Genomic DNA, 144,179 nt, shown 5'->3' on the forward strand with positions numbered 1-144,179 from the left:
AATAAGCAAAGAGAAATTACAGTCCATCATTACTTTAAGATGTGAAGCTCAGTCAATCTGGAAAATGTCATGAACTTTGAAAGTTTCTTCAAGTGCAGTCGCAAAAACCATCAAGCGCAATTATGAAACTAGCTCCCATGAGGACCGCCAAAGGAAAGGAAGACCCAGAGTTACCTCTGCTGCAGAGGATAAGTTCATTAAAGTTACCAGACTCAAGCTCTGGATCCAACAAATATTTGCTTTGTCTATCATATTGAAATGTTAATACACATAGCTGGATGCTGCAGGGCACTCGCTGGGATTACTGTATGTGTCCATGAATACACAAATGTTGGCCGTAATATCATGGTGCCTGTTTAGTTTGACACACAACAGAGAAAAATAAACAATATTGATAACCTGTAAAAACATTTTTATGAGAATAAACTTCTCATCTGGCACAGTAGGTGGCAGCCATGCATTATTGTATTCCCGCGAGACTAGGAAGTCGTAGGGTTGTTGACAACCATAGCGCTTGACGTTCTCGAATAATAAATCATAGAAGGATGCGATAGCAATGTCGCCAGCGCTATCTTTTATACACGAGTTTAGCGTAACGTATGTGTCATCTATATGATAACAGGATATAGGGACATAATATAATGTAAGTCTGTGTAAACACTTGTGTTTTGTATTTGTAGTTAACGATAGCTAGGCTAGTCAACATTATCTAGTTAACGTTAGCTCATGTCAACATTGCTGATAAACAGCTCTTGGCCTGGCTGTGCTCATTCTAAGCTCGTTAGCTATCCGATATTTTCGGTTGCAGGCAAATTCAATTTTGACCTGCCCAAGTAATGTTGGTAGTTTCAGTTGATGTGGATTGTTGCTAACTAGGCTAATCGAGCTAGCGCTAACTGAAGGTATGAAAACCCTGAGGATAACCACTGCAGCAACTAGCAAGCTAGGTACCAAGCCTAGTCCCACACTATGTACTCTAGCCAAGTATTATATTATTCTATGCTATACATGTCATGTCTATCACCATGCGTTCCACACATGTTTGATAAGCCGTGCCTAATTTTCTTGTCAACAGAGCAGAGCATTGCCTGTGCACTATGGCAGCCCAAACTCCCCCACAGAGCGCCCTGAGGGAGTTCTGTCCCCTATACTACTTGCTTAATGCAATACCTGCCAAGGTCCAGAAAGGCTTCCGCTCTGTAGTGGTCTACCTGACTGCTCTGGACACCAACAGCGATTACATTGCTGTGGGGAGCAGTATCGGGATGCTCTACCTGTACTGCAGGCGGGTCAGCCAGATTAATAAATACAGCATAGAGGTGAGTATGCCACTGTTTTAGGCATTGCTTAGTTGATTTAATTATGTTGCATGCACCTTCACCCCAAAGCAAATTTGGTAACAAACATCCATTAACGATTTACAAAAAAATTAAAATGTAAGTAAATGTTTTTGCCCCAAGTAAGTAGGTATGTCATTCTAAACATGTTATATTTACAGGGGAAATCCGAAGCTATCACAGCAGTGAAGCTGCTCAGTTGTTTTGATGACTTGGTGGCAGTGGGCACGGTGTTTGGTCGGGTTGCTGTCTTTCAACTGGTGTCTCAACTTCCAGGCAGGAACAAACAGGTATGCCAACAAACCAATAAATCAACTGAACTGTTGATATGACTAAAGATAGTGTTTTTTTCTATTTTATTCTAGGCTTGGGTAATATACTATATACCGAGGAGTTTAGAAGTACCTACAGTATGATTTAAAAAAAAATCATACACAGTGGTGGCTAGATGGCAAGATCATGCTTATTGGTTAGAGCAAAGACAATCAATCCTCTTCTGGATCAAGATCCCTGCTGTTTAATATATATATATTATTTGCGTGCAGCAAACTGTGAGTAGCCTTTTGTGATTGTTGTATAACTTTATGAGCTGGGTTGCAATTAGTTTATGTTCGCTTGCATATTGTTAGCATTTAAGCAAGCATCCGCTATGGGACTTCGCTAGTAATTTGCTAGCTGTATTTATTTATTTTTACATTTAGAAACTATAGTATGTTATGGTACAGGAACAGTATGATGGTATAAACATTCATATACCACTCAACACTTTTTATTCCCTTCTAAAATGAACAGGTGCAAACAGCACAGATGTAAGTGCTGAGTAAATGTGTCCATTTGTGTAGAAAAACACTGAGGTCCCTCTATTTTCTGTAGCTAAGGCGATTTGATGTGGTTGGTTTGCACAAAAGCACAGTCACTGCCTTGGCCTGGAGTGCTAATGGAATGAAGCTCTTCTCTGGTGATGACAAAGGAAAGGTTGTGTACTCTACCGTGGACCTGGATCAGGTATAGCAGCTTTCATTCTTTCATTTTGGGTCAAGGTCTTTTTTGTGTGAATTTTCAGTAACACTTTACTTAAAGCCTACAGGTATTATGCAGTTATAATAAGCATTTTTTTTTACCCCTTTATACTCCCTTATATCCTCCAATAACAGTTATCTATATATCTATCAATCACACTGTGCTGTTTGTTTATTAACTCAATTCTCTCACGTGTTGTACCTTCGTATCCTCAGGGTGTATGTAAACCCCCTATCCTCAGGGTGTATGTAACCCAGTATCCTCAGGGTCTATGTAACCCAGAATGCTCAGGGTGTATGTAAACCCACTATCCTCAGGGTGTATGTAACCCAATATCCTCAGGGTCTATGTAACCCAGAATGCTCAGGGTGTATGTAACCCAGTATTGCGGTTGGAGCTTTGACGTGTGTTGTATGCTCATATCCTTAGGGTGTGTGTAACCCAGTGCTACTGTTTGAGGAGCTCTCAGCCATAGTCCAGCTGGAGTACAGTCAGAAGGTCCTGCTCATCTCCTCTTATCAGAGATCCCTGCTGTTCTACACCCAGGAACAGAACCTGCAGCAGCTGGGCACCAAGCCTAGGAAGAGGTAGCCACTTATTCATTAAAAGTACCACAACTTACACTGAGTATACAAAACATTAAGAACATCTGCTCTTTCCGTGGCATAGACTGACCAGGGGAATCCAGGTGAAAGCTATGATTCCTTATCGATGTCACTTCAATCAGTGTAGATGAAGGGGAGGAGACAGGTTAAAGGATTTTTAAGCCTTGAGACAATTGAGACGTGTATGTGTGCCATTCAGAGGGTGAATGGACAAGACAAGTGTCTTTGAACGGAATATAGTAGGTAGTAGGATAGTAGGTGCCATGTGCACCAGTTTGTGTCAAGAACTGTAACGCTGCTGGGTTTTTCACGCTCCACAGTTCCCCATATGTATCACGAATGGTCCACCACCCAAAGGACATCCAGACAACTGGCCTCACAACCGCAGACCACGTGTAACCACGCCAGCCCAGGACCTCCACAATCGATTTCTTCTCAAACCAGCCACCCGGACAGCTGATGAAACTGGGTTTGCACAATCAAATAATTTCTGCACAAATGGTCAGAAACCATCTTAGGGAAGATCATCTGCATGCTCATCGTCCTCATCAGGGTCTTGACCTGACTGCAGTTCGGCATCATAGCCGACTTCAGTGGGCAAATGCTCACCTTCGAAGGCCACTGGCATGCTGGAGAGGCGTGCTCTTCACGGATGAATCCCGTTTTCAACTGTACCGGGCAGGTGGCAGACAGCGTGTATGGTGTCGTGTGGGCGAGCGGTTTTCTGATGTCAATGTTGTGAATGGAGTGCCACATGGTGGCGGTGGGGTTATGGTATGGGCAGGCATAAAGATATGGACAACGAACTGAATTGCATTTTATCGATGGCGATTTGAATGCACAGTGATACCGTGACGAGATCCTGATGCCTATTGTCGTGCCATTCATCTTCCGCCATCACCTCATGTTTCAGCACTGCCCCATGTCGTAAGGATCTGTACACAATTCCTGGAAGCTGAAAATGTCCCAGTTATTCCATGGCCTGCATATTCACCAGACATGTCACCAATTGAGCATGCTTGCGATGCTCTGGATCGACGTGTACGATGGCGTGTTCAAGTTCCTCCAATATCCAGCAACTTCGCACCGCCATTGAAGAAAAGTGGGACAACATTCTACAGGCCACAATCAACAGCCTGATCAACTCTATGCAAAGGAGATATGTCACGCTGCATGCGGCAAGTGGTGGTCACTAGGGCTGTTACGGTGACTGTATTACTGCCACACCGGCGGTCACAAGTCATGACGACAGTCAAATTCCACGTAACCTATTAGTCACGGTGATTAGGCTTCTCAACTCTGATGCTGCTGATGGTCATTAGCAGCCTACCGAACTTGCTAACTTCCTTGTATTCGGCACTCTATTGTGCCTATAATCACTCACATTAAATGTAATGTAATGCTAATGTAATCGAAAATCTAATGCAGCATTTCTATAGACTATGCAATTGCGTGAGAAAACGGAGTGATGGCCTCTATTAAAAAGAGGAGGATCCCATCAGCTTTCTATAGGCTAGGCTAGGTCTAGTATATTTATTTCTTAACTTTATTTCTCAACTATTCATCACATTGCTTCTCTTTACCACAGGAGCACAGCCTACCCGGCTGGCATGAAAATGAACCACAGGAAAAGCGTCCTCCATTCACTATTTAAGTGCATATATGACATATATTGTTTGAGACAGGTGCATGATAATGGTCCATTCTAAATCAAAACAAATTTCACACTTATATTATTTAGTATATGTAAAGACAAAATTAAATTAAGAATAGTCTGATGGGTGCCAATATTAGCCTATCACTTGTGAATGATATAACTTGTGAATAATGCCCAGTTTGTGTGCAGTAAGGCAAGAAACAGAGCATGCCTTTTTTTTGTTGCAACTTTTTCAAGTCATCAAGTAGCCTAGCTCATAGGCCTATATGTTTGGATAAGGTTTGTATCACAACTGAAGTGACCAAATAACTACTTAAAATTAAGCACATTAATCCATTTTACAACAGGTGTAGAGCCTAACTGGCATACATACGCAGCGCGTAAGTTTCAAGATTTTCACCATAAAAATTATTTTAAAAAGCATTACATGCATAATCACATTTGCGGTCACTTTTGAGAATGTTTTTTTTCCTGCAAATTGATTGCATTTTGGAACATTTGCCCGTAAGCCTAGTGCCGTGTGCTCATTGCTGCGCTTATAATGTGAAGAAATAGCCTAATAATTTATTTACATTTTTAGCTAAACGTTCTGATCTGCTGCATCAGCCTCATTGCAATTAATTGTTTTTTTGATGATACTAGTCGTTGTATTAATTTGGGATCTATGACATCCCACAACTGTCCCAGACTATGTTTGGAATAATACGAATTGAGAAATCTGAGAAAATAATGTGAGTGAGAGGTTTTTCGGAGCAAGCAGATGTGAGAAAGGAATTGTAATTTTTATATTCAGCCCAAGGGCACAACGGCCACTAGCTGCAACAGGCATGGATTTTTTGGGGGGTGCATTATGGCCACACAAAGGGGATGCCGCTGGGAAATTCTAGGCATTATCAAGTGCTTGTCAAATTGTAAATCAGACTGATGAAGTGTGTACAGCTTGCGCAAAAAAACAAAGCAGAGCTCATGCCTTTTCATGCAACTTTTTAAAAATCATCATTAGTCACCTCATGCAGCCTTAATGTATAAAAAATCCAAACATATAGCCCAACGTTTATTTCACAACTGAAGTTACAAAAGGAACTCTAAATGACGCATATAGGAGGACCTGTTTCTTTAACCGCTTAACACAGAGTAGCCGTATGTGAGCACTCCCTCAAATCGTTTGGAGAAAATATCCTTTCTATTTTATTCAGCTCTGTTCAATTGTATTCTTCATACTATAAAATAATGCCATGGAATACTAAGGAAATCTTTTTGCTAAATGAACTAGTGTTGCCCATAGCTAAAAGGCACGACCAGATCAGGCGCTAACAAGGACAACACAGAGTATGCTATTCTGTTCTTCTGAAATAGATGATCCAAAGGTCTGCATCAGTGTCTTGTAGGCTTTGCGTGGAAGCCAGGAGATGCTAAATGTGTTTGTTAATTAACGTTAAGTTATCGTGAGACTGGCAATTATTTGCTTGACAATCACCAGCTGACAAAATGTCATGACCACCACAGCCTTAGTGGTCACACCAGATTCTGACTGGTTTTCTGATCCACGCCCCTACCTTTTTTGTCACAGTCAGTTATCTGACTGTGACCAACAGATGCATATCTCTATTCCCAGTCATGTGAAATCCATAGATTAGGACCTAATTTATTCATTTCAATCGACTGATTTCCTTACATGAACTGTAAAAGCAGTAATAAAAAAAGAAAATCTAGCATGTTGAGTTTAATATTTTTGTTCAATATAATATATTTATCTTGCATTGTTGATTTTCCTCAAAGCAATGGGAAGTTTGGTGCGTGCTTCCAGCCAGGCCTGTGTAAGCAGAGTGACCTGCTTGTCTATGCAGCGAGGCCTGGCCTCCGGCTGTGGCGGACGGATGTAAGTGGGCTTGTGGTGGACACACTGGTCCTCAAGCGTCTGTTCAACCAGGAGGTGCCACAGTTTGAGCTGTTTGCCAGGCCGGGCCCCACGGGGGGTTGTCGGCCCCACGAGAGGCAGCTGGGTGTGGTGAGCTGCTTCCTCAGAGAGGGCTGGGTCCTCAGCTGGAACGAATATAGTGTCTACGTGTTGGACTGCCTCAACCAGGTAAAGTGGTCCTCAGGCAGGAATGGATACTTTTTTGTTGTTGAAATATTTTTGTATATATTGTTTTCATAACAAAAGGGTAGACAAGCAGGAACATTTACATCATTCACTTAATACAAATGAATGGATACTTTACATGGATATCTGGATTAATAGATACATTAATAGATGGATTTTAGCTGTCTTATGTATTTCCTCAACCAGGGAATCACTTTTGAATTACTTGTCACAAATCATATTTTGATAGAGAAAAAAGTAGTCAGGTAGGTGAATCTAGCCTGTGAGAGTCTTTAAACCTGTGTCCTGTCAGGGTGTCATGTTATAGGTCTATCTCTGTAAAAAAAAAAAAAAAAATGCTGCCTTTCTAGGTGATCATCGGTGCACTGGAGAGCTGTGGGGACATCGTCTCTGTATCATGCACCGAAAATGAAATCTTCATCCTGAAAGGAGATCGGGACATTGTTCGCATCTCAAATGCTCCTGAGGACTTGGCTTCCAACAGTACGATGTCATACATAGTACATCGTCATGTCATAATATATCAGAAGCACTTTGTTCATTTCAAACCAACCATAGAGATTTGAAAGAGAAAGAATCATGATCTCCAGCTAACACTTTCTTTACTCCTAGACTTTAATATTGAATTCTTGTATCTCTATAGTCATTCCCACATATATAACAATCTTCTGCTCTTAACTTTCTCCTGCCCAGTTTCTGAGTTGTCCTTCCGTCTGACCTCTCCCCTGACCACTCCTACCATCCTGCTCCCTCCCACCGGCTCTGTGGAGACAGTCCAGACTATCAGGACAATGGCCATCATCACAGAGCCGGGGGAGCGGGAGAGGCTGGTGGATGAGGAGGTGCTGGAGCAGGACCAGCTGAGTAACAGCCCCGAGGCGGGGAAGGCCGGAGCCCTGATGGAGAGGCCTGAGGTGGGGGAGCGACTGGACCACCAGAGAGGGGGCAGTGTAGGGGGCACCAGTGATTTTCATAGCCGCAGCAGTTCCATCACGTCCTGCGACAGCGTTCAGGGCATGATGCTCTCCACCAGCACCATGGAGCAGTCAGAGCTCTCCTCCAGCCAATACAGTGCCATCAACCAGGAGGACTTTCAGCATGAGCTGGTGGTCCAGGCCATCAAAGTCAAGAAGAAGGCCAAGAGGAGGAGGCAAGGCGAGTGGCAGTTGTAGTGATTTAAGATCTAGTGTGTTATGCTGTGGTTGATCAAAAAATTTAAAAAAATTGCTGCGAATTGCTTTTTTAACAGATTAAAAAACGAACAGCTTTCTCTTATGATTCAAGACACTAATGTTGAAACTTCTTGCTGCTATGTTCTCCCGCTCTCTCTTTTTCTCTCTACAGAAAGTGGAAACCGCATCAGTGAGCAGCACAACAGCTGGTCCGAGAGCATTTACAGTCAGGATGGAGGAGGGGGCAGCGACGGGGGGACCAGCACCTCTATCAGTGAGCCCCCCTCAGCTTCCGACCACACAAGTTTCCCGTGCAGCAGTCTGGACCTACAGAGCAGGAGCAGCGGATCCCCCGACCAGGAGGGTTCCATCAGTGGGGGCTCTCCAGAACTCACTGCCTCTGGAGCTCAGAGCCAGGGTGGTGACCAGAGAGAGGACCCTCTGACTCAGACTCAACCCCCTGGGACTCAGCCTCCCTCCTGCCCCATGTCCCTGCCCTCCCAGTACATGGAGTGCCAGTCCTACCCAAAGAATGGCAACAGCCCCTCCATCACTAACAAAGAGGGGGAGGCTCCCACCCGACACATAGACCTATTACTGGAGTGCACCTTTGCCTACATGCAGACCTCAAAGGAGCAGGACCCCATGGAGGAGCAGGAGGATGATCTCCTGAGCCCCCTCATTGGGCTGGATGACTTGGACCAGGACGACCCCCACCACCAGCACTGTCTGCTGGATCTGGAGCCTCCTAGCTGTGTTGATCAGATGTGTTATTCCCTGGAGCCTGAGCAGTGCCCCTCAAGTGACGAGGAAGACATTTACGCTGTCCACGGAGTTCCGTACTCAGCCTCCAGCGCCAGCCTGGGAGACAGACTCAATGCCCTCAACCTCCAGGGGTCCAACATCGGGCAGCAGGACCAAGACAAGACAGTAATAGTTATACTAGTGGTTACAGTTATATCACACACAACATGTGACGTTGCATATTGCACATTCCATTTCAATAGGATACCATGTGGTTAGTAATGTCGCATCAAAATGAAAAGCAACGGATAATTTGATTGTTATTAGTCATTTTATGGCACATTTATAACACACAAACCATTATTGTAGGATGCTGTGTCTGGTTTGAACCTTCTCTCCTCTCCTGTAGTTAGCAGAGAGCTGGATGGGCTACACAGGGCCAGGCTGTGGCATCCTCAACCTGGTTGTGACTGACCAATACATCTGGTGTCTGGACTTTAAAGGAGGCCTGTACTGCAGTGCCCTCCCAGACAGGGGCCTGAGCTGGCAGAAGTTTGAGGACAATGTGCAGCAGGTGGCACTGTCACCTTCAGGTGATGAGGATGTCTGTAATATGGTCATTTAGCAGAAGCTTTTATTAATCTATTGTTAGATGCTTTTATTTCTAAATCTGCAATATGTAACCTTTTAGGCGACATGACCAAATTCACATAGAAATGTGAGTTATAGATCTGTCATTATCATTAAAAGCAAGTCTAAGAAGTTGTAGATCTGTTCTATATGCACTATTTCTATGCTTCCTGTTCTTAAGTTGAATTTTTGCGACTTTGACTATCGGTTTTGAACACCAGCTAAAAATACAATATTTTGGGGTATTGAAAAGATGTTCCACTGCGGTTTAGATGGTACAACGATTATCTACACTATTTTTGCTTGTTTTATCATATAAACTGACATTAAGGGAACTATTAGAATTTAAGCAACCAGGAAATGGCGGGCCATTTCTGCATATTGTACCTTTAAGCTTTTATTTAACTTTTATTCAGTGACTGGGTCTGTTAGGGTCTATCATGTGTATATATTGTGGAAGAGATGAAAGGCACTGTAGTTGAGGGAGACAAACTGCACCAGCAACCACTATCATCGAGATAGATCTTTACTTTTCGGAGTTGGTTAGTTTGATTACCAAAATGACATCTTTGGATGTACACTACCATTCAAAAGTTTGTGGTCACTTTGAAATGTCCTTATTTTTCATTTGTGGGTTTGATTACAGGCTCAAAATGGCCAGAAACAAATAACTTTCTTCTGAAACTCGTCAGTCTATTCTTGTTCTGAGAAATGAAGGCTATTACATTTGAGAAATTGCCAAGAAACTAAAGATCTCGTACAACGCTGTGTACTATTTCCTTCACAGGACAGTGAAACTGTCTCTAACCAGAATAGAAAGAGGAGTGGGAGGCCTCGGTGCACAACTGATGTCTGGACTTTAGACATTAACAATGTCTACACTGTATTTCTGATCAATTTGATGTTATTTTAATGGACAACATTTTTTTTTGCTTTTCTTTAAAAAACAAGGACATTTCTAAGTGACCCCAAACATTTGAACGGTAGTGTACATATTAGTAGATGCATTAAAGTTTAATTTTATTTTAGGGTCCCTGCTATGGAAGGTGGAACAGAAGACCATGACAGCGTATGCATGTGGTAAAGTCACCATCAAAGGAAAGAGGCACTGGTACAAGGCCCTGGAGGATTCTGCCTTTGTGGCGCTTGGTGAAGACACAGCATGGATCATCCGAACCAGCGGGGACCTCTACATGCAGACAGGTAAGCTACTGGTGACTATTCAGTACTGTATATCACTTTTACTCTCAATGGAGTATAGATTAACAGACCTGATTAGATCAAACACATTTAGACAAATTCATGTTAATTTTTTTGTAGTTTCTTCAAGATTTTGATGGAGCATTATTTTAATGCTTCTTTAATGTAAGTATTGTTAATGTACTTTTTGCATAACTTGATTCACTCTATTTTAAACAAGACTTTGTGATTTTAGCCCCAGGTGGCCTCAGAGTATTAAGAATAGTATATCACAATCCTGTTTATTGGCAAAGTCTGAACTCTCAATTCAGCAAATCAATTCCTGAGATTAACCATTCTCCATTAGATGGTGCTGTTCAGGCCCATAGTAAATAGTATCATCAGTCACTGGCTAAATCTTCTGAGAGGTAATCATAATTCTGTACGGATGGCATATTAAGGATCAAAATAATGAAGCCTAGTAAATCCAAAACATGCTTTTAGAAAGTAATATTTAACCTTTGGTGTTGTGATGGATTGTAAAACACACTCGCTGGCCCTGCCCTGCTGGTCATGACAAGTATTATATTATTATACTATGGGTGGGTTTAATCCTGTTTGCTGATTGGTTAAAACCGCATTCCAGCCGATGTCTATTCCACTAGTTACCACCGGCTAAAGCTATGATGTTGAAATGCCTATTTACTCTGTTTCATCTCACTGCGCAATCCACTGTCTCAACAGCCCAGCCAGGCAATTTATAAACTTGATCTCCTCTGTAAAAAGCATCTTGACATTATCTCCCACTTCTTTTAGACTAGCGTTTGATTTTCAGCAGGGGAGATTTGTATAAACCTTGTCTGTCTCTCTGACATTTACAACAATGTTTTTCTATACTGAAATCCAATCTTCAGCTGTCCCATAATATTGAACGTGTCTGACGGGAGTCGGGAAGAGACAGACAGGCAGGCAGCTTTTGTCAGCCAGTCGAGATCATGAATCATCATTTTTATGGATATATGCAAAGAAATGTCAGTAGAAAACAGGTCAAATGAAACTAAATGCAGCTAGTTTGCTGTCTTTCCAGCTTCAGATTTAAGTGATTGTGTTAGCTGTGTTGTTGGCTAGCTCCTCAGAGCAACAGTGTCCTGATGAGAAAGCACATTTTCTTTACCAGGCAAAATTGTGCATCATTAGATACTTTGCTGTATTAGGAGATACTTTGCTGTTATTCTGTCTGCACTGTTTGACGTGACTGTAACTTAGCTGTAGTTGTCTAGCTAGCAAGCTAGGGATAAGAACATTGCCAGTCATTATGGCAATGGAATATTTAGAACGAACCACTGGGTTGCTCGTGTCCATAGATACAGAACAAAAAGACTGAACGACTGGGTCGCGTCTCTGGCAACAGAACCAATGGAACGAACGACCAGCCGGCTTGGGTTGCAACTTTAGATTTGTGTCGGGACTATGTCTCGTGGAAGAAGGAAATGGTATGAATAAATTAATCAAAATAAAGTTTCTAATGAACGTTTGTCAATCATTATTTTTACAATTGAAGTAGGAAGTTTACCTTAGCCAAATACATTTAAACTCAGTTTTTCACAATTCCTGACATTTAATCCTAGTAAAAATTCCCTGTCTAAGGTCCGTTAATATCACTACTTTATTTCAAGAATGTAATGTCAATAATAGTAGAGAATTATTTATTTCATCACGTTCCTAGTGGATCAGAAGTTCACATTCACACAATTAGTATTTGGTAGCATTGCCTTTAAATTGCTTAACTTGGGTCAAACATTTCGGGTAGCCTTCCACAAGCTTCCCACAATAGGTTGTGAGAATTTTGGCCCATTCCTCCTGACAGAGCTGGTGTAACTGAGTCAGGTTTGGAGACCTCCTTGCTCGCACACGCTTTTTCAGTTCTGCCCACAAATTTTCTATAGGATTGAGGTCAGGGATTTGTGATGGCCACTCCAATACCTTGACTTTGTTGTCCTTAAGCCATTTTGCCACAACTTTGGAAGTATGCTTGGGGTCATTGTCCATTTGGAAGACCCATTTGCGACCAAGCTTTAACTTCCTGACTGATGTCTTGAGATGTTGCTTCAATATATCCACATGATTTTCATTCCTCATGATGCCATCTATTTTGTATAGTGCACCAGTCCCTGCTGCAGCAAAGCAACCCCACAACATGATGCTGCCACCCCCGTGCTTCATGGTTAGGATGGTGTTCTTTGGCTTGCAAGCCTCCCCCTTTTTCCTCTAAACATAACGATGGTCATTATGGCCCGAACAGTTCTATTTTTTTTTCATCAGCCCAGAGGACATTTCTCCAAAAAGTACGATCTTTGTCCCCATGTGCAGTTGCAAACCATAGTCTGTATTTTTTATGGCGGTTTTGGCTTCTTCCCTGCTGAGCGGCCTTTCAGGTTATGTCGATATAGGACTCGTTTTACTGTGGATATCGATACTTTGGTACCTGTTTTCTCCAGAATCATCACATGGTCCTTTGCTGCTGTTCTGGGATTAATTTGCACATTTCGCACCAAAGTACATTAATCTCTAGGAGACAGAATGCGTCTTCTTCCTGAGCAGTATAACGACTGCGTTGTCCCATGGTGTTTATACTTGTGTACTATTGTTTGTACAGATGAATGTGGTACCTTCAGGCTTTTGGAAATGGCTCCCAAGGATGAACCAGACTTGTGGAGGTTTACAATTTTTTTTCTGAGGTCTTGGCTGATTTCTTTTGATTTTCCCATGATGTCAAGCAAAGAGGCACTGAGTTTGAAGGTAGGCCTTGAAATACAGCCACAGGTACACCTCCAATTGACTCAAATGATGTCAATTAGCCTATCAGAAGCTTCTAAAGCTGTGACATCATTTTCTGGAATTTTCCAAGCTGTTTAATGGCACAGTCAAACTTCTGACCCACTGGAATTGTGAATTATAAGTAAATAATCTGCCTGTAAACAATTGTTGGAAAAATGACTTGTCATGCACAAAGTAGATGTCCTTACCGACTTGCCAAAACTATAGTTTGTTAACAAGACATTTGTGGAGTGGTTGAAAAACAGGTTTTAATGACTCTAACCTAAGTGTATGTAAACCTCAGACTTCAACTGTATATATTGGTAAACTGTGAAAGTGATAATGCCCTCAAAACCGATGTTTGGAGGATATACAGTTCATTACGAAATTATTAACGCCTTGACTTTTTCCATATTTTGTTATGTTACTGCCTTATTCTAAATGGATTAGTTTTTTTCCCTTGTCAATCTACACAAAATACCACACAAGGACAAAGCAAAGCAGGTTTTTAGCCTTTTTAAAAATGTATTAAAAATACAAAAACAGAAATCACATTTACATAAGTATTCAGACCCTTTACTTAGTACTTTGTTGAAGCACCTTTGGCAACGATTACATCCTCAAGTGTTCTTGTGTATGATGCTACAAGCTTGGCACACCTGTATTTGAGGAGTTTCTCCCATTCTTCTCTGCAGATCCACTCAAGTTCTGTTAGGTTGTATGGGGAGCAGCGCTGCACAGGTATTTTCAGGTCTCTCTAGAAATCTTTGATCGGGTTCAAGTCCGGGCTCTGGCTGGGCCACTCAAGGACATTCAGAGACTTGTCCCGAAGCCACTCCTGCTTTGTTTTGGCTGTTTTCTTAGGGTTGTTGTCCTGTTGGAAGGTGAACATTCACTCCAGTCTGAGGTCCTGAGCACTCTGGTGCAGGTTTTCATCAAGAATCTCTCTGTACTTTTCTCCTTTCATCTTTGCCTTGATCCTGACTAGTCTCCCAATCCCAGCCGCTGAAATACATCCCCACAGCACGATTCTGCCACTACGATGCATCAGACTAGGAATGGTGCAAGTTTTCTTCCAGACGTGATGCTTTGCTTTCAGGGTATTCATCAGACCAGAGAATCTTGGGGTCATGGTGTGATAGTCTCCAAGCGGACTGTCATATGCCTTTTACTGAGGAGTGGTTTCCGTCTGTCCACTCTACCATAAAGGCCTGATTGGTGGAGTCCTGCGGAGATGGTTGTCCTTCTGGAAGGTTTTCCCATCTCCACAGAGGAACTCTGGAGCTCTTGTCAGAGTGACCATCATGTTCTTGGTCACCTCCTTGACCAAGGCCCTTCTCCCCCGTTTGCTCAGTTTGGCCAGGTGACCAGCTCTAGGAAGAGTCTTGGTGGTTCCAAATTTCTTCCGTTTAAGGATGATGGCCATTGTGTTCTTGGGGACCTTCAATGCTGCAGACAGTTTTTTTGTACCCTTCCCCAGATCTCTGCTTCGACACAATCCTGTCTCGGAGCTCTACGGACAATTCCTTCAACCTCACGGCTTGGTTTTTGCTCTGACATGCACTTTGAACTGTGAAACCTTATATAGACAGGTGTGTGCCTTTTTCAAATCATGTCCAATCAATTGAATTTACCACAAGTGGACTCCAATCAGGTAGTAGAACCATCTCAAGGATGATCAATGGAAACAGGATTCACCTGAGCTCAATTTTTAGTCTCATAGCAAAGGGGCTGAATACTTATGTAAATAAGGTATTTGTTTTTGTTTTTAATACCTTTGCACAAATTTCAAAACCTGTTTTCGCTTTGTCATTATGGGGTATTGTGTGGATTAATGAGTGGGAAAAAACAACTAAATGTGGGAAAAGTCAAAGGGTCTGAATTCTTTCCGAATGCACTATATGTATATGGGATATATACACTTTAATTTGAATTCGATATGATTAACTAAGAAACTAATGTGAGACTGCTATACTGTTAATAGTTTAGCATGATTAACATTCTGTTACATATAGACATTCCCGGCCCCTCACTAACTCACAAAAACAACAAATACAACAAATGCCTGAAACTTGACTGTGTGGTTGTGATCCCGTTCTGCAGGTTTGAGTGTGGACCGTCCGTGTGCACGAGCTGTGAAGGTGGACTGCCCATGTCCTATGGCCCAGATCGCAGCGCGTGGCGGGGTGGTGTGGGCCCTCAGCCAACACAGGGCCGTCTTCTACAGAGGTGGCGATGGCCTCAGCAGCTCCTGCTCTGAGGGGGAAATGTGGAAGTATGACAAAATCAGGTAGGACCTTTTCTGAAAAAGAGAACCTGCAAAAAGAGGCCCCAGTAACAGTGGAGTTAGCTCTGGTCGGTTCTTGTGACACCCCTGTGGGTTGTGGTGTGGTCATTCCAGATAATTGTAATTCAACTGATTCTTTCACCTTTTTTGAAAAGAGGAAGGAAGACGTGTGTCATAGATACCTAGTAGCAGTAAACGTTTAGTTAGTTCGACCGACCAGGGTTCAAATCCAGATCTCCAGCCTGCCACAGGACTGTGTTAACCTGCTGAGCTAAATCCTCCTAGGCATTAGCTTGGGGAGCTAATGCACGTCTTCAAGACTCAGGCAATGTTAGCTTTCTTTATTGATCATTACATATTTGTGTGAATGTGTTTTTCCTCCTCCCAAAGTGAGAGTCAGGGTCTGGAGCCCATCTGTATAGCCATGGGAGAGAGCAACACGGCTTGGGCTCTGGACACCAGCGGCAGTCTGTGGTTCAGGACTGGAGTCACTGCCAGGAAGCCCCAGGGGGAAGATGACCACTGGTGGCAGGTTGGTATCCTACAGACTGTGTTCAATGTTTTCCATACGTCGTCTATCTTGCACTATGATCATTTTTTAAGAGCATGTATTATTAAAGTCAAATTTAGGATGGTTTGCATTACAGACTTCACCATGGGATGAGTATGGGTCTGGTGTCAACAGATATGGTCGCCTCTCTTCGAGTCCTTAGGAAACTATGCAGTATTTATTTATATATTTTTGTATGTATTATTTCTTACATTGTTACCCCAGGAAATCTTAAGTCTTATTACATACAGCCAGGAAGAACTATTGGATATAAGAGCGACGTCAACTTACCAACTTTACAACCAGGAATACGACTTTCCCAAAGCAGATCCTTTGTTCAGACCACCACCCAGGACAACGTCGGCGCAGAAGAGACTGATAGAGCGGCCTCCTAGTCAGGCTCTGTAGGCGTGCAACACTGCCCCCCACTTCCGAGTATACTACTCGCCCATGTCCAGTCTCTTGACAACAAGGTAGACGAAATTAGGACAAGGGTTGCCTTACAGAGATACATCAGAGATTGCAACATTCTCTGTTTCACCGAAACATGGCTCTCGGGAGACGTTGTCGAAATCGGTTCAGCCACTGGGCTTCTCCATGCATCACGCCAACCGAGATAAACACCTCTCTGGGAAGAAGAACCCTAACCAGAAACCGTGGATGTATGGCGGCATTCGCGCAAAACTGAAAGTGTGAACCACCACATTTAACCATGGAAAGAGGACTGGCAATATGTCCAAATATTAACGGTGTTGTTATTCCCTCCGCAAGGCAATCAAACCTGTGAAATTCCGGTACAGGGACAAAGTGGAGTCGCAATTCAACGGCTCGGACACAATACGTATGTGGCAGGTTCTACAGGAAATCACGGACTACAAAAAGATAACCAGCCACGTCACAGACACCGACGTCACGCTTCCACATAAACTAAAAACCTTCTTTTCCCGCATTGAGGATAATACTTTGCCACTGTCGTGGCCCGCTAACAAGGTCTGCGGCCCCCCTCCTTCTCCATGGCCGACGTGAGACATTTAAACGTGTTAACCCTCGCAAGGCTGCTGGCCCAGACGGCATCCCAAGCCGCATCCTCAAAGTGTGAGCAGACCAGCTGGCTGGTGTGTTTACGGACATATTCAATCTTTGAGAGACTAGTCAAGGATCATATCACCTCTACCTTACCAGCCACCCTAGACCCACTTCAGTTTGCATACCGCCCCAACAGGTCCAAAGACAATGCTATCGTCATCACACTGCACACTGCCCTATCCCATCAGGACAAGAGGAATACCTTTGTAAGAATGCTGTTCATTGACTATAGCTCAGCATTCAACACCATAGTACCCTCCAAGCTCATCATTAAGCTGGAGGCCTTGGGTCTCAACCCCGCCCTGTGCAATTGGGTTCTGGACTTTCTGACGGGCCGCCTCCAGGTGGTGAAGGTAGGAAACAAAATCTCCACTTCGCTGACCCTTAACCCCACAGGGTGCATGCTCAGCCCCCTCCTGTACTCCCTGTTCACCCATGACTGTGTGGCCATGCACGCCTCCAACTCAGTCATGAAGTTTGCAGACGACACAACAGTGGTGGGCTTGATTACCAACAATGAAGAAACAGTCTACAGGGAGGAGGTGTAGTGTCAGAAAAACAACCTCTCACTCAACGTCAACAAAACAGAGGAGATGATTGTGGACTACAGGAAACAGCAGAGGGAGCACCCCCCCCATCCACATTGAATGGACAGTAGTGGAGAAGGTGGGAAGCTTCAAGTTTCTCGGCGTACACATCACAGACAAACTGAAATGGTCCACCCACACAAACAGTGTGGTGAAGAAAGTGCAACAGTGCCTCTTCAACCTCAGGAGGCTGATGGAATTTGGCTTGTCACCCAAAACCCTGACTACCTTTTACAGATGCTCAATCGAAAGCATCCTGTTGGGCTGTATCACCGTCTGGTACAGCAACTGCGCCACCTTCAACCACAAGGTTCTCCAGAGGGTGGTGCGGTCTGCACAACGCATCACCGGGGGCAAACTACCTGCAGTCCAAGACACCAACAGCACCCTGATGTCACAGGAAGGCCAAAAAGATCATCAAGGACAACAACCACCTGAGCCACTGCCTGTTCACCCCACTACCATCCAGAAGGCGAGGTCAGTACAGGTGTATCAAAACTGGGACAGAGAGACCGAAAAACAGCTTTTTTCTCAAGGCCATCAGACCGCTAAACAGCCATCACTAACTCAGAGAGGCTTCTGCCTACATTGACACCCAATAAATGGATCACGAGTCACTTTAAACAATGCCACTTTAACATTGTTTACATATCTTACATTACTCGTCTCATATGTGTATATACTGTACCTTATACCATCTATTGCACCTTGCCTATGCCGATCGTCCATCCACATATTTATATGTACATATTCTTATTCCATCCCTTTAGATTTGTGTGTATTAGGTAGTTGTTGGGAAATTATTAGATTACTTGTTAGATATTACTGCACTGTCGGAACCAGAAGCACAAGCATTTTGCACACTCGCATTAACATCTGCTAATCATGGCACAACTTCTAATGCTTATACATTTCTGGCCTTTTGTTCGCTCTCTCTTCCTCACCCACCCTCCTCTTCAGGTGAGCATCACAGACTATGTGGTGTTTGATCAGGGAAGTCTGTTCCAGACTCTGATCCAGGCCACTCAGAACATGGCCACAGCCACCAAGGCCCCGGTGGAGCGGGTTGCAGAGTGCCTCCGCATGGCCTTCCTGTCCCAGCAGTTCCAGTGCCAGCCCAGCCTGGTCTCCTCCAACACCAGCGGCGTCTGGATTGCATCCGGCAGGAACAACTTCCATGTCGCCAAGGGCAGCCTCAGCGGTATGAATTTATGAAACCTCAAGACTTTCCAAGCTAATGCCTAGGCTTTAGCTCAGTGGGTTAACACAGATGCTCAGTCATGAGGAATTTTTGTTTTCTGCATTGGAATGCAATTTATGGAATGTACTTTCTGACATGACTACACTTCACAGAACTTAATCAGCTAAGCATTGCTTTATTGGCACCTCTGTTTTAAGTCAGTTTGGTGGACAGGGACTTTTGTGTGAATACTGCAGTGTGTTCAGTGTGACATTGATGTGTTGTGACCCCACAGGTACATTCTGGCAGGGTGTGGTACCCAGAGGAACCGTCTCAGCCACCAAGTGGGCATTTGTCTATTCCTCGGCTGTACTCAGTAAAGAAGGTAATACACAAAACACAATATTGTAATACAAACATAACACGCACTACCCACCCTCCACCTGATGGCAACAACCCATTTCAAATACAGTGGGGAGAACAAGTATTTGATACACTGCTGATTTTGCAGGTTTTCCTACTTACAAAGCATGTAGAGGTCAGTAATTTTTATCATAGGTACACTTCAACTGTGAGAGACAATCTAAAACAAAAATCCAGAAAATCACATTGTATGATTTTTAAGTAATTAATTTGCATTTTATTGCATGGCATAAGTATTTGATCACCTACCAACCAGTTAGAATGCCGGTTCTCACAGACCTGTTAGTTTTTCTTTAAGAAGCCCTCCTGTTCTCCACTCCTGTTCTCCTGTATTAACTGCACCTGTTTGAACTCGTTACCTGTATAAAAGACACCTATCCACACACTCAATCAAACAGACTCCAACCTCTCCACAATGGCCAAGACCAGAGAGCTGTGTAAGGACATCAGGGATAAAATTGTAGACCTGCACAAGGCTCGGATGGGCTACAGGACAATAGGCAAGCAGCTTGGTGAGAAGGCAACAACTGTTGGCGCAATTATTAGAAAATGGAAGAAGTTCAAGATGAAGGTCAATCACCCTCGGTCTGGGGCTCCATGCAAGATCTCACCTCGGGGGGATCAATAATCTAGAGGAAGGTGAGGGATCAGCCCAGAACCACACGGCAGGACCTGGTCAATGACCTGAAGAGAGCTGGGACCACAGTCTCAAAGAAAACCATTTGGAACACACTACGGCGTCATGGATTATAATCCTGCAGCGCATGCAAGGTCCCCCTGCTCAAGCCAGCGCATTTCCAGGCCCGTCTGAAGTTTGCCAATGACCATCTGGATGATTCAGACGAGGAATGGGAGAAGGCCATGTGGTCTAATGAGACAAAAATAGAGCTTTTTGGTCTAAAATCCACTCGCCGTGGATGAGGATGAGTACAACCCCAAGAACACCATCCCAACCGTGAAGCATGGAGGTGGAAACATCTTTCTTTGGGGATGCTTTTCTGCAAAGGGGACAGGACGACTGCACCGTATTGAGGGGAGGATGGATGGGGCCATGTATCGCGAGAAATTGGCCAACAATCTCCTTCCCTCAGTAAGAGCATTGAAGATGGGTCGTGGCTGGGTCTTCCAGCATGACAATGACCCGAAACACACAGCCAGGGCAACTAAGGAGTTACTCCGTAAGAAGCATCTCAAGGTCCTGGAGTGGCCTAGCCAGTCTCCAGACCTGAACCCAATAGAAAATCTTTGGAAGGAGCTGAAATTCCGTATTGCCCAGCGACAGCCCCGAAACCTGAAGGATCTGGAGAAGGTCTGTATGGAGGAGTGGGCCAAAGTCCCTGCTGCAGTGTGTGCAAACCTGGTCAAGAACTACAGGAAACGTAAGATCTCTGTAATTGCAAACAAAGGTTTCTGTACCAAATATTAAGTTCTGCTTTTCTGATGTATCAAATACTTATGTCATGCAATAAATTGCAAATGAATTACTTAAAAATCATACAATGTGATTTTCTGGATTTTTGTTTTAGATTTCGTCTCTCACAGTTGATGTGTACCTATGATAAAAATTACAGACATCTACATGCTTTGTAAGTAGGAAACACTGCCGATTTTGCAGGTTATCAAATACTTGTTCTCCCCACTGTATATTAACAGAAATAAGGAAGACCACATTTACATTCCATACTGTCCCCTGTTGTGTAGTGACATCTGTCGCTGTTATCTCTGTCTCTGTGTAGTGACATCTGCCGCTGTTATCTGTGTCTGCGTTGTACATCACCAATATGTGACTGACTGTCTCTGTGTCTCTGCAGGGAGCTTCCTGTGGCTGGGCCAGAGCAGGAAAGACCTGTTCTGTTTTTGGGACCAGGATGGTCAGATGCACCCCACCACAGTCCAACTGCCCCAGGACACAGAGATGGTCCAGCTCTCTGCCTGCCGCGATGCCCTGTGGGGATTGGACCAACATGGCCGCGTCCACATCCGCACCCTCTCCACTAGCTGCCCCACCGGCATGCACTGGAACCTACTGGACCTCAGCCAGCTCGGTAAGGCCAGCCTTTTCACATTTAGAAATAACACTGGGCAGATCACAAGCTAGGGTAGCTAAGTGTAGACTAGATGGCTCTGCTAGATGCTCAATGCAGAAATCATTTTGTTTGGCGCATTGGTGATTGTGTTCCCTCACAGGGAGGTTGATTGCAGTAGTTCTGTGGTGTTTCCTCTGTTTTGTGGGAAAACAACATGTTTTCCACATTTCATTATACTGCAGTAACTCATTAATTTGGTCTGCAGATATTAAAGGAACATTTAGTTGTGTGTGTATATATTGGCAATAGGTGTTATTTTTTATAGCCATTACATCAGGCTAGGACATCTGTTCCTAGTCTCACATGCGTATCTAGTACATGTTGTATCTAGCACATGTTGTATGTCTAGTCTGTCAAATGTCAGCCTGTCTTTTGGTGTCAGTTGCATGTAGCTGCATACTTTCACACGGCCATCTTAGTGTCCCCACCAGCTCAGGTTGTGTCCCCCGGTCGGCTACGATTCTGACGCCTCCTAGCTGCCGACCGTCTGACTCTGACCTAATTCACGTCTCTATAGACCCTTTTCCAGTACACGCCATACTGACGTCACACACAGATTCGCGCCACTCTTGGCGGCAGTAAGAAAGCCATTGCCATCTGCGCACATTCAACAAACAAACATTATATTAAGCAGGACATTCATACAAGCCTTAAAATCCAATTATAATCCAAATGTAGTGTGAAATGCACCCGTAGTAAGCAACATGTAAAGAGAGCCTTTTTTGCTGGCCTTCTGTAAGATGTTCCCCTTGTTCTGCCACCAACTTGTGCACATCGCCCTCTTGCGACAATGTTTGTAAACACAGAAAGGGGTCTATATGCGGGTGTCTTTCTAGTCCTAGTCACATCCTTTGGCAATGCAGGGCGAGAAATAAACTAGCACACCTGAAGCAGAGGATCTGGACTTTAAAGGTAAGAGCCAGGTAGGTAGAAAGACTGTCTTACAACAGTGTATGAAGACCTGTTTTGTCCTCCTCTTGATTGGCCGCAGACACAGGTTCTACAGGCTGGTGTCAGATATCACTCGCTTCCCCACTTTTACGAGGGAGGTGTTTATTTTCTTGGTATTGGCAGCTGGTACTTACATAAGACTTGTTTTGTATTAAGGTCCTCCTTGAGCAAGGTGTAAAGGTTCAGGCTAGGTATGGAAATGATCAAGTCAAGGGTACAATCACTGAGACTGACCTGTCAATACTCCATGCTGAAGGAATGTCAGATAAGTTCACCAAAGAAAAATACCTAATCTGCTTTTAGGTTGAAGTGTTGTTTACATGGCCTTTAGTTTGTTTGCACCACATCTCAAGCAGTAAGCTGACATGTCTGCAGAGAACACATGATCCTAAACAGATATTGGACCGATGTGTTACTCTCATTTGGCAGACGGCCTAATCTTTAACAACTCAGTCCCTACTAGGCTTGATAATATCAAGTATCAGTGATATTTGACATTGACGATATATGGTTGAGATATTGTGATGTGCAAGACGATACTATATTTGAACTACAAATCAAAAGGGTGCAGTTTTATTAGTTATGCTGCATCAATGTTCATAGTCTAATTAATTATCTATTTTTATGTATTTATTTATGAGAAGGCAACTATAAGGTCACAAATAAGCACAAAAATTGCACAGTCTGGAATGATTTACTACTCATTAACAGCACAAAATGATATTGGATACCAGTGATATTTGGAAGTAGCATTACCTTGGAATAGGTCTACCCAAATTTTGCCCAACCAACCCTAGCCCCAACCCTCCATTCCTAGAGTTCAGTGTTAGCTTACTTTCCATGGATTTGAAATGATCTAATAGCACATGTGGATCTAGCCATGGGTAGAAACATCAGGGTCTTGGTAGAAGCTTCAGTATTTGTTTATTGAAGAGGTTCAGGTTGTATATGTTCTGCTGCTGGAAAGTGGCGGGTGCAAATAGACAGCCATGTGACGACAGCAGACAGCTGTAGCCAGGTCCTATTGGACTCTGTGTGCATCACGATGTAACATGAGCGGGGAAGGAGCTGAGAGTGCACTCACTTTTAGCCCTGTTCTGTTAGTGTCATTGACCACATGATCTAAGTCTCCATACTAGAACGCTGCACAGGGACATAGTGTTTTTGACACCTTTCACAGTTCATTATAGTTCATGAAGGGTAGTTTAGAAAGTGATGCCATAATGACATTTGCAAGTGTAGCTTCTTTTACGTAAGATGTTCATTGGGTGTAGAAAATGTTTTTATTTATTTTTTATTATAAAAGGTTGATTTCCATTTTATAGAGGTCAGAGTTGAATGGGTGATGTCCAAGGTTATGAATGTCTAGAAAACATTAGTCCTTGACCTGAGCTTTGAAGACCACTCTGAGCAGCCAAGCATAGAAGCTGCAACCCCATATACACTATTCAGAAAGATACAAAGACATGTTTAGGCCTTGCCCTGAGACATGGCTGAAGACCATGTGTCTATAGTCTTGACTCAGGGAACGTTTAGGACTAATCTTTTCTTAGAATGTATTCTGCCCAGAAGTTCCAGGAGTATTTCTATAGGTTATCAATGATTAACATATGAGGTCTTCCTGGGTTATCTGTATTTGGAAAGGTGGAAATCCCGATCTTCTGACAGGCTGGTTAAGTAGGATATTAGCACAGGTTATGATGGTTAAAGAAGTCCCAGCAGATATGACAGCTACCTATCTACAGCTTAGAAGTTGCCCCCTGCCCCAGTCTCTCCCCACACAGACCTTTGTTACAGAATGTCAAATAGCTTAATCAAATAGTGATAATGTGATACATGGAAAGAGCAATGACTGACCTCTGGAAGGGTTGTCCATTAACCATTCCACAAAATAACTAAAGACAAGCAACATTGATGCCTCTGTCTCCATAGCCTACTTCACAAATGAATCCACTTCATTTGAGTCCGCAACCTTACCTGAAGATGAAAATACCATGTTTTTAAGGGATAAGGGATGAAGCCATTTTATGTTCAGTTGAAATAATTTGGCTTATTTGCCTTGGTTAAAACCCCTTGGCCTTCACCCAGTACCCTTCCCTGAACTTAGTCACTTGCCGGCTATTACCCGGTTACTCAACCCTGCACCTTAGAGGCTGTTGCCCTATGTACTGGTCACTTTAATAATGGAACACTGGTCACTTTAATATTGGTTACATACTGTATTCTAGTCAAGGCCATCCTATTAAACTATTGCTATACATATACTATTCTATCCTACATATTCTAACCACATACTGTCCATAATGTCTATACATCCCATCACATATACACAGTTGAAGTTGGAAGTTTACATACACCTTAACCAAATACATTTAAACTCGGTTTTTCACAATTCCTGACATTTAATCCTAGTAAAAATTCCCTGTCTTGCGTCAGTTAGGATAACCACTTTATTTTAAGAATGTGAAATGTCAGAATAATAGTAGAGAAAATTATTTATTTCAGCTTATTTCTTTCATCACATTCCCAGTGGGTCAGAAGTTCACATACACTCAATTAGTATTTGGTAGCATTGCCTTAAACAATTTAAACTTGGGTCAAACGTTTCGGGTAGCCTTCCACAAGCTTCCCACAATGTTGTGTGAATTTTGGCCCATTCCCCCTGACAGAGCTGATGTAACGGAGTCAGGTTTGTGCGTCTCCTTGCTCGCACATGCTTTTTCAGTTCTGCCCTCAAATTTTCTATAGGATTGAGGTCAGGGCTTTGTGATGGCCACTCCAATACCTTTGGACTTTGTTGTCCATAAGCCATTTTGCCACAACTTTGGAAGTATGCTTGGGGTTATTGTCAATTTGGAAGACCCATTTGGAAGTCCAAGCTTTAACTTCCAGACTAATGTTGCTTCAATATATCCACATAATTTTCGTTCCTCATGACGCCATCTATATTGTGAAGTGCACCAGTCCCTCCTGCAGCAAAGCACCCCCACAACATCATGCTTCCACCCCTGTGCTTCACGGTTGGGATGGTGTTCTTCGGCTTGCAAGCCTCCCCCTTTTTCCTCCAAACATAACAATGGTCATTATGGCCAAACAGTTCTATTTTTGTTTCATCAGACCAGAGGACATTTCTCCAAAAGTACGATCTTTGTCCCCATGTGCAGTTGCAAACCGTAGTCTGGCTTTTTTATGGCGGTTTTGGAGCAGTGGCTTCTTCCTTTCTGAGCGGCCTTTCAGGTTATGTCGATATAGGACTTGTTTTACTGTGCATATAGATACTTTTGTACCTGTTTCCTCCAGCATCTTCACATGGTCCTTTGCTGCTGTTCTGGGATTGATTTGCACATTTCGCACCAAAGTAGGTTCATCTCTAGGAGACAGAATGCATCTCCTTCCTGAGCGGTATGACGGCTGCATGGTCCCATAGTGTTTGTACTTGTGTACTATTGTTTGTACAGATGAATGTGGTACCTTCAGGCTTTTGGAAATGGCTCCCAAGGATGAACCAGACTTGTGGGGTCTACATTTTTTTTCTGAGGTCTTGGCTGATTTATTTTGATTTTCCCATGATGTCAAGCAAAGAGGCACTGGGTTTGAAGGTAGGCCTTGAAATACATCCACAGGTACACCTCCAATTGACTCAAATAGTGTAAATTAGCTTATCAGAAGCTTCTAAAGCCATGACATAATTTTATGTAGTTTCCAAGCTGTTTAAGGCACAGTCAACTTCTCACCCACTGAAATTGTGATACAGTGAATTATACGTGTGTAAATAATCTGTCTGTAAACAATTGTTGGAAAAATGACTTGTGTCATGCATAAAGTAGATGTCCAAACCGACTTGCAAAAACTAGTTTGTTAACAAGACATTTGTGGAGTGGTTGAAAAACGAGTTTTAATGACTCCAACCTAAGTGTATGTTGTATATACACACACACAGTACCAGTCAAAAGTTTGGACACACCTACTCATTCAAGGGTTTTTATTTTTACTATTTTCTACAGTTTAGAATAATAGTGAAGACAGCAAAACTATGAAATAACCTGTAGCACTCACGTCTTTAGCCATGAAATGCTTTGAAAGGCTGGTCATGGCTCACATCAACACCATTATCCCAGAAACCCTAGACCCACTCCAATTTGTATACCGCACCAACAGATCTACAGATGATGCAATCCCTATTGCACTCCACACTGCCCTTTCCCACCTGGATAAAAAGAACACCTACGTGAGAATGCTATTCATTGACTACCGCTCAGCGTTCAACACCATAGTACCCTCAGCTCATCAATAAGCTAAGGACCCTAGGACTAAACACCTCCCTCTACAAATAGATCCTAGACTTCCTGGTGGTAAGGGTAGGTAACAACACATCCGCCACACTGATCCTCAACACGGGGGGCCCTCAGGGGTGTGTGCTAAGTCCCCTCCTGTACTCCCTGTTCACTCATGGCTGCAAGGCCAGGCACGACTCCAACACCATCATTAAGTTTGCCGATGACACAACAGTGGTAGGTCTGATCACTGACAATGATGAGACCGCCTATAGGGAGGATGTCAGAGACCTGACCGTGTGGTGCCAGGACAAAAACCTCGCCCTCAATGTGATCAAGACAAAGAAGATGAATGTGGACTCCAGGAAAAGGACGACCGAGCACGCCCCCATTCTCATCGACAAGGGCTGTAGTGGAGCAGATTGAGAGCTTCAAGTTCCTTGACGTACACATCACTCCCATTTCAGATAACTCTTTCAAGTGTTTGCATCATCAACATGCCTCCTCCTGTTCTAAGCGATGTGTTTAGATTAAAAGGACTGCCCAACAGATGTCATCAATATGATTGTATATCACAGAGAAGCATCAAGGTTAGTATGACAATTTAATAAACCAGTTAAATTAATCAACTTCCTGCCCTGAAGTGTCTGTGAGGACATCCAGACATGTTGACCTCCTCTCTGTGTTGCCTGCCTATGTTCATATTCTCTTTGCAACATCACATGCCCTATTAAGTTTGGGAAAGGTAAATCATATCACGCTTCTCCACTGGCTGTTTTATGCAAATGTGAGCTATTGAAAATTATTGGTAAGAGAGAAACCCTGTTTGTGAGTTTATTTACAGAGGAAAAATAGACCAAGGAACGAGTTCCAGGAGTTATTCTGCTTGGCTGTGCTCTAAGAATGGTCCAGTGACAGGTCTTGACCTATACATTTGTCACATACATTTCAAGGCCTGCAATGGCAGCGCAATGTACTTCACTCACTGAATGTTTAAAGTAGACGTAGCTTGGTCATTGTTTGTTTAGAGGTCGCTCATCCCAATAGTCAGATTCTGTAATCTGTGCGAGATTACTGTGACATAATAGTGTTTTGTCACATGGGCTTAGTGTGCTGTGCTTCAAAAAGCAATTGCCATGGCTGTGGTTGCTGTGTTAGGCTGCTTACTAAACAATAGTAATAGAGACTTGTACATACACTCTATATTACTCCCAGTTAAAATTTGCCTATTATCAAAGCCGGTTACAACATTATGTAAAATATCTCTGCTATTATTAGATGTCTGAACCAATGTTTCTGCACAGTAGTGCCTTCTTCAGCTTCTTGGAAGTCTTTCTTCATGACATTGAAGAACTGACTTTGGTTTGCTTTGTCTTGCAGATCAGGTAAGGCTGGTCAGCGTATCGTGTGGCAGTCAGAACGTGTGGGCGTGTGATGGCTATGGGATGGTCTATTTCCGCGTCGGTACGCAACCCCTCAACCCCAGCATGATGCTTCCTGCCTGGATCTGTATCGAACCACCAGAGCAGGTAAAGCCAGTTTAACCACAGTGCATAGTTTATATGGGTCTTTCTATGAACTAGGGCACCAGTGAGCATTTATTTTATTGGACAACTGTTTGGAGCTTTTACAAAGTCATTAATAAATAAATCAAATGTATGTGAATGCATTAAGATATAAAGGAGGATCATGCATACATTCAATATAATTCATAAATTGAATTAAAACATATGTTTAAACCCTTTCTCATGCTTAGTCTTCACAGATATGGCAAAAATCATGTGACATAAAACACTACCTTTCTTTCCTTACATTTATGATATTTGTTTGTTATATAGTAAGCTCTTAACAATCGAATTACACTTTGACCCTGATCCTGTGAAATTCCTGGATATTGCTGTCTTTTTTTTTTGTATGGAGATCTCGGAAGTGTACTGTAACCTGGTATCATTTCGTATCTCTATGTTATGGTGTGAAAACAGTTTATGGGCACGCATATCCAAAATGATGTATGTGATTGCAAAATCCAATGCTTCAAACAGAAAGAGTAACTTCAATATGATTAATAAAGCAAAAATCGATACTGTCATTAACAGGGTTCTTCAGTAATTACATAATAGTTATTTGATGCACGTTTGCTATCTAGCTGTTTAGTTACATGGGGACATTATCATGCAACATCAGCTGATTCAGGAAAGGATTTTCTGAATGACAGTCAAGTGGTAAAGAGCTTGTGTGATACTGCATGTGATTTAACAACTGCCAAGGTGCGGGAATTAATGTTTATTTCAAGGATTGACAGAATATTTTTGTGTCTATTGTTATGGTGGTCAATATAATTAGCCTAATTCTTGGACAACATTATATCAAGATACCTGAGTTAAGATTACTGTCCATGTACATTTTGATTTCTTGTTTTCCATAGTTAAATGGAGCAATCGGGAATGTGAAAACGGCTGTTTATTAGTTTTTGAATGGAAATCAAAATAAAAATGTATATTCTTTGCATATAAACCTCAAAAACAACTTGCTATTTTGATGTTCAAATCTGGTTGGAGTTTAATGTAGAATGCCTGGTCAAGTGCACAGCCAACACTTTATGTCCTTTCAGAGTAGGTCACCCTTCTACCTTCTGTGAATCAATTAATTCATTGATTAATAGCTGTGTGCATACCGTGCCACAATGGCAAGATAAAGTAAGATTTCTCCATTCCTGCGTACGATTTAGTGTGTATTGACTTATTAACTGATGTTACTGTAAATGGTTAGCGTACTGATATATCCTAGTTAACCATTGATTATCTTATTAAATGATGCTATGGGGCCAAAACAATAGTATGTGTTGCTAGACTAGAGATATCCCTAGCTATAGTTAGTCTTTGGTTGCACATCTAACTAGCTGGAATGAAGCAAAGGTGTAAATATATCCTATCACTGTTTAAAGCTGGTCTCCAGCTACCCAGACCTTTCTGATCAGCCTGTTAGGGTGCTGTGGGTGTGTCCAGCTACCCAGACCTGTCTGATCAGCCTGGTAGGGTGCTGAATTCATAACAATGGAATTAAACATCCAACCAATGCCTCAGGAGTTGTGCTATAGATCCACCATACACGCAGAGGGTTGTGTGGGGTTCTGTCCAGAAACAACCCCTAGCCCCAGAGAATTGGACAGGTGTAAGCTATACCATCAAAATTCCACCAAGCCTATCAAAGGGTAAGGTGGAGCTCTCACTATGTCACCACCCATCAATCCCTCTCAGATCTCCACAAGTGTCTAGACTCTGGGCAGTAGGAGCTATTATGGGTTGTTTCTGGACAGGCCATGGGTGTTATGGTAGCTCAGTCAGTCTGGCACTGTCAAAAAAATGCTGTCAAATACTTGAGAGAGTGTGAGAGGTGAGTGATGCAACAGTTTTTTTTTTATTTTGTTTTTATTTAACTGGGCAAGTCAGTTAAGAATAAATTCTTATTTACAATGACGACCTACTCGGGCCAAACCCGGATGATGCTGGGCCAATTGTGCACCGCCCTATGGGACTCCCAATAACGGCCGGTTGTGATACAGCCTGGAATCGAACCAGGATCTGTAGTGAAGCCTCTAGCTCTGAGATGCAGTGCATTAGACCGCTGTGCCACTCATGTTAGAGAGTGATGGGTGAGGGATGTGATGTGTCCTCCGTTCCTCACCTTCCTCTCAAAGCACATTGGGGTAGAGGAAGGAAGGTTCTTCCTCTTAGGCTTCAATGCACTTTCAAGGAGAGACAAGAAGTAGAGGGGATAAGGATAGAGGAAGCAAGAATGCGATGTCTAGTTTTCACACACTTCTTGAAGAGTTTACTAATTATAATGATTTAGTTATTGGTTATTATTATTGTCAATTATGTTGTTTACAGAACCCACTGTATTATATTATTACATCGACTATTAGAAAATAGAGATGCTGTTGATCTTTTTCATTCTAATGGAAGGTTAAGCATGGCTATAAATGATAGAGAAGTTCACTAAAGCACAAACAGACCTGGCTACTAGGCATGACAAAAAAACATGCAGTATCAATGTTAGATGTGACATTTGAATTACATGTAGATGTTTTGTTGTTGCTAGGAGTTATGGTCTCATTGTGCCTTTTATACACTCATATTCCTTTTACATGTGAAGCTGCAAGAAAATCATATTTAAATGTATATCAAACCATTTTGAAGTGTTGACCCTGATGTCACAAATTGGCCCTTTATTTATAGAAAGACCAATATGATTGCCTACATTGTACATCTGCCTGCATTTGATTAATACAGTGATGGTTGCTTATGTATTTTATGTTTAAGTCAATCCTCATATCTTCAGACTGTTAAAGAAAATTGTCTTAGCATTTTACTATAGATATTGATGATAAAGTCATTCTAGAGACATACCAGACAAATATTTGACCCTCACACTGAGTTTATAGTTCAGACCATGATATCTCCTGTTGTGCTGTGTTGTTGACACCGTCATGGTTTTCTGCTTCATCAGCCACTAGGAGTGCATTTTATTAGAATCCACACCAGTCCCAACGACAGCATGCTGTGGGCCATGGACGACAGAGGGAATGTACATGTCCGCACTGGAATCACAGACGAGATGCCTATCGGCACAGACTGGGAACACATTCCAGGTGAATGACCTGAAGATTGACCAACTAGTCAGACATCCAACAATAATTAATAACACCTTTGTCCGACTCCAAAGACTATGTAATCTACATATTCATAAGTGGAAGATCAGACACCCATTCATAAAACCTTTGTCCAAAGACTAGATCATAATTTTTCCTTTCATTTATCCAAATTATTCCCAGGCTTGCAGGCCAGTCAGCTGGTGCTGAGTGTGAAGACTGTTTGGGTGCGCTGCCCCAACGGGGAGGTGGCGAGGCGCTATGGTATCACTGACAAGAACCCAGCAGGGGACTACTGGAAGAAGATACCAGGCCTGGTCAACTGGCTGACAGGTGAGTGATGAGGGAGGGAGGGAGAGAGAGGTGAGTGATGAGGGAGGGAGAGAGAGGTGAGTGATGAGGGAGAGAGAGGTGAGTGATGAGGGAGGGAGGGAGGGAGAGAGAGGTGAGTGATGAGGGAGGGAGGGAGGGAGAGAGAGGTGAGTGATGAGGGAGGGAGAGAGAGGTGAGTGATGAGGGAGAGAGAGAGGGGTGAGTGATGAGGGAGGGAGGGAGAGAGAGGTGAGTGATGAGGGAGGGAGGGAGAGAGAGGTGAGTGATGAGGGAGGGAGGGAGAGAGAGGTGAGTGATGAGGGAGGGAGGGAGAGAGAGGTGAGTGATGAGGGAGGGAGGGAGAGAGAGGTGAGTGATGAGGGAGGGAGGGAGAGAGAGGTGAGTGATGAGGGAGGGAGGGAGAGAGAGGTGAGTGATGATGGAGGGAGAGAGAGGTGAGTGATGATGGCGGGAGGGAGTGGTGATTGATGAGGCTGAGTGAGTAATGAGTCACCACCATCCATAGCATGACTAGGCCCAGCCTCATCTACACCACCATCCATAACATGACTAGGCCCAGCCTCATCTACACCACCATCCAGAGGTGAGGAAGTGAGGGAGAGCGCGCCAGAGGTGAGTGAGTGAGTGAGTGAGTGAGTGAGTGAGTGAGTGAGTGAGGGAGAGCGCACCAGAGGTGAGTGAGTGAGGGAGAGCGCACCAGAGGTGAGTGAGTGAGGGAGAGCGCGCCAGAGGTGAGTGAGTGAGGGAGAGCGCGCCAGAGGTGAGGAAGTGAGGGAGAGCGCGCCAGAGGTGAGTGAGTGAGGGAGAGCGCACCAGAGGTGAGTGAGTGAGGGAGAGCGCGCCAGAGGTGAGTGAGTGAGGGAGAGCGCGCCAGAGGTGAGTGAGTGAGGGAGAGCGCGCCAGAGGTGAGTGAGTGAGGGAAAGCGCGCCAGAGGTGAGGGAGAGCGCGCCAGAGGTGAGGGAGTGAGGGAGAGCGCGCCAGAGGTGAGGGAGTGAGGGAGAGCGCGCCAGAGGTGAGTGAGGGAGAGCGCGCCAGAGGTGAGTGAGGGAGGGATGGAGAGTTAATGAATGGCTTGCTCTTCCATTGTGCACATTTGAGATCTACTACATTGCAGTCACAATACTGATCTACAAGTCATCCCAAATAACTCCTTGTTAGGGGATCAACATTAGAAAATTGTGTGCCTCTGCTTCGCCTTGCTCAAACTGATCACCACCAACATGCTGATTGTCCCACAGTGACACCCATGGACGAGCTGTGGGCTGTGAGTGTGTCTGGAGGTCTGAGGCACCGGCTCACCGAGACCCTGGTGCACAACACCATCAATTCCCATGTCAACACAGGCTCCCTGAGAGGAGAGGACCTGGAGGAGGAGTGGGAGGTCATCTAAAGAAGACTTAAATTGTGTTATATTCCCTATATAGTGCACTACATTTGACTAGGGATAGTGCATAGGGCTCTGGTCAAGTCGTGGACTATGAAGGGAATAGGGTACAATTTCTCACGTTTCTCCCCAACTGAAACAACCACTCTTTATTAATATTCACTTTCACTACTGAAATGGGCTGCATTGCATTTATTGGTGGGCACTTTACCTACTGTATGTATTTTTAATGTTATCATCCTATGTACATAGAATCTATTAAGGCAACTGCTAGGTGCTTATGAATCAGTACGGATTGCACAATGGCTCTGTGGACAGACAGGATGGGATAATTGGTGTTACCAAGGGAACGGGGTGTCTCCCAGACCACCTCATGCTGTGTACAACCAGTGTTTACTTTTAACCTAACCCAACCAATCCCTATTGAATTTAATTTAAGGAATGAATTGTTATATTAGTTTAAAAAAAGTAATTATTGGTGACATTTTAGGAAGGCAATATTTTTCTTCATTTTAGTTAGTTTGCACTTTAATTGAAGTGGGAAGGTAACTGCACTCCCAGTACACAGCACAAGTCAAGACTTGCTACCCTGAGACCCTACACAGCATTAGTCTAGACTTTATACCCTAAGACAGTCTGTTGTTTTCTTAGAAAACATCCTCTCCCAAAGGAACTTACTGTAGCTCTTGTATTGTTTTTTACATATCGATTTATTCCGATGAATACTGTACGTACCACAACACACTTAGAGCCTTCCAATAGTGTATCTTCAATTAAAGATTTAGATCTGTCATACCTCTAGTCCAGTTGAACCACTATCACAGGAGTTATATAGGGCCATGGTCTTTGAATTATGTTTTCATGTTGTTTTAAAGGAAACTACGATGGTAGTATGAAGGAGATCCATTTGTTTTTTTTACTGTTTATAATAACACAGAAGTAACTTGACTGTAAGTACTTGAATGGAGAAATGTATCATGTTAGTCACAGTGCAAGGGTACCACATAAGTGTAGGTGCTTGCTGTGCACATATTGATTGATGCTTCCTTTTTTACTGTGGAATACTGTGCTCACTAAGGAAGGGATATTTGCAGGAGTTTGTTCTGGGAGATTTATAACACGTGTATTTTGTATAACTACCAGAAAGGGAAACGAACCAAATAATTTATTCCGTCTTAATACAGCTACTGAATAATTAAGGGAATCATGCATTTAATTGTATCATATTGTTGCTTCTGAATACTGTACTCTAGTGCTATTTAATCCTTAGGAGTTTGCCAGTTCAATTCAGATTGACAAAGTCCGGGCCAGAAGTAGTGCACAATATAGATGAATAGGGTGCCATTTGAGATGTAAAATCAGATTTAATGACAGATGTTTTACACTAGACAGGAAAACCCAAAGATCGTGTTGAAGTATCCCCTCTGTGTGTGTCTATATGGGATACACAGCACTGCAAGTCCACTGAATCCTGTTGTATGAATCCATGCCTCTCCTCCATATGAATGAACTTCCTTAATAAAGGTGTTTACAGAGACTATGCCTGATGGTGCTGTATGACCACCATAGATATAGCAGTGTTTCTCAACTTCATAGAACTGCACATTTTTACTTTAGCCCATCACTAACACAGTGCTGATCTGGAACAAAATTGTGGGGGCCTAGGCCAGGACGGGAGCTGAGAATGTTTTCCTTCTGACCATGAGCCATGCAATCATCAGCAGAGAAAACAACCATGAATGTGTGCAAAAAGCACATTCAAACCATTGTGCCATGTTATGGGTGATACCATGCTGTGAAACGTTCATAGTTTTGGACCTAGTCTATTGTTTCTGTAGGTCTGTAACACAACACTTCTCAGTTGCCTGTGTAGTTACTATAGTAATAACGTTCTCTGCCCTGCTTCACTCCACAACTGCCAGATAATGGCCAAGTATATTCTGGTTGAAAGAAAACTGCAACAGGTTCTCTCGTGTACACAACTCTTATTTACATTGCAACATTATTCAAGTCCAGGGGCCTGTTGCACAAAAGTAGAATTAAGACATCCGGGATAAATGACTCAGCTGAGCTCAATGAAGCCAAAACATGTGCGTCCAGGCTTAATTGGTTGCACAAAGACCAAGCCAGGATGAGCAGACACGGATTCATTAAGCCAGGTGAAACCAATCCTGGATAGGTGCGCGCTCACGGCTCACTCAAATAGACCCCGCCACAGATCACAGATTAACTGATTTACCATGGCAACTAGAGCCGCGTACTTTTCCCCGTCGGAAGCACAAATCCTCATGGAGGCATACGAGGAGGTAAAAGATATAATTAAGAAGAAAGGCAACACCGCCACAGTGATAAAGCAAAGAGAAAAAGCGTGGCAAAGTATTGCAGACCGCCTGAATGCGTAAGTAGTGCACAATTACACACTCACCGCTCCGCTGAAACATCACAATTACAATTCAAATATTTAATTCACATCTCCAAAAATGCAGTTGTACTGTAATTATGAAACGGTTAATTTTTTTTATTGAAATGCACTGCAGATATGAGTGAAATTGTGTAAAGTAACTCCATCACACTGTATAAAGCTATGATAAAATTTTTGATATTTTTACTGAAAACAAGACAAAAATACCAAGTAATTTTTTGCAGTGTGACTCCATTAAGTGTGTGTGTGTGTGTGTGTGTGTGTGTAGATTAAACATGAACGGGCCAAAACGGACATGGCAGCAGGTCAAAATCAAATACAAGAACATTCTGCAGAATGGTATGGTCCCTGACTAATATTTAACAAAGCACAAGCATATATTGTACCCAGAAGGTGCCTGCTCACACATTGTCTGTACTGTTTTAGCAGTGAAAAAGAATACCCACAGACAAGGCACGGGTGGTGGGTCACCAAAGGCTGACCTTACCCCAGCAGAGGACATGGCCTTGGAGCTAAATAAAGGCAGGCCCGTCTTAGAGGGGATCCCTGGGGGGAAAGAGACGAGCATAAGTTCCTCCCAAGATGCCACCCGCTTCATTCAAGGTATGTCCTTCCATCTCTACATGGGATACAACCACATTCATATTGAATCAATTTGGACTGTCTGACTTTGGTTTACCTATTGCCTTGCAGTGTCTGGCAGCACTGTGTTCCTGTTAGAGCCACCAGCACAAGCACCAGACGATGCTGATCCAGTGAGTACTCCATCAAAGGCATACTGTAGGCCTGGCATGTCTTGTCTACTAGCTTCAATATGAATCCGATTAAATGTGATAGGGTGAAGGCCCCAGTGCAGCAGCAACAGCACATGATGGAGACGATGATGAGGAGGAGACCATCTCTCTGGATTCCAGAAGGCATGAGGTATCATGTTAAGACTGTGAAAGTACTATTTACTCTACAATGGTGAGGAGTCCTCATCAAAATCAAAAAATCGAATTTCTTTTACAGGACCCAGATGCTATACAGTGGGAAAACCAGCCTGGCAACATAGTGCGTATTAATAAAAGGACACCACATCCTGCCAAATTCCAGCTGCGCTAATTGTATTGTGTTCACAGAGCTCACAAGCTATCAGAAAGTTGTATGGCAACCACCTCCGGTGCCAAATAGAACTGGCAGACATAGACATTCAGTACAAGAAGAAAAAGATGGAAAATCTTGCACTGGAGTTCGAAATAAAAAAGAGGACAATTAGGAAACTGGACCTTGAAATAAAAAAACTTGAGAGGGAGGTGAGATATGCCTTCAATGTACACTGTATGCTAACTGTAACACAAATGTATTAATCATTATTTTTCTTTCCTCCCCCACCTCCAAGAAGATGACACAGCTCAAAATAAAAATTAGGTATATTCTCGTAAAGTCAAGTGAGCCATGACATATGAGCTCTTATTGTGAGCACACAGGACGGTGGCATCTTTCTAAGGTTTTTTTTATTTTCCCAGCAATCAGTACAACCAAGTCATCGTTATAAGGCATCGCCCTCTTTTGCCCACCCCCCCCAGCACCAGGTGTGGCCACTAGCCTATATGAAGGCCCAAAATTGTGTGTTCCTTTCTGCTCTGACAATGGCATGCCCATTCGTGCGAGATGTGGTGGATGAAGAAGCACTTGTGCTGAGGAGAGCCTTCAGGTGAGAAAGGGTCTTCAGGGACCGGTTGGACCCACTGGCCTTCCCTGATGACCATCTATATGAAAGATACAGGTTTTCTGCAGATGGCATCAGGTATCTATGCAGACTACTGGGTCCCAGGATTAAGCACCGCACTGCACGGAGCCATGCACTGAGTGTGGAGCAAATGGTTTGTGTGGCCTTGCGCTTTTTTGCTAGTGGAGCCTTCCTGTACTCAGTGGGGGATGCAGAACAGCTGAACAAGGCCACAATTTGCCGCACAATAAGGAGTGTGTGTCTGGCTATCAAAGCATTAGCAGATGTCTTCATCTCCTTCCCTGGCCACAGAAGACTCTGTGACATCAAAGAGGAGTTCTATAGGATTGCAGGTAAGAGGATCTACAAATTACAGGACAACTGTTAACACATAGTAGGATACTCATTACTTTGTGTGACAGGTTTCCCCAATGTCATTGGTGCAGTGGACTGCACACACATAAGGATAAAAGCCCCCTCAGGTGCCCATGAGGCCGATTTTGTGAATAGGAAATCCTTTCACAGCATTAATGTTCAGGTGAACATAACTTTTTGATATTGTCCATTGACGAACACTCTGCATTGCCAGTGATGTGCATTGATTGGTGTAATATTCCTCATCTTATGATTTCAGATGGTCTGCAATGCTGACTGTGTGATCAGCAATGTTGTGGCAAAATGGCCTGGCTCAGTCCATGACTCCAGAATCTTTCGGGCCTCTGAAATCTATCAGTGCCTATCACAAGGTAAGCCACACAACCCCTATTTATAACCATCATGGCTGTTTTAAGAATATCACTGTGTTTATGAGGTAGTAATGATGAGATTTTGTGTTGACAGGTGAATTCTCTGGTGTGTTGCTGGGAGACAGGGGGTATGGCTGCCAGCCTTTTCTCCTGACACCTTTCACAGACCCCCAGGAAGCACAGCAGGCCTACAACCATGCCCATGCCAGGACCAGGGCCAGAGTTGAAATGACCTTTGGCCTCCTGAAGGCACGCTTTCACTGCCTTCACAAATTAAGGGTCAGCCCTGTTAGGGCATGTGATATTACTGTGGCTTGTGCTGTCCTCCACAATGTGGCCTGCCTGAGGAAGGAGAGGGCCCCCAGAGTGCCACCAGCCATGGACTGGGACAATCCGGCAATCTTCCCTGATGACGACAGTGGTCGGCTGCTGAGGGACCAATATGTGTTGAATTATTTTAGTTAGTATGTGTGCTTTCAATTTTGGTTAAATATGTCCTGCGGTGGCAGAGGAATTTGGGTTTTTTTGGGTTCGTTTTTTGACGAATTTGGCCTCTTATGATGTTTGTGCGGTATACTGTGTGTAATACAAGGCTGCAGGGAGGCTACTGCATCCATTCATTTGTCTGTTCAGTTGATGTGTATGGATTTGTCCTGCATTTATTTTAGTGTGCAGACATGCAGGGTGTGTTATACACATTCAAAGGTCTGTATATGTATCATTTTGTATAATATGCTTAGATTCTGTGCTTTCCATCTTGTAGAGTCACTGTGACTTCAGTTTTGAAAGGAGCTGATGGTTTACCTGCTTTGTTTTGTCCTTATTCAATAAAGGAACATAATGTTACACATTGTGTTTTTATATTCATATGGAATGTGTATTTGTTTATATGACAGAGTACTAGGGCCACACTGAAGAAAAAGGATAAAGTCATAAATTTATGAGGCTGGTTCTTTCTGCAGAAAAGCTACATATTGTTTTTACAGTTTTGATACTTATGACAATGTGATACTTAATATTCTGGCACATCAGCATGTCTTTGTTTATGAAACCATACTGAAGTACAATTTCACGAAATGCCCCACATCTGTCATTTTAACAACTGTCCTCCTTTAAAACAACTGGTTACAATATTATGACTTGTGTTTTTTTCCCCTCTGTGGCCCTAATATTCTAGCATTTTATATATAGCCTTATAGTCTATGGGAAACTGTAAATTATCTAATGATAGCAACATCATCTAAAAATCATTTTTTATCCAAAATCATTGAAATTAATGATCACAAACGTTTAAATAACAGTGGGTCTAGTTATATGTGATAACAATGTATAGTGAGCAGTGAAATAACTATTGGTTTCCATTTGTGGTGACTGCTGACTGACATTAGGGATGAGATTAAATAGATCCTGGAATTTAGCCTGGTCTGGAGCAGGCTAGCTCCACAGAATAAATCTCCATGGTAATTTATACCATAACATATCCTCCTGCCCCCTATCCATCTTTAGTGCAACCGGATTACGGATCAATTGAGCCAGGATCACCAAGATATCCTGGCTTAATCCCTTATCCTAGTTTTGTGCAACAGGCCCCAGATGTGTATTCTATAGTGCATTGTTTTTAAACATCAAAATGAAATAACCTTTTGAGTTGTTCCTATTTACAAAGCTGCATACTGCATTTTATTCACACTATTAAATCGTTCACACCATAGCCAAAAATAAACCTGTCGAGTAGTTTCATCTGGTATACTGGTGTAGCCTGAAGTCCAGTGGTTTCAGAAAGTCTGGCAGAGAGTCCAACTGTTTAACAGGTTTAGACTGGGTCATCTTGTGCATAGCCTGAACAAAGAGAGAGGGAGGAGATAGTTCTAAGAGCCACTGGAGCGCCTGCTCTCCAATAAGACTCTGCCACAGCCCTGGATTCTTCTGCAACTGTCCCTTCATTTGAAAATTGAATTTTGGCATGAAGAGAATGAGGTAACCAAGGCAGACGTGCTTGCTACGCATGTCAGGCTCGCCCTGACGTATCTGATTTAGGAGGCAGTCCAGGGGGGTGTTCCCATCTCGGTCTGTGACATAAGGACATGCACCGTGTCCTAGTAACATAATCAAACACTCAGGGCGCACCAGTTCGCACGCCAGATGCAATGCGTCTTTGCCTCCTTGCATGTGAAAACATCCACGGGTGTTCAAGTAGCTCTGGCGCTCACTATCAGAGAAGTCTTTTAGGGAGTCCATGATCATTTTCAGGATAGTAATACGATTATAGCGAACAGCAACTGTGAGATGCGGTGTTGCTGATGCTTGGCAGCAGCAGAAGCTTTGACTGGGCATCTCCAGTGCACCAACAGAGTATCTGTTGAGGAGGAATTTGGCGTATTGTTGATGGTCGTGAACAAGTGCATACAGAAAAGCCTCGGGTGGAGTAAAAGAGCATGCCCGCCCTTCTTCCCAATGAAACACTTCCATAGTCCGCATGTCCTCGAGCACCCATACTGGTATCAGGTCCCGCACTGCTTGGTAGAAGGCAAAGGAGGTTCTTTGGCACTGTTTCTCTGATTTATAATCGGCCCGGCTGTCAAACACACCTAGATCGTAAGGCATTGCTACTGTGTTCGGCAGATTCCTTTAATTTCTGAATATACCTTTTTTTGCAAGGTATAGCCTAGCACCTCTGTGCCAGCTCTGTTAACATCAACACAGGATGTCAGATGTGATTTAGAAGAAAACAGTTATAAATATATAAAATAATCAATAGCTGAATTTAGGGAACTTGCATAACACACGGCAAAAAGTTTTTCAAATAAAAATGAAAGCCTATAGCAAACGTAACGGCTCTTCTGTCTCGCTGCTCTTTGAGTCTGTGTTCAGTATGTTTCGGCTGTTATTGACTTGCTTCAAACCTTCTTCAGACTCCATCGGCAGTTTATATACCCTTGCAATAGGCAATAGTGGAACTCCTTCACGACTGCCCTCGTTGGTCGCTCACTGCGTCAACAAATATCCCCATTGGCTGTCTGATGACGACTCCAAGGTGAGATTAAATGTGACGTCCTAAATTCCAAGTGCCGTTAACTTTAAAGTATGTGTTTAGTGCGCCATGTGAGCGATTTGTTTGGGCAACGCGCTATCGCCCCCCTATCGAATGTCCCCAGTGCATACAGAACCGTCCGGTTGTGGTTCGGCAGTGCATTATGTAATTGAGCGTCTGGTGCAACGCGCCACCTCGGGTTTCATAATTTCAAGGAATTTACATCTTGTTCAGATCGTGTTGTGTCGTCAGGATTAGGTTACACCTATCGACTTTAGACCTATTAAACAAGATATACCAGATCAATAACATGGACTACAGGTCTCGACAGGCAACAATATAGGTATTTGAAAGTGTTTTTTAAACGTTGACATTCAAGTTAACCTCAAATTGTGTAACAGCTTGTAGGTTCGTGCAAAAGTCAAATGTATGTGTTATATAACGTATTAGTTTTAGCAGCTTCAGTTTAGGAAAGACAATTATAGGCGTATTTTCGATAGTCCACCACGCCATCTGCCTGCTGAATACGTGTAATTACATGTCATAAATAACCTTGAATTGACAAAGTAGCATATGCTCATCTTCACCCTCATCACCCATTTAAATGAATTTGAAAACATACAGCTTACAATATGTCCACACATCATGGTATGATCAAATCTGACCTGTTGACATTATTTATTATGAGTCATGCAGAAGTGTAAATGCAATTTAAAATGGGTTATGAAGTGGGAAATCAGTGTAAAATTGGTTCTGAATAAGCTAATTAAAATGTGTAGTAAAATAAAACATATATTATTATAGTATCCTTTCTGTTACTGGCCCAATGCTGTAGCCACTAGGCTACCTTTCACCCATACTGGTGTGGAGTTGTATGGGCTTCTACTGTTCTCCATATTCTACTTGAGCATGGTTTTGAGTAATAGCAATCTTAATTTCCCAGTGACTATATCCCAGTGACGATGCAAACAGGCACAGTGATGTTCCATAGTCATAAACCCCAACCCTACTAACATGACATTATGGCATGGGTAATCTGTGTAGCCTATGTAATGAGAAATTGAAGATCACTAAAGATAATATGTTGATTTACTGTATAGATGTGAGCATGACTGCTGCAGCTAGATAGGGCTGGGCTATACTCTATAAAATAGGCCACGTTACAGTTCAGAAGAAGCATGATGGATGAGTTTTTGATTAAATTAATGTTAAGTGGAGAATGAAATACATCACAATCTGTTATCACCACATCTGTGTGGGAATAACAATGGAAAAAGCATAAGAGCAGAGGAAAAAAACAAAACACATTTTGTATCTTATTCATGTATCTGCACAGATACAGTGCCTTCCAGAAGTACTTGGCCAGTGAAGTAAAAAAAAAAAAGAGATGAATTAATATCAGGTAAAAAATTAGCCTATAGAAAGTATTTCCTATACCTTTCCTAGACCCCCATTTAGCAAGATATGAGTCTAGCTCAAGTAGACTATTGAGCTCCCCAAATATTGTTTGACTTCCCTGGCGAGATATTTTTGGAGGGCATAGTTTGCAACTGCATTGCTATGAATACATGCACATACTATTTTAGAGTACCCTTTTCAAGGAGACCAGAAGTAGCTTGATTGTGACAATGTGAATGCAAGACATTGCTCCTTTATAGGGCTTCTGAGGATGGGGACCAGGGGCTCATGACAGATTGAGGTTAATGAGCTAATATAGGTTTAAGCATAATTTGGTCTCTGGCATATAAACAAAAACGAAAATAAATGCAGTCCTTTAAAATAAAATAAAAGGACTGAAATTCATATGATTTGATTAATTTATTCACTGTTTTCAGTGAGATTATTTTAAATAACCTTGGATTTTTATTAATTCCATAAATTGGCTGTATTTGCAGAACTAATTTTGTTTAGTTGCGTAAATTCCCAATTAAATAATTACTTAATTTATTGTAGCCTCTAGTTTCCAGGTAAGAAGAGAATTGGTCCTCATCATTAGTTTGAGGGGTCTCTGTTCAGGGCAAGGCTTGAAAAATTCGGAGTTCCATTTGATGCAGTCGTGCACTTTATCAAGACCCCGTGGAGTGTGAACTAGCAACCGACCTACCTGGCAAGATTCTCGACACCTCTTAGTAACGACTATAATGGACAAAAGTAGCCAGCTAACTAGTCAAAGTCTGTAGAATATAGTCGACAAATGCTGGTGTTAAAGCCACGTAGCTATGCTAATGTATTTCAAAAATCAAGCTTGCTAGTTGCAACCGCAACTTTTATCCAAGTAGTAGCAAGCTAGCAGTGAAGCACCCCTCGCTAACTTGGGTATTTCTTGCTAGCTAGCTTTCTGGGTGGCTGGTTAATATTCAAGAGAGACACACAACAGCTTTTTGGTCACCCGTCATATTTTTTGGAGCAAGCTAGCTATCTGAACTAATTTAATAATAAAGCAGTCTTTAGCTGGTTAGTTGACCAATTTAATCCGTTGGTCATCATAGTTTCGTCCAGCTAGCCAGCAGCTTAGCTAGCCAACTCGCTAACGTTACTTTGTTCGCTAGCTAGCAAACTAGCAAGGTGCTGCTGACGATAGATAGCCAGACAGTAGCTAGCCGAAATTCAAATAGTTTTGCTCTTTCTCCATTTAAAAAAATGCCTGCAATGATGGAAAAGAGTGGTTCAGAAATGTCTGGGAAAAGAAGGGGTAGGAATGCAGTGAATAATCCAAACAAAAGTTTTTCTACAAATGGAAATAGCAACAATTCATGGGAAGAAGGAAGTTCGGGCTGTTCCAGTGATGATGAGCATGGTAGGTCAACACGACAGTGGTAGCCTCGGTCACACTAAACTACTTCATACATTTGTACACTAATTCAAAAATGTTAATCCTGTGTTTATTTCATGTTCAGGTAGTGGTGGCATGAGAGTTGGGACTCAGTATCAAGCTCTTGTGCCAGACTATGATCCAGGTGAGTCATTTTGCCATTCAGACAGCCGTAAAGCTAGAACACGTTACCAGACGTGATAGCCTCGAACAATTCCTGGTTGTAGTTTCCACGAACCTTCTAACCTATTCCACGAACCTTGACTAAACTGGCTTGTTACTGCTAATCTTGATTCTTCTGACATTCCAACTCCTGTACATGGCTACATTTTGTTTAATGTTTGAATGGATTTAACAACACAACTCAATCACTGATGTTAAAACATATCCAATATATTTCAGCATTTTTAGCTGCTGAATTAAAACATGTTTGAGATGTAATGGCTAATTTAAAAAGTTTATTTTACACCAGTCATAGCTAGGCCCTAATTGTTGGGTGAACGACCATTATTATTTATTGAGAGAGAAATATTGTTTAGATATGATTGCTACCCATCAAAGAATGAAGCATTATGAAATTGATTGTGTAGCTGCTTTTACTTTATGATTGTTAAGTCCTGACTGCTCATGGTCAATATTTGTTATACGTTGTATAAATTATCTCTCTCTGAGATGATTAATTGGCTTGTGATGCCAATTTCACCAGTTTCATTTTTTTTAAAAAAGATAAAGGCAGAGTAGTTTAAGAGTAATGAAGTCACTGGTAATCATTTAATCCCATTATTCCCCTATGTCAGAGATTGCCAAAGTGGCTGAGGAGAGGGACAACTTGGGCATGCGGGTGTGGATCCCCAGTCGGAACCTGGCCGAAGCTAAATGTAAGGAACATTCAAGCCATTTTCTCATTATATACTAAATGTAAAATAGTTGCTTTTACAAATCTGAAGTTTACCTGAAGCAAAAGATTAACTTAATGATTTAACTATACAATAGTAGCAGAAATGGGTAGATGAGTGTTATTCCAGTCTTTTGTCTCTCTTTCTGTCTCTCTCTCTGTGTGTGCCCTTGTCTTTTCCACATTTTGGATTCGGCTTTTTCAGCCACACCCGTTGCTGACAGGCATTTAAAACTGAGCACACAGCCATGCAATCTCCATAGACAAACACTGGCAGTAGAATGGCCTTACTGAATAGCTCAGTGACTTAACTTGGCACTGTCATAGGATGCCACCTTTGCAACAAGTCAGTTCCTCAAATTTCTGCCCTGCTAGAGATGCCCCGGTCAACTATAAGTGCTGTTAAGTGTAAACGTCTAGGAGTTACAACTGCTCACCCGCAAAGTGGTAGGCCACACACAGAATGGGACAGCCGAGTGCTATAGCACGTAAAAATCGTCTGTCCTCGGTTACCGCACACAAGCTTAAGATCACTTAATGCAATGCCAAGCGTCAGCTGGAGTGGTGTAAAGCTCACCGCCATTGGACTCTGGAGCAGTGGAAATGCATTCTCTGGACTGATGAATCACTCTTCACCAGCTGGCAGTCCGACAGATGCTACCTACCCCAATGCATAGTGCCAACTGTAAAGTTTGGTGGAGGAAGAATAATGGTCTGGGGCTCTTTTTCATGGTTAGGACTAGACCCTTCAGTTCCAGTGAAGGGAAATCTTAATGCTACTGCATACAATGACATTCTAGACAATTCTGTGCTTCCAACTTTGTGGCAACAGTTTGGGGGGGGGTCTTTCCTGTTTCACCATGACAATGCCCCTGTGCACAAACCGAGGACCATAAAGAAATGGTTTGTTGAGATCAGTTTGGAAGAACTTAACTGACTTGCACAGAGCCCTGACCTTAACCCCCACGGACACCTTTGGGGTGAATTGGCCTAATCGCCCGACCTCACTAATGCTCTTGTGGCTGAATGGATGCAAATCCAGCAACAATGTTCCAAAATCTAGTGGAAAGCCTTCCCAGAAGAGTGGAGTCTGCAAAGGGGGGACCAACTCCACATTAATGCCCATGATTTTGCAATGAGATGTTAAATGAGCCGGTGTCCACATACTTTTGGTCATGTAGTGTATGTTAAGCTTAAATAAGTTCAGGATGCCAAATTTGGTTAAGAAGCCACAGTTACATGGACTGTGTGCAATGCATAATAGTGTTTAACATGATTCTTGATTGACTACCTATTACATGTACCACACACATACAATTATCTGTAAGGGCCCTCAGTCGAGCAGTGAGTTTCGAACACAGATTCAACCATCTTTGCTGGCCATGGCAGAACACTTGACATTCCTGTCCTGCAGGAAATCACGCAGAGAACGAGCCGTATGGCTGGTGGCATTTTCATGCTGGAGGGTCATGTCAGGATGAGCCTGCAGGAAGGGTACCACATGAGGGAGGAGGATGTCTTCCCTGTAACGCACAGAGTTGAGATTGCCTGCAATGACAACAAGCTCAGTCCGATGATGCTGTGACACATCGCCCCAGACCATAATGGATCCTCCACCTCCAAATCGATCCTGCTCCAGAGTACAGGCCTTGGTGTAACGCTAATTCCTTCGACGATAAATGGGAATCTGACTATCACCCCGGTTGAGACAAAACCATGACTCGTGAGTGAAGAGCACTTTTCTGACAAATCTGTCGTTCTGCCCCTGAACAGGCAGTTAACCCACTGTTCTTAGGCCGTCATCGAAAATAAGAATTGGTTCTTAACTTACTTGCCTAGTTAAATAAAGGTAAAAATAAAATACGGTATTCTAACTCAGGCGAGTAGAACCTCAAGACTTCCCTAGTATTAGAGGTTGTGCACCAGCTGTTTACAAAGAGACACTCCCTCCCCTGAGCATTCCCAAAACTGCCGGTCGGTCCTGCTAGATAAAAAAAAAAAATCCACGTCCTTGTTCAGCCATGACTCTTGGAAAAATAGGTTATTATAGTTTTTTTAGATCATGTTGATAGGATCATCTCTAACGGAGCCTGTCCAGTTTATTCTCCAGTGATTGCATGTTTGTCAATAGAACAGAGGGTAGGCGGTTTATCCACTCGCAGACGTAATCCACTCGCAGACGTAGTCCCTTCAGGTATCCCGCACGTCTGTCTCTATAGCGCCGCCACCGCCTCCTTCTCAGAGGGAGTCTGGGATTTGGGTCTTGTATAATCAATATGTTCTCCACCTCTGACTCATTGAAGTAGAAGTCCTCACCCAAATCGAGGTTAGTGATAGCTGTTCTGATGTCCAGAAGCTATTTTCAGTCATAGGAAATTATGGTGGAAACATGAAACCAACCCCAAAATGTTTTTAAATCCACAGCTTAAAAAAAATGTAAAATAGCACAATTGATCAGGAGCTTTCTAACTCTGCATTGTTGGCAAAGTAAGCATTTCACGGTAAAGTCTACACCTGTTGTATTTCTCACATGCGCCAAATACATCTTAATTGGATTTTTCATTTTATTTGAGCCCGTAAAATGGCTGCCAAAAAAAACAACATTTTAATATCCCTTTGAGCTTGGTGAAGTTATTAATTACATGTTGGATGGTGTACTGCATCAATATACCCAGTCACTACAAAGATACAGGCATCCTTCTGAACTGTTGCTAGAGAGGAAGGAATACGCTCAGGGATTTTACTATGAGGCCAATGGTGACTTTAAAACAGAGGAGAACTGAGGATGGATCAACAACATTGTAGTTACTCCACAATACTAACCTAATTGAAAGAGTAAAAAGAACTGTGCCTGTAAATTAAAAAGTATTACGAAACATGTATCCTGTTTGCAATAAGGTACTAAAGTAATACTGCAAAAAATGTCCTGAATACAAAGTGTTCAGGGGCAAATCCAATACAACACATTACTGAGTACCACTCTCCATATTTCCAAGCATAGCTGTGGCTGCATCATGTTATGGGTATGCTTGTAACCCCCAAAATAAATACATGGAATGGATCTAAGCACAGGCAAAATTCTAGAGGAAAGCATGGTTCAGTCTGCTTTCCACCAGACACTAGGAAATGCATTAACTTTTTTAGCAGGACAGTAACCTGAAACACAAGGCCAAATTTTTAATGGAGTTGTTTACCAAGAAGACGGTGACTGTTCCTGAATGGCCGAGTTAGATTTTCAAGTAGATTTAAGTCAAAACTCTATGGCAAGCTTGAATAAAAAAACAAACAATAATAATGTGCAAATGTTGCACATTCCAGGTGTGGAAAGCTTTTAGAAACTTACCCAGAAAGACTCACAGCTATAATCGCTGCTTCCACAAAGTATTGACTCGGTGTGAATACTTATTTAAATTAGATTTCTGTATTTAATTTTCAATACATTTTCAATAATGTATAAAACATGTTTTAACTTTGTCATTAGAGGGTATTGTGTGTAGACGGGTGAGAAAATAAATGCATGTCATCCATTTTTAATTCAGGCTGTAACAAAACGCAATGTGGAATAAGTCAATGGGGTATAGTATATACTTATTGAAGGCACTAAATACTATTTTTATTTTGTTTTTTTTACAGTGGATGAATACATTGCAATTACCAAAGAGAAGCATGGGTACAACATGGAGCAGGCACTGGGGATGCTTTTCTGGCACAAGCACAACATTGAGAAGTCCCTGGCAGATTTGCCCAACTTCACACCTTTCCCAGATGAGTGGTCAGTGGAGGACAAGGTCCTGTTTGAACAGGGTTTTAGCTTCCACGGAAAAACTTTCCACCGTATACAGCAGATGGTGAGACACTAAACATTTTTTTAGTTTTTTAAAAATCTGTTTAAAACCGAATACTTCATTGACAAACATTGTAACACATAGTTGACCATGGCACATGAGACACTAAATACTAATTTGGGGTGCCCATTGTGTGATGTCTCTAAACAACAAATCGTGTAGAAAAATGTATTTTCCTTGATTGATAAAGTCTTCTTGTGCTAGTTGCCTGACAAGTCCATTGCCAGCTTAGTAAGATTTTACTACTCTTGGAAGAAGACACGGAGCAAAACCAGTGTCATGGATCGCCATGCACGCAAGCAGAAGAGGGAACGAGAAGAGAGGTATGAGAAGTGTGTGCTTTTGTTTAAAATGCATGAACCACATTCTCTCTTCCTTTTAAAAACTTAAATTGGTTAGAAAAACATATTGCAATCTTGGAAAGTCAGGCCAAGAATACATTTTTCTATGTATAAATATGTTGCTTTGTCTTTTTAGTGAGAATGAGGCTGAGGAGACCAATGGTAACACTCCAAGGGATGTAGTGTACGAACCAAATAAGGACGAGAAGAAAGAGGTGGGTCTGTTCAGAGGCTCTTGTAACTTAATACACAAAATAGATGCTGTTTTATTGAACCAACTAACATGTAGATTTTCTGTTTCAGCTGGGTGCTGCACCTGAGAAACAGGAGATAAAACCAGTACCAGTGGTACAGAGGGTAGCTTCTAAATATTTTCATTACCATTTGAATAGAAACAGACATAATTCATGTTAAATTCTCCCTAGTTTTGATACTTTGGCCATTTTAACCCAAATGTATTCCTTTACGTCTAGCCGAATACTAGTATGGCAGAGAAGCTGACCCAAGTTAAGAAAGAACCCCAGGGTCCTCCAGGGAAGAACCAGCATCGTGCTAAAAAGAAGCCTCCTAAAGGAATGCACCTGAGCCAGGGAGACGTAGCTGCTATGTCCACCAGCCCCCCTGCTGCAGTCGGTGTGCTGAGGCAAATCGACATGGAGCTGGTTGCCATCAAACGGCAGGTTAGAGTTAGTCTTAACATCAATACATTAATCTTCTCTGTGCTAGGATTTTCTTCTCTGATGAGAGTAAGTTTTGCGTTAATCATGTGTTGATGTTAATGGGAGATTTGTGTGAAAATTAAGAACAGGACCTAAAGTATCTTCAGTATTCTCCTGTGTCCGGGTGAGAGATGAGTTAACCTAGAAATGTTTCCTGAATGAGTTTTATCCCTTTTCTAGATCCAGAGCATCAAACAGAATAACAGTGCTCTGAAGGACAAGCTTGACGTGGGAGTGGACCACTTCAGAGTACCTGAGGTAAAGCTATTGCTTACCTAGAGTTCTGACCATCTAATTTGGTCTCTTTCTCCATAGAATGAATGTTACTCTTGTGGCTTGTAACCAGGGGTTGGAACAAAATGATTTTCCAATCGTTCCGTTCTGAACAAAAACATTTTTTGTTTCGCTGAAGTTCTGAACAGGCTTGAACTAAAAATCTATATCTATAGTTCCTTTTTAAACTTGAAATTGTTTTTTTTAAACATTTGACTCCATATTTTAAATTCTTTCACTAATCAGTGTGGATAGAGCAGCTTACTATGGAGCGACTGACATTTTTTGAGTAGGGAAAGAGCGAGAGATGAAGTTGGCTTGATGCCCTGGGCATCTTGTTATGACATACATTATCTGAATTAAGATCCACAGAATTATACCTATGGAGGAGCGGTTTCTATGAACAAGCTTGAATGTCTTTGAACTTCCGAGATTTGCCTTAACGTTGTACCAGAGCTAGCTAACAGGCTTGTGAATGCAGAGTGGCACCAGAATTAAAATTAAAAACACATCTTACCATTTTGTAGTTAATAAAACGTAGTGAACCGAAGAAAAATAAACGCAACATTTTACTGAGTTACAGTTCATGTAAGGAAGGAAGTCAGTCAATTGAAATAAGTTCATTATTCCCTAATGACTGGGAATAAAGATAAACATCTGTCACAGATACCGAAAAAAAAGGTCTTGGGCGTAGATCAGAAAACCAGTCAGTATCTGGTGTGACCTCCATTTGCCTCATGTAGTACGACATATCTCTTTCGCATAGAGTTGGTCAGGCTGTTGATTGTGGCCTGTGGAATGTTGTCCCACTCCTCTTCAATGGCTGTGCGAAGTTGCTGGATTGTGGCGGAAACTGGAACATACTGTCGTACACATTGATCCAGAGCATCGCCAACATGCTCAATGGATGACACGTCTGAGTATGCAGGCCATGGAAGAACTGGGACATTTTCAGCTTCCAGGAATTGTGTACAGATCCTTGTGACATGGAGCTGTGCGTTATCATGCTGAAACATGAGGTGATGGCGGTGGCTGAATGGCACGACAATGGTCCTCGGAATCTCTTCCTAGTATCTCAGAGCATTCAAATTGCCATTGATAAAATGCAATTGTGTTTGTCCGTAGATTATGTCTGCCCATACTATAACCCTACCTCTACCACGGGGAACTCTGTTCACAAAGTTGACATCAGCAAACCGCTCGCCCACACAACGCAATACATACTGTCTGCCACCTGCCCGGTACAGTTGAAACCGGCATTCATCCGTGAAGAGCACACCTTTCCAGCATGCCAGTGGCAATCGAAGGTGAGATTTGCCCACTGAAGTTGGTTACGACGCCGAACTGCAGTCAGGTCAAGACAATGGTGAGAATGAGGAGCACACAGATCATCCCTGAGATGGTTTCTGACAGTTTGTGCAGAAATACTTCAGATGTGCAAACCCACCGTTTCATGAGATATCCAGGTGGCTGGTCTCAGTTTATCCTGCAGGTGAAGAAGCTGGATGTGGAGGTTCTGGGCTGGCGTGGTTACACATGGTTGTGAGGCCCGTTGAATGTACTGCCAAATTCTCTTAAACAACGTTAAAGGTGGGTTGTGGTAGAGAATTTAACATTTAAATTATCTGGCAACAGCTCTGGTGGACATTTCTGCATTCAGCATGCCATATGCACGCTTCAACTTGAGACATCTGGGGCATTGTGTTGTGACATCTGCACATTTTAGTGGCCTTTTATTGTCCCCAACACAAGATTCACCTGTGTAATGATCATGCTTTAATCAGCTTCTTGATATGCCATATCTGTCAGGTGGATGGATTATTTTGGCAAAGGAGAAATGCTCACAAACAGTGATGTAAACAAATTTGTTCACACAATTTGAAAGAAATAAGCTTTTTGTGCATATGGAATATTTCTGGGATCTTTTATTTCAGCTCATGAAACATATTTCCTTACACTTTACATGTTGCATTTTTGTTCAGTATAAATAGTATCCTTAACTAGCATTGAAAAAGTTAATCCATTCTTCTATAGTAAAAAATCTCTCCCTAATTTCTGAATACGCTCAAACACACTGGCAAAGATTTTCAGGCGGCATGCAGACACTGAAATACATTTGAGTGACAGTGAGGACTTTGCGTAGTTGCTTTGTTGCACATTTTTTTGTGGGACTGAAAAGAAATGCCCGGAATGTAAAAGAACGTTACTAACTAGTTCCCATGCTTTTAAAAAGCGGTTATGGTCCGGAACAGTATAGATCACTTTCGTTCCCGATTCTCTTCCTATAATTTTTTTTTTTTTGCGGTTTTCTGTTCTGTTCCCTAAACTGGTTCCAACCCCTGCTTTTAACTCATTATGACCTGTGGTGTATGTCATGTTTGTGTGCCAGTGATAACATGACCAGTCATGTCTCAGGTGACCCAAAAGTTCAACACTCGCTGGACAACAGAGGAGCAACTGCTTGCTGTACAAGGTAATTGATTGCGATTGCAACAGATGTGTAGGGATTAGAGAAAGGGAGGAGGTAGAAAGAAAATGTAACCAACTGAAATGGGGCTCATGTGAAAAGTCATGGTATAAAGAATTCCATCTTAAGTTGTTTTGCTGGGGGGGCATGGCACATAATCTACATTTGTATAAAATGTTTGTTCCCTCCATTGTAACATCTTCCAGCCATCAGAAAATATGGGCGGGACTTCCAGGCTATCTCGGACGTGATTGGCAACAAGTCAGTGGTGCAGGTGAAGAACTTCTTTGTTAACTACCGCCGACGCTTCAACCTGGATGAGGTGCTGCAGGAATGGGAGGCTGAGCACGGGATGGAGGGAGCAGCCAAGGGAGGAGAGGAGGAGAAAATGGACATATCTTCTACTGAGGATGGAGCCACCACCCCAGTGGTGCCAGAGGATCAAAAAGAGGTCTGTGACTGACCAATTTAATTGCATTCTATTATGGATTTCTTTTTTTTCTTTTTATGTAAAGGATTTAATTGGCTAAACTCAGTTATCAATCTCAGTATGAAATGAGACACAATTTGCACTGTGCCCTACTATTTTAGTGGTCCCCTTTTTTATTTGCACCAGTATAGTAATTCACAGAGATGTACAAAGAACTCCAGTCTTTAATTTCAGTTTGATTTGCCAGATGTATTAATTGCAAATACTCCCCATTGTCCCTTTACAGGAATCATCGCCAGTGGCGGCAAAACAACCTCTGGCATCCTGAGTGGTCGGCCATCTTGGATTGTTCTGTTGGCAGAACTCCTCCCTCTGAGATTTTACTTTTGTGCTGAAGAGGCGATGATTAATCTGCACAGGTTACATCCTGCCTGTGTGTGCTTCTTCAAGAAGGTCATTCCTGTTACATCTTCCCCAATTCAAGAATGTTTTGCAGCTGCCCACCAATTAACTCAAGCGCCATTCTTCAGCCGGTCTGACAGTCAAAGTAACCAGGATTATCTGACTGCACTTTATCCCATCACTGTTTTTGTCACCTTGGTGAGAAGGAAAACTTCTGTATCAAATTGAACTTGTTTTTGTATCTGGCCTCTCTTACCCTGTCACTCAACATTACAGATGATCCCTGTGATCTAGACCACAATACACATTTTTCATTTTATCCTTCTGTAACCCTCTTTACTTTGTAAAGACTGGTTTTTGTTGTGTAGTATTTAATCACAATAGGTCTCATTATGAAATGACCCTGTGGATTACTATCCTGTCATTCTGTGTGCTTGATGAAGATGTCTTTGTACACCAGGCAGACATAAAGAAAAAACACCCCAATAAATACCATCGCAGTGTTGGAGATGGGGTACAACTCGCCTGACTTACCCTGACACAGGGCGTAGAATGAGAGGATGGCATTTCCACAGGAACATTTCATATTGAGACCCAGTGCAAGTTGATACTACACAACCATTTCTATTTGTCTTCTTCCTCCCTAACCTTTTGTCTGTGACCCTAGTGCATATTTATAAATAATGCATTAGTTGTTGTAATTAATGTAAGGAACTATAAAGAGGAGCTGTTAAACATTGTGAGGATGTCCATTTTCAGTTTACTAGTAACCTCAGGACAATCGGGTCAACACAATTTATGTTATGAATGATTTTCAGTTGAAAGGACCGGACCGTTGAATGAGAAGTTAAGTAGATGAATGAGAGAATTTTGACATTTTAATTTAAACATTGAGTTTGAAATGTGTTATTTGTCAGTTCAAACCTTGTCCCTTTCGCAGCAACCTGCCTATGCTATTCAACTGTTTTTAATGTACTGATACCATGATTTAGCGTACTGTTTTGAAACTTTTATATATATATTTGTGAAGAAATTGTGAATGCCTGAGGTGGGGTTTTAATGTGTGTACATTTTATTGCTGTCATTTACCATTGTGTATTCAGTTTGCTCATTAATTAACCATAAATAAATTTGAAGGATTTATAGGGACATTTAAAAGATTTCACTGGATGCTCTTTTGTCTTTTCCTGCTATTTGCTTTTAGCCTGATCCCAGACCTGTTTGCTCTTGCCAACTCCATTGCTTATTATGAGTCACAACATGGCACAAACAGGTTGGCACTCAGGCTTATTTGTTCTGTCTTTCAGCACGACTTGTCATATTTAGGTCAACTCTATGTTAGGAAGGTGTTCCAAATGTTTGGTACACTAAGTGTATATAAAACCTTGAGTGATGAGCAGTTCAAGGGATGATGCCTTTTCTGAAGAAGGATCATTAACTATTGTTTCAGAACAGATAGCACAACTATAAATGTTTTTACTAGGATAGGAAGACATTTTTCAATATGTATGTGATGGGTACCGAGTGTATAGACCATTGCACATTTCTGTGTCTGACAGCAATTCCCGTAGTACAGTTCACAGTTGATGACACTGCCATCTAGAGGAAATCCGATACTAAACATTGCCTGTCACTGGCTGACTACAATTTTTTTTCTTCATGACGGGGATTTCCTGGGGAAGAAATACCGAAGGGGGGCTTTCCAACTGAGACATCAACAGCCAGAAGAATGAGCGGCGGCTCCATTTTGCTATGTTCCCATCTCGATTTAAAAAAACATTTACTTTAATATTGTTTTTACGATGTCAGCTACCGATAAAATACTCTAGCTGTCTATTTTAAAAACGGAGTTCGGTCGTTTTCATTGTAAGCGGTTACATTGTGGTGTTCGCCTTCATGCCATTCACCGAAGCTCCATTTATAACATTGTAGCTCCTGAAAAACGACGTTGCATTTGTCAACGTTACAGATCTGATTCATGTAAGTATTGTTTCTAGCTAGGAAAGTTAATAATATCGTCCATGTTACAATGTGGGAACACAGCATGTAGCTATGTTTGTAAAAACATGTTGAGTAGCCATACAGTGGTGTACCAAAGCGGGGAGCTAGGGAGGCTTCGAATTGGGGTATGAGGTAATTTCAAATATCAATTTCGGTGTACTGAATTGCCTGCGAGATTTAGCCATCTAAACAATTGTGAAAATATTCTACAAATTGATTATTCTATATAATCACCTTGACATGTCTCATTGTATTATATATTCAGTATTACGCCAATGCATGTGTAATACATTCATTGCAGTTATGACAAATTAGTTGTCTAGTCAGTGCATCAAAGTAATTTGCATAAATTATTATTTGAGTACGGTGAACAGGCTCACACAAGGTACACAGTTAGTGTATTGGCCTATTGGGTGAATATTGGTTGCAAAATACATTTATCTAAATTCAAATTATATGCTTAACATATGTCAATAATGCCTTTGAATCATGCTAAACAGTATGCCTGTATGCATATGAAACATTGCAAATCTTTTTTTACGGAATCTGTTTCATTCTTTATTGACCAGATCTAAGATCACTGTGAAAAAGCATGATTCTCTATTCTCGTAAGATTCAGCTGTTTGGATGTCTGTTCACACAGTTGAAACATGTTCTATTGCTTTCAGGTTAAAGGCAGGCTATAGAATTACGCGTGGGCAATTCCATGTAACAGAATTCTGCTGAGACTCACATTTTTCACTTCAAAATGTATTCCAAGCCAAAACATTGACTTCAAATTACAGTAAAAAAAATTCAGTGGAAATAGTAGTTTACAAAAACATATTTACAGGAAGAACTGTGCAGATACAAAGTAACAGAATAAAACTTAGGGAGATTTTACAATAATTCTGTTACCAAACTTTGCATCTGCACAGTTTTTCCACTATGATTATTTACTATGTAAGTTGTTCAAAGTAGCCATTGTGTATATACTTGTATTGTTTGTTAAACATTGAAATCAATAGTTTTTGTTTTTCATACATTTTAAAGTGAAAAAAGTGAGTCTCAGCGTAATTCTGTTACTGTGGAATTGCCCATGTACAATGACAGGTCAGTCATAGAATTCCCCCCCTACATGTTACATTTTTTTTTTGTGATGTCATGATACTCTAGCAGCATTCAAGACTTGGTTACATCTGTATGATTGGAGTGGAGAAACTGACCTCTGTACCAATAATGTCTGTGTAGAATAGATAGCTGGTGCATTGCATGGCCATATAAGGCTTCTAAACAGCTTCTACCCCCAAGCCATAAGACTCTTGAACACCTAATCAAATGGCTACCCAGACTATTTGCATTGCCCCCCCCCCCCCCCCCCCCCCCCTTTACACCGTTGCTACTCTCTATTGTTGTCATCTATGCATAGTCATAGTCACTTTAAATACTCTACCTACATGTACATATTACCTCGACTAATCTGTGCCCCCACACATTGACTCTGTATCGGTACCCCCTGTATGTAGTCTCGCTATTGTTATTTTACTGCTGCTCTTTAATTATCCATATTTTTTAAACTGCATTGTTGGTTAAGGGCCTGTAAGTAAGCATTTCACTGTAAGGTCTACTACACCTGTTGTATTCGGCGCATGTGACTAATAACATTTGATTTGATTGGAAGATGATCGCACTTGAGAAGCTATAACATGTAACAAATTTCCCTCTACTTTTCTCCATCCAGTCATTCTTACATACAATTTGACCTGTCAACATCAAGCATATGACCAGGTTTAAAGATGAGAATATTGTGCCTATTTCTCAAAAGATCTTGTTCATTCTCCATGTAAATCAGTGAGTGTATTTAACAGGGGAAATACCCTTTTATACATAATGCTCTGCGTTTCATCAAACCGATTTCCCGTAGAGGAAGAGAGACCTGATGAATCTCATTCCCGGCCCAAATGTACCCAAGACGATCTCAACTGTACTATATGCTTTGAATTAGAATAATAGCCTAGCCAATCTACATTTCAAACTTTTGCTGGCAGCTTCGATTCAGCTGGGTCTAGGGTTTGTGTAGGCCTACACCTGTGTGTGTGTGTTTGTGCAGTCAGTCAGTCAGTGATGATAGACAGCGGTGAAGCAGCATGTGGAAAAGCCCCTTCACTATCCCAGGAAGTCCCCTGAGAACCACAGGAACTGGTCAGCCAATGGCCTAGGCTTAACCCACTTGCTCATCCAGTGATGATGGGCTGATGTACTTTCAACGTCGAGGGAAAATTGAAGGCAAACCTGTAGAAGTGGCCAGTCTTGATATCCTAACTAGTGTGAATCTGAATTGTTTCATTTGTATGAATGAGCCAGTTGAACCATGTGAGACAGAATGTAGAGCTGAAGGTTCAGTCATTAGGTCCGTGTTCATCTATTGCTTCATGGAATTCTTCCTTTGAACAATACACATGCATGATGGAAGAATGTTCCACATACAGTGCATTCGGAATGTGTTCAGACCCCTTTACTTTTCCCACATGTTGTTACAGCCGTATTCTAAAATGGATTAAATAGTTTCCCCCCCTCATCATTCTACACACAATACCCCATAATGACAATGCAAAGACAGGTTTTTAAAAAAATTTTTTTTTGAAATGTTTGAAAATGTATACAAACGGAAATATCACATTTACTTAAGTATTCAGACCATTTACTCAGTATTTTTGTTGAGGCTTCTTTGGCAGAGATTACAGCCTTGTCTTCTTGGGTACGATGCTACAAACTTGGCACACCTGTATTTGGGGCGTTTCCCCCATTATTCCCTGCAGATCCTCTCAAGCTCTGTCAGGTTGGATGCGGAGCGTCGCTGCACAGGTTTCAGGTTTTTCTAGAGATGTTCGGATCGGGTTCAATTCCGTGTTCTCGCTGGGCCACTCAAGGACATTCGGACACTTGTCCCGAAGCCACTCCTGTGTTGTCTTGGCTGTGTACTTAGGGTCGTTGTCCTGTTGGAAGATGAACCTTCGCCCCAGTGTGAGGTTCTGAGCGCTCTGGAGCAGGTTTTCATGAAGGATCTCTCCGTACGTAGCTCCGTTCATCTTTCCCTCGATCCTGACTAGTCTCCCAGTACCTGTTGCTGAAAAACATACCCACAGCATGACACTGCCACCATCATGCTTCTCTGTAGGAATGGTGCCAGGTTTCCTCCTGAAATGACCCTTGGCATTCAGGCCAAAGAGTTAAATCTTGGTTTCATCAGACCAGAGAACCTTGTTTGTCATGATCTGAGAGTCTTTAGATGCCTTTTGGCAAACTCCAAGTGGGCTGTCATGTGCCTTTTTAATGAGGAGTGGCTTCTGTCTGGCCACTACCATAAAGGCTGTGAGGTGGAGTGCTGCAAAGATGGTTGTCCTTCTGGAAGGTTCTCTCATCTCCACAGAGAAACTCTGGAGCTCTGTCAGAGTGACCATCGGGTTCTTGGTCACCTCCTTGACCCAGGCCCTTCTCCCCCGATTTCTCAGTTTGACCGGGCGGCCAGCTCTAGGAAGAGTCTTGGTGGTTCCAAACTTCTTCCATTTAAGAATGATGGAGGCCACTGTGTTCTTGGGGACCTTCAATGCTACAGAAATGTTTTGGTACCCGTCCCCAGATCTGTGCCTCTACACAATCCTGTCTCTGAGCTCTACGGACAATTCCTTCGACCTCATGTCTTGGTTTTTGCTCTGACATGCACTGTCAACTGTGAGACCTTAAATAGACAGGTGTGTGCCTTTTCAAATCATGTCCATTCCATTGAATTTACCACAGGGGGACTCCAATTAAGTTGTAGAAACATCTCAAGGATGATCATTGGAAACAGAATGCACCTGAACTCAATTTTGATTCTTATAACAAAGGGTCTGAATACTTATATGAATAAGGTGTTTCTGTTTGTTATTTTTAGTACATTTGCACAAATAAAATAAAAAACTGTTTTCGCTTTGTCATTATGGGGTATTGTGTGTAGATGGATGAGGAAAATCATATATTTAACCCATTTTAGCCTGTATCATAACAAAATATGGTAAAAAGGGGTCTGACTACTGTTGGAAGAATGTTCCACATACTTGTTGGAAGAATGTTCCACATTTATTTTTTTATATATTTTTTATTTAGCCTTTATTTAGCTAAGCAAGTCAGTTAAGAACAAATTCTTATTGACAATGACGGCCTACCAAAAAGCAAAAGGACAATGATGGAAGACCAGCTAAATATTTAGTAGAACCTTACATATGTTTTGATCAGTTTGAGGTTGGATGTTCAGTGGATGATGCTGTCTTTTAGGATGGTGTATGCTGTGATTTGGGTTGGATGTTCAAGCCTAGATTGCTTGCCCTCCTGTTGCTTGCCCTCGGAAAATGAATAATGTGTTGGCAAGTCTATAATAAAGGCTTGTGTCAGTTTAGATTAAGCTGTCCTGTCCTCCATTAGAGCAGGGCCATATGGACAAAAGCCGTATTGCGATAAATTGCCTGAATTAATGCAATAACAATAAATACATAGGATGATACGTTTATAACAATGTGCACCACCGCAGTTGTTTTTGATCCTTTTGAGCTACTACTTCTACTATAGTTTGATTGTAGCCATCAACAGTCCTTTTAACAGTCACCCATATTAGTAAACTTATTTAATTTCAACTTCACATTTATGTAGTATAGGCTACTTATCGTAGTAAACGATCTCAGCAAAATGCCTGCGGTAAGTGATCTGTATGGTTGGTGTTGATAACTTTCACTTTATCCTCCCAGCTCTACTCCATCTACTTTTGGATATGCTCTATTCCAGTCCCAAGCTGGGCCTTCCTGCTTGTGCACCCCCCCCCCCCCCCCCCGAGTCAGAGCAGAGATAACATTAGCCCCAGTTAACTATGTCTGTTATGAAGGGGTTTCCCAAGGTTTGGCCTGAGAGTCAGGGCTGTTGATGTGGCAATGAATGCTCAGCATTAACACACTCACACACACATCCTCAGCCCAAACACCATTGTCCCACTCCAAGACCATGTAACATAAGATGATTGTATACTCCTTTTTATGAAATGCGTGTTTGTCCTGTATGTTGTAACTGTCGGGTGCATTTTTATTAAACATCTCTTCCCTCCTGTCTTTTTGTGTGTGTGTGTGTGTGTGTGTGTGTGTGTGTGTGTGTGTGTGTGTGTGTGTGTGTCCGTGCCCTCGCCAGGTCATGTCAGCAGGGCGGAATGCGGACGTGCGGGAGCTGCAGATCCCCCTCCAGCATCGCTCTCCCTCCCTGGCTGCTCTCTCTCTGGCCCAGCGCCCCTGGCCCAGCGACCCCGAGGCAGGCTTCTTACCCCAGCATGGGGGCTTCTGGGACCACTTCATAGCCACCCCAGAGCCCAAATACTGCTGTGAGGCCTGCAGGCTAGTGCTCTGCAACCCCAGGCAGACAGAGTGTGGACACCGCTTCTGTGAAACCTGCATCTCTGAGCAGCTAAGGTGAGGCCTGAGGACAAGAGATTTCAGTTTCATGATGAGTGTGAGAGTGAAGGGGCATGCTTTTTTTTTGAGGAAATGATAGTTGAGAAATGACAAACGTCTTCTTGTCAGTGTGTTTGATATGTCAGCTGTCTTCTCGTAATGAGGGTTGTCATAATTGTTTAGTGATCGTGTGATGATTATGATTGAGAAATAATGATGTCATTTGCCACATGTTGCTAAAAGGAGGATTTGATTGGACATGAGGCCCAAGGGGGTGTGATATATGGCTAATATACCACGGCTAAGGGCTGTTCTTTATTATAAACTGGTTACCAACTTAACTAGAACAGTAAAAATAAATGTTTTGTCATACCCTGATATACCACGGCTGTCAGCCAAGCAGCATTCAGGGCTCGAACCACCCAGTTTATAATGATAGATTTCTCACTCCGCGTTAATCATCATCGCATTAATGTACCTAAATGTCTTGTCGTCTTTACAGCAAACCAAATCCAGTATGTCCAGCAGATATGGAGCCTCTGTTCAAAGACAAGGTAAGACTATGTGAATGATTTGCATCACTGTCATCATCCTTATGATACCCATGCTAAACAGCCCTATGCCCTTTCTAAATGGCCTCGTACATAATCACAGCGTGTCTCCTCACAGTAGCCGTTGTGTTTTCTGTCAGATCTTCCGTGATGTGTGCTGCCATAGAGAGATCATGGCTCTGAGAGTGTACTGCAGGAGTGAGAAGAATGGCTGTAAGGAGCAGATGAGTCTACATCAGGTCATGGTAAGTGTCTGACTGACTCAGGGAAATTGAAAAAGTCCCATTGTTACGCACAGTCATTATTCAAACTCTAGAAAAGTGTTTATCTACAATTCTCGTTGATTTCAGTCACATTGGTTGAACGTTTCCTGTTGAAACTGTAATGACTACAACCCAAATGCGATCTTATTTATAGCACTTCATAATAGGCTACATTTTCTTTACACCAAATCCTTATGATTCCTTTTCCTCCTTTTTTCCCAGGATCATTTGAATGTGTGTCCGTATTTTGAGGTGCCATGCCCTTTAGGAAAGTGCAAAGAGAAGATGATGCGCAAAGACATTCCTGAGCACTTGAGTTGGAAATGTAAACACAGAGAGACCACCTGTGAATTCTGCATGCACAAGATGGCCATGACTGAATTACAGGTAACTAGAACAACTACTTGAGTTGGGCCGGTGCTCACCGAACCTGTACCTCTTAGAGAATATTGTGACCGGCACCCAAAATTAGTACTGGCACATATTTTAGTCCACCTTAAAGGGCAATTCCGACACTTTTCAACCATATATTCATTTTCTCCAGCACCATACCGGTATGTCACCGCAAATCTCATAGGGTGTTTCTCAATATGCATACTACCGTGCTCTTGCACTCCCCCTACTGTATTACCTCACGCTGCACCTCCCCATTCACTGAACCTTCTTCCAGCCAGGACAAAGGCAACAATAGACGGAATAAGATATGCACACAGCAAACGTTTAACTTCATAATTATGCTATTTGAGAAACACCCAGTGTTTGAAAATTACTGTTTTTAAAATGTTTAAACTTTTGATGGCGTCATCGGGTCTTTTTTACTTTATATTTTTTTATACAAAACGTAGAAATGTAAAGTTTTCACATATGTAGACACTGGTATTGTGCTGGAGATAAAGAAATTAAGTTAAAAAGTTGTGGAATTGCCTTTTAAGCACTGACTACAACAACACTGAATATCTGCTACCGCATGGCAAGCGGTATTGGAGCACCAAGTCTCGGTCCAAGAGGCTTCTAAGCAACTTTTACTCTCAAGCCATAAGACTCCTGAACATCTAATCAAATGGCTACCCAGACTATTTGCATTGCCCCCCCCCCCCACCTTCCCCCCTTTACACTGCTGCTACTCTCTGTTTATTATCCATGCATAGTTACTTTAATAATTTTAACTACATGTACATATTACCTCGACTAACCGGTGCCCCCGCACATGGACTCTGTACCGGTACCCCCTGTATATAGTCTCGCTATTGTTATTTTACTGCTGCTCTTTAATTATTTGTTACTTTTATTTCTTATTCTTATTTACATTTTTCAGAAACACAAAGAAACCGTTTGTCCTTCATTTCCGGTGGCCTGCCCCAATCATTGTACTTTTCCCTCCATCTTACGGAGCGAGGTAAGGAGTGTATTTTAATGTTTGTAGTATAAAATGTATTCATGCCAGGCAGTATGGGCATCTTTTCTCTTACCATCAGATGGAGTAACATAGTTATAGATGCTGTGATACGGTGTCCCATTTAATTGAGACCACATTGTAATGCAAATGCTTGGTATAGAAGGACATGATTGAACCTAAATTTGTTTCTACTCTCAGCTGACAAGTCATCAACATGTGTGCCCCAAGGCTCATGTCACCTGCTCCTTTATCCGCTTTGGATGCAATTTCAAGGTCAGTCTTCATGTTACTATGATTGTTAAAAGTGGTATTAATAATAATATGCTTAATATAAGTTGTAAGATCATGGCCACTATGAACTCCTCATGATGTCTCTTCTACTCTGTTGTCTGGCTATTGTCCCACTGAACTACAACGCATTTAAGAGAACATACAGTAGTTTTAAGCTGGTATGTTACTGATATGATATTTTCCCTGATATTCCTCTGTAGGGTCTCAACCAAGACATGAGGGATCATGAATCAAGCTTTGCCTCTGAACACCTGCGGCTGATGGCAACCAGGAACGCTACGCTGGAGGCCAAGGTAATCAACTCTACTTTGTTCTTTAGAACAATTTGCCCTGTGTACCATTAAAGGAAAAATGTATAAAGTCAACATAATGAAAATTCACCAGCATCATGACCAACTTCTATTTCATTCCATATGCAAGGCATACAGTGTATAAATATGTTGCCTTGTATCTATCTGCATTACCTGTCATACTTGTTTTGACTCATGATCTAATCACAAATTTGAGTATGTGCTCTTACATGTTACAAATAACACATACATTCTAACAAAATGTATTTTGACAAGTACCCAAAAAATAATACATTGGGAGAAATTAAACTGAATATTCAACCACAACTAACTTGTTAATAACCAACTAATCACAGGGCTGAATGGTTATGTAGTTCATGGTAATGAAAGCAGTATTAAGACAGAATGTTTTCCACCCATCTAGATGGAGGATGTTAAAGGAGAGCTTCTGGAGCGGTACAAGGTTCTGCCAGGTCTGAGCAGCCGTCTGTCTGAAACAGAGTCTCAGTACGAGGAGATGAGGGAGAATAACAGACAGCTGGAGCAGAAGCTCACTACCATGCAGGTAAATGAAAAGGTTGAAGTACACTGAGTGTACAAAACATGTGAGTTGCACACCCTTTTGGCCATCAGAACAGCCTCAATTTGTTGGGGTATGGACTCTACAAGGTGTCGAAAGCGCTCCACAGGGATGCTGACCCATGTTGACTCCAATGCTTCCCACAGTTGTCAAGTTGGCTGGATGTCCTTTGGGTGGTTGACCCTTCTTGATACACACAGGAAACTGTTGAATGTGAAAAACTCAGCAGCGTTGCAGTTCTCAATACAGTCAAACTGGTGCGTCTGGCACTTACCATCATACCCCGTTCAAAGTCACTTCAATCTTTTGTTCTCCCCATTCAACCTCTGAATGGCACACATGCACAATCCATGTCTTAACTGTGACCAGGTGAGTCCTTCTTTAACCTGTTTCCTCCCCTTCATCTACACTGATTGAAGTGGACTTAACAAGTGACATCAATAAGGGATCAAAGTGTTCACCTGGATTCACCTGGTCATTCTGTCATGGAAAGAACATGTGTTTATGTTTTGTACACTGTCATTATAAAACCTCTCAATAAAGATGTAATACTAGTCTTTGACATACATAATAATACTTGTCTTGTCCCACAGTCCCATTTACTGATTTCTCAGTTGGAGGTAAAGTCCTGTCATGTATGGAACTTACATTAGAAGTCATTTAGCAGACGTTCTTATCCAGAGCGACTTACAGGAGCAATTAGGGTTATGTGCCTTGCTCAAGGGCACATCGACAGATTTTTCAGCTAGTCGGCCCAACGCTCTTTCAGCTTACTGGCCCAATGCTCTTAACCGCTAGGCTACCTACCCCCTATGCTACATGAAGTGTGTGTAACTGTATGTATGTGTTTGTGGACGTTTTCTCCATGTAGAACTTGATGAGTTCCCACTCTGAGAAGCTTTTGGAGATGGAGCTGGAGCTGAGGTCTCTGAGGACCATCCGAGAGGAGGTGGAAACACTACGAGGCACCGTGGAGAGCATTCGTTCCAGGGTTGCAACGCTAGAGGGAGGAAGGGGCGGGGCCATCCCAGCCACACACACACTAGGTGAGTTACCCTGAATGCTCTCTCACTCTCTTTCTGTTTCTGTCTCGCTCTCTCTCTGTCTTCCTTTGTCTAGCTCTCTCTCTGTCTCGCTCTCTAGTCTCTCCCTCAGTGTCTCTGTCTCTCTCAACACTTGTCTTGGGAATTCTGTTATTCTTTGCTACTTCACTGTCGCTAAAACCTGTGTAACTCTTTTAGGAGTTGCTCAGAATGAGTGCAGTGTGATATTGGACCGATTTTGATATGTTCAAAGTCTGAAGCTACATTATGAGCTAACCAGTGATTGGAAAAAAACAGTGCTTTAGGGCCTCCCAAGCATCGCAGTGCTAGCTGTGCCACTAGAGATTCTGGGTTCGAGTCCAGGCTCTGTCACAGCTGGCTGCGAATGGGAGACTCTTGGGGCGGCGCACAATTGGCCCAGTGTTGTCCGGGTTAGGGGAGGGTTTGACCGGCAGGGATGTCCTTGTCCCATCGCGCACTAGTGACTCCTGTGTTTCTGGCCAGGCGCAGTGCACACTGACAAAGTCGCCAGGTGTACAGTGTTTCCTCCGACACATTGGTGCAGCTGGCTTCCGGGTTAAGTGGGCATTATGTCAAGAAGCAGTGCGGCTTGGTTGGGTCATGTTTCGGATGACGCACGGCTCTCGACCTTTGCCGCTCCCGAGTCCATACACGAGTTGCAGCGAGGAGACAAGACTAACTACCAATTGGATTCCACGATTCCAATTGGGGAGAAAAAGGGGTTAAAAAAATAAATATATATATAAAAACCAGTACAGAGTGGTACAAACATACAGGAGGACTCTTATTCCATTGGCTTTCTATTGTTTCTCTGCAGGTTCTTTAGAGACACAGCTCTCCCGTCAGGACGACATGCTGAGTGTCCACGAGATCCGCTTGGCCGACATGGACCTGCGCTTCCAGGTCCTAGAGACGGCCTCCTTCAATGGGACGCTCATCTGGAAGATCCGTGACTACAAGCGGCGGAAACAAGAAGCCGTGGCGTCAAAGACCCTGTCTCTCTACAGCCAGCCTTTCTACACTGGATACTTTGGCTACAAGATGTGTGCCCGGGTCTACCTGAACGGAGACGGCATGGGGAAAGGAACCCACCTGTCTCTGTTTTTTGTGGTGATGCGTGGCGAGTACGATGCCCTGCTGCTCTGGCCCTTTAAGCAGAAGGTGACTCTAATGCTGATGGACCAGGGCCAAGCCAGGAAGCACCTAGGGGATGCCTTCAAACCAGACCCCAACAGCAGCAGCTTCAGACGACCCACGGCAGAGATGAACATAGCCTCGGGCTGCCCGCTGTTCGTGGCCCAGACTGTGCTGGAGAACGGTACTTACATCAAGGATGATACCATCTTCATTAAGGTCACAGTGGACACATCTGACCTCCCTGACCCTTGACCCCTGGTCTGTAGAGAACAGCAGATGTATCTGGATCAGGGTGCCCTTATGTGAGAGAGATTGCAAAAGATGGAATGGAGAGAGCAGAAAGAAGGATGGAGAACAAGAAAAGAACAGAAGTTAGAATAAGAGTAAGGTTTCTTTGCAGATCTCAAGGTGCAGACTAAGCCTGCAGAAAGAGCTGGGTGGACCTCAGAGCAGTTGCCTTTGGTGCCTGTGTTGCTCACCAGATAGGTGAGAGAAGGAAATTGTTATTTTTCAACCAGGCTGAATGTTAAAAAGTCTAAGGAATGCCTATATTACTCACAGCAGGGAGAGATATAAATGGCAATGGATAGTGGATCATTCTAACCCAAGTTATCAGGATGCAACCATCATCAAACTACATGGACCCAGTATGTATGTATGTATGTATGTATGTATGTATGTATAGCAATCTACCAGAACTAAAAATCATATAGAATGGAGATAGTGAATATATTTCAGTAGACATGAATCATTTCTGCCTTGAAGAACATGGGACAGTGCATCATCCAACACAAGTTGAGGTGTGGAGATAGTTGGGCACGGGACAACTATCTTCTGTAATAGCAAATATCTCTGAGAACTCATTACTTGACGTTGATGAAACATGTCTACATTAAAGGCAGAAGATACAATCCCACATGACATGTTGAATAAGGAGATACAATGCAATATGTGGTTGTGTATGTTGTTTGCATTGCTGGTGAAGTTTGGTTGTATTATTGCATTGTTAGAGTACAGAATGTAACGTACAGTATGTATGTTTCTAGTCTTGTGATTGTGTTGGAGAAAGTTGTTGATTGACAAGCTTTTATTAACAGGTGTTGTGTGAGCAGTAGGGTGTGTCTTGTGTGCAGGCTCTTATTTCAGATTTGGTTTTAGTGGACCTGGTCTGCATCTGAAATGTCATTCTGCTACCTATATTGTGCACTACTGTTGGCCAGAGCTGTACAAAAGTAGTGCACTATATAGGGATTTGGGTGCCATTTCAGACACAGACAAAGATGGCACAAAGGAATGATACACACCGGTACAGCAATGCCACTGTCTCGCGGAGTTAACAATAAGACTAGCCTTTCATTTTGAAGATCTATAAAGATCTGTAAATTACTTCTATACTGCTTTTTGTAACTTACACATTGTTTTGTAATGTTCAGAACAGATGCTGTGCATCATATTTTTTTTGTATCAGTTGGGAAAACAAAATGCCTCATTAAAACTCCAACCATGTTGATTGAGCTGAGACAAAGTGACAGTGACTTGTTTTCATGATGGTTGATGGAGAATGTTATTTGCACAAGTTATGTTTGAATGTGTATTAATAAAATTGTTAAACAAAACTTGAATGTGCTTTGATGTTTGATTTCTGTGGAGGAAATCAGGAGAAGATGGGGAGGGATTGGCCACACCCTCTGAAAGCCCTCCTACATCACCAGTCAAGCTCTATCCTGGAACCCACAAGGGAGACAGAAAAGAAGGCACCAGAGAAACACCTGGAGGCTGGAGCTTGAAGCAGACACCAAAAGATCAGGCATGGGATGGAACAAGATTGAGAAGACAGAACAGAGTGTAATAGAGATGAGTCGTTGATGGCCTATGCTCCCTGGGTAGCAATGGACCTAAGTAAATTTGAGTGAGAGGTTATCTTGAATTCATTTTTAAGGCATAGGAAATGGGAGCTACACTTTTTCCTATTTTGAATCAAGGAAAATATACAGTGATCCCAAGTTGGTTCATTTAAGTCTTGATGATACGTTTATTTACGGTTGGCTGTTGTGGGTTCGCTTGGACAAAAAAGTCTGTGCAGACTGTAGGGGACCACTGCTTCATTGGAAACAGTCCAAAAACAAATATGGGGAACCCTCCGTGGTGCGGGTCTATCTTCTCCTTCCACTAGATGTCAGGATAGTACCGAATGTTATTCTACAGTATATTTTCCACCACAGGTAGGCTACAGCTACAAAGTGACATTTCAGGAGAACCTGGCAGTGTATCTATCAGTGAGTGAACTGTTGCAGACAGAGATGTTATGTAGAGCTAACACAAGTCCACATTCTGTATGACAGTTCTGATCAGGGTACATTCAGGTCATGTATATTCTCACATCTGTGTCTAAGCAACATGCATGTTGCTAGGTGCCTACATGCAATATGTAATGCAGTACATGTATTCTCATTGTCACTTAATATGGATTCCATGGCGTCTGTAAAAATTGGACAATATAAAAGTCCTGTCCTCCTTCAACATTATTATGAGCGAATTTAAGTTTTCCAAGTCTTCAATGCAAACTTGTATTGTCCATTCAAGTTTGCAGTATAGAGTAAGAAAACTTTACTTCCCTTATGACAATGTCACGTCATTGAAATGTATAAATGGGCTTGGGGTAGACTCAGTATTTTTCCCTCTGGAATATTCAGTCTCATGTCACTAGGTCATTCATAGGGAAGGGCGGTGCCGTTAAGGTAATGCAAATCATAGAGGGAGAGGCGAAGCGAGAGTATTTACTCTCTGTCTGCGTGAGATAAGCCCTTTTTGTATGGCGGTCAATGAGAGTGTAAAATTATGTGAGGCTTATTTAATCGAATATAGGTTTCATAATGTTTAGGCTGTTACAAATTTACTGATATAAGTTGATGTACGAGGCCTTCCGACAACTTTGATAAAAACAACTTGGTTGTGTCTGTTGTTCACACGCGTAGCCTATCTGCACTCTCATTGGCTAGAATGGTCCCTTCTGATCTCGCCTGCCTTCCATCGTTGAGGACATGTATTTCCGTTGTTAGAGCTGTCACCCGAATATCTTGTTAACATAATACTTCATCTTCGCACAAGCACCACTGTGGGGCGAACCACTGCAACGCTGTGAACTACTGCGCCGCACAGAGGAGCTACTGTAGAGAGCAGCCATCAAGCAGTGTTGGGAAAACAACCGTAGATTCTAGATGCCACGTTTTTCAGTTGCCAAATAACATATTTGATTCAAAGTAACAGTGCCCATTTTTGTAAGATATTCGGATACAAAGTAGCCTCGTTGCGCAAACTTTGAAAGCTGTGGAAAATAAGGAAGTAAAACGTTAGTTCTTGATTTGTGAATTTAGAAGAGGAGCATCATCATGTTCAGTTGGGTGAATAAGGAACAAGGAGGCAGAAACAAGGACGGCGAGATGTACCAAACTGTGACGGAGGGTCTTCAACAACTTTACTCAAAAAAATTATTTCCATTGGAAGAAACCTATCTTTTCCATGATTTCCACTCACCTGCGTTGGAGGCAGCGGATTTTCAGAGCAAGCCAATGGTTCTACTGGTTGGACAGTATTCTACGGGGAAGACGACGTTCATAAGGTAACGTTAGTGCATCCAGAAATCAGCAACAGTTATGCATTCTCATGTTTGTGTTAACTTTATTTTACCTACGGGGCTCTCTGCCGGTCAGAAATAATTGAGTTGTTGAATAACCCCTAAGCAGTAGCCTACCTTGACAGTTGTGAGCTGTCAAAATTGAGGTTAATTGCTGTCAAAATGTAAATGAGGGGGGGGGGGGGGGGGCACTGTTGGTTGTTGCCCCCTGCAACCTAATGTAAACACAACTGTCTAGTGTTGGGAATGGGTTAGCATTATGTTAAGGTTGTAAACAGCTTGTTTCTAGTTTACCAATATTCCATATTCCAATTCAATACAACATGAAACATCATCAACATGCCCCACCCCTCTCCTACATAGAATGTTTTTTAATGTCAGGATTATAAACTGGGTGGTTCGAGCCCTGAATGCTGATTGGCTGACAACCGTGGTGTATATATAGGCAATGAGGCTGGAGGAGGTGTAGTATATGGCCAATATACCACGGAGAAGTGCTGTTCTTAAGCATGACGCAACACGGAGTGCCTGGACACAGCCCTTAGCAACTGTATACAGGCCATATATCACAAACCCCCGAGGTGCCTTATGGCTATTATAGACTAGTAATCAATGTAATTAGAGAAGTAATATACCAAATACCACGGCTGTCAGCCAATCAGCATTCAGGGCTCGAACCACCCAGTTTATAACAGACCATATACCACGGGTATGATAAAACATGTATTTTTACTGTTCTAATTACGTTGATGACCAGTTTATAATAGCAATAAGGCACCTCAGGGGTTTGTGGTATATGGCCAATATACCATGGCTAACGGATGTTCTTAGCCGTAGTATATTGGCCATATACCTTAACCCCTTGTGCCTTAATGCTTTAGTATAGAAGCAGAGTAGTATTAACTATCCAGTTTCCACCAACTGCTTTCCAGTTTCCACCATAAATATCAATGAGACATGTCTGGTGACCTGGGCCTTTTGTGCTCCCCTGGAGCCTCTGAACAACCAACCATTAAATGAGAGAAAGAATAGAACCATTACAGAATGGGTAAAACTGTCTAAAAATCTCTGAATTTATTGCCATTTTAAGATCTTTCTCTCTGAATCATCAGGACAGGTGCAAACTACGTCAGTTTCATAACTTGTTGATCTGCAGGTTCTGCAGCAAGAGAGGACATGCAGCTAGCTTCACTATCTTTAGGGAAGGTGCCTTTGGTAAGCTACAGTACTCCAGTCTGGTAGCTGCTGAAAGTATGTACACAATACTGAGAATTAGGTCAACATGCACCTTTTTGTTGTACGGGTAACATCTCACCTTGCAGATCATGTGTACAGAAATAAATATGGTTTCAATTGAATCAAATGTTTTTTTTACTTGACCATTATTAAGTTGACCTTTAAATTATTATTTTTTTTTTTAAACGATCAACGTTAGTGAAAACATTTCTTATCTTAAGTAGACTACATGGTCACTTACTGTTAAATTGTATTGCTCATTCACAACACCTGATTTGATTCTTGCAGAGTTACTTCATACAGGGATCCCACCCAATTCTAAGGAATCTAATAATGAATCATGGGAGTTGATCATAGCCTGATCCCAGATCTATTTGTGCTGTCTTGCCAACTCCTATGGTCATTGTCATGCCGAATGTGATGTGTTTGACAGCACAAACAGATTTGGACCTAAACAAGGCTAGGGAGTTGAGGCCATTAATAGTCATCCTAAAGACATGTATTTTCCTCTGAGTGGATGTGGCCATTGCAAGCTGGCATTCCTCTGTTTGAAGACCTTTGACACAGTGCCATCCTCTCACAGGAAGGACTGATGACCTATTGCATGGTCTGAACTCAACAACATGTGTAGCTGTTTTTTTGGTCTTGAGGGGCACATATCAAGCACTCTGCCAGCCTGTAAAGGGTCTAGTGTTGGCACTTGAAAATGTGAGCATGTGCCATCCAGTTAGGCAGATGGCCAAGCTCTCCCATAGTAGCATATTATGTGGTATTACTCATATGTGGTATTCACATTTATTTTCATATTAAAGTATTTTTTAGTCTTTCAGCTTGAAAAATGCAAAATGATAGAATGTATACAGAGGCCTCGCACTAGTAGGCGCTGGCCTGATGTGTACAGATGTTTCAGTTAATAGTGTGTTCTGAAAGAGAGCTTTGTAATCATGTTGAAGCTAGGTGATAGATATTGCTGTTGTTTTATTACCTCACCTTCATCAACCATCATGCAAAGACCTATGGTCCATTGTAAAACATTATTTGAAGTGTCGTGTTGTATTGATATGGTGTATCTAGTGTCCGTATGTATTGATATGGTGTATCTAGTAGAGGTCAACCTATTATGATTTTTCAACGGCGATACCGATTATTGGAGGACCAAAAAAAGCCAATACCGATTAATCGGCCGATTTTTTAAATTTATTTTTATTTGTATTAATGACAATTACAACAATACTGAATGAACACTTATTTTAACTTAATATAACACATAAATAAAAATCAATTTAGCCTTGAATAAATAATAAAACATGCATAATTTGGTTTAAATAATGCAAAAACAAAGTGTTGGAGAAAAAAGGAAAAGTGCAATATGTGCCATGTAAAAAAGCTAACGTTTAAGTTCCTTGCTCAGAACATGAGAACATATGAAAGCTGGTGGTTCCTTCAATATTCCAAGGTAAGAGGTTTTAGGTTGTAGTTATAGTATTTATAGGACTATTTCTCTCTATACCATTTGCATTTCATATACCTTTGACTATTGGATGTTCTTATAGGCACTTTAGTATTGCCAGTGTAACAGTATAGCTTCCGTCCCTCTCCTCGCCCCTACCTGGGCTCGAACCAGGAACACTTCGGCAACAGCCACCCTCGAAGCAGCGTTACCCATGCAGAGCAAGGGGAACAACCACTCCAAGTCTCAGAGCGAGTGACGATTGAAACGCTATTAGCGCGCACCCCGCTAACTAGCTAGCCATTTCACATCGGTTACACCAGCCTAATCTCGGGAGTTGATAGGCTTGAAGTCATAAACAGCGCAATGCTTGATGCACAGAGAAGAGCTGCTGGCAAAACGCAGGAAAGTGCTGTTTGAATGAATGCTTAAGAGCCTGCTGCTGCATACCACCGCTCAGTCAGACTGCTCTATCAAATATCAAATTATAGACTTAATTATAACATAATAACACACAGAAATACGAGCCTTTGGTCATTAATATGGTAGAATCCGGAAACTATCATTTCGAAAACAAAACGTTTATTCTTTCAGTGAAATACGGAACTGTTCCGTATTTTATCGAACGGCGGCATCCATAAGTCTAAATATTCCTGTTACATTGCACCACCTTCAATGTTATGTCATAATTACGTAAAATTCTGGCAAATTAGTTCACAATGAGCCAGGCTGCCCAAACTGTTGCATATACCCTGACTCTGCGTGCAATGAACGCAAGAGAAGTGACACAATTTCACCTGGTTAATATTGCCTGCTAACCTGGATTTCTTTTAGCTAAATATGCAGGTTTAAAAAATATATACTTCTGTGTATTGATTTTAAGAAAAGCATTGGTGTTTATGGTTAGGTACAATAATTGTGCTTTTTTCGCAAATTCGCTTTTGTTAAATCATCCCCCTGCGTTGCAATGATTATTATTCTTTTTTTTAAAAATTATTTTACCTTTATTTAACTAGGCAAGTCGGAAATCTTTATTTTTGGACACCGATTTGGACGTTTTTTTTTTTACACCTTTATTTAACTAGGCAAGTCAGTTAAGAACAAATTCTTATTTTCAATGACAGCCTAGGTACAGTGGGTTAACTGCCTGTTCAGGGGCAGAACGACAGATTTGTACCTTGTCAGCTCTGGGATTTGAACTTGCAACCTTCCGGTTGCTAGTCCAACGCGCTAACCACTAGGCTACCCTGACGCAGGACACGCTAGATAAACTAGTAATATCATCAACCATGTGTAGTTAACTAGTGATTATGATTGATTGATTGATTGTTTTTTATAAGATAAGTTTAATGCTAGCTAGCAACTTACCTTGGCTTCTTACTGCATTCGCGTAACAGGCAGGCTCCTCGTGGAGTGCAATGAGAGGCAGGTGGTTGGACTAGTTAACTGTAAGGTTGCAAGATTGAATCCCTGAGCTGACAAGGTAAAAATCTGTCATTCTGCCCCTGAACAAGGCAGTAAACCCACTGTTCCTAGGCCGTCATTGAAAATAAGAATTTGTTCTTAACTGACTTGCCTAGTTAAATAAAGGTGTAAAAAAAAACCCGGCCAAATCGGTGTCCAAAAATAAAGATTTCTGATTGTTATAAAAACTTGAAATCGGCCCTAATTTATCGGCCATTCCATTTAATCGGTCGACATCTAGTATCCGGATGTATTGATATGGTGTGTCTGGGTGTATTGATATGGTGTATCTGGTGTCCAGATGTATTTATATGGTGTATCTAGTGTTCGGATGTATTGATTAGAGGTTGACCGATTAATCGGCATGGTCGATTAATTAGGGACGATGTCAAGTTTTCATAACAATCGGTAATTGGCATTTTTGGACGCCGATTACATAGCACTCCACGAGGAGACTGTGTGGCAGGCTGACCACCTATTATGCGAGTGCAGCAAGTTGCCAAGGTAAGTTGCTAGCTAGCATTAAACTTATCTTATAAAAAACAATCAATCTTAACATTGTGTTACTTCTCTTGCGTTCAGTGCAAGCAGAGTCAGGGTACATGCAGCAGTTTGGGCCACCTGGCTCGTTGCGAACTGTGTGAAGATTATTTCTTCCTAACTAAGACCGTAATTTATTTGCCAGAATTTTATATAATTATGACATAACACTAAAGGTTGTGCAATGTAACAGCAATATTTAGACTTATGGATGCCACCTGTTCGATAAAATATGGAAAGAATAAACATTTTGTTTTTGAAATGATAGTTTCAGGATTTGACCATATTAATGCCCTAAGACTCGTATTTCTGTGTGTTTATTATATTATAATTAAGTCTATGATTTGATATTTGATAGAGCAGTCTGACTGAGCAGTGGTAGGCAGCAGCAGGCTCGTAATCATTCATTGAAACAGCACTTTCCTGCGTTGCCAGCAGCTCCTCGCAATGCTTGATTCACAGCGCTGTTTATGACTTCAAGCCTATCAACTCCTGAGATTAGGCTGGCAATACTATAGGACCTATAAGGACATCCAATAGTCAAAAAGTATATTGAATACAAATGGTATAGAGAGAAATAGTCCTATAATTCCTAAAATAACTACAACCTAAAACTTATTAACTGGGAATATTGAAGACTAATGTTAAAAGGAACGACCAGCTTCCATATGTTCTCATGGTCTGAGCAAGGAACTTTTTTACATGGCACATATTGAACTTTTACTTTCTTCTCCAACACTGTGCTTTTGCATTATTTAAACCAAATTGAACATGTTTATATATTTATTTGAGACTAAATAGATTTTTATTTATGTGTTAAAATAAGTGTTCATTCAGTATTGTTGTAATTGTCATTATTACAAATATAAAAAACGGCCGATTTAATCGGTATCGTTTTTTTTGGTCCTACAATAATCGGTATCGGCGTTGAAAAATCATCATCGGTCGACCTCTACTATTGATATGGTGTATCTGGTGTCTGGATGTATTGATATGGTGTGTCTGGATGTATTGATATGGTGTATCTGGTGTCTGGATGTATTGATATGGTGTATCTGGTGTCTGGATGTATTGATATGGTGTATCTGGTGTCTGGATGTATTGATATGGTGTATCTGGTGTCTGGATGTATTGATATGGCGTATCTGGTGTCTGGATGTATTGATATGGCGTGTCTGGATGTATTGATATGGCGTGTCTGGATGTATTGATATGGCGTATCTGGTGTCTGGATGTATTGATATGGCGTGTCTGGATGTATTGATATGGCGTATCTGGTGTCTGGATGTATTGATATGGCGTGTCTGGATGTATTGATATGGCGTATCTGGTGTCTGGATGTATTGATATGGCGTGTCTGGATGTATTGATATGGCGTATCTGGTGTCTGGATGTATTGATATGGCGTGTCTGGATGTATTGATATGGCGTATCTGGTGTCTGGATGTATTGATATGGCGTGTCTGGATGTATTGATATGGCGTATCTGGTGTCTGGATGTATTGATATGGCGTGTCTGGATGTATTGATATGGCATATCTGGTGTCTGGATGTATTGATATGGCGTGTCTGGATGTATTGATATGGCGTGTCTGGATGTATTGATATGGCGTATCTGGTGTCTGGATGTATTGATATGGCATATCTGGTGTCTGGATGTATTGATATGGCATATCTGGTGTCTGGATGTATTGATATGGCGTGTCTGGATGTATTGATATGGCGTATCTGGTGTCTGGATGTATTGATATGGCGTATTTGGTGTCTGGATGTATTGCCGTAATGTGCAATAAAGGTATTGTATCACAAAACTCTTACTCTGTTCTGTTCCAGGTACCTGCTGGAGCAGGACTTCCCAGGCATGCGGATTGGCCCAGAGCCCACAACGGATGGCTTCATCGCTGTCATGTACGGGGAGAACGAGGGGATTGTCCCTGGTAACGCTCTGGTGGTCGACCCCAAGAAACCCTTCCGTAAACTCAACGCTTTTGGAAACGCTTTCCTCAACAGGTAAAGTGGACAATTTTTGTTTATTACTGGTAACACTTTACCTGAAGTTGCTCTTACGAAGCTATTACTACATTATGTAACAACAATATTGTAACCATAGTAATTGCAGTATTACTACACAGGTATAAGCATAAAATCACATTACACAATTTAAAGGATCTCTGTGGGGTTAAGATCTTCTCAATATCAAGGGTTACCCATATGGTGGTGTATTTTTTTTTAAATTGCTGTGACATGTGGAATTTTCCATGACATAAAAAGGCATCTGAGCCTTGGTAAAGGCTTTAGCAGAGATGTTGAATTGTTCAGCTGATAACTCAAGGTTAAGACATTTTCTTAGATATGAGTATTGATTGATTACAACCAGACACCACCTCCCTGTCCCTGTCATGTATTACGGGTTCATATTATTGTTTATCTTACCTACATTTACCTCCCTCTCTCACTTTGTCCTAACAAATATGATATTAGTGACACGGGGGCCCTGTTCATTATAACAGCTGTAATAAGTAATTATTCTTGTGAAGTGAGAACACATATTTGAAATTACATTTTTGTTTCACATTGTAGGCATTGTTTTGTTGAGGACATTCATCCAAGCCTGCATTCCTGCATGCAGTGCAAAATAACACGTGCTTTTTCCTCCCTGTAGTTACAAGGTTTGTTGATTTGTCCCCTATGTTCCCGAGAGTGATTTACAAAGCAGATCCAGTTGGTTTATGTAATCATGATTTTTTTAAACTTAGGGAGGTTAGGGATAGTTTTGGTAGTTTTGTCCCATTGCTTCCTGTCAGCCCAGCGTTTGACATAGCTGTCATTTTCTTCCACAAACAGTTAGGAGGAAGCAGTGACTTTGTCACCTTTCGTTAGTTGTAGTGCACACTATCTGTTGTTGGCTTGGCTGTCTGTTGTGGGCTCAGTCAAGAGTCTCTCGTAGATATAATTTTAGCCAAACAACACTTGGCCGAAGCATGTTTCCTTTTTCCAGATATTTATAATCCAGGGGAAATGGGTAAGTACTTCTATGACCGTTGCCCAAGTTAAGGTCAAAGACATTCCTGACAGAACAGTGGACGTCTCCTCCTTTCCAGAGAACCTCCGACAAAGCTCATTGTTTCCCGGGCACGTTAATGTGCGTCACAAAAGATATCACTTGGAGTATGTCCGTCGTCCGTCCCCCCCCCCCAACTGAAGTTATTTTACATGGATGAATTCATAGCCTTTAAGTTGGAGCCACACCACGTACAGTACCAGTCACAAGTTTGGGCACACCTACTCATCTAAGGGTTTTTCTTTATTTTTACTATTTTCTACATTGTAGAATAATAGTGAAGACATCAAAACTATGAAATAACACAACCAAAAAAGTGTTAAACAAATCCAAATATATTTTTTATTTGAGATTCTTCAAAGTAGCGTACCCCTTTGCCTTGATGACAGCTTTGCACACTCTTGGCATTCTCTCAACCAGCTTCACCCAAAATGCTTTTCCAACAGCCTTAAAGGAGTTCCCACATAATCTGAGCACTTGTTGGCTGCTTTTCCATCACTCTGCGGTCCAACTCATCCCAAACCTTCTCAATTGGGTTGAGGTCAGGTGATTGTGGAGGCCAGGTCATCTGATACAGCACTGCTTCACTCTAATGATTGGTCAAATAGCACTTACACAGCCTGAACGTGTGTTGAGTCATTGTCCTGTTGAAAAGCAAATGATAGTCCCGCTAAGCGCAAACCAGATGGGATGGCGTATTGCTGCAGAATGCTGTGGTAGCCATGCTGGTTAACCTCTCTAGGATCGTTCGGGACGCTAGCATCCCACCTCGCCAACAGCCAGTGAAATTGCAGGGCGCCAAATTCAAAACAGAAATCTCATAATTAAAATTCCTCAACCATACAAGTATTTTAAACCATTTTATAGATACACTTCTCGTTAATCCAACCACAGTGTCCGATTTCAAAAAGGCTTTTCAGCGAAAGCAGAACATATCATTATGTTAGGTCAGCAACTAGTCACAGAAAGCATTCAGCCATTTTCCAACCAAAGAGAGGTGCCACAAAAAGCAGAAATATAGATCAAATTAATCACTAACCTTTGACGATCTTCATCAGATGACACTCCCAGGACTCAATGTTACACAATACATGTATGTTTTGTTCGATCAACTTCATATTTATATCCAAAAACCTCAGTTTACATTGGCGCCATGTTCAGAAATGCCTCCAAATCATCCAGAGAAATTGCAGAGCCACATCAAATAACAGAAATACTCATCATAAACATTGATGAACGATACATGTTTTACATAGAATTAAAGATAAACTTGTTCTTAATGCAACCCCTGTGTCAGATTTCAAAAAAGCTTTACTGCAAAAGCACAATATTCAATAATCTGAGAACAGCGTTCAGCCACAAAAGCAAGCTATACAGTTACCTGCCAATTTGTGGAGTCAACAAAAGTCATAAATAGCATTATAAATCTTCACTTACCTTTGCTGATCTTTGTCGGAATGCACACCCAGGACTCCCACTTCCACAAGGAATGTTTGTTTTGTTCGATTACGTCCATATTTATGTCCAAATACCTCCGTTTTGTTAGCGCGTTTAGTTCACTATTCCAAAGGCACAAGAGCGCAAAATCCAGATGAAAAGTCAAAAGAGTTCCATTACAGTTTGTAGAAACCTGTCAAACAATGTTTACAATCAATCCTTAGGGTCTTTTTATAATAAATCTTCAATAATATTCCAACCGGACAATTCATTACAGAGGAAGAAGAAGGCACGGCGTGACTGCTCAGTTAACAACTGATTGACCTCAGCCTAATCCACTGGTTGAAACAGCTTTTATTCAACCACCTTCCACAATAGAAGCCTCAAACAACTTTCTAAAGACTGTTGACATCTACTGGAAGCCTTGGGAAGTGCAATCTGGCCCCATAGACACAGCATATCGGATAGGCAATCACTTAAATGAAACTACAAACCTCAGATTTGTCTCAGGTTTTCGCCTGCCATATGAGTTCTGTTATACTCACAGACATCATTCAAACAGTTTTAGAAACTTCAGAGTGTTTTCTATCCAATTGTCACATTCGTTGAATGGAGAAGACCAAGAATGTCTTGATGTGATGTGAATACATTCTTCTATTTATTAATGAAGAAACACTAAACAAACTATACAAAACAACAAAATGAACGTGACACTATATATAAACAAGTGCAGACACAGGCAACTAACCATAGACAATAACCCACGAAATACCCAAGGAATATGGCTGCCTAAATATGGTTCCCAATCAGAGACAACGATAAACAGCTGCCTCTAATTGAGAACCAATCTAGGCAACCATAGACATACATAACACCTAGACTAGTAAACACCCATAGACATACAAAACCCCTAGACAGGAACAAAAACACATACATCACCCATGTCACACCCTGACCTAACCAAAGTAATAAAGAAAACAAAGAATACTAAGGTCAGGGCGTGACACCAATATTACTAATAATATGCATATATTAGCATCTGTGACAGAGTAGCAGGAAATTTACTCTGGGCACCTTATTCATCCAAGCTACTCAATAGTGCCCCCCTGTCACCAAGAAGTTAAGTGTGCCTTGAATTCTAATAACTCACAGACGGTGTCACCAGCAAAGCACCATCACACCTCCTCCTCCATGCTTCACAGTGGGAACCACACATGCGGAGATCATCCATTCACCATTCACCTCTCAAGACACGTTGGTAGGAACCAAAAATCTCAAATTTGGACTCATCAGACCAAAGGACATATTTACACCAGTCTAATGTCCATTGCTCGTGTTTCTTGGCCCAAGCAAGTCTCTTCTTATTATTGTTGTCCTTTAGTTGTGGTTTCTTTGGTTTTTGCGACTGCACTTGAAGAAACTGTCAAAGTCCTTGAAATGTTCCAGATTGACTGACCTTCATGTCTCAAGATAATGATGCACTGTCGTTTCTCTTTGCTTATTTGAGCTGTTTTTGTTTGCCATAATATGGACTTGGTATTTTACCAAATAGGGCTATCTTCTGTATACCACCTCTACCCTGTCACAACACAACTGATTGTCTCAAACGCATCCACAAATTAACTTTTAACAAGGCACACCTGTTCATTGAAACGCATTCCTCATGAAGCTGGTTGAGTAGAGGTCGACCGATTAATCGGAATGGGCGATTTAATTAGGGCCGATTTCAAGTTTTCATAACAATCGGAAATCGGTATTTTTGGATGCCGATTTTGCAGATTTAAAAAAAAAAAAAAAAAAACTTTATGTAACGAGGCAAGTCAGTTAAGAACACATTCTTATTTTCAATGATGGCCTAGGAACAGTGGGTTAACTGCCTTGTTCAGATTTTTACCTTGTCAGCTCAGGGATTCAATCTTGCAACCTTACGGTTAACTAGTCCAACACTCTAACCACCTGCCTCACGAGGAGCCTGCCTGTTACGCGAATACAGTAAAAAGCCAAGATAAGTTGATAGCTAGCATTAAACTTATCTTGTAAAAAACAATCAATCAATCATAGTCAGTAGTTAACTACACATGGTTGATGATATTACTAGTTTATCTAGCGTGTCCTGCGTTGCATATAATCGATGCAGTGAGCATTCGCGAAAAAGGACTGTCGTTGCTCCAACGTGTACCTAACCATAAACATCAATGCCTTTCTTAAAATCAATACACAGAAGTATATATTTTTAAACCTGCATATTTAGCTAAGAGAAAAGTTAGCAGGCAATATTAACCAGGTGAAATTGTGTCACTTCTCTTGCGTTCATTGCACACAGAGTCAGGGTATATGCAACAGTTTGGGCCGCCTGGCTCATTGCAAATTAATTTGCCAGAATTTTACGTAATTATGACATAACATTGAAGGTTGTGCAATGTGACAGCAATATTTAGACTTAGGGATGCCACCCGTTAGATAAAATACCGAACGGTTTCGTATTTCACTGAAAGAATAAACGTTTTGTTTTTTCGAAATTATAGTTTCCAGATTTGACCATATTAATGACCTAATGCTCGTATTTCTATGTGTTATTATGTTATAATTAAGTCTATGATTTGATCGAGCAGTCTGACTGAGCGATGGTAGGCACCAGCAGGCTCTTAAGCATTCATTCAAACAGCACTTTAGTGCGTTTTGCCAGCAGCTCTTCGCAATGCTTCAGGCATTGCGCTGTTTATGACTGCAAGCCTATCAACTCCCGAGATTAGGCTGGTGTAACCGATGTGAAATGGCTAGCTAGTTAGCGGGGTGCTCGCTAATAGCGTTTCAATCGTCACTCGCTCTGAGACTTGGAGTAGTTGTTCCCCTTGCTCTGCATGGGTAACGCTGCTTCGAGGGTGGCTGTTGTCGATGTGTTCCTGGTTCGAGCCCAGGTAGCGGCGAGGAGAGGGATGGAAGCTATACTGTTACACTGGCAATACTAAAGTGCCTATAAGAACATCCAATAGTCAAAGGTATATGAAATACAAATCGTATAGAGAGAAACGGTCCTATAATTCCTATATTAACTACAACCTAAAACTTCTTACCTGGGAATATTGAAGTCTCATGTTAAAAGGAACCACCAGCTTCCATATGTTCTCATGTTCTGAGCAAGGAACTTAAACGTTAGCTTTCTTACATGGCACATATTGCACTTTTACTTTCTTCTCCAACACTTATTTTTTGCATTATTTAAACCAAATTGAACATGTTTCATTATTTATTTGAGGCTAAATTGATTTTATTGATGTATTATATTAAGTTAAAATAAGTGTTCATTCAGTATTGTTGTAATTGTCATTATTACAAAATACATTTTAAAAAACGGCCGATTTAACCTGTTGCGACGACCAAACCCGGATCCGGGATTCTATTTATAGACCTAAGCTCATTACCATAACGCAACGTTAACTATTCATGAAAATCGCAAATGAAATGAAATAAATATGCTATCTCTCAAGCTTAGCCTTTTGTTAACAACACTGTCATCTCAGATTTTCAAAATATGCTTTTCAACCATAGGAAAACAATCATTTGTGTAACAGTAGCTAGCTAGCGTAGCATTTAGCGTTAGCATTAGCGTTAGCATTTAGCAGGCAACTATCACAAAAACAAGTAAAGCCTTCAAATAAAATAACTTACCTTTGAAGAACTTCTGATGTTTTCAATGAGGAGACTCTCAGTTAGATAGCAGGTGCTCAGTTTTTCCAAAAAGATTCTTTGTGTATTAGAAATAGCTCCGTTTTGTACATCACATTTGGCTACCAAAAAAAAAAAAAAAAAAAAAAAAAAACGAAAATTCAGCCCTCAAAACGCAAACTTTTTTCCAAATTAACTCCATAATATCGACTGAAACATGGCAAACGTGGTTTAGAATTCATCCTCAAGGTGTTTTTCCACATATCTCTTCAATGATATATCCTTCCTGGAAGCCTGGTTTCTCCTTGCTCTCAAATGGAAAAATAATTGCACCTGGCTTTACGCTCCAATTTCGACGCAGGGACACCAGGCGGACACTTGGAAAATGTAGTCTCTTATGGTCAATCTTCCAATGATATGCCTACAAATACGTCACAATGCTGCTAACGCCTTGGGAGAACGACAGAAAGTGTAGGCTCATTCCTTGCGCAATCACAGCCATATAAGGAGACAATGGAAAACAGAGCTTCAGAAATCTGCTCATTTCCTGGTTGACGCATCATCTTGGTTTCGCCTGTAGAATGAGTTCTGGGGCACTTACAGACAATATCTTTGCAGATTCTGAAACTTCAGAGTGTTTTCTTTCAAAAACTGTCAAGAATATGCATAGTCGAGCATCTTTTCGTGACAAAATATCGCGCTTAAAACGGGAACGTTTTTTATCCAAAAATGAAATAGCGCCCCTAGAGATCAAAGAGGTTAATCGGTATCTGCTTTTTTTGGTCCTCCAACAATCGGTATCGGCATTGAAAAATCATAATCGGTCGACCTCTAGTTGAGAGCATGCCAAGAGTGTGCAAAGCTGTCATCAAGGCAAAGGGTGGCTACTTTGAAGAATCTGAAATATAAAATATGTTTTGATTTGTTTAACACTTTTTTGGTTACTACATGATTCCATATGTGTTATTTCATAGTTTTGATGTTTTCACTATTATTCTACAATGTAGAAAATATATATTTTTTAATGTTTTTAACTTGAATGAATAGGTGTTTCCAAACTTTTGACTGGTACTGTACATGGCTGCATACTACTGTCATGACGTTGGCCTGGGGGTAGGTTTATGACAGTCATAAATACCTCTTCCCCCCTTTTTCCTCTCTCTACCCTACTGATGTTACATTTGCAAAACCCTTGATTAACATAGAGATTCTGGGAACAACAGAAAGTGGGGAGAAATGAACTATATTCTGGTAATCCGACCAATTGAGCATATGCGGTGGTACTTAATGAATATGATGTCAGTTCGGTTGTCATCTGAGACATTCTCATCAATGATAAGATGACATAAACTCTACAGTGGAAAGTCTACACATCAGAGTTATCGGATTCACATGGAATTGTTGTTCAATTTAAATGTTTGAATAGGAAATTATTCGTGATGGGATGAAATGTGATTTTAGCTTCTAAAATGTGAGATTTGGGTTTTCATAAGGTAGGTCTTTGCTCAATCAGTGGCCCGCCCCTGTGAAGTGACATGGGCTATAAAACTTTTCAAACACGCCCTCCTCTCCCTTCCTATATAAAGCCTTGACGAAAATATAACCTCCTGTTCCGAGGATGTATGGACGACGGTTCGATGTCAGAATGGTTCAGATAATAACTATAGAATGAAGCCAACATCAGCGTGAGCTTTGGTTGCGAATGGTATGAACTCTTATTCACTACAGAAGTGATACCTCCTAGCCGTTGAGTTAGCAACAGCAGATGCAAACGAGGTTTAGGAAGGAACAGACAGAGTATCCCGTCTATCACACAATGACGTTACTACAACGTATCCAATTGACCACCAGAGACATTCTTCAAAGGACAAAGGACTCGGTTTGGCAACACGGCCTTCCATCTACCACCAACCTACCGAAGCGCAGCTCAGAGTAAATATTTATTGCATTTTCCTTTTCCAAATGGGCGGTAATTTAGAATGCATAAGATACTATATTTACGACAGCACAGCTTTGCCCTTTGTTCCTCAGTCTTCCCGCTCTTTCACTCAAACCCAGCCCTTTTCTTTTGTGTAACAAGCTGTCATATCTATTCCGCCCGCTAGGGACGTATTCCTTTATGACGTAATTTGTAATCAAGTTATGATTTAATTATGTGTATGTGTAATTCTGTGTAATTACTTAGGTATTTAGTAAATAAATGATTAAACCCAATTTTGTATTGCTGATTCAACTTGTGAGCCAGGGTTCGTGCAGATAACCAAGAATTTACAACTGAATTAAGATGACGATTAATATTGACTGCTATTGATGTAAAATATTACTAGGTCTTTAAGAGTTTATTCGGAAGATAACAGCTCTATAAATATTATTTTGTGGTGCACTGACTCTCTTGTTAATCACGTTTACATGATTAGCTCAATCAGGTAATATTAAGCTAATAATTACGGAGAAATTATTTCATAGCATAGCATGTCATATCACTTAATCCGGCATAGCCAAAGACACGACATTATATACTACATTCTAAATCCTTCCTGCCAAAAACAATAGAGATTCAGACAGGTATGGGCCTTGCTGCCAACCAGACAGATATACAGCTATCATTAACATTATATTTTCATCAGATCTGATTGAATGGTTGAATACTCATCACTGTTCCTCCAAATCAAAAACATACCAAATGTAGAAAAAGCAATGGATGGGGTAGAAAAGAAAACGTCTCAATATTTTTTGGGACAACATAAGTTAAAATCGGGGTGTTTTCTGTAGCTGGCCTTCGTGTCTATTACGAGTGTTGTGTTTTCTTTTCTATTGTATTTTTAATACTAATGCTACTCTGTTATTTTCTTTGCTCCTGTATTCTTGTAGGTTAATCTGCTCCCAGATGCCTAACCAGGTCCTCCAGGGCATTAGTATAATTGACACACCAGGAATCCTGTCTGGAGAGAAGCAACGCGTTAGTCGAGGTCAGTAGCTAGCTATCAAGCTGAGATGTGACATTGATACAGGAGGATGGACTACACTGCCAAAATACTTTAAGATGTAGACTTCAGCCACTCAATGTTGCTTTTATTAACATCAACCACCCTTTTAAAACTATAATCCATCAAACTACCCAACTTGGAGAGCTATGGTGGTACTTTTCTTTAAGAAAGAATAGTCATTTTGTTTGTGGTGGATCATGTATCAAGTCTATCCTTGTTTGTAGATGCACATTTTTCACATACTGGCATTTTTGTATTCTACAGTGCAGTAAGGGCAAATGGGTAGCTATCAAGTGTGTTTCAAGTGTCAGAGCATGGGTTGGAGAGCTTTATTAAGTGTTTTGTGTAATTCACCAGATAGATAAGCAGCATGTTCATGCTCTCAATATGTACAGGATGTCACTGTAAGCCAGCTGTGTGTCATAATTGTACCAATATTACATTGAATAATATCATCACCATGAAGCAGCAATGGTACAGCATGATGCAACACCTCCAGGGCTCTAGCTATGTTTTCTCCCGAATTGGAATCCAACAATGGCTTTCTAAGCCTCCACCTGAAACCCTGAGATATGAAGTCATACCGTAGGCCTTGCTAGCAGCCCCACTCAAGTTTCCTCCATGTTGAGAAAATGATGGTAAACTCAACCCTATTTTAGATATTAGGGTAATCATGTGCTGCCCTGTTCTCACTTTCTTTTCCTCTTTTTGAAAAACCACAAGGTTTCTGATATGAAAAGCTGTAAAGAAAAACGATACTTATAAGACAGAAACATTGGGTGCAATTACAGAAGTGTTAGGGCCATTTGGGACGCATACCATGGAGAGATGGGCATTCTTCTACATCTGTTCCTGCTTTTCTCTCTGTGTACAGCTGAGGTTGCAGCCATTTCAACATGATTTTAATGATTCATAGCATCATGACATCAGTAGTTTTCATGTTGAGTTATATTATATATTTTTACACAGAGTAGGCCTTTAATATATTTGAGCCATGACGTTATTGATCAATAACGTCATGGCCAAGTGTTATAATTCATGACCACTGGACTTGAGGAACTCAGAGTAGTTGTCATCAAAATAAAAATGGGTGTTGATATCTTTCCAAGTTCCAATGATTCAAATTAGTCATGCAGAGGAAGTTTGTTTCATGAGTGTCCTTCAGGCTACTATACCGATTTCCGCTGTCTCTCACGTCATTACAGCATTGACTGTTTCCACACTCTCCTCTCTCTCAGAGCTCCTCCTAGCTAAATGACTTGGCCCAGTCTGGCTGCTTGCATTCTTTATAGCCTTGTAACCCCTGTCATTGTCTGTGATTATGAAAATAGAGCTGGAATGGATAGTTGCCATTTTACAGGCTCCTGACTAATTTTAGTGTTTTTATTTTGCGACGATCTTAACTTTTTTGGACGTAATATATATATTTTTGTACCTTTATTTATACAGGTTCTTTCTAATTGAGATAATATCTCTTTTCCAAGAGATACCTGGTCCAATAGCAGCAGGGGGAACAACGTTTCAGACAAAACAACTTACATACACTAACACAACATTAAACAAAACTATAAACACACATACAGTACAACAATTACATATTACATTAAAAACACAAACATCTTGACTAAAAACAGCTGGTCTAAAAACAATTACACTCTTCTATGATATATACATCGATCAAGTGTTTAAACTCCACCAACGAAACTAGATAATCACATTGTAAAATGTTCAGGAGAGAATTCCAGGACCACGGTGCTAAGTAACTATAACTAATTCTACCAAGACCTGTTCTAATTTTTGGTACTGTTAGAAGCAAATCAGAATGGGACCGTAATTGATATTTATTTACTGACCTGACTAAAAAAGAACAGAGATAAAATGGCATTTTACCCATTTTGTCCTTATAAATCAGTGTATACCAGTGTTTAAGCCTACGCAATGTTTCCACCGTCATTTCCTATGACTGAAAAGAAAACGTATAGAAATCAGAACAGTGATCACCAACCTCAATTTGGATGAAGATTTCTACTTCAACGAGTCAGAGGTGCAGGACATACTGCTCACTCCGGACCAGGCCCTAAGAGAGGCCGACGTGCGGGCACCCTGACACAGCTACTATACGTCGGCGAGTACATAAACCACCTCTACCCCTGGCGGGTGTACAATCACTGGAGACCAAATTGGACGAGCTGTAGACCATACTATTTACCAAGAGAGTTTTCATCTATGTTTTTCTATTTATCACCACAAACCGATGCTGGCACTAAGACCGCACTCAACGAGCTGTATAGGGCCATAAGCAAACAAGAAAATGCTCATCCAGAGGAGGCGCTCCTAGTGGCCGGTGATTTTAATGCAGAAAAACTGAAATCCATCTTACCTAATTTCACCTGTGTAACTAGAGGTGAAAAAACTCTAGATCACCTTTACTCCACACACAGAGATGCATACTAAGCTCTCCTTCGCCCTCTATCTGACCATAACTGTCACGCCTTGATCTGTTTCACCTGTTCCTGTTATTGTCTAGACCCCCTCCAGGTGTTGCTTATTTTCTCCAGTGTATTTATCCCTGTGTTTCCTGTCTCTGTGCCAGTTCGTATTATATGTTTCCAAGTTAACCAGCGTTTTTCCCGTTCTCCTGCTTTTTGCATTCTCCTTTTTCTAGTCCTGCCAGTTTTGACCTTTTATGCCTGTTTCTGGACTATGTACCTGCCTGCCTGACCATTCTGCCTGCCTTGACCACGAGCCTGTCTGCTCTCTGTACCTCCTGGACTCTGATCTGGTTTTGACCTTTTTGCCTGTCCATGACCATTCTCTTGCCTACCCCTTTGGATTAATAAACATTGTAAGACTCCAACCATCTGCCTCCTGTGTCTGCATTTGGGTCTCGCCTTGTGCCTTGATATTAACTCTATCCTCCTGATTCTTTCTTACAAGCTGAAAAGCTCAAACAGGAAGTGCCAGTGTCGCGCTCAACACTAAAGTGGTCTGTTGAAGTGAATGGTAAGCTACAGGACTGTTTCGCTAGCACAGACTGGACTATGTTACGGGATTCATCCAATCGCATTGAGGAGGAGTTTACCACATCAGTCACCGGCTTCATTAACCTTTGACAGCAGTGGGATAATTCAGGGTCGCACAAAGTGATTATTGGTAGTGTTAAACAAATCTACATTGAAACAAAAGTATACACCTCACACACATGGTTATGGGTGTAAAAAAAGACCTGTACCAATATGAGTTGAAATGTATACACTTTTGAGTTTGCCTCCCAAATGTGCACTTTATATACGTCACAGAAGACGGAAATATAACAAAACTGTTTATCAGATGTGGCAGGTCTTGCAAACGATCACGGATTACAAAGGGAAACCCAGAAGCGAGCTTCCCAGCGATGCAAGCCTACCAGATGAGCTAAATACCTTCTATACTCGCTTCGAGGCAAGCAACACTGAACCATGCATGAGAGCACCAGACGTTCCGAATGACTGTGTGATCACGCGCTTCGTAGCCAATGTGAGTAAGACCTTTAAACAGGTTAACATTCACAGGGCCGTAGATTACCAGGACGCATACTCAGAGCATTCGCTGACCAGCTGGTAAGTGTCTTCACTGACTCTTTCAATCTCTCCCCGACCCAGTCTGTAATACCTACATGTTTCATGCAGACCACTATAGTCCCTGTGCCCTTGAACGCCTAGGTAACCTGTCTAAATGACTATCACCCTCTAGCACTTGCATATTTAGCCATGAAATGCTTTGAAAGGCTGGTCATGGCTCACATCTATCAGGAATCAAGGTAAGACCCAGATGCAGACACGTCGAGTTGACAATGGTTTAATATTCCAACAGGGGCAGGCAAAAGACAGGTCAAGGCAGGCAGAGGTCAGTAAACCAGAGGTGGGGCAACGGTACCGGATGGCAGGCAGGGTCAGAGTAGACAGAAGTCAACAATCCAGAGGTTGAGCAAAGGTACAGGTCGGCAGGCAGGCTCAAGGTCAGGGTCAGGCAGAGTGGTCAGGCAGGCGGGCTCAGAGAGTCAGGACAGGCAAGGGTCAAACCCAGGATGGCGAGAAAAAGAGTGACTGTGAAAAGCAGGAGCAGAGAACAAAAATGCTGGTTGACTTGACAAACAAGACGAACTGGCAACAGACAGAGAACATAGGTATAAATGCACAGGGGATAATGGGTAAGCTGGGTGACACCTGGAGAGGGGTGGAGATGATCACAAAGACTGGTGAAACTGATCAGGGTGTGTCAATATCATCTCAGACACCTTGGACCCACTCCAATTCACATACCGCCCCAACAGATCCACAGATAATGCAATTTTCTCTTTCCCACCTGGACAAGAGAGACACCTATGTGAGAATGCTGTTCATTGACTACAGCTCAGCGTTCAACACCATAGCGCCCTCAAAGCTCATCACGAAGCTATGGACCCTGGGACTGAACACCTCCCTCTGCAACTGGATCCTGGAATTCCTTACGGGCCGCCCCCAGGTGGTGAGTGTAGGCAACGACACATCCATGATGACCCTCAAAACGGTGGCCCCTCAGGGGTGCGTGCTCAGTCCTCTCCTGTACTCCCTGTTCACTCACAACTGTATGGCCGCTCACTACTCCAACACCATCATTCAGTTTGCAGACGACACGGCGGTGGTAGGCCTGATCACTGACGACGATGAGACAGCCTATAGGGAGGAGGGTCAGAGACCTGGCAATGTGGTGCCTGGATAAAAACCTCTCCCTCAACGTCAGCAAGACAAAGAAGCTGATCATGGACTAAAGGAAACAGAGGGCCTAGCAAGCCCGCATTCACATTGACTGGGCTGTAGTGGAGTGGGTCGAGAGCTTCAAGTTCCTAGGTGTCCACATCACTAAGGATCTATCATGGTCCACACACACCAACACAGTCGCGAAGAGGGCACAACAATGCCTCTTCTCCCTCAGGAGGCTGAAAAGATTTGGCATGGGCCCTCAGATCCTAAAAAAGTTCTACAGCTGCACCATTAAGAGCATCTTGACTCACTACATCACCGCTTGGTATGGCCACTGCTTGGCATCTGGCCGCAAGGTGCTACAGAGGGTAGTGCATATGGCCCAGGACCTCTATACCAGGCGATATCAGAGGAAGGTCCTAAAAATTGTCAAAGACTCCAGCCACCCAAGTCTTAGACTGCTCTCCCTACTAACGCACAGCAAGTGGTACCGATGCACCAAGTCTGGAACCAACAGGAACCTGAACAGACTCTACCCCAAGCCATAAGACTGCTACAGTGCCTTCAGAAAGTATTCATACCCTTATTCCACATTTTGTTGTGTTACAGTCTGAATTCAAAATGGATTAAATAAAAAAAATTCACCCATCTACACACAATACCCTCTATGAAAGTGAAAATGAAATACATATGTCATTTACATAAGTATTATCACCCCTGAGGTAAAACTTTGTAGAAGTGCCTTTGGCGGCAATCACAGCTTTGAGTCGCCTTGGGTATGTCTGTACCAGCTTTGCATATCTGGATTTGGGGATTTTCTCCCATTTTTCCTTGCAGATTTTCTCAAGCTCTGAGATGGGGAGTGGCTGTGAACAGCAACCTTCATGTCTTTCCACAGATTTTCAATGGGATTCAGGTCTGGGCTTTGGCAGGGCTTTCACATTCTTTTGAGCTTTGGAAGGACTTTCACATTCTTGTTCTGCAGCCATTCCAGCGTTGCTTTGGCTGTATGCTTGGGGTCATTGTCCTGCTGGAACGTAAAAGTTCGCCCCAAGTCTAAGGCCATTTGCACTTTGAAGCAGGTTCTCATCAAGGATTTGCCTGTAGTTGTCTCCATTCATTGGTCCCTCTATCCTTACCAGTTTCCCAGTCACTGCTGCTGAAAGCATCCCCATAACATGATGCTGCCATCACTATGCTTTACGGTAGGCATGGTGTTAGACGGGTGATGAGCTGTGCCTGGTAGCTCTTTATATTCAGGAAAAATAGTTACATTTTTGACTCATCAGACTGCATAATATTTTGCTTTATGCTCTTTCATGGGCCTTTTTGCAAACTCTAGGCTTGATGTCATGTGCCTTTTTGTCAGGAATGGTTTCCGTCTGGCCACTCTCCTATAAAGCCCAGATTGGTGAAGTGCTGTAAGTGCTGTTTTCCTTCTGGCAGAATCTCCCATCTCAGCCAAGGAACTGTAGATCTGTCAGAAGGGTCATTGGGTTCACCCCCCTGACCAAGGTCCTTCTTACCTGGTTGCTCAGTCTGGTCGGACGTCCAGCTCTAGGCAGAGTCTGGGTAGTTTCATATTTTCTCCATTCCCCAATGATGGAGACCACTGTGTTCTTTGAGATTTTTGCCTTGACATGCACTGTCAACTGTGGGACCTTATATAGTGTTGTGTCTTTGGCATCATTAAACTGAAGACTGTTAGTTTATCAAATCAATTCTCTGTCATTATTATTACATGATTAACTAATCAGGTAAATGTAATTTACTAGGAAGTTGGGGCACCAAGGAAAATATTCAGATTACAAAGTTATAATTTTCCTAATATAACTTTCAGATATTTTAATATCTGATCAATTAGTCTTCTAATTAATGAATTATTATTTACCTCACGTTAGTCTCATTCCAAACATTGTAAATTGTTGGTTATCTGCACCAACCCAATCTTCACTAAGAATCATCCATACATCAATTGTCTCAATCATTTATTAATTAACTAACTAAATAATCACAGAAATGCACACACAAACAAACAAAGTAGATATGGTTACAGGGAAATGATAGGGGATGTGCCCTGGTGGGATAAACTGGTATCGTGGCTTGGTAGACAAAGTGACTGAGAAGGGCGCGAAAGATAAGACACTACAAAGTTGATAATTATAACCATTGAAATGCTAATCCTTTGCACATGAACGCTCACTCATTCGGGAATAATTGCAATCAATATATATATTTACGCTCAGTGTGTTGTCATGATCTCTGTTGGAAGTTCATCCGCCCCTCTCTCTGCGTCCCTGGAGTCTTTTGGTTAGAATGGCTACTTCAGAGTAACATTCAGAAATGTTGTTATAGAGTAGATGTTTCGGTGGTTGTCGGCCTTCGCATTCAATGGTATAGAATTCCTAGCTGCAGACTAGTAATTAGTATCAAAGATTTTCTCTTCTGTCGGATTGATAGTCTCAGAGTTTAACCACGAGGTATGGTTAAAACTCTTTTGGGATAGGGGGCAGAATTTTCACTTTGGATTAATAGCGTGCCCAGAGTGAACTGCCTCATACTCAGTCCCAGATGCTAATATATGCATATTATTATTAGTATTGGATAGAAAACACTCGGAAGTTTCTAAAACTGTTTGAATGATGTCTGTGAGTATAACAGAACTCATATGGCAGGCGAAAACCTGAGAAAAATCCAACTAGGAAGTGTGACATCTGAGGTTTGTAGTTTTTCAAAGCATGGCCTACCGAATACACATTGGGATATGGATAAAGTTGCACTTTCTACGGCTTCCACGAGATGTCAACCGTCTTTAGAAACTTGAATGAGGATTCTACTATAAAGGAGGGGCTCATGAGACCTGTTTGAGTCAGTGGTCTGGCATAGTGCCTTGGTCTCATGACGCGCGCTCCTGACAGAGTTACCTCTCGTTCCAGTGCTTTTCTTCAGACATAGGAATTCTTCGGTTGGAACATTATTGATGTTTTATGTTAAAAATATCCTAAAGATTGATTCCATACATCATTTGACATGTTTCTAAAGGACTGTAACAGAACTTTTCGAGTTTTTGTCTGGACGAAGTGCCTGCGCCTCATGAAGATGGATTACTACATTTTGAATTCAGGCTGTAACACTACAAAATGTGGAATAAGTCAAACGGTATGGATACTTTCTGAAGGCGACTGTAAATAGTTAGTCCGGGTAGCTACTTGGTTAACTATTTAACTATCTGCATTAACGCTTTTTACACAAACATTTTTGACTCACATACGCTACTGTTAATTATCGGTCACTATTCCTCGTAATATGTACATATTAGGGATGCACCAATATGACATTTTTGGCCAATACCAATATCCAATATTTTCTTTGCCAAAAAAACTTGATACAGATACCGATAACCAATATTAAAAAATGTTGCGGCCTTTTATGCATTCTAGTACAGTTAAATAGTTTAAACAAAGTGTCATATGTTCATGTGTTCAGTTAGGAACAGATTGTTTAATAACATGTAAATGAGAAAAAAGACAAATCCATTAATTTTATCTCAACACAGACATTCATGACACAAATTTTAGCTGCCACGCATTACAAAGATGGTTAATATGTTGGTGGCTCTTCTTACTATCCAATCTTGACTGTATGGAGAAACTTAAAATGCTTTGAAAGAAATATTGGATTAAACTAAAATGCAGTTAATAATTTTAGCTGACTCTAGGCTGTCATAAACTGCTATAAATGGCACAACTTAAAGTTTTCAAATGTGCTCAACTGACTTGACTAGTAAAATGCGAGCAAATTTACAACACATCTCATCTTTCATTTAGGAAATAAAAAAAGAAACAAAAGAACAAAACTGCTTTGTTTTAAATTAAATTAAACTGTTGACCTATACGAGCCATGAATAAACAGCAGAAAAGCCATAGGACTTAGTCAATTTCTTTCCAGTGATTCTAGATGTCTGGGTTACAGTATGACTGTCTAATTACAATTGTAACATTTGGGGAAGTTTTTTTTTAACAAAGAGGACCAGCTCGGCTTTGTCGCAAGAGAGTCTTTCTATTTTTGTCTACAATGTGTGAAGCTGCACTGAAAAGGTGCTCCCTGTACTAGTGTGGACAGTGAGCATTCTTGCTTGTTACTTCTCCAGTATCCAAATGCATCTTCTTTCCTGGGAATAGTAGGTTCTGTCAAGTATGATAGTATCTGCAAATAATGGGAGGGGGTTAGTACATTTAATACAACATATTGCATTATTCCTGCATTCCAAAGTATCATTAGGCATAGATCAACTTTGGCAAATGTTGGCTGATGTAGTAACAGAAAATTAAAATTCAACGCGTCTCTCTCTCACAGAGATGCACGTACACACACACACAAACACACGTATGTCCCCATTACCAGTAAAACATAATCAAAACCTATGGGTCTCCCGGTCGCGGCCAGCTGTGACAGAGCCTGGACTGGAACCCAGAATCTCTAGTGGCACAGCTAGCACTGAGATGCAGTGCCTAACCCCAAGGTCTGTGTCGGCAGTTTGTTGAGCAGGCGTTTCAATGCCATGACAGAGGGTATCACGTCTGCTGCAGACATAGTTGATGAGCTTATTTCTCCAGTCAGTTGTTCTAATGGAGCTAGGAGTGTATTCATTCATGTTTTCAATGAGAGTCCACTGGTTTGTACTGATTGTTGCAGGTAACTCATAGCTAGCTACATACACACCAAGTACTAATTTCTGTTCCAGCTGGCTCTCCATCATGTAAAAAGTACTCTTCCATCTGGTGGAAACGTCTTGTTTAAGTCTTTTTGTTTTCACTCCAAGGTGCTCCTGTATTGCTTGCAGGCTAACTGTGAGTGTTTAACATAACCCACTATCTTCCTACCTGTTGCCACTGTCAGATGTGTGGGCCAAAACATCTTCGTTCACAGCCAGTTGCAGCGTGCGTGCCATGCATGGCAAACTGACGACTCTGCATTCTTCCAAAGCCTTTGTCATGTTACGTGCATCATCACGTAGCACAGCGTGTACTTTGTTCTTGGGGATTTTCCAAGTTTCAAACATGTTCTCAAATGCCATTGAAATGGCAGCAGCGGTATGAGAACCAGAACATTCTTGAGCATGCAATACGGCTTTCCTCAGTACGGAATCCTTGTCGACCCACTGTGCAGTCAGTCTCAGCATGCTCATGAGGCTGACATTGCTGGTCCAAATGTCAGTCGTGAAGCTAATAGCAGTGACACCCATAGCAAGTTGCTCATGGATATGCGTTTCAACAATGTTGTATAACTCCAGTAGGGCAACATCTGAAAAATAGTGCCTACTTGGTAGTCTGTACCAGAGCTCGAGGTGCTCGACCTGTCGGCGAAAGCCAACATCATCCACTACAGAGAACGATTGCTTGTCAAGGGCAATGAATTCCATTATCTTGGGGTTAATAAATTTCACCTTTGAGTTGTCTAGCAGAAATGTTCTTACCCTTTCAAATGACTGCTCGCTTGAACTTGTTTAGTAGTTGGAAGTGTGCGCTTACTTTTTGTTCTGCTTTTGTTCTAAGTATGGGGGTGATGCACTTTCAAATTAGTAATTAGGTTTGTGGTGTTGAAAGATTTCACTTTCTCCCCTCAGAAAATAATAGCAGCACAAACGTTGCATATGGCCTTTTTGTTATCTTACTTTGAAACTTCAAAATAGATCCACACAGCAGACAGTGTGGGCTAGGTTAGGAAAGCTGTGTTGCGCTGTATTTTTCATGGCATTATTACGTCATCTACCTATGTTATAAAGGTATGCACATCAGCTTTGACATTGGTTTTGCACATCCAGCGTTAAACTATAGTCGTGGCCAAAAGTTTTGAGAATGACACAATAATAATTTCCACAAAGTTTGCTGCTTCAGTGTCTTTAGATATTTTTTGTCAGATGTTACTATGGAATACTGAAGTATAATTACAAGCACTTCATAATTGTCAAATGCTTTTATTGACAATTACATGAAGTTGATGCAAAGAGTCAATATTTGCAGAGTTGACCCTTCTTTTTCAAGATCTCTGCAATCCGCCCTGGCATGCTGTCAATTAACTTCTGGGCCACATCCCTGATGGCAGTCCATTCTTGTATCATCAATGCTTTGAGTTTGTCAGAATTTGTGGGTTTTTGTTTGTCCACCCACCTCTTGAGGATTGACCATAAGTTCTCAATGGGATTAAGGTCTGGGGAGTTTTCTGGCCATGGACCCAAAATATTGATGTTTTGTTCCCCGAGTTCCTTAGTTATCACTTTTGCCTTATGGCAAGTTGCTCCATCATGCTGGAAAAGGCATTGTTCGTCACCAAACTGTTCCTGGATGGTTGGGAGAAGTTGCTCTCTGAGGATTTGTTGGTACCATTCTTATTCATGGCTGTGTTCTTAGGCAAAATTGTGAGTGAGCCCGCTCCCTTGGCTGAGAAGCAACCCCACACATGAATGGTCTCAGGATGCTTTACTGTTGGCATGACACAGGACTGATGGTAGCGCTCACTTTGTCTTCTCCGGACAAGCTTTTTTCCAGATGCCCCAAACAATCGGAAAGGGGATTCATCAGAGAAAATGACTTTATCCCAGTCCTCAGCAGTCCAATCCCTGTACCTTTTGTAGAATATCAGTCTGTCCCTGATGTTTTTCCTGGAGAGAAGTGGCTTCTTTGCTGCCCTTATTGACACCAGGTCATCCTTCAAAAGTCTTTGCCTCACTGTGCTTGCAGATGCACTCACACCTGCCTGCTGCCATTCCTGAGCAAGCTCTGTACTGGTGGTGCCCCGATCCCGCAGCTGAATCAACTTTAGGAGACGGTCCTGGCGCTTGCGCTCTTTTCTTGGGCACCCTGAAGCCTTCTTCACAACAATTGAACCGCTCTCCTTGAAGTTATTGATGATCTGATAAATGGTTGATTTAGGTGCAATCTTACTGGCAGCCATATCCTTGCCTGTGAGGCCCTTTTGTGCAAAGCAATGATGACAGCACGTGTTTCCTTGCAGGTAACCATGGTTGACAGAGGAAGAACAATGATTCCAAGCACAACCCTCCTTTTGTAGCTTTCAGTCTGTTATTCAATCAGCATGACAGAGTGATCTCCAGCCTTGTCCTCGTCAACACTCACACCTGTGTTAACGAGAGAATCACTGACATGATCTCAACTGGTCCTTTTGTGGCCAGGACTGAAATGCAGTGGAAATATTTTGGGGGGATTCAGTTCATTTGCATGGCAAAGAGGGACTTTGCAATTAATTGTAATTCATCTGATCACTCTTCATAACATTCTAGAGTATATGCAAATTGCCATCAATCAAACTGAGGCAGCAGACTTTGTGAAAATTAATATTTGTATCATTCTCAATTTTTGGCCACGACTGTACATAGAGCCGATGTTGCCATTTTTAACTAATATCGTCCGATTCCGATATGCTTACCGATATATCGTGCATCCCTACTACATACAGTTGAAGTCGGAGGTGTACAAACACTTAGGTTAGAGGCCACTCCACAAATTTCTTGTTAACAAACTATAGTTTTGGCAAGGACATCTACTTTGACACAAGTAATTTTTCCAACAATTGCTTACAGACAGATTATTTCATTTATAATTCACTGTATCACAATTCCAGTGGGTCAGAAGTTTACATACACTAAGTTGACTGTGCCTTTAATCTGATGGGTAAGGTGTTCCACTAGCGAAACCCCACGACAACATTCCGCTGAAAAGGCAGTGCGCGAAATTCAAAAATATTTTTTAGAAATATGTAACTTTAACACATTAACAAGTCCAATACAGCAAATGAAAGATAAACATCTTGTTAATCTACCCATGGTGTCCGATTTCAAAAATGGTTTACAGCGAATGCACAACATAGGATTATGTTAGCTCATAGCCAAGTCAAAAAAACACAGCCATTTTTCCAGCCTTAGATAGCAGTCACAAAAAGCAGAAATATAGATCAAATGAATCACTAACATTTGATGATCTTCATCAGATGACACTCATAGGACATCATGTTACACAATACATGTATGTTTTGTTCGATAATGTGCATATTTATATCCAAAAATCTCAGTTTACATTGGCACGTTACGTGCAGTAATGTTTTGATTTCAAAACATCCGGTGATTTTCCCAGAAATGCTCATAATAAACATTGATAAAAGATGCAAGTGTTATTCACAGAATTTAAGATAGATTTATCCTCTAGGCAACCGCTGTGTCAGATTTTTTTTAAACGGAAAAAGCATAATCTGAGAACGGCGCTCAGTACCCAAAAACAGCCAGGGACAACTCCGCCATCTTGGAGTCAACATTCGTTAAAGAAACACTATAAATATTCACTTACCTTTGTTGAGCTTCATCAGAAATAACTCCCAGGAATCCCAGTTCAACAATAAATGACTGATTTGTTCCATAAAGTTCCATAAAGCCCATCATTTAGCCACTTGTTGTTAGCGTGTTCAGCCCAGTAATCCATCTTCATGAGGCGCGACCTTTTCCTCCATGACAAAAACTCAAAAGGTTCCGTTACAGGTCGTAGAAACAAGTCAAAACATGTCTGCAATCAATCTTTAGGATGTTTTTAACATATATCATCAATAAGGTTCCAACCGGAGAATTTCATTGTCTGAAGAAAAGCATTGGAACGGGAGCTAACTCTCTCGGGAGCGCACGTCATGAGACCGAGGCTCTCTGCCAGACCACTCACTCAAATAGCTCCTATGAGCCCCTCCTTTATAGTAGAATCCTCAAAACAGGTTCTAAAGACGTTGACATCGAGTGGAAGCCCTAGGAAGTGCAAGCACATCCATAAATAACAGGGATTTGAATAGGCATTGTTTTGAAAATCGACTTCTCACTTCCTGTTTGGATTTCTTCTCAAGGGTTTGCCTGCCATATGAGTTCTGTTTTACTCACAGACATCATTCAAACAATTTTAGAAACTGCAGTGTTTTCTATCCAATACTAATAATATGCATATATTAGCATCTGGGACAGAGTAGTTTGGGCACGCAATCCAAAAGTGAAAATGCTTCCCCCTACCCCAAAAGGTTAACTTCTTATGGCTTAGATCCCGCTAACGGGATCGATATGACAACAGCCAGTGAAAGTGCAGGGCGCCAAGTTCAAAACAACAGAAATCTCATAATTAAAATTCATAAAATTAAAAGGTATTTTACACAATTTTAAAGATAAACTTGTTGTTAATCCCACCAGTGTCCAATTTCAAAAAGGCTTTACGACAAAAGCACACCAAACGATTATGTTAGGTCTGCACCTAGTCACAGAAAAACACAGACATTTTTCCAGCCACAGAGAGGAGTCACAAAAAGCAGAAATAGAGATAAAATGAATCACTAACCTTTGATGATCTTCATCAGATGACACTCATAGGACTTCATGTTACACAATACATGTATGTTTTGTTCGATAAAGTTCATATTTATATCCAAAAATCTCTGTTTACATTGGCGTGTTACATTCAGTAATGTTTTGCTTCCAAAACATCCAGTGATTTTGCAGAGTTGATGAAAATACAAGTGTTATGCATGGAACGTTAGATAAACTTCTCCTTAATGCAACCGCTGTGTCAGATTTCATAAAAGCTTTACCGAAAAAGCACACCATGCAATAATCTGAGTACGACGCTCAGACACAAAATTAAGACATACAGATATTTGCCATGTTGTGGAGTCAACAGAAGTCAGAAATAGCATTATAAATATTAACTTACCTTTGATAATCTTCATCAGAATGCACTCCTAGGAATCCCAGTTCCACAATAAATGTTTGATTTGTTCGATAAAGTCCATCATTTATGTCCAAATACCTCCTTTTTGTTTGCGCGTTTAGTACACAATCCAAACTCACGAGTCGCGGGTAAGTCCAGGCGAAGGTTCAGACAAAAAGTCATATTACAGTTCGTAGAAACATGTCAAACAAAGTATAGAATCAATCTTTAGGATGTTTTTATCATAAATCATCAATAATGTTTCAACCGGAGAATTCTTTTGTCTGCAGAAATGCAATGGAACGCAGCTAACTCTCACGTGAGCATGCGTGATCAGCTCATGGCACTCTGCCAGACCAATGACTCAATCAGCTCTCATTCCCCCCTCCTTCACAGTAGAAGCCTCAAACAAGGTTCTAAAGACTGTTGACATCTCGTGGAAGCCTTATGAAGTGCAATATGACCCCATAGACACTTTATATTCGATAGGCAATGACTTGAAAAACTACAAACCTCAGATTTCCCACTTCCTGGTGTGATTTTTTCTCAGGTTTTTGCCTGCCATATGAGTTCTGTTATACTCACAGACATCATTCAAACAGTTTTAGAAACTTCAGAGTGTGTTCTATCCAAATATATATCCTAATCTAATAATATGCATATATTAGCAACTGGGCCTGAGTAGCAGGCAGTTTACTCTGGTCACCTTGTTCATCCAAGCTACTCAATACTGCCCCCAGCCATAAGAAGTTTTAAACAGCTTATAAAATTCCCAAAAATGATGTCATGGCTTTAGAAGCTTCTGATAGGCTAACTGACATCATTTGAGTCAATTGTAGGTGTACCTGTGGATGTATTTCAAGGCCTACCTTTAAACTCAGTGCCTCTTTGCTTGACATCATGGGAAAAGCAAATTAAATCAGCCAAGACCTCAATTTCCAAACACTTGAAGGTACCATGTTCATCTGTACAAACAATAGTACGCAAGTATAAACACCATGGGACCACGCAGCTGTCATACCGCTCAGGAAGGAGATGCGTTCTGTCTCCTAGAGATGACTTTGGTGCGAAAAGTGCAAATCAATCCCAGAACAACTGCAAAGGACCTTGTGAAGAGGCTGGAGGAAACAGGTACAAAAGTATCTATGTCCACAGTAAAACTAGTCCTATGTAGACATAACCTGAAAGGCCGCTCAGCAAGAAAGAAGCCCCTGCTCCAAAACCGCCATAAAACAGACAGACTACGGTTTGCGACTGCACATGGGGACAAAGATCAAACTTTTGGAGAAATGTCCTCTGGTCTGATGAAACAAAAATAGAACTGTTTGGCCATAATGACCATCATTATGTTTGGAGGAAAAAGGGGGAGGCTTGCAAGCTGAAGAACACCATCCCAACCGTGATGCACAGGGGTGGAAGCATCATGTTGTGGGGGTGCTTTGCTGCAGGAGGGACTGGTGCACTTCACAAAATAGATGGCATCATGAGGAAGGAAAATTATGTGGATATATTGAAGCAACATCTCAGGACATCAGTCAGGAAGTTAATGCTTGATCGCAAATGGGTCTTCCAAATGGACAATGACCCTAAGCATACTTCCAAAGTTGTGACAAAACTATTGGAGTGGCCATCACAAAGCACTGACCTCAATCCCATATAACATTTGTGGGCAGAACTGAAAAGCATGTATGAGCAAGGAGTCCTACAAACCTGACTCAGTTACATCAGCTCTGTCAGGAGGAATGGGCCAGAACTCACCCAACTTATTGTGGGAAGCTTGTGGAAGGCTACCCGAAACATTTGACCCAAGTTAAACAATTTGAAGGCAATGCTACCAAATACTAATTGAGTGTATGTAAACTTCTGACCCACTGGGAATGTGATCAAAGAAATAAAAGCTGAAATAAATCATTCTCCCTACTATTATTCTGACATTTCACATTCTTAAAATAAAATAAAGTGGTTATCCTAACTGACCTAAGACAGGGAATTTTTACTTGGATTAAATGTCAGGAATTGTGAAAAACTGAGTTTAAATGTACAGTGGGGAGAACAAGTATTTGATACACTGCCGATTTTGCAGGTTTTCCAACTTACAAAGCATGTAGAGGTCTGTAATTTGTTTCATAGGTACACTTCAACTGTGAGAGACGGAATCTGAAACAAAAATGCAGAAAATCACCTTGTATAATTTTTAAGAAATTCATTTGCATTTTATTGCATGACATAAGTATTTGATCACCTACCAACCAGTAAGAATTCTGGCTCTCACAGACCTGTTAGTTTTTCTTTAAGAATCCCTCCTGTTCTCCACTCATTACCTGTATTAACTGCACCTGTTTGAACTCGTTACCTGTATAAAAGACACCTGTCCACACACTCAATCAAACAGACTTCAACCTCTCCACAATGGCCAAGACCAGAGAGCTGTGTAAGGACATCAGGGTTAAAATTGTAGACCTGCACAAGGCTCGGATGGGCTACAGGACAATAGGCAAGCAGCTTGGTGAGAAGGCAACAACTGTTGCCGCAATTATTAGAAAATGGAAGAAGTTCAAGATGACGGTCAATCACCCTCGGTCTGGGGCTCCATGCAAGATCTCACCTCGTGGGGCATCAATGATCATGAGGAAGGTGAGGGATCAGCCCAGAACTACATGGCAGGACCTGGTCAAGGACCTGAAGAGAGCTGGGACCACAGTCTCAAAGAAAACCATTAGGAACACACTACGCCGTCATGGATTCAAATCCTGCAGTGCACGCAAGGTCCCCCTGCTCAAGCCAGCGCATGTCCAGGCCCGTCTGAAGTTTGCCAATGACCATCTGGATGATCCAGAGGAAGAATGGGAGAATGTGGTCTGATGAGACAAAAGTAGTGCTTTTTGGTCTAAACTCCACTCGCCGTGTTTGGAGGAAGAAGATGGATGAGTACAATCCCAAGAACACCATCCCAACCGTGAAGCATGGAGGTGGAAACATCATTCTTTGGGGATGCTTTTCTGCAAAGGGGACAGGACGACTGCACCGTATTGAGGGGAGGATGGATGGGGCCATGTATCGTGAGAAATTGGCCAACAATCTCCTTCCCTCAGTAAGAGCATTGAAGATGGGTCGTGGCTGGGTCTTCCAGCATGACAACGACCCCAAACACACAGCCAGGGCAACTAAGGAGTGGCTCCATAAGAAGCATCTCAAGGTCCTGGAGTGGCCTAGCCAGTCTCCAGACCTGAACCCAATAGAACATCTTTGGAGGGAGACCTTCTAAAATACCGGTACTTGTCAATGACCCAAAACATATACAGTGCCTTGCGAAAGTATTCGGCCCCCTTGAACTTTGCGACCTTTTACCACATTTCAGGCTTCAAACATAAAGATATAAAACTGTATTTTTTTGTGAAGAATCAACAACAAGTGGGACACAATCATGAAGTGGAACAACATTTATTGGATATTTCTAACTTTTTTAACAAATCAAGAACTGAAAAATTGGGCGTGCAAAATTATTCAGCCCCCTTAAGTTAATACTTTGTAGCGCCACCTTTTGCTGCGATTACAGCTGTAAGTCGCTTGGGGTATGTCTCTATCAGTTTTGCACATCGAGAGACTGAAATGTTTCCCATTCCTCCTTGCAAAACAGCTCGAGCTCAGTGAGGTTGGATGGAGAGCATTTGTGAACAGCAGTTTTCAGTTCTTTCCACAGATTCTGGATTGGATTCAGGTCTGGACTTTGACTTGGCCATTCTAACACCTGGATATGTTTATTTTTGAACCATTCCATTGTAGATTTTGCTTTATGTTTTGGATCATTGTCTTGTTGGAAGACAAATCTCCGTCGCAGTCTCAGGTCTTTTGCAGACTCCATCAGGTTTTCTTCCAGAATGGTCCTGTATTTGGCTCCATCCATCTTCCCATCAATTTTAACCATCTTCCCTGTCCCTGCTGAAGAAAAGCAGGCCCAAACCATGATGCTGCCACCACCATGTTTGACAGTGGGGATGGTGTGTTCAGCTGTGTTGCTTTTACGCCAAACATAACGTTTTGCATTGTTGCCAAAAAGTTCAATTTTGGTTTCATCTGACCAGAGCACCTTCTTCCACATGTTTGGTGTGTCTCCCAGGTGGCTTGTGGCAAACTTTAAACAACACTTTTTATGGATATCTTTAAGAAATGGCTTTCTTCTTGCCACTCTTCCATAAAGGCCAGATTTGTGCAATATACGACTGATTGTTGTCCTATGGACAGAGTCTCCCACCTCAGCTGTAGATCTCTGCAGTTCATCCAGAGTGATCATGGGCCTCTTGGCTGCATCTCTGATCAGTCTTCTCCTTGTATGAGCTGAAAGTTTAGAGGGACGGCCAGGTCTTGGTAGATTTGCAGTGGTCTGGTACTCCTTCCATTTCAATATTATCGCTTGCACAGTGCTCCTTGGGATGTTTAAAGCTTGGGAAATCTTTTTGTATCCAAATCCGGCTTTAAACTTCTTCACAACAGTATCTCGGACCTGTCTGGTGTGTTCCTTGTTCTTCATGATGCTCTCTGCGCTTTTAACGAACCTCTGAGACTATCACAGTGAAGGTGCATTTATACGGAGACTTGATTACACACAGGTGGATTGTATTTATCATCATTAGTCATTTAGGTCAACATTGGATCATTCAGAGATCCTCACTGAACTTCTGGAGAGAGTTTGCTGCACTGAAAGTAAAGGGGCTGAATAATTTTGCATGCCCAATTTTTCAGTTTTTGATTTGTTAAAAAAGTTTGAAATATCCAATAAATGTCGTTCCACTTCATGATTGTGTCCCATTTGTTGTTGATTCTTCACAAAAAAATACAGTTTTATATCTTTCTGTTTGAAGCATGAAATGTGGCAAAAGGTCGCAAAGTTCAAGGGGGCCGAATACTTTCGCAAGGCACTGTATATATATATTTTTTAAGGAGTGCCACAGCTGCCACGTGCACATGATTTAACCTGTGTCTGTAGGCTAGTGTATGTGTACCTTGGTGTGTATTTTGTCTACAAGTAGGTAAACATTCATTCTATTGGGTAAACATTCATTCTATTGGGTAAACACTCATTCTGTTTCAGGATGAGTTTATGTTGTATAAACACTAGTAGTGACTTTTAGATAGTTCTTTCACCCTTGGGCCGCTGTAGCGCTCTTAGTTAGAGGACATATAAACATCTAGTGTTTGATTTGTGGCTGATATTTGTTTGCGTTACATCTTTCTTTTCAAGTCCAGGAAATCATTGCACTCTAATAGATTGTAAATCAAATGTTCTGCAGACAAAAGACTACAAACAATAGCGGAACAGATGAATATCGGTAATTGTTGTTAATACAACAATGATACTACTTCAGTGTTGGCTGAGTGTCATGATTGTAATATTGTTTGTTTTTCCCGCTCAACAGGCTATGATTTCTCTGAGGTGCTGCGATGGTTCGGAGAGCGGGTGGACCGCATCATCCTGCTCTTCGACGCCCACAAACTGGACATCTCAGACGAGTTCTCTGAGGCCATCAAGGCTTTCCGTGGCCAGGATGACAAGATCCGCGTGGTGCTGAACAAGGCAGACCAGGTGGACAGCCAGCAGCTGATGAGGGTCTACGGAGCTCTGATGTGGTCCCTTGGGAAAGTCATCAACACACCCGAGGTGGTGAGGGTCTACCTGGGCTCATTCTGGGCCAAGCCCCTGCAGAACACGGAGAACCGGAGGCTCTTTGAGGCAGAGGCCCAGGACCTCTTCAAGGACATCCAGGGCCTGCCCCGGAACGCTGCCTTACGCAAACTCAATGACCTCATCAAACGGGCTCGACTTGCTAAGGTAAGGTGTTACTGTAACTGTACTCCCCCAGTACCTACTCTGCCCTGCCCATTCTTGTCCTGTCCCTGGAGGCCAATAGTCCTAATAAGACCCATGTCTCTATTAGTGATTAGGGGGGGGGGATTATACAGTTACATATCGCAGTGTTGTTTTGGACAATATTATATACAGTGCCTTGCGAAAGTATTCGGCCCCTTGAACTTTGCGACCTTTTGCCACATTTCAGGCTTCAAACATAAAGATATAAAACTGTATTTTTTTGTGAAGAATCAACAACAAGTGGGACACAATCATGAAGTGGCCCAGTTTTTGATTTGTTAAAAAAGTTTGAAATATCCAATAAATGTCGTTCCACTTCATGATTGTGTCCCACTTGTTGTTGATTCTTCACAAAAAAATACAGTTTTATATCTTTATGTTTGAAGCCTGAAATGTGGCAAAAGGTCGCAAAGTTCAAGGGGGCCAAATACTTTCGCAAGGCACTGTATACTTTGACTCGATTTGAAAATATTTTACATTTTTTGCTCAGCTAGCGCTAGTCGGCTTGCAAAAATGTTTCATCCTTGTTCTCTATCTTTTTAATTAGTGAGCCAACATGTTTTCAGCACCATTCATTTCCATGACTGATCAAAACTAATTTTACAATGCAATCTCATCTGTCTTCAGGAGACATAGTGTGCAATATGTTTGGAACATCAAATCGCAGTAGAACCGCAGTATCAAATTGCAATAAATATAGAATCGTGAGAATCGCTATACATATTGTATCGGCACTTAAGTGTGCTTAAGATCCCGGACTACAACTTTAAGTCTGACCATGTGGTCTTACACCTGTGTTGTTTTTGGCCTGTTGTGCAACATGAACACTTCCTCTGGGATCCCTGGTTTACAGTATTTCCATTCAGACTGGTACTTAAGTCTCCCTGCAGCACACAAAGCAATTTATCCAGAACAGAGGAGGGCCATTCCTCAGAGTGTACCCTTATCTCTTCCGCAATATTTTCCAACTGGCCAGACAAACAGAAATCCAGCAGCTCTCCACATTACTTCCTGCTATGCTGAGAGTGTGTGAAACCATGTGAGGTAGTAAAGCACTCCAGGTTGGCCCTGCCGGTCTCGGTCACCCCCCACCCCTGGTCAGAGAGGAATGTATGAAGTCCTGAAAAAAACCAAGTCCCATATTTACCCACCCTCTGAACCTCTTCCTGCCTGCCTGCCTGCTTGTAAGCACTGGCACTCCAGCCTCCAGCACCATAGTGTTCACACCAACCCTGTCTGTCTCTGTCCGTCCGTCTGTTTGCCCATCCCACAATGCCTGCCTGCTTCCAAGAGGAATAAACATTCTCATTATTCTCTGGAAACTAAAAGGCACAACCTTACTTTATCCCCAGGAGCGAACTTCCTTCCAAACCTACTTTATTGAGGAAATGATTGTGTAAACACCGGTGTTGTTGAATGTTCCCCCTGGCAAGGACATTTACAAGGTGGAGTCGCACTTGCAAACATGAGGAACATATTGATAACCCTGCGGGTCCAACAATGCTTGGAGGTTGAAGGAACCTGGTGAATTAATGCAATCAGCTTCTATCTGATGTATTCTGTTTTAACCCACCTTATCATTTCCCCTTATACAATTTCAGTTCACAAATACACTGTACAAGTCTCATCAACAGGGTCGTCGTTGATAATGGCTGTCCCTGGCCGTGACCCCATTCTCTGAGGGTGTCTCCGGGGGAGTTGAGACATGTGAAAAACACATTTCCAATTCACACATGCGTGTACACACTTGTAGATGTGTGAAATAGGACAAATGTAATCACCCACCAAATCATAATTATTATTATTATTATTATTATGAAACCAGATGAAAATATCAAGCATGTAGAAGGAAGAATACCACAAAGATGTAGACAAAAGTTGTATCAAAAGCAGCATGACCTCATACATACAGTGTAATAGAACCTTATTTGAATATGTGGAAAGCTGAAATCTGGAAATTACATAAATAGACAAGTGGCTCAGGCTTGACCATACTAATACTCTCTCTCTACATCTCTCCCATAGGTGCATGCCTACATCATCAGCTACCTGAAGAAAGAGATGCCGTCGTTGTTTGGGAAGGAGAAGAAAAAAGAGGAACTGATCATGAGACTTCCTGAGATCTACACCATACTGCAGAGAGAGCACCACATCTCCACTGGAGACTTTCCCAATGTCGTCAAGATGCAGGTCAGCTGGGTTACATTGCCCCCCAAATTCAGAATAATTCATATGGCTACTTCCCAAATGGCACCCTATTCCCCTGCACTACTTTTGACCAGAGCCCTGGTCAAAGTTAGTGCAGAAAAAAAGAATAGGGTGCCATTTGGGACACTAGGCAGGTTGCAAGATCAAATCCCTGAGCTGACAAGGTAAAAACCTGTCGTTCTGCCCATGAAGGCAGTTAACTCACTATTCCTAGGCCGTCATTGAAAATAAGAATTTGTTCTTAACTGACTTGCCTAGTTAAATAAAAACATCATAGATGTTTATCTAGGTGCAACTCAGTGGCTCATCTGAAATGCAGAGTATTATCAAATACCGTATGTACCCATAGTCAGATACCCCTTTACTTGCAGATACAAGTAAAGGGGTAGGTGGAGGGTGCAGATCTCAAACATCAACAGTTCATCAAAACTTCATCATTGGGCATCGTTTTGCACTGCTGGACGTTGCCATCCAGTTGAAAGCGAGAGACGGCCACACCTCTGGCACCTTCCCAGCTCTGTGTGAAAGCAGCTGTTTTCTGTCAGCTACAGGGAGTAGAGCGAGCTAGGCGTCAGAGGCAGACTGAGCCTGGCTTTGGATTAGGAAGGGAAAAGCTCAACTCGTTGAACATAGAGAATCACCACAGCACTTGAAGTGAGAACAGTGCAGCTGGTTGTGAGACATTGTCTTGAGAGAATGCTCCACCATTGATCAGTGTAGTGTGTACTGGTCCCTGAGGAGGACTGTAATTCCCTGTCCTGTTATTGTGTGTTGAGGAGATGGACCACCTGCCATAGTCTCAAATTTCTCTGCTTTTTAGTCATGGGTGTTTACTTAACAAAATGTTCAACACAGCACCGCCGAGACCTGAGACCTTAAGCCAATGTAACCGTTACATATCCTTTGGTCATCCCACCCTAATCCTAGCCCTGATATGACTGTAGGGTCCATTAGACACCACAATAATGGAGTCATATCAGGGAAAGCCTAATCCCTGCTTTACAGATGTGGCCTAGAAGTTTCCTCATATAAACGACAATGGACAGCTCATGGCCACCCAAGTCAGTCAGGATCAATATACACTACATGACCACAAGTATGTTGACACCTGCTCGTCGAACATCTCATTCCAAAATCATGGTAATTAATATGGAGTTGGTTCAGATTTGCTGCTATAATGGCCTCCACTCTTCTCGGAAGGCTTTCCACTAGATGTTGAAACATTGCTGCGGGGACTTGCAAATACAAGCCACAAGAGCATTCGTGAGGTCGGGCACTGGTGTTGGGCGATTAGGCCAGGCTCGCAGTCGGCGTTCCAATTCATCCCAAAGGTGTTCGATGGGGTTGATGTCAGGGCTCTGGGCAGGCTAGTCAAGTTCTTCCACACCGATCTCAACAAACTATTTCTGTATGGACCTCGATTTCTACACGGGGGCATTGTCATGCTGAAACAGGAAAGGGCCTTCCCTAAACTGTTGCCACAGAATGGAAGCACAGAATTGTCTAGAATGTCATTGTATGCTGTAGTGTTAACATTTCACTTCACTGGATCTAAGGGGCCTAACGCAAACCATGAAAAACAGCCCCAGACCATTATTTCTCCTCCACCTAACTTTACAATTGGCACTATGCATTGGGGCAGGTAGTGTTATCCTGGCATCCACCAAACCCAGATTTGTCTGTCGGACTGCCAGATGGTGAAGCGTGATTCATCACTTCAGAGAACGCATTTCCACTGCTCCAGAATCCAATGGCGGCGAGCTTTACACCACTCCAGCTTACGCTTGGCATTGCGCATGGTGACTTTAGGCTTTATTATTATCAAATCAAATGTTATTTGTCACATGCAAGTCGGCGCATTTCTGTCAAATTCTTACTTGACAAGCCCTTAACCAACAATGCAGAGTTTATTTTTTAAGTAAGAAAATATTTAATATTTTTTTTAATAAAAAGTAGAATAAACCAAAGTTTTTAATTTATTTTTATTTCACCTTTATTTATTTAGTTGAGGACAAGTTCTCATTTCCAACTGCTGTGGGTAGTATATGAGGTTTTGGTGACAAAACGGATGGCACTGTGATAGACTGCATCCAATTTGTTGAGTAGAGTGTTGGGGGCTATTTTGTAAACGACATCGCCAAAGTCGAGGATTGGTAGGATGGTCAGTTTTACGAGGGAATGTTTGGCAGCATGAGTGAAGGGTGCTTTATTGCGAAATAAGAAGCCGATTCTAGATTTAATTTAGGATTGGAGCTGCTTAATGTGAGTCTGGAAGGCGAGTTTACAGTCTAACCAGACACCTCGGTATTTGTAGTTGTCCACATATTCTAAGTCAGAACCGTCCAGAGTAGTGATGGTGGACGGGCGGGCAGGTGCGGGCAGCAAGCAGTTGAAGAGCATGCATTTCGTTTTTCTTGCATTTAAGAGCAGTTGGAGGCCACGGAAAGAGAGTTGTATGGCATTGAAGCTCGTCTGGAGGTTAGTTAACACAGTGTCCAAAGAAGGGCCAGAGGTATACAGGTGTCGTCTGCGTAGAGATGGATCAGAGAATCACCAGCAGCAAGAGCGACATCATTGATGTATTCAGAGGAGAGAGTCGGCCCGAGAATTGAACCCTGTGGCACCCCCATAGAGACTGTCAGAGGTCCGGACAACAGGCCCTCCAATTTGTCACACTGAACTCTATCAGAGAAGTAGTTGGTGAACCAGGCGAGGCAATCATTTGAGAATCCAAGGCTGTTGAGTCTGCCGATAAGAATGTGGTGATTGACCCTCACTTGGGGAATGCGATTTGTTTTAGTTAACTTTGCAACAGTATCAAAAATAAATGTTGTATTGTTTTTATTCTCCTCAATTAGGTTGGAAAATAGGCTGATCAGACATTAGTGAGGGCTTTTCGATATTGCATGGTACTGTCTTTCCAAGCTTGTCGGAAGACTTCCATTTTGGTGGAGCGCCATTTCCGTTCCAATTTTCTGGAAGCTTGGGTGATTTCTGTATACCAGGGAGCTAGTTTCTTGTCAGACCTTCCTTCTTTTTTTTGAGGTGTCATTGCATCTAGTGTATTACAAAGGTTAAGTTTAGATCCTTGGTTAGGTAGTTAACTGATTTTTGTACTCCCAATGTCCTTGGGTAGGTAGAGGGAGCCTGGAAGGGCATCAAGGAATCTTTTGGTTGTCTGAGAATTTATAGCGCAGCTTTTGGAGTCTAAGCAAATGATTTGTTGCCAACGTAAAAAGATGATGGTCCGATAGTCCAGAGTTATGAGGAAAAACATTTATATACAAAATATCTATTCCACAGGACAAAATAAGATCCAGGTTATGATTGTGGCAATCCATAGGTCCTGAGACATGTTGGATAAAACCCACTGAGTCAATGGCTCCAAAAGTATTTTGGAGTGGGTCTATAGACTTCTATGTGAGTATTGAAGTCACCAAAAATTTGAATACTATCTGCCATGACTACAAGGTTCAAAAGAAATTCAGGGAACTCCGTGAGGAACACTGTATACGGCCCAGGAGGCCTGTAAACAGTATCTATAAAAAGTGATTGGGTAGTCTGCATAGATGGGAAGCCGTTGTCTTACTGCAGGGTTCTCAAACCCTGTTCCTGGAGAGCTACTGTCCTGGAGAGCTATTGTCACGCCAACCCTAATATAGCACACCTGATTGTAATAAGCTGGTTGATAAGCTGAATCAGGTTAGTTACAACTCGGCTTGGAATGAACCCCTACAGGAGGGTAGCTCTCCAGAAACAGGGTTGGAGAGCTCTGTCTTACTGTAATGTGTTATTTTGTGAAGCAGGACTAGATTACAAATGACATTGATCCCTGTTTCTTAAACTTTCTTGCTGTCTTTGTTTTTCAGGAGCAGCTCCAGCACTATGACTTCAGCAAGTTCCCCTCCCTGAAGATGAAGCTGATTGAGTCTGTGGACAAGATGTTGGCTAACAAGATCTCCGGCCTGATGACCATGATCCGTGACGAGGAGAGCATGGCACCCCCCGCCATGGTGAGCGGCGGGGCCTTTGAGGGCTCCCAAGACGGTCCCTTCGGCCAGGGCTACGGAGAGGGCATCAGCGCCGGGTCTGACTGCGAGGACTGGATCGTAAGCCGTGACAAACACAAGTACGATGAGATTTTCTACTCCATGAACCCCATCAACGGAAAGATCAGTGGAGTCAACGCCAAGAAGGAAATGATGAACTCCAGTCTGCCCAACACAGTCCTGGGGAAGATCTGGAAGCTGGCGGACTGTGATAAAGACGGCATGCTGGATGACGAGGAGTTTGCCCTGGCGCAGCACCTGATCAAGGTGAAGCTGGAGGGGTACGAGCTGCCCACCGAGCTACCTCACCACCTGGTGCCTCCCGCCCACAGGAAGAACGAGGTCGCTGACATCCTCTACAACCATGACGAGAACTAAAGACAAGCCAAAAAACACCAATGGAGAGGACACTATTGTGTCCCAATGCCCAAACTTGTGCACTATGTAGTATGGTGTAGAGGTCGACCGATTATGATTTTTCAACGCCGATACCGATTATTGGATGACCAAAAAAAGCCGATAACGATTAATCGGCCGATTTTAGAAGAAAAAAAATGTATTTGTAATAATGACAATTACAACAATACTGAATGAACACTTATTTTAATTGAATATAATATATCAATAAAAATCAATTTAGCCTCAAATAAATAATGAAACATGTTCAATTTGGTTTAAATAATGCAAAAACAAAGTGTTGGAGAAGTAAAAGTACAATATGTGCCATGTAAAAAAGCTAACGTTTAAGTTCCTTGCTCAGAACATGAGAACATATGAAAGTTGGTGGTTCCTTTTAACAGGAGACTTCAACATTCCAAGGTAAGAGGTTTTAGGTTGTAGTTAATATAGTATTTCTCTCTATACCATTTGTATTTCATATACCTTTGACTATTGGATGTTCTTATAGGCACTTTAGTATTGCCAGTGTAACAGTATAGCTTCCGTCCCTCTCCTCGCTCCTCCCTGGGCTCGAACCAGGAACACATCGACAACAGCCACACTTGAAGCAGCGTTACCCATCACTCCACAAATGCCGCGGCCCTTGCAGAGCAAGCGGAATAACTACTCCAAGTCTCAGAGCGAGTGATGTTTGAAACGCTATTAGCGCGCACCCAGCTAACTAGCTAGCCATTTCACATCGGTTGCACCACCATTTGGCTGATAGGCTTGAAGTCATAAACAGCGCTGTGCTTGCGAAGAGCTGCTGGCAAAGCGCACGAAAGTGCTGTTTGAATGAATGCTTACGAGCCTGCGGCTGCCTACCATCGCTCAGTCAGACTGCTCTATCAAATATCAAATCATAGACTTAATTCTAACATAATAACACACAGAAATACGAGCCTTTGATCATTAATATGGTCGAATCCGGAAACTATCATTTCGAAAACAAAACGTTTATTCTTTCAGTGAAATACGGAACCGTTCGGTATTTAATCTAACGGGTGGCATACCTAAGTCTAAATATTCTTGTTACATTGTACAACCTTCAATGTTATGTCATAATTACGTAAAATTCTGGCAAATTAGTTCGCAATGAGCCAGGCGGTCCAAACTGTTGTATATACCCTGACTCTGCGTGCAATGAACGCAAGAGAAGTGACACAATTTCACCTGGTTAATATTGCCTGCTAACCTGAATTTCGTTTAACTAAATATGCAGGTTTAAAAATATCTACTTCTGTGTATTGATTTTAAGAAAGGCATTGGTGTTTATGGTTAGGTACAGTCGTGCAATGATTGTGCTTTTTTCGCAAATGCGCTTTTGTTAAATCATCCCCCTGCGTTGCATCGATTATATGCAATGCGGACACGCTAGATAAACTTGTAATATCATCAATCATGTGTAGTTAACTAGTGATTATGATTGATTTATTGATTGTTTTCTATAATATAAGTTTAATGCTAGCTAGCAACTTACCTTGGATTCTACTGCATTCGCTTAACAGGCAGGCTCCTCGTGGTGTGCAATGAGAGGCAGGTGGTTAGAGCGTTGGACTAGTTAACCATAAGGTTGCAAGATTGAATCCCAGAGCTGACAAGGTAAAAATCTGTCGTTCTGCCCCTGAACAAGGCAGTTAACCCACCGTTCCTAGGCCGTCATTGAAAATAAGAATGTGTTCTTAACTGACTTGCCTAGTTAAATAAAGGTGTAAAAAAACGTCCAAAAATACAGATTTCCGATTGTTATGAAAACTTGAAATCGTCCCTAATTAATTGGCCATTCCGATTAATCGGTCAACCTCTAGTATGGTGTGATGTATTGGCATACTAAGTAGTGTGCTAGTGTGGCTTTTGGGACGCTTGTTTTTTTTAGTCAGATTTGACCCCTCCTGTTAGACATTGATCCAGGATCTAGTCTTATGCAGTAATCCCACTAAAGTTGGAATTAAATGCTTTTTTTTTTTTGTTGCCTTGATATTTTTGACTTACTTTTTAAAATTATTTTTTTAAGTTGGTTGGTTAACTGTGTCTTATCAAGTGATACAGAGTCCCTCAGTTGATTTTTTGTTTCTTTTTTTCTGTTCTTGGCAGTTTCGGGTATACCAACACATTTTCTTAAAGATTTGAAGAATCAGTTTCTCAGATATATTTTTAGATGCATGGCAACTGACTGTTTATGAGCCAAGTCTTATTTTCAACCTTTGTCCAAAGCTTTTAATTTAATCAATGAAGGATTTATTCAAAGTATGGACACGGCACTCAAGTTAAGTGAAAGTTAAGTTGTATATTTATCCAGGAACAGTGTGTACCATGCTGCCACAATGTTTAAAGTAATATTTTAAAATCAATATATTTCAAAATTGTCTTAAAATATGTTTAGTATGTAGTCAAAATATAGAGGAAGAAAATATGTGGAAGTGTGTTCCTGAACAAATACATGCTTGGAAAGATTTATGGGTGGGAGAGGTTGATGTGATAGACTGGACAAAGGTTAGAGTGCATCTCCTCTTGTTTTAACAGTCAATGACAATGGAAGTGTCTTGGCCAGTTGACCTACTGGGAAAAACATTTTTTTTCAGAGAGCACAATCTGGTTTTGCTAAATTACTGCCGTTGCTTCAATACTAGATTTTCTGCAATTGTTAAGAAAAAAATATGGGTTACCAAAACATATTTTTTATGTTTGTGTGCTTGTGACAGGAGTGTATTTCTTGAGGACAATGATACTCACAACAAGCTGTCCGTATAGTCAAAAAGGCTGCACTGTGTCTTCTTACCTTGCCAGCTTGTAGACTGGATATAGAAAAAATGTAATTCTTAAAAAATCATTTCAAACCTTTAACAATTATCTGAATGTAAAAGTTACAATTTTATTTTGGAAGTGTGTTTTTGTAACATTGTTATTTGAATAGTTGAACAATAAGTCCTGTTGTATTTTACTTCATCCAGGTGGCTTGATGATCATGGGTCAGAGAGATGTCCGTATTAGTCAGCCACCACCCTATGTTTTCATTATACACCGGCCAGAACAGAAGTGCTCCGTGCGTACAACACTGTTGCTTTTGGGGAATGTGCTTGAGTGTATATACCTACCTGTCAACATTCAGTCTAAAGTGAAAAAAATAAATACATTTAATAGTTATTGCATAATTACCTCTCTTGGGAGGTGGAGGCTTTTTTTGCTCGTTGTATAAAGTGTTGCATCAATCATAATGATGAATGTTGTGCAGGAGACATCTCTTTCTAAACCTAAACGGTTATATTATTTTCCCACTTATGTACAGCCTCAACATTGTACATTACCATTTGTAAGGAATCCTACAATATAGATTCCTTTGTATCGTTCAAGGAATGTGAATATATTATAGAATGTGTCAAAAAAAAGTGTGTTCATAAATGTTTATTTTGAATGTATGGAGAATGGGCCTTCGAAATGGACTACCTGCAGCTGCACAATTGAAGATTGCATGGAAAGTGTTTACTCACTAATTATTTATTTTTCAGTTCACTTCAATTGATCAAATTAGCTGGAAAAGGAAGCGAGTTCTGAATGCAGAAGGAACTGTATATCATATGGGTTTCTGTTGAGCCATGGGTGATGCATCAAAACCCATCTCAAACCAGAGGAGGCTGGTGGGATGGCCTGTAGAAGGACGTGCTCATTGTAATGGCTGGAATGGAATCAATGTAATGATATCAAACACATGGAAACAATGTGTTTGACTCCATTCCATTGAATCCATTCTATCCATTACAATGAGCATGTCCTTCTATAGCTCTCCCCACCAGCCTCCACTGTCTGAAATATGTTATTTGACAATGACTGATTTATACAACTCTTACCCAAATATCAGGTTTGAAAGGTTACCTCACAGGTGGGAGTTACCTACTGTAAACAACAAACACATTTCTGATGGACTTTGATTGCATTGGGCACTTAACCTTTATATCAAATCAGAATCATCATCCATGTCCTTACACCCTCTTTCTGCCATGTAAGTTGCCTATTCATCATATTACTGCATTCCAAATTAATTATAATGCTAGCCCATACTTTACTGCTTGTGACCACCTCTCAATGTCAACAGTGAAGAGGCGAATCTGGGATGCTGGCCTTCTAGGCAGAGTTGCAAAGAAAACTCCATATCTCAGACTAGCCAAGAAAAGATTAAGATGGGCAAAAGAACGGAGACACTGGACAGAGGAACTTTGCCTAGAAGGCCAGCATCCCGGAGTCGCCTCCTCACTGTTGACGTTGAGACTGGTGTTTTGCGGGTGCTATTTAATGAATCTGCCAGTTGAGGACTTGTGAGGCATCTGTTTCTCAAACTAGACACTCTAATGTACTTGTCCTCTTGCTTAGTTGTGCACTGAGGCCTCCCACTCCTCTTTCTATTCTGGTTAGAGCCAGTTTGCGCTGTTCTGTGAAGGGAGTAGTACACAGCGTTGTACGAGAGCTTCAGTTTCTTGGCAAACTCTCATGGAATAGCCTTCATTTCTCAGAACAAGAATAGACTGACGAGTTTTGGAAGAAAGTTCTTTGTTTCTGGCCATTTTGAGCTTGTAATCGAATCCACAAATGCGGATGCTCCAGACACTCAACTAGTCTAAAGAAGGACAGTTGTATTGCTTCTTTAATCAGAACAACAGTTTTCACCTGTGCTAACATAATTTCAAAAGGGTTTTCTAATGGTCAATTAGCCTTTTAAAATGATAAACTTGGATTAGCTAACACAACGTGCCATTGGAACACAGGAGTGATAGTTGCTGATAATGTGCCAATGTACACCTACAGTTGAAGTCGGACGTTTACATACACCTTAGCCAAATACATTTAAACTCAGTTTTTCACAATTCCTGACATTTAATCCAAGTAAAAATTGCCTGTTTTAGGTCAGTTAGGATCACCACTTTATTATAAGAATGTGAAATGTCAGAATAATAGTAGAGAGAATGATTTATTTCAGCTTATATTTATTTCATCACATTCCCAGTGGGTCAGAAGTTCACATGCACTCAATTAGTATTTGGTAGTGTTGCATTTAAATTGTTTAACTTGGGTCAAATGTTTAGGGTAGCCTTCCACAAGCTTCCCACAATAAGTTGGGTGAATTTTGGCCCATTCCTCCTGACAGAGCTGGTGTAACTGAGTCAGGTTTGTAGGCCTCCTTGCTCGCACACACTTTTTCAGTTCTGCCCACACATTTTTATGGGATTGAGGTCAGGGCTTTGTGATGGCCACTCCAATACCTTGAGTTTGTTGTCTTTAAGCCATTTTGCCACAACTTTGGAAGTATGTTTGGGGTCATTGTCCATTTGGAAGTGTCACGACTTCCGCCAAAGTCGGTTCCTCTCCATGTTCGGGCGGCGGTCGACGTCACCGGCTTTCTAGCCATCGCCGATCCACCTTTCATTTTTCCATTTGTCTTGTTTTCCTACACACCTGGTTTCAATTCCCTCAGTATTAGACGTGTATATAACCCTCTGTTCCCCCCCATGTCTGTGTGTGGAATTGTTTGTCGTTTCGTGTATGTGCACGATAGACTGGTTTGCGCTGGGTTATGTCAACCCATATTGTGTTTAGAGTTCTTAGTGCTGCGTGTTTTGTTCGCCGAAATAAAAGGCTCCTTTGGCTACCCAACTTCTGCTCTCCTGGGCCTGACTCCCTTACAGCCAGTTACGCTTTCTTAACAGGAAGATCCATTTGCGACCAAGGTTGAACTTCCTGACTGATGTCTTGAAATGTTGCTTCAATATATCCACATAATTTTTGTTTCTCATGATGCCATCTATTTTGTGAAGTGCACTAGTCCCTGCTCCTGCAAAGCACCCCCACAACATGATTCTGCCACCCCCGTGCTTCACGGTTGGGATGGTGTTCTTCGGCTTGCAAGCCTCCCCCTTTTTCCTCCAAACACAATGATGGTCATTATGGCCCGAACAGTTATATTTTTGTTTCATCAGACCAGAGGACATTTCTCCAAAAAGTAGTATCTTTGTCCCATGTGCAGTTGCAAACCGTGGTCTGGCTTTTTTATGGCGGTTTTGGAGAAGTGGCTTCTTCCTTGCTGAGTGCCTTTCAGGTTATGTTGATATAGGACTCGTTTTACTGCTGACATAGATACTTTTGTACCTGTTTCCTCCAGCATCTTCCCAAGATCCTTTGCTGCAGTTCTGGGATTGATTTGCACTTTTCGCACCCAAGTACATTAATCTCTAGGAGACAGAACACGTCTCCTTCCTGAGCTGCATGAAGGCTGCATGGTCCCATGGCGTTTAAACGTGTGTACTATTGTTTGTACAGATGAACATGGTACCTTCAAGCGTTTGGAAATTGCTCCCAAGGATGAACCAGACTTGTGGAGGTCTACAATTTTTTTCTGAGGTCTTGGCTGATTTCATTTGATTTTCCCATGATGTCAAGCAAAGAGGCACTGCTTTTGGAGGTAGGCTTTGAAATCCATCCACAGGTACACCTCCAATTGACTCACATGATGTCAATTAGCCTATCAGAAGCTTCTAAAGCTATGACATCATTTTATGGAATTTTCCAAGCTGTTTTTAAGGCACAGTCAACTTAGTGTATGTAAAATTCTGACCCACTGGAATTGTGATACAGTAGGTTATAAGTGAAATAGTCTGTCTGTAAACAATTGTTGGAAAAATGACTTGTGTCATGCACAAAGTAGATGTCCTAACTGACTTGCCAAAACTATAGTTTGTTAACAATACATTTGTGGAGTGGTTGAAAAATGAGTTTTAATGACTCCAACCTAAGTGTATGTAAACTTCCGACTTCACCTGTATGTAGATATTCCATTTTAAAAAATCTGCCGTTTCCAGCTACAATAGCCATTTATAACATGAACTATGTCTACACTGTATTTCTGATCAATTTGATGTTATTTTAATTGAAATTTCTAAGTGCCCCCAAACTTTTGAATGGTAGTGTATATATATAATCTATCTACAGTGCATTCGGAAAATATACCGACCGCTTGACCTTTTCCACTTTGTTACGTTACAGCCTTATTCTAAAATTGATTCAAAAAAATGTTCCTCATCAATCTACACACAATACCCTATAATGACATTTTTGCACATTTTTTTTATTTTAAATCTGACATATCACATATACATAAGTATTCAGACCCTGTACTAAGTACTTTGTTGCACCTTTGGCAGCAATTTCAGCCTTGAGTCTTCTTGGATATGACGCTAAAAGCTTGGCACACCTGTATTTTGGGAGTTTCTCCCATTCTTCTCTGCAGATCCTCTCAAGCTCTGTCAGGTTGGATGGGGAACATCGCAGCACAGCTATTTTCGGGTCTTTTCAGAGATGTTCGATCAGGTTCAAGTCCGGGCTTTGGCTGAGCCACTCAAGGACATTTAGAGACTTATCCAGAAGCCACTCCTGCGTTTTCTTGGCTGTGTGCTTTGGACGATCAACCTTTGCCCCAGTCTGAGGTCCTAAGCGCTCTGGAGCAGGTTTTCATCAAGGATCTCTGTACTTTGCTCCGATCATCTTTGCCTCGATCCTGACTAGTTTCCCAGTCCCCGCCGCTGAAAAACATTCCCACAGCATGATGCTGTCACTTTAGGTGGCATTTGGAAAACTCCAAGCAGGCTGTCATGTGCATTTTCCTGAGGAGTGGCTTCTAATTGACCACTCTACCATAAAGGCCTGATTGGTGGAGTGCTGCAGAGATGGTTGTCCTTCTGGAAGGTTCTCCCATCTCCACAGAGGAACTCTGGAGCTCTGTCAGAGTGACCATCGGGTTCTTGGTCACCTCCCTGAAAAAAGGCCCTTCTCCCCCGATTGCTCAGTTTGGCCGGATGGCCAGCTCTAGGAAGAGTCTTGGTGGTTCCAAACTTCTTCCATTTAAGAATGGAGGCCACTGTGTTCTTGGGGAGCTTCAATGCTGCAGACATTTTTTGCTACCCTTCCCCAGATCTGTGCCTCGACACAATCCTGTCTCTACGGACAATTCCTTCGACCTCATGGCTTGGTTTTTGCTCTGACATGCACTGTCAACTGTGAGACCTTATATAGACAGGTGTGTGCATAAAAAATCACATCTTTAGCAGTGCTGGCAGTACTCCTCTGATCTGCTCTGTTGTCAGTGGAAGCACCTTCTCATAGTGGCACAGTTTGGGGGTGCATAGTATTGCTGTGGTGCATATCTCTGCTGGAACTGTGCCGTTTCTCTCACCGATGGTTCATATCTCGGCTGGAACTGGGCTACTTCTCTCACCTATGGTTCATATCAATGTTGATGGAACTGGATGGTTTTTCTCATCCGTCCTAGGCCACGAGCTGGCCAGTGCTGCTGCGGTGGACCTTGTGCTTGATAATGCATTGTCATGTTATCATGTTCTGTGCTTGCCTGTTTTAGGTCAGTTAGGATCACCACTTTATTATAAGAATGTGAAATGTCAGAATAATAGTAGAGAGAATGATTTATTTCAGCTTATATTTATTTCATCACATTCCCAGTGGGTCAGAAGTTCACATGCACTCAATTAGTATTTGGTAGTGTTGCATTTAAATTGTTTAACTTGGGTCAAATGTTTAGGGTAGCCTTCCACAAGCTTCCCACAATAAGTTGGGTGAATTTTGGCCCATTCCTCCTGACAGAGCTGGTGTAACTGAGTCAGGTTTGTAGGCCTCCTTGCTCGCACACACTTTTTCAGTTCTGCCCACACATTTTTATGGGATTGAGGTCAGGGCTTTGTGATGGCCACTCCAATACCTTGAGTTTGTTGTCTTTAAGCCATTTTGCCACAACTTTGGAAGTATGTTTGGGGTCATTGTCCATTTGGAAGTGTCACGACTTCCGCCAAAGTCGGTTCCTCTCCATGTTCGGGCGGCGGTCGACGTCACCGGCTTTCTAGCCATCGCCGATCCACCTTTCATTTTTCCATTTGTCTTGTTTTCCTACACACCTGGTTTCAATTCCCTCAGTATTAGACGTGTATATAACCCTCTGTTCCCCCCCATGTCTGTGTGTGGAATTGTTTGTCGTTTCGTGTATGTGCACGATAGACTGGTTTGCGCTGGGTTATGTCAACCCATATTGTGTTTAGAGTTCTTAGTGCTGCGTGTTTTGTTCGCCGAAATAAAAGGCTCCTTTGGCTACCCAACTTCTGCTCTCCTGGGCCTGACTCCCTTACAGCCAGTTACGCTTTCTTAACAGGAAGATCCATTTGCGACCAAGGTTGAACTTCCTGACTGATGTCTTGAAATGTTGCTTCAATATATCCACATAATTTTTGTTTCTCATGATGCCATCTATTTTGTGAAGTGCACTAGTCCCTGCTCCTGCAAAGCACCCCCACAACATGATTCTGCCACCCCCGTGCTTCACGGTTGGGATGGTGTTCTTCGGCTTGCAAGCGTGCTGCTGCGGTGGACCTTGTGCTTGATAATGCATTGTCATGTTATCATGTTCTGTGCTTGGTGGTGGGGGATATTGCTGCGGTATAAACACAGGTTGTTTAATGGATTCTCTGATTCATGAGACTTCAGCACTCAAGTTCTTTAACACCATCTTATCATACCTCAGTTATTTTAGCTCTGATACCAGGTCAGGGGAACGTTTTGGTGAGTTCTGTTTGGTGAGTTCTGGGGGCATTTCTCTTCAACAGGGGCCTCATCAGTCTGAGCTGATTGGATAGTGGCGGGCCAATGTGACATGGGCATTTTCCTTTTGTTCTGTTTCTCTGTCTCGTTAGCACATGCAGTGTTCAGTTTCTCTAGAAGCAGCTCATCTGTTGTTTTTGTGTCTAAGAGATATGGCTGCATGTACGTTCTTGTGTTGTCATTTTGTAGACCAGTATGCACGCCCAATTTTTCCGTTTTTGATTTGTTAAAAAAGTTTGAAATATCCAATAAATGTCGTTCCACTTCATGATTGTGTCCCACTTGTTGTTGATTCTTCACAAAAAAATACAGTTTTATATCTTTATGTTTGAAGCCTGAAATGTGGCAAAAGGTCGCAAAGTTCAAGGGGGCCGAATACTTTCGCAAGGCACTGTAAATAGGACAAATTAGCTAGCAAATGCAAGCTAACTAGCTAAATTGCCATAAATGTTTTAATGCTTTTCGACCTGTCCCCAAATTAATATAATTGGTTCAGAGTTTGTTTTGATATTTTAACCTATGTGTCATGATCGCGTTTGGTGTGGGGGGACAAAATAGATTTATGCCCGATGGCGCACGTACCCAGCCGGTTTGGGTTCCGTGTTAGGTGCATTCATCTCAGCGGAGCCTCAATACCCCTGAAAGGGGGAAATATATAAATAAATAACTTGTAATGAGTCTTTTCATATAAAATCAACCATTTACATAGGTACAAAATAATGCTTTAGATTACAACAACATTCACATTTCCCAAAACCTTTCCATTGTTCCCACTCACACACACAAGACCTGTACGCGTGGTCTCTCTCGGGCACGCTCTGATCACGAAGTCACCTCGTGCAAGTGAGAAGCCTTCTAGCAAGCTATCTAGCAAAACAGCTAATGGCTACGAAGTGGTCTAAACATACAACACATTTTTTGTTTTAAACATATTTGCTACTGACTAAATAACACACAGTAACATCTGTAACATTCTAACATGAACAAATACATTCGAAATTGTATTCACACCTGAAAGGGGGAAATATTAAAATATATCACACAGATATTTAGCTACAGCTTCAAGTCACTTGTAATGAGTGAGCTGGGATGCCCGGGGCGCCCCTATAGGAATTCCTAGGTATAACCAATCGAACTCAGATTAAACGTCTGCTCTTTGCACACAGATCGCATAATCAACATTTAGATAAATGAATAGCATATTACTTACTGGTACACATTATGATTCTGTATTATTATTTTGTTATTATTAAGACACTTTTAATTCAATCACATAGGCTGTGCCTTCTTATCTCAGAAAAGGTAGAGAGGAGATGCAGGCCAAAACTGAGGCCTAAAGTACAGTACACTAGCCAAGGGACCTTCATGCTTTATGAAGTCTAGACAGCTAACAGTGCAGAGTCTTGGTCAATATGTAACCTCACTCTGTCATCAATAGCAGGAAGGACACACCACCCTCTGGAGAGAAAGAATAGAACTACCGTAATCCAAGGTCTGACATAAATATTGCACCAGACAGACCCATCAGATACACTGGAAGGAAAGAGACAGGCTGTCTTTTTATAGCATTCATTTTGTTTAATGTTCCAGTTCTACAAAAAAAGGTGCTATCTACAACCCATAGGAAAACCATTTGAATAATATATTATTTATTTTTTTGTTTCAGGTCAAACTATTTTGAGTTCCATGTAGAACCCAATAGGGTTCTACCTGGAACCAAAAGGGTTCAAACCTTTTTTGCACTGACTCTATGCACACACACTGGAATCTACCCACACACTCTCACATATTTACACTCCAACACACACTTACACACACACACTGCATACGCCCACACACACATAACACACGCACTCTTGCATACTCACGCCACACACACACACACACACACTTGAACACTTACCACATACGCTGCTACTGTCTATTATCTATCCTGTTGCCTAGTCACTTTACCCCTACCTATAGGTACATAGCTACCTCAATTACCTCGTACCCGTGTGTATGGATTCGGTACTCGGTACTGCTACTCACTGTATATTTATTCCTTGTGTCACTATTTGCATTTTTTTTTTTAAATCTATGTCTTTAACTCTGCATTATTGGAAAATGACCCGTAAGTAAGCATTTCACTGATAGTCTACACCTGTTGTTTACAAAGCATGTGAGAAATACAATTTGATTTGATTTGACTTGGAACCAAAAAGAGTTCTCCTACTTGGAAGTCGAATAACCCTTTGGGAACCCTTTTTTCTAAGACTGTAGGGAAGATAACATTGTTATTCAGATCCCATCACATCCCTTTAAGGAACTGAAGGTGGCTAACTTAAATGGTCAGAATATGACACTGTTCTTTGTGTTGTATGTCCCTCTCTTTTCTGTGTGGATACAAGACATCATACTATATGATTCAGATGCATGGCTCACCATGTGTATTTGAAATGCCTTCCTTTCTCCTTCCCTTTCCTACTCTCTCTGTCTCTTTCTTTCCCCCGAGTGTTGTTCTGTTGAAATCTGCTCATAAGCAACATACAGTATGCCTTGAATGTCCTGGTAGGTCATGGACATGTTGCAGACAGATAAGCACTCCACTTTACTGGCATTACCCATACACATCTGACTATTAAGAAACCTGGATCTCAAACACACCAAGTTAACCTGAATTTGTATTTGCATTGTCAACTAACTTTTTTTGACTCATTACATATGCTGCTGCTACTGTTTATTATTTATCCTGTTGTCTAGTCACTTTATCCCTACCTATGTACATATCTACCTCAATTACCCCATACCTTGTGCATCGACTCTGTACTGGTACCCCGTGTATATAGCCAAGTTATCGTTACTCATTGTGTATTTATTTTACTTTTTTTTTATTACATGTTTTACTTTTCTATTATTTCTCCATGTATTTTTGCTCTGCATTGTTGAGAATGGACTGTAAGTATTTCACTGTTAGTCTACACCTGTTGTTAACAGCATGTGACAAAGAAGATCTGATTTGACTCCTATTGTCACAACATGGCCATAGGAGTTGGCTATACAGCACAAACAGATCTGGGCCCAGGCTGTAGTGCACTGTACTGTACTAATCTACTCAAACCTGAGCCCTGGCCTGGTGCTGGTAGCTACCCCTCCCAACAGCCTTCCAGCAGCCTTTCAGTCCACCACTGTGGTTCCAGAGAGACCAAGGCAGACCAGTCCTGCTTAGGCTCTCCCATAATTACCCAGCTAGCTGGCAAGCAGAGAGGAGAGTCAATCAACAGACCTGGGTTCAAATACTATTTGAAATATTTCAACTATTTGAGTGTTTTCTCTAGCCTGCCTGGAGTGCCAGATGGGCGGGGGTTGCAGTTGTATGGCTATTCTTTTGTTCCATTATACCAGGCAAGCTTAATCAAGCACAGATAAAGTATTTGCAATTAGAATAGTGTTTGAATAACAATAGTGTTTGAATTAGAATAGTGTTTGAATTATAATAGTGTTTGAACCCAAGTGTGGCTGTCAGGAGGTAAAACAATCTGTTCAGAGACATATGATTTCCCCGGGGTTTGGATTAGGGAGTGGCCGTCACACTGGTCGGAAGGGAGAGGAGAGAGTGGGAAAGGCATGGGAGGAAAGCAGAGGAGAGGAGGGTAGAGGAGAGGAGAGGAAAGGAAAGGAGAGAAAGGGAGAGAGTGGAGGAGAATATAGGGGGAGGAGAGGAGGAGGAGATGAAAGGAATGGAAAGAAGAAGAGAGAGTGGAGGAGAAGATAGAGGAGGAGGAGAGGATATGAGAGGAGAGGAATTCTGAGTGAGGAAGGGAGGGCTGCTTGTCTGAGTCACACTTTAATGGAGAACATTGGCAGCAGACCAAACTAACAGGCCCCAATGTCAGACCAAAGCCTCAGAGCCCAGGCTGGGTCTGCAGCTGGCTGGCTGGCAGTCTGACTGGCTGCAACCAGGCTAACGTTTCCTGCCCCTCCTAACCCAATGTCACAAAATTACACAGGTCAGTGAAAATAGACACCCCAGTATGTATTCATTGTATTTTTGCAGAAGTGGCTAAGGTGACGACGAGTTGATCATCATTTCCTTCCTGACTCGCACAATCTGTGAATTAAATTGTTCATCACATCCACTAATCATATTTCTTGACTGTAACTAGTGACTGTAACTAGTGGTGCTAGCTGCTGTATCGCATTTTTTCAACCACTCCACAAATTTCTTGTTAACAATCTATAATTTTAGCAAGTCGGTAAAGACATCTACTTTGTGCATGACACAAGTAATTTTTCCAACAGATTATTTCACTTATAACTAACTCACTGTATCACAATTCCAGTGGGTCAGAAGTTTACGTACACTAAGTTGACTGTGCCTTTAAACTGCTTGGAAAATTCCAGAAAATAATGTCATGGCTTTAGAAGCTTCTGATAGTCAATTGGAGGTGTACCTGTGGATGTATTTCAAGGCCTACCTTCAAACTCTGTGCCTCTTTGCTTGACATCATGGGAAAATCAAAAGAAATCAGCCAAGACCTCAGAAAAAGAAATTGTAGACCTCCAGAAATCTGGTTCATCCTTGGGAGCAATTTCCAAATGCCTGAAGGTACCACATTCATCTGTACAAACAATAGTACGCAAGTATAAGCACCATGCGATCACGCATCCGTAATGCGCTCAGGAAGGAGACGCATGCTGTCTCCTAGAGATGAACGTACTTTGGTGTGAAAAGTGCGACTCAATCCCAGAACAACAGCAAAGGACCTTGTGAAGATGCTGGATTAAACAGGTTCAAAATTATCTACATCCACTTCACAAAATAGATGGCATCACCAGGAAGGAGAATGATGTGGATATATTGAAGCGACATCTCAAGACATCAGTCAGGAAGTTAAAGCTTGGTCGCAAATGGGTCTTCCAAATGGACAATGACCCCAAGCATACTTCCAAAGTTGTGGCAAAATGGCTTAAGGGCAACAAAGTCAAGGTATTGGAGTGGCCATCACAAAGCCCTGACCTCAATCCTATAGAACATTGGTGGGCAGAACTGAAAAAGTGTGTACGAGCAAGGGGGCCTACAAACCTGACTCAGTTACACCAGCTCTGTCATGAGGAATCGGTCAAAATTCACCCAACTTATTGTGGGAAGCTTGTGGAAGGCTACCCAAACCGTTTGAACCAAGTTAAACAATTTAAAGGCAATGCTACCAAATACCAATTGAGTGTATGTAAACTTCTGACCCACTGGGAATGTGATGAAAGAAATAAAAGCTGACATTTCACATTCTTATAATAAAGTGGTGATCCTAACTGACCTAAGACAGGGAATATTTACTAGGATTAAACCTTGGGAATTGTGAAAAACTGATTTTAAATGTATTTGGCTAAGGTGTACAGTATGTAAACTTCCGACTTCAACTTTATATATATTTATTTATTTATTTTTGATTGGGTGGTATGTTTAATTTAGCAAGATCCTTGTTTTCCGATCTCCCAGCCCACAATATATAAATGTACTGCTGTCTATATTGGTTGCTGAGGGTTTATTTTTTGACCTGCATTGCTTAGCAAAATAACATTGAGCTGTTATATCTTGCTTATCTCATGGGTTGACCCAGGATGGGACTTAAGTGCGTAATATGTTTACGTTGCAACTTACTCTGTTTTGGTTTATTAGATGCCAAATTAACACTTGATTTGCGGGAGCCTCAGTTCATATGTTAGTAGAAGTTCTAGGATAGTGAGAGGTGACCGTATAGTTTTGATTTAATTTTTGTTTTACCTCTCGTTCGTGTTTGCGCCGTGCATATTTGGCATCGGCCAGACTGTGTGTTTCTTATATTTTGGGGGGGGGGGAAGTTGGGGGAAAGGGTGGAGTGTAAGGGTGCTTTCTGGGGGAGGGGTTTGTTGGACACTGCTCAGGTTTAGGTGTTACATATGTTGATCTTCATGGTTTGGTGCGCTTTCTTACCTTTTTATTGAGTTACATGTTATTCAGGCCATGATAAGAACTACAAATGAGAGGAGGGCAGGGCTTACATTTACTACCTGTGTCAAGGGTTTAAAGAACCAATTAAGAGAGGCAAGGTTCTAGCCCACTTGAAATCACTCTCGTCTGATATTATATTTTTGCAAGGAACCCTTCTGAAAAACTATTCTTATAGTAGACTTAAATGTAGGTGGATGGGTCAAACGAGAGGCACTGCGATTCTGGTACGGAAAGGAATTCCCTTTCTATCTAAAAGCACTATTGCAGATAAAGAAGGTTGTTATGTGATCGTAATAGAGGAGATTAATTCTACGTCTGTAACTCTACTGAATATCTATGACCCAAACATTGATAACTCCACATTTTTCAGAAGAGTCCTTGCCCTGGTCATTGGGAGGGGGGGGGGGGCTTAAATGTGTGCTCGACCAATATTTGGATAGATCCTCTATCCGTCATACCCCTATCTCCTATTCAAGCAAATTCTTGAATACCTACATTAAAAAAATCTAACTTATTTGATATTTGCAGGATCTCTAACCCAACAGGTAGGGAATACTCCTTTTACTCTCATGTTCACAATGTTTATACTCGAATTGACTACTTTTTGGTTGATGCGAAATTACTCCCTTATACCTGTAATGTGAGGTATCATGATATTATAATCCCTGACCACAGTCCATTCACCTTCTCCCTGAGATTGGTTGACATCGTATCAAACGAGAGGGTCTGGAGGTTGAATCCTTAGCTCCTCACAGAACCAACATTCTGTGAACATCTTAAAGACCAAATTACATTTTTGTTTGATACCAACGACAACACAGAGACTTCCCCAGCATTATAGTGGGAAACACTGAAGGCTTATTTGAGAGACTGTGTCATCTCCTTTCAGTCTGCCAAGAGTAGACAAAACAGAGAAAAATGTGTAGAATTGGAGGGACAAATGCACTTACTGGATAGGGAGAATGCTAGTCATCCATATATGGAGAAACATTAAAAACAATATCGCTTTAAAATTTGAATGTAATCAGATTCTCTCAGCTAAAATTACTAAATGTTTTCTCTATGCCAAGCAAAAATATTTTGAGTTTGGTGACACACCACAGAAATTACTTGCCAGACAACTTTGAAAATCTGAGAGTGACCAAATGATTCACATAGTTATATCTGCATCTGGGGAATTACTCTCTTCCCCCAAGGACATCAATGACAGATTCCATCAGTTTTATAAGACTCTATATACATATAAAGCAGATCCGAACGCTTAATTATGCTAAACTTTTTGTAGGACTCTAATCTCCCTGCCCTGAGCCAGGAAGATTTCAACTTCCTGAATAAGGAAATATCTCTTGGAGAAATTCGAGAAACAATTACATCTCTAAAGAGTGGCAAGACCCCAGGCCCAGATTGATTCAGCAACATGCTCTCTCCCTACCTGCACAAAATGTTGGTTCAGGCCAATGAGGATGGAGCTCTCCCACCTGCTATGGATGAGGCGTTTAATACAGTTATACATGAAAAGGGTAAAGATCAGGAAGAGGTAGGGTCATACAGACCAATATCTCTCCTTAATACAGACCAAAATATTTTAGTGGAAACTCTGGCTTACAGGCTTAGCACTTTAGAGGGCAAATTTGTCCATTCGGACCAGACAGGCTTTTATCTCTAACAGAAACTCATTCTTTAATCTCAGGCGCCTCTTCAACATTATGTATTCCCAAAGGTCACACAACGTGGACCTTGCCGTTATATCTCTTGACGCCAAAAAGGCCTTTGACCAAGTTGAGTGGTCCTATCCATTCAAGGTCCGCCCCGATTTAACCTTTATAGAGGAACAAGGCAAGGTTGTGCACTGTCGCCTCTGCTTTTTGCTCTAATCATTGAACCTCTCGCTCAGGCGATCAGATCTCATGCAGCAATACAGTGCTATAATACTAAAGATACTCTAAATAAGATTTCTCTATACGCAGATGACATTCTCCTCTATGTAACAGAACCCCAATCTAGTATTCCAGCTATTCTCGATATGATTAATTTGTTTGGTACCTTCTCGGGATACAGAATAAATTGGAACAAGAGCAAATTAATGCCCATACGGTTGCAAAACACCTATTGGTTAGAACTCCTTCCATTTAAGTTATCTTCAGAAAAATGTACAGTGGGGCAAAAAAGTATTTAGTCAGCCACCAATTGTGCAAGTTCTCCCACTTAAAAAGATGAGGCCTGTAAATTTCATCATAGGTACACTTCAACTATGACAGACAAAATTAGAAGAAAAAAATCAGGAAAATCACATTGTAGGATTTTTTATGAATTTATTTGCAAATTATGGTGGAAAATAAGTATTTGGTCACCTACAAACAAGCAAGATTTCTGGCTCTCACGGACCTGTAACTTCTTCTTTAAGAGGCTCCTCTGTCCTCCACTCGTTACCTGTATTAATGGCACCTGTTTGAATTTGTCATCAGTATAAAAGACACCTGTCCACAACCTCAAACAGTCACACTCCAAACTCCACTATGGCCAAGACCAAAGAGCTGTCAAAGGACACCAGAAACAAAATTGTAGACCTGCACCAGGCTGGGAAGACTGAATCTGCAATAGGTAAGCAGCTTGGTTTGAAGAAATCAACTGTGGGAGCAATTATTAGGAAATGGAAGATATACAAGACCACTGATAATCTCCCTCAATCTGGGGCTCCACGCAAAGTCTCACCCCATGGGGTCAAAATGATCACAAGAACGGTGAGCAAAAATCCCAGAACCACACGGGGGGACCTAGTGAATGACCTGCAGAGAGCTGGGACCAAAGTAACAAAGCCTACCATCAGTAACACACTACGCCACCAGGGACTCAAATCCTGCAGTGCCAGACGTGTCCCCCTGCTTAAGCCAGTACATGTCCAGGCCCGTCTGAAGTTTGCTAGAGAGCATTTGGATGATCCAGAAGAAGATTGGGAGAATGTCATATGGTCAGATGAAACCAAAATATAACATTTTGGTAAAAACTCAACTCGTCGTGTTTGGAGGACAAAGAATGCTGAGTTGCATCCAAAGAACACCATACCTACTGTGAAGCATGGGGGTGGAAACATCATGCTTTGGGGCTGTTTTTCTGCAAAGGGACCAGGACGACTGACCCGTGTAAAGGAAAGAATGAATGGGGCCATGTATCGTGAGATTTTGAGTGAAAACCTCCTTCCATCAGCAAGGGCATTGAAGATGAAACGTGACTGGGTCTTTCAACATGACAATGATCCCAAACACACCGCCCGGGCAATGAAGGAGTGGCTTCGTAAGAAGCATTTCAAGGTCCTGGAGTGGCCTAGCCGGTCTCCAGATCTCAACCCCATAGAAAATCTTTGGAGGGAGTTGAAAGTCCGTGTTGCCCAGCAACAGCCCCAAAACATCACTGCTCTAGAGGAGATCTGCAAACTTTTGTTATTGACCAAATACTTATTTTCCACCATAATTTGCTAATAAATTCATTAAAAGTCCTACAATGTGATTTTCTGGATTTTTTTTCTCATTTTGTCTGTCATAGTTGAGGTGTACCTATGCTGAAAATTACAGGCCTCTCTCATCTTTTTAAGTGGGAGAACTTGCACAATTGGTGGCTGACTAAATACTTTTTTGCCCCACTGTACCTATCTAGGAATTGTAGTTACCAAACAATACTCCTCACTATTTAAAGAGAATTTCCCCTCTCTGATGCAAAAAATTCAAGGCAAACATACAATTTTTGAGAACTCTCCTAATTTCTTTGCTGGGGAAGAATTAATGCCATTAAAATTGTCTTCCTCCCACAATTGCTGTACCTATTCCAGAACATCCCAGTAGTCATACCTTTCATAAACATCTGGACTCAATTATCAATCCATTAGTCTGGGATTATAAAACACTCAGGATAGGTAAAAAAAAACACTTGCAAATCCAAGATGGAAGGAGGATTGTCTCTCCCAAATTGTATATTTTACTATTGGTTGGGACGCTAACCTCCATGCTGTTAAATTTTTGCTGGATGATACACTTCTGTCATCCAGTTGGTTTAGTGTGGAGTGTCAGGATTGCCGCCCCTTCTCTATTGGCACTGTGATTTTGTCGCCTGTCAATTTGGAGATGTCACTTTATAGTAACAATCCTATTATACATAGCACAGTTCGTATCTGGATGCAAATTAAAGTCTACTTTGACATTAGACATATATCATTCCTACTCCCTGTTTCCAGGAATCCCTCCTTTGCCCCCTCTAACCTTGATAACACCTTTGAGTGATGGGGAGAACTAGGGATCAATACCATATGGGATGTATATATAGAAGGGGGCTTTGCCTCCATTGATTTGCTGAGGGAAACCTATAATCTTCCCAGAAGTCACTTTTTCAGATACCAACAGATTTGAGACTATGTTAGAAAACATCTTCCAACATTTGGGAATGCTTAACCTTCCATGTTCGACAGATGCATAAAAATATGCCCAACTCAGGCAAACTGATATCTTGTCTATATGACGCTTTTCAATCCGTTCTTCTACATATGCCATTAAGGCAAAATGGGAGGAAGAGCTAGAGACTGACATTTCTGTGGCAGACTGGGAAGATAGCTTGGAGTATATCCACACATGCTCCATTAACTCCAGACATCGTCTCATACAATTCAAGGTATTACACAGATTACGCTATTCCAAAATTAAGCTGCATAAGATATTTCCTGATACATCCCCTATGTGTGATAAATGTCAGGCTGCGCAGGGTACACTACTCCACTGCTTTGCCCTATGCTCTAACTTGTATGGTTATTTGTTTGGAATTTGTAGGATCCTCTCTGAAGTTCTGGAGACTTCAATTGACCCAGACGCGCTTCTGATCATCCTGGGAGTGTCTGAAACCCTAAACCGATTAACCAACCCCTCCAAACAACTAATCTCTTACTCTCATTTCGGGAACAAAAAAAATCTTGTTGTTTTAGAAAATGAAGGAAGCTCCCTCTACCAAATTATGGCTTAGCGAATTGGCAAACGCTGTACGCTTGGAAATAATTAGATATATTCTGAACAATAAATTATCAACATTTAATCAAATCTGGCAGCCTCTCCTCTCTTACTCGGCACTGTGAATTTGTATATTTTAACGCACTCTCAACAGTAATATTTCAATCTACCCTTTGGCGGCATGTGCTTGTCCCGGCACCCAAGCAGTGGTATTATTTACTTTGTACCTAGAACTCTGGGTCTTTTTGTTTTTGTCTGCTCTTTTATGTTTAGGTAAGAATTGCATACTTGTCTTTTCTACAAAATACTTATACAAAATACTTGTGTGTGTTCAATAAAAAATATTTGAATAAGGAAAGGTGGCATCCTATGACGGTGCCACATTAAAAGTCACTGAGCTCTTCAGTAAGGCATTCTACTGCCAATGTTTGTCTATGGTGATTGCATGGATGTGTGCTCGATTTTACACACCTGTCAGCAACAGGTATAGCTGGAATAGCCGACCCAGTGATTTGAAGGGGTGTCTAAATACTTTTGTATATATAGTTGTCATGATGTGGCCCTCTTTGGGTATAGCGAGCACCATCGCCCTCTCTCTCACCACCTCTCTCTTCCCCCTACACCCAGGTTCTGTTATTGCAGGTCATAAATTCCTAGAGGAGTCTCTCTCCTCATGGCCAGGAGGTGTAGCGAGAGAAGGTTTCAGGAGAACAAAAGAACCTCCTCTCCATCATAGAACTTGAGAACTGAACAATGTCCATGTTTTGGAGAAAGTGTACACGGTCGGGGGAGAATCCAGCTACGACCGGCCCATTTCGTTTAATGTTTGTGAAACTCATGAGACAATACAGCCACATTTTTTTTCACCTTTATTTAACCAGGTAGGCTAGTTGAGAACAAGTTCTCATTTACAACTGCGACCTGGCCAAGATAAAAGCATAGCAGTGTGAACAGACAGCAACACAGAGTTACACATGGAGTAAACAATAAACAAGTCAATAACACAGACATAACACATTACCATAACTCTGTTTATACAAGGCTTGCATCTAATTGTTGTATAAAATGAATAAGTAAAGATGAAACTATTTGTGAAATGATGTAATGTGATTATAAACTGTTTAATGAAGGAAACTCCAATTCCCTTTGGAGTTTAACTTCTCTGGGATAGGTGGGACGGTATCGTATCTGGCCAACATCCAGTGAAAATGCAGAGTGCCAAATTCAAATAAATTACTATAAAAATTTAACTTTCATGAAATCACACATGCAATACACCAAATTAAAGCTACACTTGTTGTTAATCCAGCCAACGTGTCAAATTTCAAAAAGGCTTTACGGCGAAAGCAAACGATGCTATTATCTGAGGACAGCAACCCAGCAAACAAACACAGACAATCATATTTCAACCCGCCAGGCGCGACACAAAATGCAGAAATGAAGATATAATTCATGCCTTACCTTTGACAAGCTTCTTCTGTTGGCACTCCAATATGTCCCATAAACATCACAAATGGACCTTTTGTTCGATTAATTCCATCGATATATATCCAAAATGTCTATTTATTTGGTGCTTTTGATCCAGAAAAACGCCAGTTCCAACTTGCCCAACATGACTACAAAATATCTCATAAGTTACCTGTAATCTTTGTCCAAACATTTCAAACAACTTTCCTAATACAACTTTCTGTATTTTTTAACGTAAATAATCGATACAATTTAAGACGGGGTAAACTGCGTTCAATACCGGAGGAAAACAAAGTGTAGTGAGCTTTCAGGTCACGCGCCTCTAACAAAGAGTACCCTTCTCTCTACCCTCTTTCTGAAGAGTGCTACTTCTTCCTTTCTCAAAGGAAAAACCTTAACCAATTTCTAAAGACTTTTGACATCCAGTGGAAGCGATAGGAACTGCAAGCAAGTCCCTTAGAAATCTGGATTCCCAATGAAAACTTTTGAAAAGAGAGTGACCTCAAAAAAAAGAACATCTGAATGTTTTGTCCTCGGGGTTTCGCCTGCCAAATAAGTTCTGTTATACTCACAGAAATCATTCAAACTATTTTTAGAAACTTCAGAGTGTTTTCTATCCAAATCTACTAATAAAATGCATATCTTAGCTTCTGGGCCTGAGTAGCAGGCAGTTTACTTTGGACACGCTTTTCATCCTGACGTGAAAATACTACCCCCTATCCAAAAGAAGTTAACTAAGTCATAGGCCCGCCCCATGAGCACAGATATTGACTGTCATGGGACAGCCCTTTTCTGCTGTTATGAATATAACCCCCACCTGAAGGATTTCCCACCAGACCAGCTTACCTCGATTACCATGAGAGGGCTAAGGTTTGAGTAGAGAGCATAAACCTGAGTATAAGCTAAGGTTGTAATGTTTGTTGAAACTCTGAGACTATCGATACCGACAGAATAAGAGAAAATCTTTGATACTAATTATTTGTCTGCAGCTAGGAATTCTATACAACCGCCGAAACATATATTCTATAAGAATATTTCTGAATGGGACTCTGAAGTACCCATTCTAACCCCGAAAGACAGGCTGATGAACTTCCAACAAAAAGAAGGACGATTCCAACAGAGATCACGACACACTGAGCGTAAATATATATATTGATTGCAGTTATTCCCGAATGAGTGAGCGTTCATGTGCGAAGGATTAGGATTTCAATTGTTATAATTATCAACCGCGTAGTGTCTTTTGTATTTCGCGCCCTTCTCAGTCCCTTTGTCTACCAAGCCGCCATGCCGGTTTAGACAACTAAGGCACATCCCCTATCATTTCCTTGTAACCATATCTGCTTTGTTTGTTTGTGTGTGCATTTCTGTGATTATTTAGTTAGATAATAAATAAATGATTGAGACAATTGATGTACGGATGATTCATAGTGAAGACTGGGTTGGTGCAGATAACCGACAATTTACTGCGTTTATAATGAGACTAACGTGAGTTAAAGAACAATTAATTAATTCATTAATTGATCAGATATGAAAATATCTGAAAAGGTGTATTAGGAAAATTACAACTTTGTATTCTGAATATTTTCCTTGGTGCCCCGACTTCCTAATTAAATACATTTACATGATTAGAATAATCACGTAATAATAATTACAGAGAATTTATTTGATAAAATAACAGTCTTCATTTGAATGATGCCAAAGACACGACATAGTCTCTATCTCTTTAGTTTTCCCACTCCCTCCCTACTGCTTCCTATGAATTCCATCTGATGTTGTATGCATGTTTAGGCCAGTGCTTGACTTGGACTGAAAAATGGTGCCCGTACTCATTTTTTATATTTAGGTGCAGGAACTCTTCAATTATTTTGAGCTAATATTCTAAAGAAGGTGCAGGAACTCAAGCAGAATAAAATTTGAATTGCCAGTATTCAGTTCTGGTGAGCTCCTGCCCAAGTCAAGTAGGCTACTGTGCTTAAGTAAAAAGGCAAATAATGTCCCGTTTGGAATACTGACAAGTATATTTTTACTCAATCTGATTGGGTGGGCCTGGCTCCCCAGTGGCCCCCCACCCAGGCCAACCCGTGCCTACGCCCCTGATATTGACCCTTACCTCTGACATGACCTTTGACCCTAGATGGCAGTTACTGCCTTCTTACTTGGTACACCCAAGTAAGAATATGTTTCCATGACAAAAAATGTCAACACTAACTTGTGTTTAAAAATGTATTTGTACATGGCTTTCAGTTCCATACAGTTTCAGTTACAGCACAACACAATGGAGGAAGGATTTTGCCCACATGATAAAGCATGTATTTAATGTATAAAAAATGTCAGTAACTCCTTTTGGACTAAATGTGAAGTTACTGCTCTTTCGCTTGGTAGGGCGGTATGGGCCTATTGAACTTGCTCTAGAAATGACACCATATTTGTAGTGGATTTATGCATAGTCCATCTTTATCTATGGTTATCTACGGTATGATGTTGAGGAAAGCATATCCTTGTGTCATATCCACATCAGATCTAGTCAGGGATGGGCCCTTTGCCTGTATATGATAGGCGACACACACACGCACGCACGCACACAAATATACATACTCACACACAAGGGCATCAACCTGGGATTCAGGCTCCCTCTGCAGGCTGTTGGTCTGAACTGCACTTCTCCTAATCTTGAATGTACCGTAGTTTCTAAATAACGGCCATGCCTTCTCTGACTGTCCTGTGGATTAGGCCAGGGATTTCACTGTGGAGTAATGGGAGGACGGGTGGTGCTAGTGCTAAACTAATCAGATCAGTACAAACACAGATCCTGTAATGTAGAGCAATCACTGTCTGTTGTGTGGAGAAACAGACACTGAGACACACTGTAGCCGGAAGCTAGGAGCACTGAGTGCTGTTTGTTTTGAATGGACTGAGACTGAGCCAAGCTGGGAGACATTTCATCATCATCCCCAACATGCTGACACGTGGAAACAAACCCAGCAGCATGTTTCTGCAGTGCTAAGGTATGATCATGCAGGTGTATTACAGTACAGTAAATCATTATGAGTGGAAGGTTGCGTGTGGAATAAAGCAGCGGTGAAATGATCATTTACAAAGAGCAGTGGAGCTGACAGGCATAACATGTCCTTCGGTGGCAGTCTGAGTTACCAATAGTTTAGGTGGCAACACAGGAGAGAGTCCACTAGCATTTCGCTAAACCCGCAATAACATTGGCTAAATATGTGTGTGTGACCAATGCAATTTGATTTGATTTGACTATTAGACCCCAAAATGGCCAAGCAGAGCAAGGTGTGTACTGGCCTAGTGTATATGTAGGCCTAGTGTATTTAGGCCTAGTGTATATGTAGGCCTAGTGTGTATGTAGGCCTAGAATATATGTAGGCCTAGTGTATATGTAGGCCTAGTGTGTATTTAGGCCTAGTGTATATGAAGGCCTAGTGTATATGTAAACCTAGAGTATATGTATCGGTGTAGTGAGCAAGGTGTGTGCTGATGTAATGCGTATGTACCGATGTAGTGGGCATGGTGTGTAGACTACTGTTGTAGTGTGTAGCTATGTCTTGACTTTGGTTGGCTTAAAGATCTAGCCTCCATCCACATCAACAGAGGCTGCTGAGGGGAGGACGGCTCACAATAATGGCTGGAACGGCGCAAATGGAATGGCATCAAACACATGGAAAACGTGTTTGATGTATTTGATTCCATTCCGCTCCAGCCATTACCACGAGCCCATCCTCCCCAATTAAGGTACCACCAACCTCCTGTGATCCACATGCAACCTTAACCCTTTTGAGACTCTGTTTGCAACTGCAGTGTAGGTACGAATCATTGTTTTGACAGCATTGAATAGAGAATGACTGATTGTTCGAGAGCAGACAAAAAGTCTGAATTATGCTTCTGCAGAGCCCTTTAGGCTAAAGATTGTACAGAAGCATATTTACTTTTTTTCAATATGTATTTATTTTCTATAGGTTCTACATTTCATGTGTTTCTTTCTGATCCGTTAGTGTAATAACTCTCCCTCTTCCAGATGGAAGTTCTCCTGAAGGAGCTAGATGATCAGAAGATCCATTATGAGAGAATGGTGTCTGACCTCCTGCTGTGGAACATTTAGCACTGAGGAATTGAGGCATTGAGGAAAACTTCTTCAGCCTGCGCTGCTGAGGCTGTCCAGAGCAACTGGAGCAGCTAGCCCAGAAGTTTGGCAGGAAGGTAATATTTGTAATTTTTTTGTTTTGTAACTTTGTCTTAGTGTATTTTATTATTATTATGTGTTATATATTTTGCCATTGAGGAACACTTTGGAAATAAGTGTTTAAATGAATATTGCTTTCACATCTTGTAGATTGATATATGCATACTTTTTTTCCACATATTAACATTTTGTAACACTTTCTAGGAAGGACATGAGTAATGCTCTATGACATCCTTTATAATGCATTATTGTGTGTACTCACTTACTGTATAATGTGTTATGACAGTGACAACAATTTAATTCAATTCCATTTAGGCAGGGCTGAGGGAGGGCTACCTGGAGGACACAGCCCAGCTGATCAGCAGACAGTAACTGACGGGGTTAAACAACCCGGTGTAGGTCCAGGCTGCAGCCCGGAGACTGGAGGCCCTGGGGACAGACACACTGGTTAGGGAGCTTCACATCAGAGCCCTCAGCGACATGGCAGCTGTCATCAAGAAGGGGAACTACCACAGAAAGGCCCAAGTCATCCAGAAGTAAGGCTTAGAAGTTGTTTATACTATCAAGGCAAGGCCCAAGTCATCCAGAAGTAAGGCTTAGAAGTTGTTTATACTATCAAGGCAAGGCCCAAGTCATCCAGAAGTAAGGCTTAGAAGTTGTTTATACTATCAAGGCAAGGCCCAAGTCATCCAGAAGTAAGGCTTAGAAGTTGTTTATACTATCAAGGCAAGGCCCAAGTCATCCAGAAGTAAGGCTTAGAAGTTGTTTATACTATCAAGGCAAGGCCCAAGTCATCCAGAAGTAAGGCTTAGAAGTTGTTTATACTATCAAGGCAAGGCCCAAGTCATCCAGAAGTAAGGCTTAGAAGTTGTTTATACTATCAAGGCAAGGCCCAAGTCATTCGGAGGTAAGGCTTAGAAGTTGTTTATACTATCAAGGCAAGGCCCAAGTCATTCGGAGGTAAGGCTTAGAAGTTTTTATTTGTATTTTTTTATTTCACCTTTATTTAACCAGGTAGGCTAGTTGAGAACAAGTTCTCATTTGCAACTGCGACCTGGCCAAGATAAAGCATAGCAGTGTGAACAGACAACACAGAGTTACACATGGAGTAAACAATTAACAAGTCAATAACACAGTAGAAAAAAGGGGAGTCTATATATACATTGTGTGCAAAAGGCACGAGAAGGTAGGCGAATAATTACAATTATGCAGATTAACACTGGAGTGATAAATGATCAGATGGTTATGTACAGGTAGAGATATTGGTGTGCAAAAGAGCAGAAAAATAAATAAATAAAAACAGTATGGGGATGAGGTAGGTGAAAATGGGTGGGCTATTTACCAATAGACTATGTACAGCTGCAGCGATCGGTTAGCTGCTCAGATAGCAGATGTTTGAAGTTGGTGAGGGAGATAAAAGTCTCCAACTTCAGCGATTTTCGCAATTCGTTCCAGTCACAGGCAGCAGAGAACTGGAACGAAAGGCGGCCAAATGAGGTGTTGGCTTTAGGGATGATCAGTGAGATACACCTGCTGGAGCGCGTGCTACGGATGGGTGTTGCCATCGTAACCAGTGAACTGAGATAAGGCGGAGCTTTACCTAGCATGGACTTGTAGATGACCTGGAGCCAGTGGGTCTGGCGACGAATATGTAGCGAGGGCCAGCCGACTAGAGCATACAAGTCGCAGTGGTGGGTGGTATACGGTGCTTTAGTGACAAAACGGATGGCACTGTGATAAACTGCATCCAGTTTGCTGAGTAGAGTGTTGGAAGCAATTTTGTAGATGACATCGCCGAAGTCGAGGATCGGTAGGATAGTCAGTTTTACTAGGGTAAGTTTGGCGGCGTGAGTGAAGGAGGCTTTGTTGCGGAATAGAAAGCCGACTCTTGATTTGATTTTCGATTGGAGATGTTTGATATGGGTCTGGAAGGAGAGTTTAGAGTCTAGCCAGACACCTAGGTACTTATAGATGTCCACATATTCAAGGTCGGAACCATCCAGGGTGGTGATGCTGGTCAGGCGTGCGGGTGCAGGCAGCGAACGGTTGAAAAGCATGCATTTGGTTTTACTAGCGTTTAAGAGCAGTTGGAGGCCACGGAAGGAGTGCTGTATGGCATTGAAGCTCGTTTGGAGGTTTGATAGCACAGTGTCCAAGGACGGGCCGGAAGTATATAGAATGGTGTCGTCTGCGTAGAGGTGGATCAGGGAATCGCCCGCAGCATGAGAAACATCATTGATATATACAGAGAAAAGAGTCGGCCCGAGAATTGAACCCTGTGGCACCCCCATAGAGACTGCCAGAGGACCGGACAGCATGCCCTCCGATTTGACACACTGAACTCTGTCTGCAAAGTAATTGGTGAACCAGGCAAGGCAGTCATCCGAAAAACCGAGGCTACTGAGTCTGCCGATAAGAATACGGTGATTGACAGAGTCGAAAGCCTTGGCAAGGTCTATGAAGACGGCTGCACAGTACTGTCTTTTATCGATGGCGGTTATGATATCGTTTAGTACCTTGAGCGTGGCTGAGGTACACCCGTGACCGGCTCGGAAACCAGATTGCACAGCGGAGAAGGTACGGTGGGATTTGAGATGGTCAGTGACCTGTTTGTTGACTTGGCTTTCGAAGACCTTAGATAGGCAGGGCAGGATGGATATAGGTCTGTAACAGTTTGGGTCCAGGGTGTCGCCCCCTTTGAAGAGGGGGATGACTGCGGCAGCTTTCCAATCCTTGGGGATCTCAGACGATATGAAAGAGAGGTTGAACAGGCTGGTAATAGGGGTTGCGACAATGGCGGCGGATAGTTTCAGGAATAGAGGGTCCAGATTGTCAAGCCCAGCTGATTTGTACGGGTCCAGGTTTTGCAGCTCTTTCAGAACATCTGCTATCTGGATTTGGGTAAAGGAGAAGCTGGAGAGGCTTGGGCGAGTAGCTGCGGGGGGGGGGGGGCTGTTGGCCGAGGTTGGAGTAGCCAGGCGGAAGGCATGGCCAGCCGTTGAGAAATGCTTGTTGAAGTTTTCGATAATCATGGATTTATCGGTGGTGACCGTGTTACCTAGCCTCAGTGCAGTGGGCAGCTGGGAGGAGGTGCTCTTGTTCTCCATGGACTTCACAGTGTCCCAGAACTTTTTGGAGTTGGAGCTACAGGATGAAAACTTCTGCCTTAAGAAGTTGGCTTTAGCTTTCCTGACTGACTGTGTGTATTGGTTCCTGACTTCCCTGAACAGTTGCATATCGCGGGGACTATTCGATGTTAGTGCAGTCCGCCACAGGATGTTTTTGTGCTGGTCGAGGGCAGTCAGGTCTGGAGTGAACCAGGGGCTATATCTGTTCTTAGTTCTGCATTTTTTGAACGGAGCATGCTTATCTAAAATGGTGAGGAAGTTACTTTTAAAGAAAGACCAGGCATCCTCAACTGACGGGATGAGGTCAATGTCCTTCCAGGATACCCGGGCCAGGTCGATTAGAAAGGCCTGCTCACAGAAGTGTTTTAGGGAGCGTTTGACAGTGATGAGGGGTGGTTGTTTGACTGCGGCTCCGTAGCGGATACAGGCAATGAGGCAGTGATCGCTGAGATCCTGGTTGAAGACAGTGGAGGTGTATTTGGAGGGCCAGTTGGTCAGGATGACGTCTATGAGAGTGCCCTTGTTTACAGAGTTAGGGTTGTACCTGGTGGGTTCCTTGATGATTTGAGTGAGATTGAGGGCATCTAGCTTAGATTGTAGGACTGCCGGGGTGTTAAGCATATCCCAGTTTAGGTCACCTAACAGAACAAACTCTGAAGCTAGATGGGGGGCGATCAATTCACAAATGGTGTCCAGGGCACAGCTGGGAGCTGAGGGGGGTCAGTAGCAGGCGGCAACAGTGAGAGACTTATTTCTGGAGAGAGTAATTTTCAAAATTAGTAGTTCGAACTGTTTGGGTATGGACCTGGAAAGTATGACATTACTTTGCAGGCTATCTCTGCAGTAGACTGCAACTCCTCCCCCTTTGGCAGTTCTATCTTGACGGAAGATGTTATAGTTGGGTATGGAAATCTCAGAATTTTTGGTGGCCTTCCTGAGCCAGGATTCAGACACGGCAAGGACATCAGGGTTAGCAGAGTGTGCTAGAGCAGTGAGTAAGACAAACTTAGGGAGGAGGCTTCTGATGTTGACATGCATGAAACCAAGGCTTTTTCAATCACAGAAGTCAACAAATGAGGGTGCCTGGGGACATGCAGGGCCTGGGTTTACCTCCACATCACCCGCGGAACAGAGAAGGAGTAGTATGAGGGTGCGGCTGAAGGCTATCAAAACTGGTCGCCTAGGGCGTTGGGGACAGAGAATAAGAGGAGCAGGTTTCTGGGCATGGTAGAATATATTCAGGGCATAATGCGCAAACAGGGGTATGGTGGGGTGCGGGTACAGCGGAGGTAAGCCCAGGCACTGGGTGATGATGAGAGAGGTTGTATCTCTGGACATGCTGGTTGTAATGGGTGAGGTCACCGCATGTGTGGGGGGTGGGACAAAGGAGGTATCAGGGGTATAAAGAGTGGAACTAGGGGCTCCATTGTAAACTAAAACAATGATAACTAACCTGCACAACAGTATACAAGGCATATTGACATTTGAGAGAGACATACAGCGAGGCATACAGTAATCACAGGTGTTGAATTGGGAGAGCTAGCTAAAACAGTAGGTGAGACAACAACAGCTAATCAGCTAGCACAACAACAGCAGGTAGAATGGCGATTGACTAGGCAGAGAGGGTCGGATTAACTACACACAGAGCCTGAGTGCGGCTGGGGCCGACAGATAAAACATAAACAAGCAGAATGGATTACCGTGATTAATGGACAGTCCAGCATGCATCAACTATGTAGCCAAGTGATCAGTGTCCAGGGGGCAGCGGTGGATGGGGCAGGGAAGCTGGACTGACGAGTGTTATCCAGGTTAGAAAACTAACAATGACTAAATAGCTTGTAGCCAGTTAGCTGGTTAGCTTCTGGAGGTTCTTGAGTGTGTTCTAAAAATGTAAAAATAATAGCGGTTCCGTATCACATTGGGTGAGGCAGGTTACCGGAAGGTATAAACAAATTAAAAATCGAAAAGGGATAGAAAGTAAATATGGGTTCAGTGAGTGTTTGGGACGCGGCGATTCAGACGGTTAGCAGGCCTGTGCTAACAAGCTAACAGTTAGTAGGCCGGTGCTAAACACGGTAGCAGTTAGCGGACCGGGCTAAACAAGCTAGC

The 144,179-nt window shown here is 41.9% G+C and overlaps 5 protein-coding genes and 1 pseudogene across 13 annotated transcripts; 5 read left to right on the forward strand and 1 right to left on the reverse strand.

Moving 5' to 3' along the window:
* Positions 1–465: 465 nt before the first annotated feature.
* On the forward strand, positions 466–34,596 carry LOC139384133 (tectonin beta-propeller repeat-containing protein 2-like). 3 transcript variants are annotated; one of them, XM_071128810.1, is made up of 20 exons: positions 466–643; positions 1,076–1,319; positions 1,499–1,627; positions 2,211–2,342; positions 2,787–2,944; positions 6,399–6,705; positions 7,074–7,206; positions 7,417–7,878; positions 8,068–8,825; positions 9,049–9,232; positions 10,299–10,472; positions 15,369–15,555; positions 15,943–16,084; positions 18,736–18,976; positions 19,251–19,340; positions 21,190–21,423; positions 28,071–28,219; positions 31,200–31,341; positions 31,525–31,674; positions 32,914–34,596. In XM_071128810.1, exons 2-20 carry the CDS (start codon positions 1,098–1,100, stop codon positions 33,063–33,065), a joined length of 4,146 nt encoding a protein of 1,381 aa, XP_070984911.1. In that variant the 5' UTR covers positions 466–643; positions 1,076–1,097; the 3' UTR covers positions 33,066–34,596. The 3 variants fall into 3 exon arrangements, with proteins under 3 accessions (XP_070984911.1, XP_070984910.1, XP_070984912.1); XM_071128809.1 differs by having other exon boundaries at positions 542–585; XM_071128811.1 differs by lacking the exon at positions 466–643 and adding an exon at positions 929–947.
* A 2,501-nt stretch (positions 34,597–37,097) lies between these two features.
* LOC139384142 (putative nuclease HARBI1) lies at positions 37,098–38,512 on the forward strand (annotated as a pseudogene).
* Positions 38,513–39,533: 1,021 nt separating this feature from the next.
* On the reverse strand, positions 39,534–40,788 carry LOC139384143 (ankyrin repeat domain-containing protein 9-like). Its single transcript, XM_071128825.1, has one exon. The coding sequence runs from the start codon at positions 40,540–40,542 to the stop codon at positions 39,676–39,678; it is 867 nt and encodes a 288-aa protein (XP_070984926.1). The 5' UTR covers positions 40,543–40,788; the 3' UTR covers positions 39,534–39,675.
* On the forward strand, positions 39,940–54,311 carry LOC139384138 (REST corepressor 1-like). Of its 7 annotated transcripts, none has more exons than XM_071128816.1 (13): positions 39,940–40,972; positions 43,631–43,766; positions 43,867–43,926; positions 44,579–44,659; positions 48,310–48,524; positions 48,726–48,853; positions 48,999–49,077; positions 49,166–49,219; positions 49,336–49,542; positions 49,762–49,839; positions 52,270–52,327; positions 52,528–52,772; positions 53,038–54,311. In XM_071128816.1, exons 1-13 carry the CDS (start codon positions 40,748–40,750, stop codon positions 53,077–53,079), a joined length of 1,608 nt encoding a protein of 535 aa, XP_070984917.1. In that variant the 5' UTR covers positions 39,940–40,747; the 3' UTR covers positions 53,080–54,311. The 7 variants fall into 7 exon arrangements, with proteins under 7 accessions (XP_070984917.1, XP_070984918.1, XP_070984923.1 ...); XM_071128817.1 differs by having other exon boundaries at positions 48,726–48,844; XM_071128822.1 differs by having other exon boundaries at positions 43,714–43,766; positions 48,726–48,844.
* Positions 54,312–54,828: 517 nt separating this feature from the next.
* LOC139384136 (TNF receptor-associated factor 3-like) lies at positions 54,829–67,789 on the forward strand. The gene is made up of 11 exons (XM_071128814.1): positions 54,829–55,133; positions 60,345–60,619; positions 61,104–61,155; positions 61,293–61,397; positions 61,638–61,802; positions 62,731–62,811; positions 63,010–63,084; positions 63,303–63,395; positions 63,817–63,957; positions 64,844–65,018; positions 65,854–67,789. Exons 2-11 carry the CDS (start codon positions 60,348–60,350, stop codon positions 66,423–66,425), a joined length of 1,731 nt encoding a protein of 576 aa, XP_070984915.1. The 5' UTR covers positions 54,829–55,133; positions 60,345–60,347; the 3' UTR covers positions 66,426–67,789.
* Positions 67,790–69,243: 1,454 nt separating this feature from the next.
* On the forward strand, positions 69,244–115,825 carry LOC139384137 (EH domain-containing protein 4-like). The gene is made up of 6 exons (XM_071128815.1): positions 69,244–69,792; positions 76,331–76,507; positions 85,533–85,630; positions 105,530–105,942; positions 108,007–108,171; positions 112,059–115,825. Exons 1-6 carry the CDS (start codon positions 69,563–69,565, stop codon positions 112,614–112,616), a joined length of 1,641 nt encoding a protein of 546 aa, XP_070984916.1. The 5' UTR covers positions 69,244–69,562; the 3' UTR covers positions 112,617–115,825.
* Positions 115,826–144,179: the final 28,354 nt, after the last annotated feature.

This window comes from Oncorhynchus clarkii, chromosome 25 (assembly GCF_045791955.1).
Source record: "Oncorhynchus clarkii lewisi isolate Uvic-CL-2024 chromosome 25, UVic_Ocla_1.0, whole genome shotgun sequence".
Taxonomy (NCBI): Eukaryota; Metazoa; Chordata; class Actinopteri; order Salmoniformes; family Salmonidae; genus Oncorhynchus; species Oncorhynchus clarkii.

Coding starts and splice junctions, on each gene's coding strand:
- LOC139384133 (XM_071128809.1), top strand. CDS start 557: ATGTCGCCAGCGCTATCTTTTATACACGA. Junction 9,233..10,298: donor GGTGGCACTGTCACCTTCAG/GTGATGAGGATG, acceptor ATTTTATTTTAG/GGTCCCTGCTATGGAAGGTG. Junction 31,342..31,524: donor AGACTGGGAACACATTCCAG/GTGAATGACCTG, acceptor AATTATTCCCAG/GCTTGCAGGCCAGTCAGCTG.
- LOC139384143 (XM_071128825.1), bottom strand. CDS start 40,542: ATGCCTTACGATCTAGGTGTGTTTGACAGCCGGGCCGATTATAAATCA.
- LOC139384138 (XM_071128816.1), top strand. CDS start 40,748: ATGAAAGCCTATAGCAAACGTAACGGCTCTTCTGTCTCGCTGCTCTTT. Junction 49,220..49,335: donor CAGTACCAGTGGTACAGAGG/GTAGCTTCTAAA, acceptor CTTTACGTCTAG/CCGAATACTAGTATGGCAGA. Junction 49,840..52,269: donor ACCACTTCAGAGTACCTGAG/GTAAAGCTATTG, acceptor GTCATGTCTCAG/GTGACCCAAAAGTTCAACAC.
- LOC139384136 (XM_071128814.1), top strand. CDS start 60,348: ATGTCAGCAGGGCGGAATGCGGACGTGCGGGAGCTGCAGATCCCCCTC. Junction 61,803..62,730: donor TGGCCATGACTGAATTACAG/GTAACTAGAACA, acceptor TACATTTTTCAG/AAACACAAAGAAACCGTTTG. Junction 63,396..63,816: donor ACGCTACGCTGGAGGCCAAG/GTAATCAACTCT, acceptor CCACCCATCTAG/ATGGAGGATGTTAAAGGAGA.
- LOC139384137 (XM_071128815.1), top strand. CDS start 69,563: ATGTTCAGTTGGGTGAATAAGGAACAAGGAGGCAGAAACAAGGACGGC. Junction 69,793..76,330: donor GGGAAGACGACGTTCATAAG/GTAACGTTAGTG, acceptor GTTCTGTTCCAG/GTACCTGCTGGAGCAGGACT. Junction 108,172..112,058: donor CCAATGTCGTCAAGATGCAG/GTCAGCTGGGTT, acceptor TTTGTTTTTCAG/GAGCAGCTCCAGCACTATGA.